This window comes from Microtus oregoni, unplaced genomic scaffold, assembly GCF_018167655.1.
Source record: "Microtus oregoni isolate MIOR12 unplaced genomic scaffold, Mior012 000024F_ref0000369, whole genome shotgun sequence".
Taxonomy (NCBI): domain Eukaryota; kingdom Metazoa; phylum Chordata; class Mammalia; order Rodentia; family Cricetidae; genus Microtus; species Microtus oregoni.
In genome coordinates, this window is record NW_024543083.1 from 23993581 (window position 1) to 24137759 (window position 144179).

Here is a 144179-nt window from a genome sequence, read left to right on the forward strand (position 1 = left end):
GAAGGGAGAGAGGAATGGGGAGAGGGGGAGGGAAATGGGAGGCAGGGAGGAGGTGGAAATCTTTTCAACAAAAAAATTTAAAAAAGAGTTAAGATGGAACTAAAACTTTAAACAAATAAAATAAATCCTTGAATTAAAAAAAAGAAGAAGTTAAAGACATAACGTATAGAGTCAGGTCTGAAGTAGTAATCTTCACTTTGGTATCAAAGCTAAGAACAGCCTGAGCTGGAGCAGGTATGGAGGCAACAAACTAGGTGAGAGGCTGGGGAATTTTCTAAAAAGAGAGAGTTAAAATGCAATGTAAAGAAAGAAGATAGGAAATGGGTCAACTTCATAGAGATGGACACTGTCAGGTGAGAGTAAAACCAGACTTCTAAAACTATTGATTGTAGAATGGGTGGATGGTGATAATTCTCTGAGACAAATGATGTGTAGGCAGAAATATGTGAACATATATTTGAAAGTTGCAGTATAACTCCCCCAAGTAGAAATTTCTTTAGTCTTCACATCAAAGACTTACACTATGTCAAACTATGAAGTTCTCATTCACAAAAATGATCCGTCTCAGACTTAAAGATCTCTGTCTGTCTGACTGTTTATCTATCATCTATCTTTGTGTGTGTGTGTGTGTGTGTGTGTGTAAGAGAGAGAACATGTGACCTCATGTTAGCTCCTATGTCTGCTAGTACATTTGTATATGTGCAGAGACCAGCAGGCAACCTCAGCTGTAGTTCCTCAGTTGCCATCCATGTTATTTTTAGAGACCAGATCTCACTGAACCTAGAGCCTATAGAGTAGACTAATGACTGTCCAGAAAGCCCCTGACATACTCCTGACCTGCCCTCCTAACACTGTGACAACAAGTATACACCAGTACACCTAGTGTTTTTTGATATAGGTTCTTGGGGATTGAATTAAAATCCTTGTCCTTACAGAAGAAGGAATTTCCTGTCTGAGTTTTACCCTAGCCTCTGATAATATTTCCCACAGATACTAACTTTTGGATTAATGTGTTCTGTAATCATATGGCTCACAGGTAAGTACTTCATGCTTTTTATTCAGAAAATCTTACCTTGATGTATACCTCTGGAATTTATTGAAAATCTGAGTGCCTGTGATTACTTAATTAAATTTTTTTCATGATGCTACTGTTTTTAAATTTCTTGTTCAAAACATTTTCCTTTGTTTCTTTTTTTCTCTTAAATTTCATTTTGGTGGGAAGGGGGTTGCAAAGGCAGAGGGTGAATACGAAAGGATGGGGAAATAAAGGGGATCAGATGCATGGTGTGAAAGACTCAAAGAATAAATTTTAAAAAAATAGTTTTTTTCATTTACTAGTTTATAACACAAAGCATTAATATCATCCCTCAACTCTTATTTTTCTTCAAAATTTTTTAAATCCTCAGATATTATGGTTCCCAAACAGACCCAGGAAACATTCTTTCAAGGATCTTGCAAAATAATCAAGATAATTTTAATCTAATAAAGTAGTTGGTGAAGTTCTAGCAATTCTCTCAAAGGGAAAATAACCAAACTTTAACAAGAAAAAAGCTACAATATCAGTGTAGCATACATACTAATGTAAAAACCTTACAGATTGTTGTATCCCTAATATTTTAAAAATATCTCCATGTTTAAAATGTAAGATCACATTAAACCAGAATGAGCCAAACGCCACTTTTCCGAGCCATCTCTAATCAGAAAGCCTAGGATTATGTCTATGTAAAGTCTCCTGGTCTCTGCTACTGTCCCTGTCTTAGTTATGGTTTTAATTGCTGTTCTGGAATTCCATGACCAAGAAGCACATTGGGGAGGATAGTGCTTATTTGTCTTATACTTCCATGAAGGAAGTCAGGAACTCAAAACAGCAGGATCCTGAAGGTAGGAGCTGATGCAGAGGCCATGGAGGGGAGCTGCTTACTGGCTTGCTTCTCCTGACTCGCTCAGCAGACTTTCTTATAGAACCCAAAACCACCATCTCAGAGATGGCACCACCCACCATAGGCTGGGTCCTCCCCCATTGATCACAAATTGAGAAAATGCCTTCCAGCTAGATCTCATAGAGGCTTTTCCTCAACTGAAGGTTCTTCCTCTCTGATGACTCTAGCTGGTGTCGTTGACACAAAATCTGCCAGCAAAATCCCTTCACAGTTTACTGGTTTGCTGTGATTTTTTCCCGCTGTTATGGTTGGCATGTGAAATGTTCCCCACTACCACATGTGTTTGAACTTGTGATGCTATTTGGGGAAGGTTGTAGAGCCTTCTGTAGAAAATATGGCTGGCGAAGTTTGCTCTGGCAGACCCTAAGTTTAATATTTCCTTCTAGTTCCACCCAAAACTCTCCACATCCTGGTTTGTGCCTACAGCCAAGTTCCCTACTCTGCTCACCTACCTGCTCCAGCAACCACCCAGCCATGATAGACTGAACCTCTGAAATTGAGCAAAACTTAGTTTGTTTCTCTAGGTATTTGGTCACAGCCATGAAAAAAAAGTATCTACCATGTTCTTTCCACCATTGTGCCCCCTTCATCTGAATGGGAGCTAGAGAAATTGTTTTTCCATCAGTACAGTGGCTACACCTGAATCTACTTTTACAGCCAGTAATTGCAGGCTCCACAGATACTGGCCCACTTCTCAGGCAGTGGCTTGGTGGGACTTTTATGTCCTGCCAGATCTGCCTCCTGCCACTGCCACCAAATGTAGTTTTTAACTAAATCTCTGTCATTCTATTTATCAATAAGATTCAGAAGTCAGAGACTGGATAAAAACCTGCTATTTCAGAGAGGTTGAGAAGCAGTTAACTGACCTTCCTTCTTCCCCAGTGTCTCAAAAAGAGAGTGTTCTTCTGCTCCACCAAACCAAAAAGACCTCCACAACTCAGACTCTCCCTACTGTTTCCTATGCATCTCTGTGTCTCTCCATCCATCTTCCAGACTCCCTCGCACTCTTTGATTACTTTATGTTAGCTGGTTGCTGGCTCTGCTGTTGTCTGTGGTTTTTGTCCTACCCAGTTTCTGCAGTTGTTAAGTCCCAAAGAAATCACACAGAGGTCTACATTAGTTATAAACTGATTGGCCTAGTAGCTCAGACTTCTTATCAACTCTTATAAGTTAGATTAGCCCATTATTCTTGTCCATGTTAGCCACATGGCTTGGTACCTTATTCGGCAAGACAGTCACATCTTGCTTCTTCTGTGGATAGGTCACGACTGTGGACTGCGTCCTCTTCCCAGAATTCTCCTGTTCTCATTATCCTGCCTATACTTCCTGCCTGGCTACCGTCCAATCAGCATTTTATTAAAAATAATACAGTGGCAATATGAAAGACCATTTCCCACAGCACTCTGCCTCAAGGTTTAATTAATGAAAACGCAACTTTGCAGTTCACAGTGTGATCGAATATCCCACAACAGGGAATCCTGTGATATCACCATACCAATTTATTTCCTTCCTTTCCTGGGTATTCTCCAATGGCTTTCTCTCCCATTTAGAAATCAAGCCAATGTCTGCAAAATGGCTTTCAAGACATCCCAAGAAAGACCCTGCTTTGGCTGATTTTATGTCAACTTGACACAGCCTAGAGTCATCTGTAAGGAGGTTAACACCAACAGAGAAAATACCTCCATAATGGACTCTAGGTAAACCCATAGAAAATTTTCTTAGTAATTTATGGGAGAGGGCCAAGCCCATTTGGGGGCTGGTTGTCCTTGGTTCTATTAAAAAAAAAAAAAAAAAGGAGGCTGAACTAGCCATGGGTGGTAAACTCTCCTCCATGGCCTCTGCAGTAATTCCTGCCTCCAGGTTCCTGCCCTGAGTTCTTCCCCTCACTGTTTTTGATGTTGAACTGTTACATGAACCTGTGAGTGCAATAAACCTATTTCCTCCCCTAGACACAGCCATATCCTAATCCTCTCTCCTTCCTCTGTCACTGCCCTCATTGGGCCACAGTGTCACTGGCTGCCATGAGTGATTCGGTCATGACTGTCGTATCTGCTGAGATGTCCTTCACCAAGGGTCTTTAGCACTGACTCATGCTATATTCTCCCTCCACCAACACTTTCTTAGCAGTACATCATCTGTTCACTCTATTTAAAATTGAAACACAACACTCTTGCCCAGAGCCTCCAAAAGCTGCTGACTACCTACTAATTATGCCCTGAAAACATAAGCTCAGTGAGGAGAGCTATGATTCTGCTCTGTTTTGGTTTTTGGTTCACATGCCTGGTACTGAATAGGCTTTCAATAAATGTTTGTTGAATGACTGTAATTGCATAGTAAGCAGATTTTTTTATAATAAAAAAGAGTTTCCTGTATTCAGTTGTATCCAGAGAGAAAAAAAATTAAAGCCAGAGGAGGAACCTCAAGATACCTAGTGGGAGCTGTTTCTCAAGATGCTCACTGAAAGCTCATTCTGGGATGCCCCACTCAGTTTCTACACAGCTACATCTCAAGGGTTGCATTTCTTCTCCAGCTCACAGGCTCATTCTCATTCTCTGAAAAATGGGTGTAATATAAATCTGACCATGTCTTCCTCCTGGAATTCCTGTGAAAGTCACAAGAGTAAGCTTCTAAGTCCTCACAAATGGTGGCTATTATTACTCCCTAATTCAGCATAGAAATCACCTTTAAGCAATAGGTAGTTACTTCTAGGAGCCACTGTAACAGAAATAGTAAATTTGTTGTACATCTGATCTTTCACATACACCCCTTAAACAGTGATCTTGCTGGTGAATCATGATTAATAGATAGCTATTACTGGAAATGCTATTTGGTCAGTCTGGAAATTCTGAGGGGTGAATGTCAAAGCAGTTACTTTTACTGTTTTCTACTTACTATTGATTAGAGCTCTTCAGCTGGGAAGAGTGTAGAATGAGATTAGGGGGGAAAAAACAGATTTCTGTTAGTCCCAGATCCACGAAGTCCCCCCTAAAAGCAACAAGGAGACGGAGTCCGATATGTAAAAGCAAAGAACCTTTATTTTATACAAGTTGGCAAACTTGGTCTCTCCATCTGTCCAACGTATTGGAATAATCGGAGAACCCCCAAGCTCAGTTAGAATTGGATTTTTATAGTAGTAAAGGTGGGGGATGAGGGATTTGTAAGGTTCGGGACCTCTGATAGGTTGACATTTGTCTAGGGGTGTCCTGGTGAGTGTGTGCTGGAAAGGATGAATCTACGGTGGTTGGAATGTTAGGGATTTCCTTTGGATGGTCTGTTCCTGGCTTCGGTAATCTCAGTTTGTGGTCCTTCCTGCAACCAGGTATTCTTTCAGGGTAAACTTACCGTGGCTGAGTCCTACACTGGCAGGTGATAATGGTTGGAAGTTAAGCACTTCCTTTGGGTGGTCTTTTTCTATTAAACTTATCATGGCTGGCTAAGTCCTACAATTTTAAAACCAGGCATGGTGGTACACACTTGTTATCCTAGTGTTGGTAAGGCTGGAACATCTAGATCTCTGGAACTTGCTGGACATCTAGCCTACCTTAATCAGCAAGTTTCAATCCAGTGAGAGACTATCTGAAGGGGGAAAAAAGATAGACACCATCTTTTTTTAAAAGTAAGGGTGGCACCTGAGGAATGACACTGAAGGTTGTCTTCTGGCCTCTACATGCATACACACATATACATGCACACCTGCGCACACAAACACACACACACTCACATACCAATAAAAGAAAGAAAAGTGGATTATACCAGACCTTGTAAGGCTTCACACATTAGAGTAAGGTGTCTGAAGTTCATTCTATGTGTCTTCAGAGTTTTTAGTTTAAAAATAAGTCCATCTATGCCCACATTCCCAAAAATATGGGTTATGGATGATTGCCTTTGTTTAGAATGTTGGTTACAAGTTGTTATGGATAATGATCAGTAGAAAAGCTAAACACGGGAGATTCGATTCAGAGTTCCTGTTTTGAAAAGGCGGGAGGGTAGAACAATGGTCTTTTGTCCTGTCATTTGTATTATTTTTAATAAAATGCAGATTGGACAGTAGCCAGGCAGGAAGTTTAGGCAGGGCAACCTGGCAGGAAATAGAAACTGCTGAACTAAGGGAAGAGCAGTCTGCAGTTGTGACCCAGCCACAGAAGAAGCAAGATGTGACTACCTCACCAAATAAGGTACCGAGCCACATGGCTAACATGGACAAGAATAATGGGCTAATATAAGTTATTAGAGTTAATAAGAAGTCTGAGTTACTAGGCCAATCAATTTAAAACTAATGTAAAAAAATAAATAAGTCCATTATGTAAGTTCTATTTTTAAAATACCACACTTTGACTGGGGTTATAGCTCAGTGATATAACAGTGGTCTAGCATGCATGAGGCTCTGGGTTCAATACATACACACACACACAGACACACACATACACACACAGAGAGAGAGAGAGAGAGGGGGGGGGGGAGATGCAGGTAATTTTAATATCACACTGAATAAAAACCTCTTATATACCAGCAGAAGGAATATGATTCAGTATATCTAAATGAAAAAGTCTTGAGGCTCCTAAAAAAAATTAAGGTAGCTACAATATGATCTGCCACTGTTCAGTATACATCCACCAAGAATGAGATCAACCTGTCAGAGCTACAATCTACATTCCTATGCTAACTGAAAAACAAATCATAATATTACAGAGATGAAAATGACTGGAGTAGCCATCAACGACATTATAGTGTGTCTCTATAAAGATGTGGAATACTATTTAGCTATTACAATGAACAGGATTGTTTACAACAACACGAATGAAAATAAAGACCAATATGTTAAGAGGAATAAACTAAATCCAGAAATACATATGTTCCATGATCTTACTCACAGGTTGAACCCTGTCACTTCAATGAAGTAGGATGGAGATTGCCACAGGCTGGGGAGAGTAGCAAGGAGGTAGAAAGGACAGATGGTTGATAAACAGGTACTATTAAGTTAGATAAAGGTAAGAAGTAACAGTACTCTGCCACAGTAATGACTATAAATGGCAGTAATGGATGCACTGAACATTTCAGAAAGACATTGAGTAAAGGGTTTGGAATATGTTCACCACAGAACAGTCAAAGATGTTTGAAGGTATAAATATGTCTAGCCTGTTTTGAGCATGGTACACACATATCAAATCTAGCATGGTGTATAATGTTTGTAATTTGATGTACCAGTTTAAGATATTAATTTAAATTTTAAAATTCATCATGGGGTCAGGGTAATGGCTCATTGTATAAAGTTCCTGATGGAAAAACATGAGGACCTGAGTTTGGATTTCCAGCACCCAAGAAAATCCAGGAATGGTGATACATGCCTGGAATACCAGTGGCGGGAAAGGAGAACAATGCGTCCTTCTAGGTTTAATGAGAAACATTTCCAAAATATAAGCTGGAAGGCATTCCAGAAAACTCCCAGAGTCAATCTCTGGCCTCCACACATATATGCACAAGCAAGCTCACTAAACACACACACACACACACACACACACACACACACACGACATAAGGGGAGGGGAATATCGCGCTAACTAGCTAGCAAATATTTGAGAAACACAGCAAAAAGAAAATGAAAGCTGAGCGGGCCTATAAACTACTGCTGTTGCCCTTCTCCCATCCCCGCTACCACTGACAACAGTGCGTCTGCCTCACTTGAACACTTGAAGGCCTGGTCTCGTGGTGCCATCTGGCGGCCATAATGAGAACTCTGCAAATAATTGTGCCCCCACTCGACCCACAATCTCAGTCCTAAACAAATGATTTCAAACCCAGTTTTTAAAACTATATTTAGTCATTTGTTTTATAAATGATAAAACAATAAGATTGTTCCTTCTTAAAATTTAAAGTCTGGAGCAGGCTGGGTGGACTAGGTTGAAATTCTTTCTCAGTGCTAATAGATTATGGGAAAATAAGCAGCAAGTCCTTTAAAACCACTTACAGACTCTTTTAGGATGTAAACGATGGGTGAACAAGATCATTTATGATGCACTTCCCTGAATAGGTTGGAAGCCATGCTTCTGTTTATTATAGTTTTAGCTCAGAATCTGGTTGCCATGTGAAATCATAACATCTGGAACAGCTGGTAAAGGCTGAAAGAATTCTGCTTTGGGGGAGACTTTTTTTTAGTAATATGAAGGAAGGGACTTTGCTTCAAAGGAACACTATTTATAACTTCAGTTGGCAATTATTGAAGCTTGCTTTGGCTACCTGTCATGAAACGCCTGTTTCAAGATTCTGGTTGAATATAATGACTACTGCAAAGCAGCTCTTTTTTATTTGAATATGTGATGCCAAGGGCACCAATCCTTCTGAAGTTTTCCAATTGCAGTACAGTAGCTAATTGCAAAGTTATAAAGGAGCTACTCTTCATCCATTGCTTCTTGTCCATCAGATCAAAAGACCTTAAAGGAAATTCTTGCTCACCCAACTTTATTCAGGAAACTTTGACACGTTAGAGAAGTGTGATAAAAATCTTATTTCACTGGGCATAACTCTCTCCCACTGTTTCTGTTAGGCAGGGCATAAGCATGGAATTTTTCTCCCCGATGTAATTAAGGTGACCCTAACTTTGGGAATACTTTTTATCCTCCCCTAGCAAGCTAAGATCTACAGATGCAAAGGTGAAATTCCTCTTTCTGGGAAAATGAATTGCAAGGTGGTTTTCAGTATTGTAGTAGGTCCTAATGAGACAGGTCCCTGCGCCTCATAAGGACCTTATCTCACTAGTTCTGCCATGTGTTGTACTAGCGTAAAGTGTCCAGTCTCATGGGCCTACTCTACATGAGGTGAGTGAGGGCTCACAACCCTCTTCTTTGTTGAGAGTTGTCTCAGAATCTTTCACCACCAGCAGCAGCAATTAGACCTAATTGACAACCTGGGTACCTGTTGAACCACAAGATCAGTGATGGAGGGAACAGGGAAAATGAATTACCCATTTGTCTCTGGAAACGAACTTATTGGTTCTGTGTAGAGCTGCTATATTCCTGCTACTTGGACTGGACAAGGGAGATAGATTAAGGTGAAATTATTCTGTGAGGCTGTCAAACATGACCACTGAGGAAGGTCAGTTAGTCACATGGGCAAAGCAGAGTGATTATGGAAGCGACAGCTACTGCAGGCCTCTCTTCTTCAACCCCTACATCAGCTCACTCCCTCCTATCTCCCTTTCCCACGTTTGGCTATCCCTTACAATATCATAAATTCAATCAAATCAAATGTCCTGTCAGCATTTTTTTCTCCTTTGTCTCAGAGTACACACTGTTTATACTCAAATGATTTGCAACCCGGTCACCCAGCAGCTACAAAGGGATGCTATTTGTCTTTGCTATCTCTGTAAAAATCCATCCTACCTACTTTACAAGAGATGAGAGAGTATCATGAAAATATGTTTTTAAAAGGCTGGTGTGAGCTATTATCTTTGCAGAATATTAATGCTGCTATGTACCTGTGTTTGTAATTCTAATATCTTTGTCGTGTCTACTTTAAGTTGATGTTGGGGGAAAAAAACTCGCAGAAATTGTCAGAGAATAGTTAATAGTACTTTTCTCTGCTACAAGTAGCCAGCAGATAACTTGGCATCACTTAAGAAACAGCAGAAAGCAAAATGCTGACATTCTGCATTCTTATAAAACTTTTCCCTTTCACTCAAGTCAGATGCCAAAACTTTTCTGGAGGCTGAGAAGCAAAGAATAAGTGATGGCTTCACAACGTCAGCCAGTGCCTTCTATGTGCCTGGGAAGGGAAGTAAACTTGAAACTAAACAAAAGCCATCTATGTTCTGGCTTACATAACTTAGAAAATATCTTTTATCTGAGGCTTTAAGCCTTCCTTTGGGAGAAGAGAAGCTAGAAATGGTTGACCTAGAAATAATTTAGCCTTGTGAGCTGACTGAGCTCAGATCTTAGCCAAAACCAAGAGAGGCCTTTTAGGACCATTTATAACTAGATCAATATGTCACCTGGTCCTGCCCTCACCTCACTCAAGTTTTTGTTGAAATGGGAATGTTTACTCAGAAAGAAAACTTCCAAAAGAAGAAATGCTGCAGTTGGCAGTCTAAGGAAGGAATCTGTTTTCTTTAATTTCCCCTTGACATCCCAGGAGAGTCCATGGCAAGTTGATGAGCTGTCATGGTGCATCTTTTGTATTCTCATTGACTAGTACAACACATAACAGTAGGAAATACTTAACTAAGGAGATAGTTGAGCCAGTTAGGGATTGCCTCACAAGCAAAAAAAACTGGAATCTCTGTTCAATAACCCTATAAAACACTGGGCATGGCCATGCTTCACTTGTAATCCCAGTGCAGGGAAGGCTAGAAAAGGTGACTCTTTGGGACTGTCCATCAAGCTAACCTAACCTAACTAGTAATGTCCAGGCCTGTAAGAGACCTTGTCTCAAAAACAAGGCTAGACTTGCACACATGAGCACACGTGGAAGGGAAAGGGCAGATGAATGAACGGTCCCTTAAAGATCAATTAAAATGCAGCTTTATAGAATTGCATATACTCCATTCAGCCAAAGGAATGAATGCTCTTCACTGAAGTCCAAAAACAAAATACCTGAGGTGAAATAGAAAATGTATACTATTAGCTGGAGAAACAACACACTTTCATTTACTCTGCTGACATTCATTGACTCTAGTTGTACCCCAGGCCCTGTCCTGGGACAAGGATAAAAGACGTTAGCTGCCGCACACCGCGCACCGTGTCTGCGTTCAGTGCGCTATTACCCAGTTACCGAGCTTCGGGCAAGGGGGCTGGAGGTTAAAATACACAGACACACACGGACATAGCGACAGCAACACGGGTCATCCTTGAATTCCCCAAGAATGCCCCCTTTATTGTGTTCAGGGGCAGATTATATAGAGATAGCCACGCCCCAGCCAAACCCACCAGAAACCACTCTCCTGCCATCAGGAACTCCTGAAGGCTTGTGCTCAGAGCAGCTGTAGGCACTTAGATGAGGGGATTACAAGAAATTCAGGATCTGGGGTCTCACTGCTCCCAACAATTAGCTGCCTCAGTAAGAACTAAGAAAAGCTGAAATGGCAGAGACCAGAGCAAATAAAAGCAGCAAGCTATGTGAAACTGCTGTTCTTGCTGTATCATAGGAGTACGGGATGTGTGGGGTTGCTGCATCTAAGTTCAGTCTTTGTAGCATGATTGGGGAAACCTAGTGGCAAGGAGAAGGGTGCCCTCGGTTCAGAGAATGTGCAGAAGATGGAAAGTGGGCTGAGTGGAGGAGCCAGGAGGATTGAGTAAGAGGGAGAAGATGAGTGGCGGTGGGTGCATAATGGAAAGGCAATGTTCAGTAGAAAAGAAAGAAGGAAGGAAAGGTAGAAGGGCAGGAAGAGAAAAGTAATGGAGGCTGAGAAAACCTGAATAAGGTGGTTATACCATGACCCCTATCCCACCTAGAACACCAGGTTAGACCCAAACCAGCACGTACCTGCCACAGAAGAGAATTAGATAGGAGGGTCACTTGGTCAGATGGGAAAAACTATTTACCCATTCTGGTGTTAAAACACACTTCTTGTTCCCTACTCCTTCCTCAGAGGCCCTTCTATAAGCTTCAAATGCATGGCTACAGAGAGATGGTTTGAAAAAATGCAAACAATGGAAAACAAAACTTTGGTTAGATAAGAGGGACAAATTCTCAGGGTTCATTGTTGGGGCTGGGGTGTGACTCAGTTGGTCCTGGGTCAACAACACCACATAAATTTAGGCATGGTGGTGCATGCATGTACTTCCAGCCCTCAGGAGGGGAAGACAGAGAATGACACATTCAGGTCGCTTGAATACACAAAAAGTTCAAGGCAAGCTAGGCTACATTAAAGTCTGTCCTCCCCCAAACAAAAAATATTATATTCAGAGGCTATAATCTATACTCTCTGATTTTGCACTTGACACTTAAGACGGCCTCAAGTTTCTCACTACAACACTGGTAGAATTCATACCTAAAGATTTGTGCAAGAGGCGCATTTTCTGTGTCAGAATATAACAAGAAATACCATAATCTAGAGGAGGCCCTGTGAGCTCAGGGAAAGTATTAGCGTACAATATTCTAATTTTGCAAAGGAGCTGCTTGTGTTCTTTGTTCATTTTCTGTATCTGTGTAAGAAAGCAAAGGCAACAATAGCATTATGGTTGAAAATGCATTTCAATAAAGCATTGCTTCATCCACTCTTAATGTTCTGATTTTAAGTGCAGTCAGTTTTATCTCACCTAAGCAGAGTAAGCTTGCAGTTCTCTTAGAAAGCTTGAGCTCAAAACCATACGCAATTGCACAGGAATCCAACTGTACAGCAGCAACAATAAAGTGAACCCCACTTTCCATGACTGTGAGGGGGCACCTGCTTCCTGCCTCAGTCTTAGTTCTGCAGCTTTCAACTTCAGTGCCTTAGGCTTCGTGATCCATATTTGTGCATTATTTATTTTGCCTTTGGCATCCAGAACCCACGGGTTTAAGCATATGGACAGACGGATGGACATAACTATGTTAGTAGTCACTTTCCTGTAACAAAATGTACCTGAAAAAATCACATTTTCCCAGGTCTACCCTTGGGCAGTTTAAACACTTAAAACCAAGTAGAGTTTTTTTTATTTGTTTTGGGTTTTTTTTTTTTTGTTGTTTTCTCTTAGTTTTAGTTTTAAAGTTTCTTGTTTCCCAATTTGCACTGAAGTTAGCAAATACTATACTATGCAAGAATTCTATTTAATCTCCAAAGTAAAAAGTAGGGTGTTTTTTTTCAAGCTTTAGCTTTGGAATATTTTTATTGATTATTATTGAGCTTTACATTTTTCTCTGCTCCTCTCCCTGCCCCTCCCCTCCCCTTCAACCCTCTTCCAAGGTCCCCATGCTCCCAATTTACTCAGGAGATCTTATCTTTTTCTACTTCCCATGTGGATTAGATCCTTGTATGTCTCACTTTGAGTCCTCATTGTTGTCTAGGTTCTCTGAGATTGTGATTTGTAGGCTGGTTTTCTTTGCTTTAGGTATAAAACCACTTATGAGTTAGTACAAATGGTAATTATCCTTCTGGGTCTGGGTTGCCTCATTCAAAATGATGTTTTCTAGCTCCATCCATTTGCATGCAAATTTCAAGATGTCATTTTTTTTCTGCTGTGTAGTACTCCATTGTGTAAATCTACCACATTTTCCTTATCCATTCTTCGGTCGAGGGGCATATAGGCTCTTTCCAGGTTCTGGCTATGACAAACAAAGCTGCTATGAACATAGTTGAGCACATGCCCTTTTAGCATGGTTGAGCCTCCTTTGGGTATATACCCAAAAGTGGTGTTGCTGGGTCTTGAGGAAGGTTGTTTCCTAATTTTCTGAGAAATCACCATACTGGCATCCAAAAGGCCTGTACCAGCTTACATTCCTACCAGCAATGCTGGAGTGTTCTATTTTCCCCGCAACCTCTCCAGCATAAGTTGTCATCAGTGTTTTTGATCTTGGCCATTCTTACAAGTGTAAGATGGAGTCTCAGAGTTGTTTTAAATTGCATTTCTCTGATGGCTAAGTATGTTGAGCATTTGCTTAAGTTTCTCTCAGCCATTTTATATTCCTCTGTTGAGAGTTCTCTGTTTAGGTCTGTACTCCATTTTTTATTGCATTATTTGTTCTTTGATGACCAATTTCTTGAGTTCTTTGTATATTTTGGAGATCAGCCCTCTGTCTGATGTGGGATTTGTGAAGCTCTTTTTCCATTTTTAGGCTGCCATTTTGTCTTATTGGCTGTGTAGGAAGTGGTCTCCTGTGTCAATTTGTTCAAGTATACTTTCCACTTTCTCTTCTATAAGGTTCAGTGCTGTTGGCTTTATATTGAGGCCTTTGATCCATTTGGGCTTGAGTTTTGTAAGAAACATAACTCTTAGCATTTGTCTATAAAGGCATCTCTCCAATATTTTTGTTACTACTTCTTCATAGGTTGCTTTCAATCTTGCTAAAAGTGAGACTCAAATGAACATAAATAGCACAAAACACAAGAAACTATTAAGTACAAGCACTAAAGGTTTGCCCATGTTATAAAATGTAGACTAAAGTGATCTGCCTTGGGAAACTTGGGAAAAGTGGAGTCTTGAAGCATCAATTACTCAGGGGTTCAGGAAGGCCTTTTGATGAGTATTCATTATAGGGAAATGGATGCACAGTTAGAGGTTGAGTTTCAGATGAAGCAAACACACTGAATAGAGGAACGAAGAGAGAGGAAACTTGGAGGTACATCCCCATCTACCTCTGTATCAAAAATTTCCCAGTTTCTAATGATTCCTGTTTGGAGCTGATGTGAAATACATGAGACCAGGTATCTCAGAGTGAACTCTGGGTCTGGCAGGATCAGCCTTGTGTGTAAAGTGAGTGCAGGTAAAATTTTGTTCCAGACACAATGAGGAAGCAGACTTAGGCTGAGGCTCAGCAAGTTGGGTTTTAACAAAATCTCCAGGTGCTTCAGGTTGAAAACCACTAGATTATATATAAATAGATAGATACCTGCTTCAGCTTGAAAATCACTAGATGATAGAGATGGATGGATAGATAGATAGATAGATGATAGATAGATAGATAGATAGATAGATAGATAATAGTAAAGTGAAGTCGGGTCTGGGGAGATGAATCCATGGGTAGAGTACTCATTGTGAAAGTATGAGTTGGAATCCCTAGTATTCACATCAAAGCTGAGCACTGCAGTGTGAGCCTATGAGTCCAGTGAGGGAGGCTATGTGCCGAAGGGAAAATACAGGAAGATCCTGAACCTTCCTATTCAGTAAGTCTAGCTCCAGGATCAGTGACAGACCCTCTTTCAAATATATAAGGTAAAAGACAATAGAAAGAATTAGCTAAAGTCAACTTCCAGCCTTCACCAATGTACACACACACACACACACACACACACACACACACAGAGAGAGAGAGAGAGAGAGAGAGAGAGAGAGAGAGAGATGCTCACATGAAGCCAAATACTTGGTTGTGTTCAATAAACTGGAAACCAGTCTTCAATTTCTCTTTTCTTGAAGCATTTATTTCATAATGTGTGTTTGGACTGAGAACAAGGGTAGAATTTAAACAATCTCTGATTAAAGATGGCACTGAATGTTTATCAAATTATATTGTTAGATATTTACTCCATACTGGGAAGCATTTGCATAAAGTCTTTCATAATTCAATTTACTTATTTAAGTAATACTTCTATTTATTTTCATTGTTTTACTTGGAAAAGTTCATTCTGCGGGCTACTAGAGCCACCTAGTGGCCACCATATGTAATTTCAACTCAGTTTATCTTTAGAGCTGTCTTGTGGGAAATGGTATCCAAAGTCTTAGTTTTCTAACAGTCAGTAGAAGCAGAAAGAAAAGAAAAAAAAAGAAGGAAGGTAGAAATGAAGAAAGGAAGGAAGGAAAGAAGAAAAGAAGGAAAAGGAAAAGTTAATCAAAACAGGAATATTATAGAGATATGCAATATTCACATCCAAGCTGAAACCTCTATTGACTTCAATCTCTTACGTTTATCAAACTCCTTATTGTAACACGATTAATAAAAACCAAGAATCAGATATTGGAATTCAGCCTGAAGACCAGAAAAGCGAATCAGCCGGCCGCTGGCTCTTACCTCGACCTCGGTCCAAAAATGTCAACCCTGTCTCTCAGTCTCATTCTGAGGATTCCTGGAGACAGGGTCACCATTTTGGACTGAGGTCAAGGTAAGAGCCAGTGACTGGCTGCTTTGCTTCTCTGGTCTTCAGGTTGAACTCCAATATCATGCTGTACCATATGGTGTTCTTGCTTGGTAGAGCGGGAGTCCATGGCCTTCAAGTTCTGCTGCTCAACTCAAAAGCTGACTGGAACTATGCACAATAAGAGTATTGTCAAAAATCTCACATTCTTCCCACCACATCTTGGAAGTGGTGACTACTCAAGGCAACCATTTCCCATCAGCACTTTCGCAAATCATCGTCTCTCCTCTCGATTCTATAGCTATTTGACCTGGCTGCTGCTCTGCACAGACATTAGTACCATTCCCTAGATCTGCCTCTTCCAGGATAGCTTCCCTGACATCATGGACGCACAGAGAACTGCTCTCTGCTGCATCAGTTAGTGGCTGTCACCTGCCAGAGAGTTGCAGGCAGCAAGACCGACGGTGATATTCACTTTCCAGAATCAAGGTGCCTGATATCAGATGGATCTCGGTCTAGCAGACACTGAGGGCCGTTTCCACATGAACCATCTCGCTGCAGTAGATTTCTGTCTCTCCTCAGGCACCTCTATGTTTGTCCTTGACTAGAGGTGGTTTCCAAGAACTGCTGTCCTTACCTCACCCCGTAGCTCTGTCCTTACTTAGTAACCAGGCCACAAGCACCATCATCACTTACTGAGCCTTGTCACTAACATATCAGGTGATGTTTTAAAGTTCAGCCCCACCTCACTGGACTTCTCTGACGAAATCCCATCTGAGGTCACTGTACACTGTATTCGTATCACTCTTCCCCAGACATCTTTCACTTTAGCTCATTCCCAGAGCGTCTTTACACAAATGGACTCTTTCATATCTTTCAATGCCTGCATTAAGATCACCATCTGTCTTAAAATTTATTATTCCAATATGTGCCCAACATTCCTTAAAAAGAGTATATTTTTTACTTAGACCCTTTGGTGGGTCTATACAACTATGTTTTATTGATTCTTTTATGAATAAGGGCTAATGACGGCTCCAGATATGTCTCAGGAGTACCTAATTTAAACCAATTTATGCTCAGAATGCAAACACAATACCCACTAAACTATCAACCCACAAACAGGAATACAATTCAAATTCTTGATTTTCTTGAGAGCTCAAAGGCAATATCCTGAAAAAACCATAGGCTCCAGGATCACAGCAGTCAAAGCAGTTTCCATCCCAACCATCACATCTATGTAACCTTGGGGACGATGCTCACACCCACAGGATCTCATTGCCTTTGCATATAAACTGGACCAATGCCCTTAGGGGTCCTGGGAAGAAGTTGTAAGATAGTATGTGGATAATCTCTGACCCAGACCCTAAAACAGTGAGTATTCCAATGATGACAGGTATTCAGCATGAGTTAGCAGAAGGGACAATTTTCTCATTCAAGCATGTCACTCTCCTCTGCTTCTACAACACAGCACAAACTGCTCCTGTGCTGGACTCTGTCCTTTTCCTTTTGCTCTGTCCTCCAGCTGCAGGTCACCTTCACTCTTCCCTGTCTGTGAATTTCATCCCATTTTGCTATCAACATGGCACTGCCTGCCTTCTTGCTTGCACTTCTTGCCCCTGCCACTGGCATCTCTGCTTCAACCCATTTGAAATAATCCAAAACTTTCTGAGAGAAACTACCCTGTCTCCTTTGTCCGCTGCTTTGTCTGCAGCTTTGGGATGGCATACTGTGAGTTTCTAACACATAATAAATGAGTGGATTAGTAGCAAATGGATGAGTGAATCAGTGAATGACAACCATGAGACAACTTTCTAAAGAATAAAAGCCAAACTCCAAAAACAGTGAGAGATAATTACATTTATTACTTGGCATTATAATCACCTTAAGTCTCCTTGAACATTTTAAGAAATGGAATGAAGCCTGTTTTCAGAAGCTCTTTGTGTTTGCTCCCTCACCCCAGAGTTGCCTGATGAAATTTTTCCTCAACTCCTCTCTCCAGTGTACAACTATAGATTCCTGTTTGACAGCCTTCTAATTCTTAAACTACTTGTTAGTCACAGAGATACTAAGAGAATCTTTGGTTGAAAAACATGTTAATAATTTGCTAATAGAAAACTGTACTTATATCCTGCACAGCAGTGAGTAGAAACATTACTCATGTCTTTCGTTTTGTTTTGTTTTGTTTTGCTTTGTTTCTTCACCCCTTTTTTGAAAATGAATTCTTTTTTACATAATATATCTGTATTACCCCTAGTTCCTCCTCATTTCTCCCCTATCCAGTTCCGCCCCATTTCTGTCTCTCATTAGAAAACAAACAGGCTTCTAAGGGATAATAATAAAATATAACATAATAATAATATAGAACAAAAACTAAACATTTGTTCATTTCCCCTCTAAGGAGCTCTGTCATATTCATTTAGGCTATTTTAAGGTCTTTTTCTTGTGCTTAAGTTATGTTACATGTTTGCTGCAGTGGGGTTGCTCAACTCTAGTGGAGACATATACCTGGATGCTATTGATTATGTTTTCATTTTTAATGAACTCTTAAAATTGTTTGACAATCAGTGCCAATTCCAAAGCTTGATTTGATCTGATAGAAAGATAATTACTTTAGAAACAAAGAAACTGAGAAAACTGTTTGGAGGCCCTGCTAGTCAGAAGTTACAGTCTAATACAGCCTAGCAACTCTCTCCAAACTCAGCAATATGGAGAATTCCCTCTCCACTGAGACTTCCTGCTCTCAGTGCCCATAGTGGAGGTCTCTATGCCCAGAGGGTGGGCTTATCTCAAAACTGTAAGCCCAGACGCTTGATTTATCTCCAGTGTGACCCTTGGCATAGTTCTCTGCTAGAGAGCTCCTCCCAATGCCCATATGGTAATTAGACACTGTGTTAGGAGATTTACAATAGGACTATGCTTCCACATATGATTACTAAGACTTGTTCTAGGAGCTTTATGATAGAAGCATGGTGTTTAATGTAAATGAGATGATTCCTCAACTACCATCCCCAATCCTATATATTCCCTATACTCCGGAATAAAGCAGAGTTGACTCACTGACGCTGTCTCCTGGTGAGCTATCTCCGTCAATCCACAAACCATCTGACCCTGCTCACTTGTTTGGTGATTGAAGACCCCTGAGGAAGAAAAACCACAATGGAAGGGGAGGGGAAACTTTGTTTAAGTTATTGACTTTGTTTTGCAATACAAACTCAGATGCTAAACCTGGGTGTGGAGCTCATTTGTAAACCACTTTCAAGATTTGAAAAGAAAATGGAAAGAACTGAGGACACACACACACACACATAAATGCCTGTGGTTTTTAAATTTCTGATGCCTGCATCCCTTGCACAGATATGTTTATCTGCTCTGATTGTGACTTTATTCCCTATGATTCCTTATAATTTTGTAGCAAGCTTTCTTGTCAGACTATCTTTGGACCACCAGTCTGCAAATAATGACATAGAGACTTATTATTAATTATGAAAGTTCAGACTTAGCTTAGGCTGGTCCCACTAGCTCTTATAACATAAACAAACCTGCTTCTATTAATCTACGCTTTATCATATGACTTTTTACCTGTTTTTCATTATGTATGTCCAACTCCCTCTGTCTCTCAATGGCATCTCTCACATGCCTGGATTCCTCCTCCTCTTCCTCTCTCACCACAGAAATACCACCTATACCTCCTGTCTAGTTTATTGGCCATTCAACTTTTTATTGCACCAATCATAGCAATATATCTTCACACAGTGTATATATATCCCACAATATAATTTAGCTAAAAACATACTTACTGGACAATGCTCATCTGTTGTTATATGAACTTTCTTAGTCTTACCAATATGCTTACTTGTCTAATTTGCTTAAAGTAGCCGGTCTTTCATTCTTTTGTACTTAGAACCCAGAGCTCCTGGTTATTTTCGAAACTAATACATGCAGGTCTCTTCTTGTACCAAAACCCCACTCTGTGGGTATATTTCACATCTAAAAAATATTTGGAAATGATCTGTTTATATGTAAATGTCATTGCTTAAAGTCATTTAGACATGGTCTCTGAAACCAGGGAATTCTCATAGAATAACATCTTCCTGTGATTTGACCCTTTAAAGGAAAAAAAATTAGAGCTTTCCACTGTTTGATTTTTCTTCCAAAATAATAAATTTATCCTATTTGCTCAAAATGTTAGGAAGTTACTTAATGCCACCCATTTGCAATCCTCAAAAAAAAAGAGAGAGAGAAAGTGTAACATGAATATTAAATAAAAACCTTTCTAATATTCTAGTAAAAAAAGGGACATTAAAAGAACATGTGTCATTAAATTCTAAGACCAGATTTTCATGTAGTATTTAAAGTTGCTGATGGGTAGTGTCTGAGAAGCCACTTTCATGATTATTTGGTGTGTAATTTTAAACTGTGAAAGAACATTACTTACAGGTTGATTTGTCATCTCTGAGGCAATAATTATTCTGAAATCCGTGCATGAAAACCTTGACAGCCATTACTCCATCCAATTGGAAATACAAAGGTACTACAAAAATTGGATCAAGGTTTTTTAAAACATTGTCTCACTTGTCCAAAAGCCAAATGCAAAGGGGAAAAACTTCACAATGTGAGTCATTTAGAAGCCAACAAATTGATTTGTACCCATTTTTAAAGGGGTAATTGTGTGATAGAAAAGGGCCTTCTCAAATTGCATGTTTTGAAACTGAATTGCTTTAAAATTAAACATAGAAAAGCATGGAGGAGCTGAAGCAAAGAAATATGAAAGTAAAATGGAAATAAAAGAACAGACAAGATGCAGAGAGTCAAGTGGAGGAGAGAAACATCATGTGTGGGGGTGGTGTTAGAATTCTCAAGTGAAAGCTATAAACAGAATAAGACAATGGATATGGAACAGTTGCGTTTGACAGGGTGAAACAGGAGAACGAAGAACTTTAAAAAACCATATGGTGGTTTTGATCCCAACAAAATCTTTGAAAGTACACTTTATCTGCTCTACTTAAAAATAACTTCACAATGATATTCAAACACTTTTTGAAGAATTTTTGTTGGGTTTTTTTTTTCTTCCACTTATTACACCAAAAACGTTGTTGCTGGCCTGTGATATTCAGACCTCTAGATTCTTCTGAGATAACTTTCAGGAATTTGCAACTCTAGAGACAGATTCCTAGAAGCCTGTGGCATTAAACTCACTTTTTTCAGAATCCACATATCTTACTACAACTGAGGAAGGAAGGACAACTCCAAAAAGAAAAATTCTGAAAATGTGTCTATGTTTGATCCCTCATGTCAATGAAGCTCTCAGAACTTGGGTGCTTTTACTTTCCTTTGCTCTGCGAGTGTACTTCACAAGCCATCTTGGAACAGATGGCTAAGTTCATGTCTCTACAGCTCACAGGAACATTTCAGAGTCATTTCCAATTTCTTGCTCATATTACACTTGCTACCTGGTAGGGTACTCTAATGCCTCTGGTTTCAGAGACAAGGAAGCTGTCCAATCTCACCTTCCTCATGTAGATTTCTGACTTGCTCTGCTTGCATGACTTTGACATCCCATTCTCAGAACACCAGGCCAAGCAGTCCTTACCTTATTCCACTGCTCTCCTTAGAATTATCTAGTGATTCTCCATTTCAGCAAAGGAAAGAGCCAGAGTTCTTTCAGGAGCCTGAAATATGAGAGACAAAGTGATGAACTGCTGTAGGCAGATACTGCTCTTTTGTTTCCAGACTGCTCAGACCCAAATAATCACACAGAAACTATATTAATTACAACACTTCTCGGTCAATATATTAGGCATATTTCTGGGTAACTCTTATGTCTTAAATTAATACATTTCTATTATTCTGTATCGCCACAAGGCTGTGGCCTACCAAGTAAAATTCCAGCATGTCCTTTTCCTTCAACAGCTACATGACATCTCCCTGACTCTGCCTTCTTAAACCTCTATCTCTGCTTGGAATTCCTGCCTTGCTCTATTCTGCCCTGTCTTCGGCCCAAGCAGCTTCTTTATTCATTAACCAATAAAAGCAACACATAAACAGAAGGACCATTTTCCCTTTTCTGTCCTAATAAAAAGGAAGGTTTTAACTTCAACAAAGTAAAATTACATATACAAAACAGTTATCAAGCAAGAATTATAGTTACAATATTTAATCCATTTACATTTGACAAATTAAGGAAAATACTCTATCATCTATCCTATCTTCCTGAGTGTAAAGTTTTATATCTAATTTATCTTTTATCATAACTAAGTTAAACTATAACTACCTATTCTTCAACTCCATCAAAGACTCCATAAGGATATAATATTACCTAAGTTAACAGGAAGTGCATTGTAAGTAACTTCCAAAACTCTAGAATTAATAAAGACATCTCACTCCAGAACATTCACCCAAAGTTCTTCTGTACCATTGGGGCATCCATCTCACAGGCCCATAGTATCTGGTAGACTTTTCCATGAAGCAGGAAATTTTAAAGACAGTTCCTCCTTTATTGGCAGTTTGTCAGTCACTTTCTTCTGTATCCTGAAGAATGTCTGACAGTGTAACGGCGTAAACGAATGCAGACAGATTGTAAAACTATATAGACAGCTTTAATGGCGAAATAGACTTACAGAACCACAGTTCCCGCGGAGACCAGGAAAAGCAGAAGAAGGGACAGCTGGGAGCACGCTTGCCAAATTTTTAGGCCAACATTAGCCCGAGGCGAACACGCCCCCAAAGTGGCGGGACTTATCCCTACATATCCCCTTTTTGTCTAAATAAGACAGAACTAAATCAAATACAACTATATACAATAACAACAAATAATCAATATAACAAACAATATTGAGAACAAAAGCTTTGCTAAACATTCTATCTCAAGGAGTCCAAATAATGTAGAGAGTAACTACAATGATAATATCTTCAACTCTGTCAAAGATCTGAGAAGGAAATAAACACTACTCAACAAACGAGATATATCCAAAATGTGCAACAATCGACAGAGACAACTGACTACCTGGGCAATCACCCAAAGTCTCGTTTGCAACGTTGAGTCAACCAATTTTGGCTAAGGCCTAACATAACTGACATACCATTATTAAAGGCAAGGAACTTTTCAAAACTATCTTACCCTGTCTTGGCAGGATATGACAGTCCTGTTTTATCCATTGATGCACGCTCTGAATCTCTGTCAGTGGTTGAGGTATGGGCATTTCTTTGCCCAAAGGCCAGTTCTGCCAAATAGAAAGGCTCCAGGTGGAGTGTCTTTGATGCTCAACATTCTCTTGGGAATAGAGCGGTGTTGCCAGGAGCAATTGTGTCTCACTATCACGAAACTCTAAGTTAGATTAAAGGCCATTTTCTACAGCTCTTTGAAGAGGTCGAAGATTATCTATCTAGAGAACCTGATTAGTCTAATTATAAATAACAAACTTAGATGACTATTTATCTATATAATTCTCAATATCTATCTAACTTAAAGACTAAGACAATAAACAACTGTGTAACAAATGAGGATAATGACCTCCAAATATAAACACTGTACAAATATACATTGCAATATGGCAAATATATATATCAATACACAAACATTATATAAGTATCTTAATCAGAGGTAGAAATGTACACTGCAATATGGTAAATATATACTATATATATATCAATACAATATATGTCAATACATAAAAATGTTTTAAACAGACATAGAAACATACATGCATACAATAGTCAATATAATTTAACATTGTATCAATATACAAGAATCGATACCAATATATTTGTCTAAAAGCAGTAACTCACAATTATAAATCTATTATCCCATCATTCCCTCTTTTTTTTTTTCAAAATGATCCCTGAGCTTATAAAATTCCTCCCCCAACCTCCCAACCCCTAAATGATGTCCCTAAACCCAGGGGTAAACTTTACTGGGAGAAGGGACGTCGTCCTCTAGAATTACTTCCAGCTGTCATGGGGGCGACGTTCTTTCTGGGGGATCCTGTGAAAGTAAAATGATGGTTAAATTTCAAGATCAATGTCTTTTAAAATTGCAAATAGTCTCTGAGTATTTTGTGGAGGTCTGGCCAGAATGTTGTACAAGATGTGCACCATTTCAGCTAACCAAGTTGGGATCGTCTTGTGTAGCTGGTATCCAAAATAGGTCTTGTAGTAGAGCTATCAGTATCATGACGTCATATCAACCAGGTAGAGTTGTTGTTGTGGGGCCCCATCTTCTTCCTAGAAACTTCAAATGTCACTTCAGGAAAAACTCATTGTTCATTGTAAAAAACTTAGACATTAATCATATAGACATATATAGACATATATATATCTATATTCAATGAAAGGCATGATAGATATATTCAATGAAAAGTATGATAGATATGAAGAAAAGCAAAGATGTTTTCTAAACTCACATTTCTTTCTGTCCCATATCATGGCTCTTGACATGAGACAGAAACTCCAGAAACTCTGGGTTTTTCTCTTAATAACAGGCTTGGAATTGGAGAGGGACTGAGCCAGAGTCCAACTTCAAAACCAGCTCTACATATTTATAAAGAAATGTTTAATAAGACATATATATACATATAAATATATATATATAAATTAATACTTACAAAATGTGTCCATCCATCAGTTATTAAATATTCAGGGTCCCTCAATTTTTTGAAGATGAGTATTTTCCTGTGGAGATAAGAAAAGAACCCTGCCTCCAACCTATCTGTATTTCTTACCATCAGTATGTTCGCCATCCTTATGAAAGAATTGTTATTTATCTTTTACAAGTGGCTTCTCTACTTCAAACCGAACCTTTATTAATTTTGATGGTATCCACAATTTTTCTTCACCTGTGGAGATAAGAGCAAAACCCCTTCCCCAATGTAGCACATCTCCTGGCTTCCATTGTGAGGTCAGCACATCCTTGAAATAAACTGGTTGATTTAGTTCAGTAGACTTTTCCATTATCCAATGTCTTTCTACAGCCGTTGTTCCCTTCTCATTAGCGTTGAGAAAATTCAAGGTTAACAAAGCATTATGTAACCTATTTCTGGGGGTGTTTTCCACCTTTTTCTGTTTGTTCAACATATCCTCTATAGTTCGATTTGATCTTTCAATGACTGCTTGACCTGTAGGATTATATGGTATACCTGTAACATGCTTGATATTGTAATAATCAAAAAACAGTTTCATTTTCTTAGAGACATAAGCAGGACCGTTATCCGTCTTTATTTGTGTAAGTATACCCATGATAGCCATGACTTTTAATAAATGAGTGATTACTGAGACAGCTTTTTCTAACTTAAAGCAGTTGCCCACTGAAAGCCTGAATAAGTGTCAATGGTGTGATGAACATATTTTAATTTGCCAAATTCTGCAAAGTGGAACACATCCATCTGCCAGATTTCATTCCTTTGGGTGCCCTTTGGATTAGCCCCTGCAGGCAGTGGCGTTTGGTTATAGAAAGAGCAAGTAGGGCATTTCTTTACAATCTCCTTGGCTTGTTGCCATGTAATTGAAAATTCTTTCTTCAAACCTTTGCTATTAACATGATGTTTTTTATGAAATTCAGAGGCTTGTAGCACACTGCCAATCAATAATTGATCAATTTCTGCATTACCTTGTGCTAGAGGACCTGGTAGACCCGTATGGGGTCGGATGTGTGTTATGTACGTAGGGCAAAGCCTGTTCCTGATCAAATCTTGAACCTGGAGAAACAATGAGGTTGGTTCTGTATCATCAGGTATAAATTCAGCAGTTTCAATATGTAAAATAACTCTTTCTGCATATTGTGAATCAGTGACTATATTAATACGTTCTTTAAAATCCCTTAGCACCATAAGAATGGCATACAATTCCGCCTTCTGGACAGAATTATACGGACTTTGTTCCACCTTACCCAAGTCTTCTGATTTGTAACCTGCCTTCCCTGATTTATTGGCATCAGTATACAATGTACGGGCTCCAGTTATTGGAGCATCACGGACAATTCAAGGAAGAATCCAAGAAGTTCTTTTTATGAAGTTAAGCCTCTTGCTTTTTGGATAGTTGTTATTAATGTCTCCCAAAATATTAGCACAAGCTCTTTGCCATGGTTCATTATCTTCCCATAATTTCTTTAGTTCATCAGCAGTGAAAGGCACTATAATTTCTGCTGGGTCTATGCCTGCTAGTTGACGAAGTCACAGCTTGCCTTTTATAATTAACTCAGAGACTTTCTCCACATAAGTTTTCAGTTTCTTACTTATTTGTGTGGTAAAAAGATCCATTCCAAAATAATATCATCTCTCTGCATTAAAATTCATGTAGGAGAAATTTTTGATGGTAGTATGACGAGAATACAATCGAGCTCTGGATTCACCCTGTCCACATGTGCCTGTTGTAATTTTTCCTCAATCATTGTCAGTTCCTTTTCTGCTTCAGCTGTTAATTCTCTGGGACGGTTTAAACCTTTATCACCATCCAAGGTTTTGTTCAAATGAATTATTAGATCAGGTGTTATTCCAATAGCTGGTCGTAGACTGGAAATGTCTCCTAACAGTCTTTGAAAGTCATTAAGAGTCCGTAGGCGATCTCTCCTAATTTGTGCTTTTTGTGTCTTAATTTTTTGCAAACCTATTCTATAACCTAAATAATTAACAGAATCTCCCTTCTGAATCTTTTCAGGAGCAATTTGCAATCCCCATTTAGGTAAAAGTATCTTTATTTCTTCAAACAGTCTGTTCAAGGTATCCATGTTTGAATTGGATAACAAAATGTCGTCCATGTAATGGTATACTATAGATTTGGGAAATTTCTTGCGCATTATTTGCAATGGTTGGTTCACAAAATATTGGCACAGGGAGGGGCTATTTAACATACCCTGGGGGAGGACGGTCCAGTGGTACCTCCTCGAAGGTTGAGAATTGTTATAAGTAGGCACTGTGAAGGCAAATTTTTCTCTATCTTCTTTTTGCAAAGGTATAGTGAAAAAACAGTCCTTTAAATCAATAACTATGAGAGGCCATCCTTTTGGTAATAAAGAGGGCAAAGGAATTCCAGATTGCAGAGGGCCCATAGGTTGAATAACCTTGTTGATGGCCGTGAGATCTGTCACCATTCTCCATTTACCTGATTTTTTCTTAACCACAAATACAGGAGAATTCCAAGGGCTGGTAGATTCTTCTATATGTCCAGCATCTAATTGTTCTTGTACCAGCTGTTCTAAAGCCTGTAACTTTTCCTCAGCTAAAGGCCATTGTTTTGTCCATATTGGTTTCTCAGTCAACCATTTTAGAGGCAAGGCTGTTGGTATCTCTGAAGGGACATCAATTGCTTGTTCTTATACAGCCCGAATGGCCGGTTTTCTCCGTTTGTAATATCTTTTAATATTATTCTCAGAAATATAGGCTCTAGAAGTAGCAGGAATGTTAATTTCGGTATTCATTGTTGTAATAGGTCACGACCCCATAAATTCATTGCGATATTGGCTACATATGGCTTTAATTTTCCTATTTGTCCCTCTGGCCCTATACATTCAACCCATCTCGTGCTCTGCCTTACTCGAGATAGGGTTCCAATTCCCAGGAGCTGAACATTTATATTCTGAAGAGGCCAATACGGATGCCAAGATTCTGGGGTAATGATACTTACATCAGCACCTGTGTCCAGCAGGCCAGTAATAAAAATGCCATTTACACACACTCTCAGTTTAGGTCTTTGATCATTTATAGAAGTTTGCCAAAACACACGTAACTTATCTTTTTGATCATTATTGCTTGTAACAGTAGGCATGGGGCTTCCTAATTGTCCTGATGAGGCACGTTCTCTGCAGAAACTGGAAATGACTGAACCATGTTTGCCATGGGGGCCTGTGAGGCCCCCCCTCTCACGTTTCCCGACTGTATCAGGTTGCCTTGTTTATCTCTTGTAGGCCTGCAATCATTGGCCCAATGTCTGCCTTTTCCACATCTTCTACATAAACCTGAAGGCTGAGTCCTCCTATTTCTGTTATTTTTGCAATGATCGGTTCCTGTCAGTGATGGTCTCTGTTTTTGGAGCCTGTCCTAGAACTAGCTCTTGTAGACCAGTCTGGCCTCGAACTCACAGAGATCTGCCTGTCTCTGCCTCCCAAGTGCTGAGATTAAAGGCTTGCGCTACCACCGCCTGGCTCGCCTCAAACTCACAGAGATCTGCCTGCCTCTGCTTCCCAAGTGCTGCGATTAAAGGCATGTGCTACCACTGCCTGGCCGGCCTCAAACTCACAGAGATCCACCTGCCTCTGCTTCCGAAGTGCTGGGATTAAAGGCGTGCGCTGCCACTGCCTGGCTGGCCTCAAACTCACAGAGATCTGCCTGCCTCTGCTTCCCAAGTGCTGGGATTAAAGGCGTGCGCTACCACTGCCTGGCCGGCCTCGAACTCACTGAGATCTGCCTGCCTTTGCCTCTTTCAGCAAATCCTACCGCGTGCGCCACCACAACTGGCCAAGTCACTTTGTATCAGACCAAATCTGCCGCTGTGGCAGCTTTTGTTGCAAAACCGCAGGTACTTGAGCTTCTGCTAATTCAGGCAGTGGGGTTCTGCTGCAAACTGAGGCAGGGCAGGCAGAATGGGCCTGTGTGGCTGAGTATGTCTCGGACTCGGCACTGGGGCCGGAGTCAGGAACTAAAAAACAGCACCCGGGGGGGTGCTGTGTTAGCTAGCGGGCTACCCGCTTGAGTCTGGGGCAAAATAGCCCACGTTGTACGCCAAAATGTAACGGCATAAATGAATGCAGACAGATTGTAAAAATATATACAGCTTTAATGGCGAAATAGACTTACAGAACCACCATTCCTGCGGAGACCAGGAAGGCAGAGACGGCTGGGAGCACACTTGCCAAATTTATAGGCCAACATTAGCCCAAGGCGAACACGCCCCCTAAGGGGCGGGATTTATCCCTACAGACCTCTGTGACTTCAAGGTGTGGTAGCACACGCCTTTAATCCCAGTGCCTAGAAGGCAGAGACAAACAGATCTCTGTGAGTTCAAGGGGTAGTAGTGTACACCTTTAATCCCGAATGCCTGGGAGGCAGAGACAGGCGGATCTCTGAGAGTTCAAAGACAGCCTGGTCTACAGAGTTACTTCAGGTCAAAGATACAGAGAACCTGTCTCAAAAAGCAAAGAGTTAAAAGTAAAAATAAACAAAATAGAGGTTAAAACAAAGCTGCACAAAGATGGAAAATACACAGAGAATATTGATACTGTATGCTATTATGCTCTCTTTAAATTATTTAAATGCTGAGGAAGGAGCAACAGATGCTAAAAGATATTTATTTATAAATGCTGCTGAACTAATCCAGCATAGATATTTTGATGCCTTGACTTTGAAATTTGGATCTAAGGACATGATGCTTTGGAAAGGAGTTTCTTATTTTGTTTTCACAGAGGATGAGACGCTGTTCATTTCTTCTATTCTGATTTGGTATGATGGGCCACGCCCTCCTGAAGGGTTGTTGTGAATATCTTCAGAAAATTGCTTCGCTCAACTGCCAACTGAGATGAAGCTAGCACACAGGTTATAACGTGAAAGACCTAATTAAAGATGCCCCCATTCAGCAGGAAGCAGTTTGGAGAGAAAAAACTGCGCCCATGTTCCCAAATATGGTTTATAAACGTTCTTTTACATTTAAAGTGGGATATGATATAGGTATGAATAATTTACATTAGTATAGATTTTGCTTTATTGATAGAGATTTAAGGTCAATTTTGTTATATGTATATGTATTTCTGATATTGATTAAGGTATTGTGATTGTGTAGTTCATTATTAAAATGTAATGTATAATTAGGAAATATAGGTTGTTGATGGATAATCATAAATAATAGTCAAGTTTGTAGTCATGTTAGTTAAGATTTTCTAGATGTGCATAGATATATCTTAGATAGTCATTCTTCATATCTTTCAAAGATTATAGAATATGGCATTTTAAATGTTTTAATACTTTAGGACTTTTCATGACAATGAGACACTCTGCTCCTGGCAGCACCAATCTACTTCAAGAGGAAGATGGGCATCGAAGAGGATCCTTATGGAGTTTGATAGCCATTTGGGCAAGAAACTGCTCTTGCCTGGACTACTGCATAAACTGGACACAGAGAACCCACAGAGAGAGGACTACTGAACTTGCCTAAGGTGAGATGATCTTTCAGGGTTCCTGATTCATGAAAGAGTCTGCGAGACATTCTGCAGGACACAACAGATTGTGACTGAACTGACTTTGAATTTTCCTGCTTTATGGAAATGTCTGCTGGATACCATGGGCCTGAAGGCTGAAGATGGATGCCCCAACGGTACAGAGGAACTTTGGGTGACTGTCCAGGCAGCGAGATGTCTCTGTCATTTCTAGAGTTTTAAAAGTTGCCTTTTTTCTTGTTTGCTTAGGTAGTATTGTATCTTTCTGGAGTCTTTGATGGAGTTAAGAATAGTTAGTTATAGTTATAGTTTTCCTTAGTTATGATAAAGATTATTGTAACTTTTACCTGATAACTGTTTCGTTATATGTAATTTTGCTATGTTAAAGTTAAAGCCTTTTTTGTTTGTTTGTTTAAACCGAAAAAAGGGAAATGATGGAGGAAGGTCATTGGTTAAATAAAAAGAAACTGCTTGGCCCTCATTGGTTAGAAGATAGGTGGGAGGAGTAAACAGAACGCTGGGAGGAAGAGGAAGTGAGCTCAGACTCGACAGCTCTCCTCTCGGGAGCAGACGCCTCAGAGAGACGCCATGCTCCTGCTCTCCCGGGCAGACGCACGCGATGAAGCAAGCCGCCAGGTTAGACATGCTGAATCTTTCCTGGTAAGACCGGTGCTCACAGATTATTAGAGATGGGTTGATCGGGATGTGAGAATTAGCCTGTAAGGGCTAAAGGGCCAAGCAGTGTTTAAATGAATACAGTTTGTGTGTTGTTATTTTGGGCATAAGCTAGCCGGGCAGGCGGCCGGGGTGCTGGGAACGCAGCCCCGCCACTCTTATTACTACAAAACAATACTATATTTTGCATCATTATAGAAGAGATAAAATTCTTTCTTATTGAGATTGTTCAAGATGCAAATGAAAAATAAAATGAATGGAAATGGTTGCACTGAAAAATTGATACTTGCATCAAAAAGGGAAAGATACTAAATAAACACAAAAAGAAGCTTGCTAATTATTATAAAAGAGGTGTCTCTGAAGTGTTATAGTAGCACCTTGGTGGGTTGGTTTAGTCAACAGAAGCATAATAAAGGACATTTGCACTCAGGAAATTATTGCAGAAGATTGACCTGAGTATGAACATTGGGATGAGACCTCCGTGTAGTACTGACTTTATATGTAAGTGAAGAAGAGCTGGTAGAGATTATTGAAGTTGGCACTAACAGGTGTAATATTAATAACTGGTTCTGGCAGCAATAGATGAAGGGCAAGTCCAGAAGCTAATTAGTAGATTTTTGGAATGATTGACACAGAAGGTGACAACTGTCTGCACAAAGCCAGCAGCCATAGCCATGAAGTCAACCGTGAAGCAAGTGCTTCTGAAGCAGCGCTGTACATCTCCTTGGAGACAGTAATTGGCACAGCATCAGCTCCAAACCTGAGTTTTGGAGATATCTGAGGCAGATACATAGTTCACTTATTCACCAATGTGTCAGTAGCAAATCAGAGTGTCAACTAACTTAACCACCAGATGGTGCTTCGGGTAGCCTCTGCCTTATGAGTCCACATCACCCTTGCAAAGGTTTAAAACAAGATCAAGTGTTGTATGCCACTTACTTAGGGCAGGTAATTGGATCAGTTTAAATGAGCTGTTAGTCTCTGAAAACAGCAATTAGATATTTCTACTTCTAAATTTGACTTCATAAGGTAAGTAACCCCAGTATTCGCATAAGCTGAAATAATACTCCTTTCTTATAATGAGCCCACACACTTTTTCCCAGCTATCATATTTTTCTTTGCAGCTTGTCTCTATTAATTAAAGGTAAATTATTTCCGTATGGTTTATACACAGTAGAAAACAAAGTTAAATAAAATCATCAAGATCACACAGTCAAAAGAATAGCAAGACATCTTCCTCTGAGTTTTCCATTTTCCCCTTTAAAGGAAACAGTTTTTATTATGCCTGTCTGCTGAAGGTTACTATTTATTTAGTCAGTGTTAAGGTAAACCTCTTATAGTGCCTACAAGGCTGTCTTCAGAGCACATAGTTCACTACTGTACATCCTGGCAACAAGTCCAAGCAGAATGGATTAGGGTCCAACAGCTGCAGCTTCTATTCCTCTGATTGTACTGCAGCAATATTGCAAAGTCCAGAAAGCAAAGGCTGACGAACAGTAGGACTGTTCCATGACTGCCTGGGAACACAGCTAGAGCTCCTAGATATACACTACTTCTGCAGTAAGAATACAGGTTACATGGAGAAAGCAAACTAAGCATTTAATTTTGATGCAAATGTTATTCCAAGACTCTATTGCTGTGATATCATATGAGATAGAGACCATGTAGCTTTTATGTTACCTACCTGGATGTAAGCACTGTTCTTATAATCCAACAACTACACCAGCATGTGTATAGCATCACTTTGTACCCAAGAATTGAATGACCATGTCTTCTTATCACTGGGGCTGAACAAGCAAAGTGGGATAAGATTTTACAAGCATCGATGCATAGTCAAATATGTATATATCTCGGACCACACATCAACTCCCCTTAACTGATAATACCAGCCTTAAAGTTTCAGGAGGAATCAAAGTCAGACAAGACTGCACAGTCATGAATGTGAGTACAACTTCTAAGAAATACTTTTACAGCATCATATACTGAGCTGAACTAGGTCACTTCATAAGCTAGACAGGCCTAGGAGTCACAAAGCACAAGTTTTCATTATTCATGTTGATAACTGCCTCTGACTTGAAGACATCTACTTATTCTATTTCTTAGCTTCCCTCGTTTATAAAACAGTAGTATAAAAAGCACATGGTATGTATGTGGTGAATAAATATTGTATGTAAAACATACTTGGAATTCCAATATCCTTAAGAATGCACACTACTATGCATAGGAAGTTAATTTTGAGCAGAGAACACACTACCTTTTTGACTGTTTGAAAAAATAATAAACAATGGTAAGCAAAAGTTATCTACCTTTCTCATGAAGTTATTTGAAAGATCATGTAATCCCAAGTACTGTATTTACAAGATACAGAAACCTAAAATCAATTATGTTAAACAACATCACAATAATCATTTATTACAACAAAGTGTGCCCAAAGTGTACCATAGAATACATCAAGACTTCGGTCTCTGGCTTACTGCTGGCTTCTGTCTCTATTAGAAAAACAAATGTTAAACACATGGGTGCACACATACATGCACACATGCACATACGTCCGCTTCATGATCTCACAGAGCAATCAGTGCAGCCAAGAATTATACAAACTGATGACTATTGATTGCTGGTGTTTGGAAATGGGTTGTTCTCTCACAGACTTGTATTTGAATACTTGAACCCCAGCCAGTAGTATTCCTTGTGGAAGCTGAGGATCTATTAAGAAGTGGGTCCCCTTTGGAGGAAGTAGGTTGCTGACAGGTAGGTCTTGAACAGTCCAGTCTGAATTTCTCTCTAGCCCAGATGTGAGAAACTCCTGCAACCATGCCTACCCTACCATGATACCTCTCAAACTCTGAATTAAAACAATCCTTTCTGGAGTTTAGAGATGGATCAGTGATTAAGAGCTCTTACCTGTTTTTGAAACGACCAGGTTTTAGTTCCCAATACTGACATGGTAGCTCATAGCCAACCGTAACTCCAGTTCCATGAGTTCTAATGCCCTCTATGGCCTCGTCAGGATCCTGTATTCACATTGTGCACCTCAACTCACAGTCAAACACACATACAAAAATTAAATAAACAAATATTTTTAAATTAAAAAGAATAGTTCCTAGTGGATAAGGGGTAGAAGGGAGGTAGGGGAGGGAATGGGAGGAGAGGGGAAACTGTGATTGGTATGTAAAATATAAGAAATTAAAATAATAATAATAATAATAGTCCCTCTTTACTTGCTTCCTTCAGACATTTTGCCAAAGCTAGAGGAAACATTAACTCTCACTCATGTCATCACCTCTTAGAATAGGAAATAAACTCTCACAGAAGTACCTTGATCAAGATTTCACAAGTGGAACTGGACTGTCAGATGACAAACCTCCAAAGCTCCTATTCAAACAACAGTAGGGCAAAGCCACAACTTCTCCAAGCTTTGTTATAATAACTTATTAAAGCAAATTAAAGAACGCTATGCTTTTTTTTCTTTTAACTCTCCTATCAAGAATTAAGATTGGTCTCTATAACTTTGAATAATGATCAGGAAATGATAGTTGTAGAGCCTAAGAGACAAACCTTCACATTTCCTGTCTCTGAAACCAGCTGCCATTGGAAGCAGCCACTGTGCCTTGAGGAGCCTGCACTCATGCAAAGGTCTAGATGGAAGGGACACAAGGCCCATCCTGCAATTATTCTGTCTCCAACTGACATTGCCTTCTGCCTTGTATGTGAGATGTTCAGCAAGTCCCTGAGACTTGAGCCATTCCAAGATAGGGAATAGACACAAAAGACTCCAAAAACTGAGCCAACTTCAGAGTCAGGAGCTGGTGGTAAAGCATGTTACAGTTTCAGAGAGCTGCAATAAGCCCCAACAGGAAACTGGTAGAAAATATGTCTATTGATGCAACAGAAATATTCTAAAAAAAAAAACAAAAATAAAAAAGCACTATAGAAACTATCCATTCTTCCTGCAACCTCAGCGGAACTCTGAAACATAGCTTGCTACAATACTGAGAGGACCAAGAGGTGAGTGAGTAGCCACATGGCAAGACATCCCACTCTCTAGGACCTCCAAAGTGGGGCAAAACCCTGGGCCACTCCCCTAACTGCCTCAGTGTATCTAGCCAGCCAACAGGAAAGGTTCCTGCTAAGAGGACCAAGAGAGAGGACTAAGGGAGGAACTCTAAAGCATAAGCTGTGACTTCACAGAATGGACCAAGAGAGCAAACCAGGAGAGAAGACCAAGAGAGCAGGCTAGGACAGACCTCAGTGGCCTCCTAAGACACAGACATTGACAGTACACAGCAGGCCAAGAACAATTCCCAAACACTCAGACAGCCACTGCAAAGACAGGACCATGACACAAGCATACTGCCTGGATCCATTGAAGGAAGAGATGGGTAGGCACCCATGCAAGAATTCATCCAACAACCTAAAAAGCAACATGTTAAGACCAGAACCCAGTGGTCACACAACAGGAAGACATGATCATCCTAACGCAGAAAAAGCAGAAGAAAACTATTTTGAACGTAACCTTAAGAAAATTATGGAGGCCTTTAAAGAGGAAATGAAAAACTTCCTTAAAGAAATGGAGGAAATGACAAAAAGTTGGAAGAAATTAACAAATCCCCCAAAGAAAGTAAAAAAAAAAAAAAAACAAGAAAAAATAATAATAAAACAGGTGAAGCAAACAGTTCAAGACTTGAAGACTGAAACAATCTCTAGTATTTTTTGTGGTCATGGGAACCAAACATAGGCCCTCATGCTTGCCTAGAAAGTATCTCATCAGTTGAATCATCTTTCCTACTCCATAGAATACTTTTTGAAGTTTAAATAAGATATTGCAGATAAAACTTGCTCACAGTATTTTGTATAGAAAATATCTGTTATTATTGTTGGTTACAGTTTAAATTATTAAACACTAATAAATTTGCATACTAAATATAACTTTTGAGACAAGATTTCACTATGTTGTCCTGACTGGCCTTTGTTAAACCACTCTGGCTTGGAACTGCCAGAGACCTGCCTCATGTCTCTGCCTCTAGAGTGCAGGTATTAAAGTCATGTGTTACCACAGCCCATCTAAATATAATTTAACATATTGCTTGAAACTTCCCAGTGTCTGGTAGTTCTTGCTGGTGACAGAACAATTTAGGCCAACATCCTAATACAGTTTCATCCTGTAGCCAGCTTCTGAGTCCTGAAGGGATTCTCCCATGGTAATAACACTAATAGCTGAAGCATGTGTATATGCTATTTTTTATTGTTTTTAAATTTTGTAATGATCCACAGAAGATAGTAATTAACAACCACACTTACCAAGTCCGTTAAAACTTTTAAGTCCTTTTTATTGAAGGCCTGATCAACTGCAGACTGAAACCTCTGAAAAGTTCCTTGGTGCCCAAGTCAGGGGTACATAGATTTTAAAGACAAAAACCCACTAAGATGCACCAAAGTTACGTAAGGGTTAGAGTAACCTTGGAACATTCATTCTTGACAGTGAATAATAGTTATTTTAGACCTAGCTTGCCAGTTATTTCGATTAATGCATCTGGACAATGGTCAAGGCCATGGAAATCTTAAGTGTATTTCCTAGGCTGACAGAGTTGAGAGCTCTCTAAGCAAACATAAAAGTAGCCAAAACAAGAGAGCTTAATCATTATCTTAATCATTTCGTTTTCATTATCCTCTTCTACTATGCTCAACATCCAAGCTCGGCTTGTTGTTTTTGTTGCTGTTGTTTGTTTGTTTTTGAGAAATCATTATTTTATCTCAACATTCAACTTCTTTTTATTTTTTGGTTTGGATAAACCAGATACCTAAGAACTTGACCCAGAACAGTCCGCCAATCCCCGAGGTGGCGCTGAAGCACTCTCAGGGGCGTTGCTGGAAGCCGAGAGGCTCCTCTGTCGAACGAACCAGCGTTGGCGATTGCGTCATCGCGTTCGGGTTCGCGGCCGCCGCCCGCGTACATTTGAAATGGCTGGAGAACTGCGGAAGAGTGGTGCGCTACTGGATCCTGAAGCCATGGTTCCCGCGAGCCCCGACTTGGCGGCCGAGGAGGATCCGGCGTCCCGGCAGGAAGGTGAGCACTTCAGCCCGCGTCGGAGGACTGCCTCCACGGCTGCGGGCGGCCGGCCGTCCGCGTGGGGAGCTGTGCCAGCCCGCGCCCACTCGCGACCTCTTGACTCAGTCCGGAGAGTAGAGGGAATTGGAATCCACAAGTGGAAAGGACACATGAAACTTTGTGCTCACTTTATTTGTTGAGCCAAGGTCTATCTTATACATTCTCCTTTTTGAAAAACAAGCTTGAACTCTGACGGAAGTATCTATCCTTAATACTGAAGACAGATGGCTCGCCTGCAGTCTGCAGAGCTGAACTGGAGTCGAGTCCAGTAATAGAAATAACCCAGTTTTTCTCACCCTTAACTTCTTTGTTCCTGACCTTGGAGATCCTATTTCCAACTTGATTTTTATTTGCCAATTTAAGTCCTTGCATATGCTAGAAAAGCACTCTACCACTGAGCTACATCCACAATTCCTGTTTTTGTTTTGTTTTGTTTGTTTGTTTGTTTTTGTTTTGTTTTGTTTCGAGGCAGGGTCTCTACGTAGCCCTGGGTGACCTACAATACAGGTCAGCCTCGAACTCAGAGTTCCACCAGCCTCTGCTTCCCAAGTACTGGGTGGGGTTAAAGGCCTACAATACTATACCTGGCCCTTTTAATTTCTTTTTTTCACCTCCCCCCTTTAATTTCTTAAAGCTTATTTATATTAACATGTTCAGTTATATGTGTACTAGAATCATTTCTGTTAAAGGGAGAAAGAGGTGTGATTTAATTCTGCTACTAACCTGCTTTATGACCAGCTAAAGTTGTTTACGTACAGTTTGCCCCCAGTAGTTCTGATGTGAAAATGCAATAATATGAAGAGTCAGCTTTAAAGCACTGTAAGGAACTAAATTTTTACGTTGTATATGGAATATAAGAAAGTTGAACCTACAAGCCAGGGGTGATGATGGGTACCTGTGATTCCACCACATTGGTGGTAGGAGCAGGAGAGACAGGAAAAGATCATCATTGAGAGATGTCTGCCAAAAGCTACTTAAAGGACAGCAAGACTAGAGTAGATCATAGTATTCTCACCATGTAATGAAGCTGTGTGAGGTGGTAAAAAACAGTCCTTCTGGTTTTAATCATTTTTTTAATTTAAATATAAAAACAAATGCCTTCAACCGGCGACTTTATTATATTTGTTGAAAATATTTGAAATGACTGCATCAAGGACCAGTACTTGGCTGTTATTTACATTTAAGCTGATCTTTTGTATCTATCACATATGAGAAAAACATAAGAAATAGTTTCTGTAACAGTTTCTTTAGTAGTTACTCAGGCACTCCTGTAGTAGCAATTGTATCAGTTCATATCACTGCTTTGCTCTTCAAGTGTGCAATTTAGATATGCGTACAGTGATATAAATGAGAACTCCTGGAAAGAAGCTATGTGTGCAAAGGCTGATTGATCTTAGTGATGTAGAGAAGTTGTGTCCCCTAATTGTAGTTTATCTTGGGCTACTTCAAATAGTCACTCCTTGCCCACCTCTATGTCAGATCTAATATCCATCATTAACAGATAAGTCAGACCTAACATCCTATGACTAGCAGGTGCAGCTTTACAGCATTTTGAATGCATTGACTAGTTTCTACCAAAGGGCTAAGAATGCTATCAGAATTTGTCATTTACACTTGAGAGTTCTATGCCTACCAATAACTTGACTCTTGTTTCCACCAAAGTATTTGAAAATGTCTTGATTTATGACTTTTTGTTGTTGTTTGTTCTGTTACTATAAAAAAAAAGCTTAACAAAACTGCTTCCACACAGAAGGTAGAATTTGGCTTAACCTAAAACTGTGTTTCTGGGTATGCTGGCTAATTTTATGTTAACTTTATTCAAGCTAGAGTTATCCGAAAGGACTGAACCTCAATTGAGAAAATGCCTCCATAAGATCCATCTGCAGGGCATTTTCTTAGTTAGTGATTGACAGGGAGAGTCAGTCATTTATGGATGGTGCCATCCCTGGGCTGGTGGTCCTGGATTTCTAAGCAGACTGAGCAAGCCATGCTGATCAAGCCAGTAAGCAGTACCCCTCCATGGTCTCTGCATCAACTCCTGCCTCCAAGTTTCTACCTTGCTTGAGGTCCTACCCTCACTGCATTTGATGATGGGTTATTATAAGGAACTATGAGTGAAATAAACTCTTTCTTCTCCAAGTTGCTTTTGGTCATGCTATTTCATGACAACAATAATAACCTTAACTAAGACAGTACTTATATTTTGCTCCAGAATAAACTCTCTTTTCCCTTCCCAAGTGGTAATTGTGTTTCTGTGTTGATAGGATGGTTTTCATTTTTTTTTCCCCCTTCGGCTGTCAGGTCACCCTAACTGTTGGATAGTGTACACAGGATTGTCATTTTCATAGGTAGGAAAATAATACTCTGTTTGATTTCTTGTCTTTCTTTTAGGAAACAGTGTTTAGCTTCTTCTATGTGAGCTTTTAAATTTGCTTTTGTAGTTGAACTCAACATGGCAGCCATAATATCTTCATTGGAATGTCTTTGAATGAAATTGACCAATAATAGAAATCTAAAGTTCTGGCTTTACTTTGAGGAGCACTAGATCATGTGTGTACATACATCATGTGCACATAAACTTTCCCAGTAATTCATGTATTCCATTTGGTTTTCATAAAATGCATATCATAAGATGTTCTTCCTATTAAGATCTGTCATGGTCTAGCAGGCCTTGATAGTCTTTGAACTTTAACTTATTCCCATGACTTTCCAAATTCCAAATAGTTAATCATACAGAATTAGTCACATTCTCTGTATTTGGGTTGATTTAGTGGTGCTGTGTTTTTATCTCGGGTGGTTTTTAAGTGTGTTTTTTGTCTTCTGACAGCACAGCACTATAAATTAGCAAGATTTTTTTAATGTAATATATGTAGTAATTCACTGTTGTTTACAGTTTCTGGAAATCAAATGTTAAAAGCTTGGCCCTGTTTCGAAAGATAAAAATGTTTCTGGACAGTTCTTCACTGCTTAAAATATGCAGATATTTTCAGTATCTGTTTCTAAAGCTCTTCTCTAACAGTTCATATGTGAAAACATCACATAACACAAAACAGTTATCTTGTTCATCAGATGGAGCTGTGGCATTGATTCTTAACAGATTACAAAAATTTGTAATGAGTAGGGTTTTCTTTTATTCAGTATAAAATATTCCTTTGGAAATCTGCAACCAACAACGTTGACTTTACAGTCTTCAGCTCAATAATCATGTGCTTTAGAAATTTATCTTGTTCAGCTATGGAATAATGTTCTTTATAGAACTTAAAAGCTGTGAATGGAGAACCATCTAAAGTGGAAAATCAGGAACAAGACATGGCTGCCTACTCTCTCTCCACATTTATTAAATATAGAGCGAGAGTGAGAGAGAGAATGAGACCAGACCTCAAAACCTGCCCCCAATGACACACCTCATCCAACAGTGCCACACCTCCTAATCCTTCCTAAATGGACCTCCGACTATGAACCAAGCATTCAGATATGAGTCTATGGGGACCTTTCTCATTATAACAATCACAGTAAGAAATGATCTTTGGGTATACTTTAATCAATAATTCTGATGGCCTCACAGACAAGGAAATGAAAAGGAGAAAACAGATGTAGGAAATAAAGGAAAGCAAGGAAAGAAAGTCTAGTAAAAGTTTCACATACCTTCACTGAGACCTCAGGAAAGCACTCTGCCAGCCTTAAGAGCTACCATTGGCATTATTTATTTAGTAATCACTTTGCTTACAAAAAAATCTTTATTACATAGAAGTAGATATGCTAGTATCCAATCATAGCTTATGAAATTCAATTACACCAGCTCATGTCTAAGGTAGTTTGCATTTTCTGCTTCTTGCCATACACAGAGTCACTGAAATTAGAAATCTATCTAGTTGTAAATCAAGTAAATCTTATGCAATCTTAAGAATCTCATTCTGTTTTTTTGAGGGGCCACTGACAGACTCATAGAAAATAGAGGTCTCAACATATCTTTTGAGAAGGAGTATAGGAATGTAGTTCCTTTTTTATTACTGTTTTTTTTTTTTTAGAAATTAATATAAGATTTTCTTGTGAATGTATGTGTGCTTGTGCGGGTTCATCTGTACCACACACATACAACAGCTTGCATAGGCCAGAAGAGGGCATTGGGTTTCCTATGAGCTGCCACATGGGTGCTGGGAATAGAACTCTGGGCCTCTGTAAGAGTACGTGTTTTTAACTGCTGAGCTTAGTGTACTGTTTTTGCAGTGGGTAACATAAGTTTGATTCCCAGCACCCACACTGAGTGACTTACAATTGCTTGTAACTCCAGGTACAGGGCGTTCTAATACCTCTGGCCTTATACATTCACCCCCACAGACAGGCTTACACACATACAAGGAAAAAAATATATCTTTGAAAATCAAAACATTACCTTTGAAAAAGAACTTGTATGGCTTCCAAAATCATCACAGATAGTCACAAAAATATCTGAAATTTTCTAACTGGTTGTTTGAAGTATAATTTACATTTCAAGATGTTTAAGCTTCAATAACTAGTGATATTACTGATCATGAAAGGTTTTGTAGAGTATTCATCCTCAAAAATCCTTATTTTTATTTTCTTTGGATTATCTAAATAGACTTGCAATTAGGAACACTATCTAATAACTAAATAGTTGAGTTTGTTTGTTATGTTGTTTTAGGTTTACTCCAGGATGCAGATCCATGCAGTGATCAGAGCTGTCATGTTAAGCCAGGTGCTGCTGTAAAAACTCTGATGCCAGAAGGAAAAATTATTTTTCCACAGATTATCCCAACAAATGAACTTTTGTTTTATGAGAGATTCAGAGCCTATCAAGATTACATTTTAGGTGAGTATTTGTCTTTATATAGCTTTATTTTATAAGTAGATTGTCCTCAGATTGTCAGTTGTTCTGAGAAAATGGATTCAAGTCAATTTATTTACTTCTCGTTCTTCTAATTCTGAATTTGTAGCTGACTGTAAGGCGTCTGAGGTAAAGGAATTCACAGTGAACTTCTTGGAAAAGGTCCTTGAACCATCTGGATGGTGGGCCGTCTGGCACACTAATGTGTTTGAGGTGCTTGTTGAGGTAAGGTGAATTCTCTTATGAAGACATTTTGCTACGCTTTCCTCTGTGTTTTCTGCTTTTGTTCTCCAGGTCCTGAGTTGAATTAATCTGTTTGTTTTTAATCTTCTTTGGAATCATTGATCATTTTAAGGTTATATGTGATAGTTTTCATAATAATGGCATCCTCATACATGTGTGGCTTACTTTGTTCTCATCTGTTGTCCTCCCCACCCACCCCTTCCACATGGTTCCCTCCTTCCCCCTTCGTTCCAGCTTCTCCTTTCTTATCACATGTATTCCTTTAACCTCTTTGTTTTATACCATTCAGATCTTTTCATGATCTCTTTCCTTACTCATATATTTTTAAATTCATTCATTGTGTGGTGCATCTGGAAGTTGGAGCATAGCTTGTGAAAATCACTTCTCTCCTTACACCTTGTAGATTCAGGGCATCAAAATCAGGTAGTCAGGCTTGGCAGCAAGCACCTTTATCTGCTGAGCCTTGCCAATCTCTCTAGATTCTTGACCACAGTTGTATAAAATATATACTTATACCAGTGAACTTTTGACATCTTCATCTGACATTTTAAATATTTCAGTGTCTGAACTTAGCAGTTGAAAAGTTGTGTTATTGGAAGTATCTTGTTACTCTTTTCCAATTATTTGTGCATTTTGTGATGAACTTTCACATCTGTTGGTTTAGTAAGTATCTTTATTTTATTTGGAGATATTACATGGACAGCTTCCTCTTGAAGTTTTAGTTTCCAATGCCACTCAGTCAGGAGAACACAATTATGATGTCTCAACACTGAACTGTAGAAGATATAGAAATACATTTAAAATTGATTAAAGCCCACTAATACATCACTGCTGACCATAAGGAGAAACTGGGAAAACTTATGTAGAATGTGCTTTGAAGTTAAAAATTATTTAGGATAAATGTGTATATAGTAAGTTAATGAGGTAAAAGAAAGAGACTGGGAAAAGGAAAAAATAGAAAAGAAGCATGGTTAAGTAAATGAAAAGAAGAAGGGAGGTGAAAAGTGTTAAGAGAGGAGAAGAAAGAGCAAGAAATTAGAAAACATGAAAACGAGGAAAAAAGAAGGTTTGTTTGTTTTTACTTCCAGGGATAAGAATGTTCAAAATTATCTAAATACATGAAGAGGAATAAAAATTAAAATTTATTTTTAAAGCAAAACCAGTAAATACTACTAAAACTGTATTGCCAAAGAAAAGGGAGGGAAGGGGGTATAAGACCCCAAAAAGAGGGAAATAGATTACCCTTTAATGAAAAAGGTTCACAAACACCTGAATGTCCGAAGGGGAGTAATAAAACCATTTTTAAAAATATAGTGAAATAAAAATACAGCTGATACTATACTAAAGACAAAAGGCTGAGGCACAGTAAAATATAAGGGATAAATAATAATAGTAAAACTGGAAACTAATATGCACAGGGTGGGAGAGGTAGAAAGTCACTGGTCTTGTGTACTTTTATCTCCTGTGGCTTATGCTGGTGTTGGGCCTGTATTTGACAGGGTTCTGATGTTCACCACAGCGGTTTTTAATTTAGAAGTTTGCCTTTTGTCACCAGTGGGCTGTGCAGATTCTGTCAGCCTCCTGGTGTTTCCCAGTTTATACCCATGAGGTGGATACTTGGTAGTTATCTCTCCAATGCATTAGGAGTGTAAGAAACAGCTGCTGCACTGAACTGTTGAATAGGTTCAGCCTGTCTGTACATTAAAAGTTTTAAATATTAATCACAGCCAGGCCGCAGTGGTACACACTTTAATCCCTCGGGAGGCAAAGGTAGGTGGATCTCTGAGATCAACACCAGCCTGGTCTATAGAGAGAATTCCAGGACAGCCAGGCAGTTGCACAGAGAAACCCTGTCTTAAAAACCATAGATAGATAGATTAGATAGATAGATAGATAGATAGATAGATAGATAGATAGATAGATGATAGGTAGATGATAGATAGATAGATAGATAGATAGATAGATAGATAGATAGATACAGATACTGTGAATCACACTGGTGAAGGGATGGAGCTGTAGTTTATAGCAGCGAATGACAGATGTGTGATTCTGGAGGTTGATTGCCCTGTTGAATTCAGACTTAGGGTAGTGAGTTATTCTCAGTTGATAACTTCTACTTTTGACAGCTGAGACTAGGGCTACTTTTCTCTGCACTTTACTCCAGCATTTTTCTACTTTTCAGCATCTGACCCATCTCTCTGCAGCTAGCACCCAGAATTGTCTACCATCTGGGCTTGTGGCATATGTTAAATTCAAGCTTCCATTATTGTTCTTCATACTGAGGTCCCTGATTTTTAGCTCAGTTTCAGATAAGTAACATGGTGCCTGGCCTCTGGTCTCCAAGTCATACAGAGTAATAGAGTAGAATTCCAGAGGAATCACTGCTTCACCAAAACTCACAGCTGGCTTTAAGGCTTGTGAAAACTGTTGGCTTGTTCTGAGGTAGAATTCTTCATTCTCTTCTACTGGTACCCACCTTACTTACCTTTTGGAGGAGGAGGCTTCTGTTTCCCCTCCAGCTTGCTAAAGAACTCGATTCACCTTTTTCTCAGTACTTTTCTGCTTTCCTATCACTGCTGTTTTAGTCTATAGTGCTGTTCGTCTTTCTCTTTGAGATATTCTGTTTTTTAACATTCTGAGACTTTTTTTCACTGTGTCTCAGAGAAGCAGTTTCTTTTCTGCCATCTTACCCAGAAATCTTCTTGTTTATTTTTCACCTTGATTTTAGGCTGAGGCTAAGAACCAGTTCTGTTTTCTTTATTCTTAAAAGGCATTTTAGCCCATTTCATACAATAAAAAGTAGATGAAGCCTGGCGGTGGTGGTGCGCGTCTTTAATCCCAGCACTCAGGAGGCAGAAGCAAGCGGATCTCTGTGAGTTCAAGACCAGCCTGGTCTACAAGAGTTAGTTCCAAGACAGGCTCCAAAGCTACAGAGAAAAACTTGTCTCAAAAAACAAAAAAACTAGGTTATAAAGAGTATTTTATACGTGTGTTTCAATTTTGATTTCTGGGTATTAAAATGAATAACATTACTTTGAATTTCAGGTTACAAATGTGGACTTTTCAGCTTTGAAGGCAGTAGTGAGACTCGCAGAGCCATGCGTCTATGAATCCAAATTGAGCACTTTTACCTTGGCGAATGTGAAGGAGCTTCTGGACCTGAAGGAGTTTCAGCTGCCTCTGCAGGAGTTGTGGGTGGTGTCTGATGACTCACGTGAATGTCACCAGATGGCACTTGCGATTGAGCATGTCAGGTAGAAAGGAATGTTGAAGTGACCCTGTGGTCAGAACTATAACTTAAGTGAAATAATTCTGGCCCTTTTCTGTCATAATACTTAAACCTGAGTCCTTATGACTCCTAGGAAATGTTTTCACCCCTGAGCCACACATCCACGCCCTGGGAAAGTCTTTTAAAAATTAAACAGAAATTTTAATATACCTTATCACTTCTAACTCATTGAAAAGTTGAAAAATGTGCATGGAATTCTTGGTTATCATTCAGATTCTTCAAGTGTTGACAAAATATAAAGGATTCTTAATTTTATGAATTTAGAAACTCCCTTCTGTAGGGAATATTTCTCTGTCCTGCCAGCCAGCTCCTAAATACACAATTAATTATGAAAGCTCAGCTAATAGCTCGAGCTTGTTTGTAACCTGCTCTTATAACTTAAATACTCATTCCTATTCAGTTATGTGCTACCACATGGCTCATGGCTTGTTACTTTACACCCCACGTGTCCTGCTTTTTCTGAGTCTGGCTGGCGTCCCCCCCCCCTTTTTTTTTATTTCCAGTCTTCTCTCTGCCCCGAAAATCCTGTGTAGCTGTTGGCCCTTTAACTTTTCAGTAAACCAATCACAGTAACATATTTTTGCACAGTGTAAAGGAATATTCCACAACTGGCTTTTAAGTCATGAATGCTAAGGCTTGTGGTTGGTAAATTTTGAATGTAATAGGACAGAAAAAAAAATGAAAGGTGAGAAAATAGGTATGGTATATTTTGGTATGGTAGTAAGTCTTAGTTGTCTAAACAAATTATCTTTGACAAATAAAATTCCAAAGAAATATACATTTGAAAAGATATTAAGAATGATAAAATTAGCTAGGAACTGGAAGATTAGGTAATGTGATATCAGTCATATTGTTTTGTGTTTCATAGTTTAAAAAGGTACTTTGTACTTTTGATTCCTTTAGTGGTTTAAACTGATTTTACTGAGTCCTCCCTAACACCCAGACTTACTATGCTGAGATTGACCTTATCAAACAAAGCAAGACCCCCAAAAAGTGATTAGCACCTAGACTTTTATATACATGACTGGAAATGACAGTGAGTACTAAAAGAATTACTGTGTTGAGATGACTGTCCATGGTTGTTTCTTAGAGAAAGACCTATGAACTTGAATCTGAAACGTTAGCTAGGGAAGCAGGACAGGTACAGGATGTCAGTGAGATTAAGATGTTCAGAACACAGTGCTAGGAGAAACCAGAGTGGATATTTTTGTAGATCAGAAGGTACAAGTTTGTCAGTCAGTTATTTCTATAAGAGACCAGTGGGAGAACACTGAAAAGTATTCATTGTTTCTGTAAAACAAAAGCAGGGAGATGGAATAGGGAGGTCAGTTAAGAAGCATGGTCAGGAGAAGCAAACATATGTGCTTGCACTAGAGCGGGGCATTCATAGGACAGGACAGAAACTGAGAAAGAGCATCTAGGACTTGAGCATCTAAGGAGGCTGATGTGTGAGTCCTGTGTGAGGCCTATTCTAGTTTTCTGCTTTGAAAGAGTAAACACTAGAAGAGATGCACAGTGACTGATGCATATGTATCTAGTACTGTGTTAGTATGGGTAATATTTGAGCTAGATAAAAAATTTAAATATATTTACCAAGTAGAGAAAGTAGGAGGCATTTGACCAACATATTACAAGGGAATATGAAAGAATATGTGAAATTGGGAGTTTGCATGTAAGGGATTTAAAGCTTACATGCTTTAAAAGCAGAAGTGCTTTAAAGATACATGCTCAAAATGAACTAATAGTATGTCTGAGATTTAGAAATCCAGTGTGAACATGATTTAGGAGAGAAGATGGATAAGTAAGTGACTTGGGTAGAAGCGGGGGGGATTACCTGAATTGATCATTTTTGAACTTGCTGTTCATATTGTCTGTGTTTTCTTTTATCATATATGTTTGAAATTTTTCTATAATATGTTAACACATCTGGGGAGTTTTAAAGAAAATATAGATCTTTCTTTCCCTTCTGAGATTCTGATTTATTGATTTAGATTAAGTTTTTGTTGTTTTGTTTTTGAGATAGACTCACTATGTAAACCTTGCTAACTTGGAACTTAGTATGTAGACCAGGTTGGCCTCAAATTCACAGAGATCTACTTGCTTCTGCCTCCCAAGTACTAGGACTAAAGACATACACCACCACCCAACTAGGAAATATAAGTCTTGAAAGTATACCGGGGACTCTAATGTGTAGTCGTGGTTGGGATTTAATGCTTTATTTTATATCTCTATATCATCACATTCACTGCTTTAATAAAAGCAATAGATCTTACCAGTAAGTACTAGATTTATATCTGTTGTTATATCTTATCCCTTGTCTCTGAAAGAAGGAAATATTACATTGATGTACCCACGGGACATTACTCATTTAGAGGCCAAATCAGCATTTCACCTGAAATACATTTAAAACAACTTTTATTTAAACCCCAATTTCTTTCTTTACTACCTAAACAAATGACACTGCCATCTATCAAGTTACTGATGGTCAGCAGATAGTTGTGTTGCAATGTAATGTTGACACACACCTATACTATCAGCACTCATGAGACGGGGGATTAAGGGTTCAAAGCCAGCTTGGACTATAGTACACAATTGTGTCTCAAAAAGCTAAACAGACAAAACCTAGCCCCACTTTAAAAAAAAAAAAAACAGACACAGAAACAAATCACCCTAACAGCAATATTACAATATTGTAGAGAAACTTATTTGAGGGTCTTTATTTTATGTGACTCATGAATGTCAACTGTAGCAAATATCCAAAATTGACATATCTTAGAAAATAATGTTTACTTGATTTGTTGGCAGGTAGGATTGCTTTGATTTCCTGTTTATCTCTCACCTTTTCATGATTCCAGCTGTTAAGACATAAAAATCTTTAAGACATATAAAACTAAGATTTTATACCTTTTGGTTAAGACACAGTACCCCAACAAAAGCAACTTAGTTGGAAAAGGGTTTCTTTTAGCTTGCTGTTCATAGGCATAGCCCATCATAGTAAGGAAGGTAGCAGCAGTATGATGCCATCCCCAAACCTTGTATAGGCATGATGGAAGCAGAGAAATAACTGAAAGTATAGCCATGCTAAAACCTTAAAGCCTTGTGCCCCATCTTTCTTTCAACAAGACTCGATCTAAACATGTCCAAACCTTCCCAAACATTGCCACCTGCTAAGAACCAAGTGTTAACCCACTTGAGCCTATGGGAGACATCTCATATTCAAACCACAGCACCTCCCTTTTGAACCAGCAGTTGAATTTGATTAATATTAAGCTTCTTTTCAGGTTTTTCTACAAAAACATTTGGAGGAGTTGGGATGAAGAAGAGGAGGATGAGTATGATTATTTTGTCAGATGTGTTGAACCTCGATTGAGATTGTAAGTATTTATTACTGATGTGATAGACACATACACACACACACACAGGAGCTTCTGTTGCACCAATAATGTAATCATGCCAAGTTATTAAAAAAGCATTGTGGGAAAACAGACACCTGCATTGTGTGTGTATACATGTACACTTTTTTGTTTGTTTTGGTTTCGGGGTTTTGGTTTTTCGAGACAGGGTTTCTCCGTATGTAGCTTTGGAGCCTGTCCTGGAGCTAGCTCTTGTAGACCAGGCTGGCCCCGAACTCACAGAGATCTGCCTGCCTCTGCCTCCTGAGTGCTGGGATTAAGGGCGTGTACACTTGTAGTTTGACTTTTTTTGATTTTGTTTGTTCGTTCGTTTTGAGATAGATATGACCCAATTTGGCTTTGAACTTGTGCTTGTCCTACCTCAGTCCCACTAGTATTGTGATAATAGCCTATGCCACCATGCCTGGCTGTTTTTGAACTAAATTTAACTTAAAAATAGAGTTTTAAGAATTCCATATTAAAAGCTTGTAAATCTGAATTGTTGGGATGTAGGCTGCTCCAAGACTTCCTCAGAGGCCGCAATGAAAAGAAAAAGGGAACAGGGAACTCTAGTTCTGTGTCCTTACCTAGGGGTAAACTTGGCAAGATTCCAATATAGGACTGATGCCAGGGCCTTGAAGGAGTTACGATTTTGGCTCCTGGAAACCTGGCTTTCCCCTCTGAAGGGCTTTGGTTATCGGTATCTGTAAAGGTTGTAGAGGAAGTCTCTGTTTTCTTTGTCAACATTATCTAATTTAGTTCTCTGCTGTCCTTGGCCATTTGGCCCCTTGCAAACAGTGTATAAGATGCTCTACTTTTTAATAAACTTTTTTGAAATAAGTTATCAGCTTATGAAAGACCTCCTGGTTCCAACAATCTGTCTCCTGTATTTCTCATTTCTCCCCCTGCATCTCGACACCTAGCCGTTTGGGACCCTTAATACTGTGTATTCAGTTCACTGAATAAGATTGAACTGAGCTAGAATTATGAATCCTAGATATTGTTAAGAGACTGAATATTTTCTAAGTTTGTTCTGGTTGTTCTTAAGCAGCAATGGTTAATTTTAATAGATGAGAAATTAGTTATAGATAAATATCATATGTATCTGGCATATTTGATCTTTACCTGAAGAAAAAAAATGTTCTGATTTGACACTCTTGCATGTACTAACAATGATTATTTATTATGGTATTGAGAACCCAAGAGTTAATTTGTTGTTGTTGTTATGGAGGAGAAACTATGACACTTGATGGAGAAAATGGTATGATAGAAATGTTGGCAGTGCATGGGAAAAGTTTCCTGTGCTTATAGAAGAGCTGTCCAATAGGCAACATTTAAAAGTAATCAAACCATATTGTTTTGATTTTATATTATGTGTGTTTTGCCTTTCTAATTCAAAATATGCTATGCAAAAACATAGGGAGCTGATATACAACTGTTGGTGTATTATTTCCAGACTTCAAAGTATCCATATAATAAGAAATGTGCTAATTAACATGGTTGCAGAAATGCTAAGAGACTTTCTTTAAAACTTGAACTTGGTTTTCACAGTTCGATCTGACACATCAATCAGTGATGGTCCCTGGTTTGTTGTTTGGAAAGTGGATTTGCAGATTATCTTTAGATATAGGTTAACTAAAGAGGAAGAATAAAAAAGTAAGAAGTGACCTAAGAATGGTGACTTGCAGACAAAGAGAGTGCTAAAAATAATGGTAAATAAGCTGAGTTTTGGAGGAGTAAATCAAATCCTAATGATAGGAAAATGTATTAGAAAAGGGAATGGATTTCAATTTGCTTTTAATCTTTCAGGTATTATGATATACTTGAAGATCGAGTTCCTTCAGGACTGATTGTTGACTACCATAATCTGTTGTCTCAATGTGAAGAGAGTTATAGGAAATTTTTAAATCTGAGAAGCAGTTTGTCAAATTGCAGTTCTGATTCTGAGCAAGAAAATATCTCCATGGTGGAAGGGTTAAATTTGTATTCAGAGATTGAACAGTTGAAACAGAAGCTAAAACTCATTGAGAATCCTTTGTTGAGGTATGTGTCTTATTGTTTTTAATTATTTAGCATATCATCTTACTAGCTATCTGAGTGAGAACTGATGGCTCTTGTTTTTTTGTTTTGTTTTTGTTTGTTTGTTTTTTAAGATATGTTTTTGGTTATCAGAAGAATTCTAATATCCAAGCCAAGGGTGCTCGTCAAGACGGCCAGAAGGTCACCCATGTGGTTTCCTCCACCATGAAGACAGGTCTGCTGCGGTCTCTATTCAGGGACAGGTTTTGTGAGGAGTCTTGCAGAGAAGAAACAGAAATTCAGGTAAAAAAAAAAAAAAAAAAAATGATTGCTCTAAGTAACTGCTTTTGATTAATTCCAAGTGTTCATCAATTCTACAAAGTGTTTTCACGAAGTTTCTGGAGTTGGTTTTCTGTGAGATCCAAATAGTAAAGCACTGTTCTTTTTCAGTGATGGCAATGCAGAGGTGCACACTGAGCTAAATGCACTATTGAAAAGATAAATAAAAACAAAGTTCGGATTCATTTGAAAATGAGACATGAAGGTGCTTGAAGTAACCCAAGTGATTTTGGGAAATGTATATTTATAATGTGTTGTTTTCTAGTTTCATAGTGATCTTTTATCTGCTATAAATGCCTGCCACGAGGGTGACACCGTCATTATTTGTCCCGGTCATTATGTGGTTCATGGCGCTTGCTCCATAGCTGACTCCATTGAGTTGGAAGGTGAGTATGGAAGATCATAACCAAACTTTCACTCATAGTAAGTAACTGTAAATTGGTGATCTTGATTAAATCCATAATTCAACCCATCTGATTTCAAGTGAGGTGCTTTGACACATTAAGGATATTTAAATCATGTAAGAAATTAACCCAATGTTTAAACAGTTTCAATCATGGGTGTTCATAAAGTCTAGGTTCCAGAAGATTGATAGTTTATAGAATGGAAATATATTTCTAGAACAAAAGAGTGTGTGTGTATGTGTGTAAACTTATTAAATATCTTACAAAGTAGTGGGTTTCCTTATGACGTTCATACATGTTTGGTTTTCACTTACTCTTGCCACAATCTCTGCCTGTCACTATCTCCTGCTTCCCTGTTCGTGTTTTAACCCTTGGATCCCTAGTACTCCCCTTCTACTTTAATATCACATGTGTTCTGTTACTTCTCACACCCATCCTTTTGTGACATATACATACATCCCTTCCATCTAAATACAAATATAGAAAAATTAAAAGCTAAGATACACATATAAGAGAGAAAATGAGGTGTTTGTCTTTCTGGAGTCTGGATTATCTCACTTAATATTTTCTGCTTCCATTTACCTGTGAACTTTATAATTTCATGTCTTTTTATATATGTGCCACAGTATGTGTATTGTATATATGTATCACAATTTCATTATCCATTATCAGTAGATAGATATCTAGTCTATTTTTTTCCATTATAAATGGAACAGCAATAAATATGGATGAACAAGTATCTCTAGAAGGTTTGAAAAGTTCTTTAAGTGTATGTCTGGGGGTGGATATAGCAGGATCATATGTTAGGTGTTTTTAGCATCTTGAGAAACTCTCATACTGATTTCCATAGTGCATATTACATTCCCACTAATAGTGAATAAGAATTTCTCTTTCCACATCTTCACCCGCATTTGTTGTCATTCGTTTTCTTAATAATGGTCTTTCTAACTATGGTGAGATAAAATCTCAGGGTTGTTTTTAATTTACATTTCCCTAATGGCTAAGAATATTAAATACTTTTAAAGATATTTACTGGACATTTGAAACTCTTCTTTGAACATTCTCTTTTTAGTTTCATGGTCTGCTTTTTCATTGAGTTGCTTGTTTTGTTTTAGTATTTTGAGTGTATGTATATATATGTGTATATATATAAAATATCTTTTGAGTAGATATATATTATCTTTTTAATGTATAGCTGAAAAATATTTTCTCCCATTTTGAAGGGTACATTTTCCTTTAATTAACGGGACCCTTTGCTGTATGGAAGCTTTTTAATTTCATGAGGGCAAAGTTATTGTTTGTTAATCTTATTTCCTTGAATACATGGAATCCTTACCTATGCATAGTTCTTGGAGTTTCCCGTATTTATTCCTCTAACACTTTCAGAGTCTTAGGTGTTATGTTTAGACCTTTAATCCATTTATAATTTTTTTTCTGTCCAGGGTGAGCAATAAACATCTACTTCCATTCCTCTATATGTGTGTACTTTTTCCAGGCACACTTGTTAAAGAAACTGTTTTTTTTACAATGAATAGTTTGGGCACCTTTGCCAAAAATCAAGTGACCGTTGCTCCATGAGTTTGTATCTGGATCTTACTCACCAGTACCATGTTGTTTTCTGTAAATGGTGATTTAAAAAAAAAAAAAAAAAACTCATTAGTCCCTTGGCTTTACTAGGACTCTTTTAAAACATACACACACAAACACACACACACACACACACACACACACACACACATATTACTTATTTATTTTCCTTGTTTGACAGATTCATATATATATGTTCTGATATGACTTTATTCATCCTCTCTTGCCTCTTATCATCTCTTCTTTTCCATCTGAGCTATTTCTGCTTCCTACGTAGTACCCTAATGGCTACAACATTACAGAAAATGATAAGCCCTTCCTCTTCAGCAATCATTGCCAGTCATTAGCTCCTCAGGAAGGAATGAAGTTTCGTCTATCCAATATAGAAACCTGAACAGTTCAGACCAGTTGTGTCCTGTGCTGTGGTGAAGTTGCTACTCCAGGGAGATGATGAACTGAGAGATTTGGCGATCTGGGGAACCACAACATGAAGGCAGTGACTTATGATGATGTGCATATCAACTTCACTGAGGAAGAGTGGAATTTGCTGGATCCTTCCCAGAAGAATCTCTACAAAGATGTGATGCTGGAGACCTACAAGAACCTCACTACTATAGGATACATTTGGGAAGAACATAATAGTAAAGAACATTGTCAACATTCTAGAAGACATGAAATGATTGAAAGAAATAATTCTGGAAAGAAACTTTCAGTGACTCCTCAATGTGTTAAAGCCTTGGCATATGACAGTCAGCTTCAGAGGAATAAAAGAACACATGATATTGAGAATCCCTAAAAAAAAAAAAAAAAAAAAAAAACTGAACAGTTCAGTCTTGTATAAATATACAAAAATGCTGTTTGTTCATGGTTACAGTGGCCATGCCTTATGTGAATGGCAGCAGTTCATGATACTCTTTCCAATCTTCTGATTCTTAAATTATTTAGTGCCCTGTTCCCTAATCCTTGGATGACAGTTGTTGCAGCAGAGGTTGATATAAATGTCACTTAGCTGTCGTGTATTCTTAACAGTGTGACCAGATATGTGTCTTCCTCTTTGCAAAGGATAACATCACATTTAGAAAGCAGTTTGACAGCATGTTCATATATGGAGACAGGGGTAGCATGCTCTTCCTTTGGGCCCATGAGCTTCTCAGCCATAGGAATTTGGCTAGGTTTATAGAACCAGCTATGTAATCTATCAGGAGAAGCAAACCCTGCATCCATTCACAAAGCAGTTAGCTATTGCCAAGATAGTCATTCTGCCATTGTATTAGTGAGCATATTCTGTCTGGCCAGTGTGTGTTATTGCATGCATATTCTACAAATGGGGGAGACTGTTGATAAGATTTTCCCCTTAACAGTCTGGATAGCGCCCCCTGATACTGTGAACCCTAGCCACCTCTGCACAGTCCATATCATTTTCTGTGTCCTTTAACAAAAGGGTGTTACACTCAAGTTCTGGTGAGTGACTATGAGGAGTGACAATGGGACTTCTGAGACATTTCTGGTCAACAGGTCATAGGGCAGTTCACCACTTCTGGTACTAGGCTCTTGTTTAAAAGCTTATAACTTCTGTGAGCATTATACATACACGAGGGTACTTCCCTTTCAAACTTGCTTTTAATTTAAATTCTTTTTCAAACTTGCTTTTAATTTAAATTCTTTAAAGTATTTTTTTTTACTTTATAAAGTACTATTTCTATATAGCTTTTATTACTTCCTTAGTTTTGTTTCCATTTTTCCTGTCTTCCCAGTATCCCCATATCCCTACCCGAACCTACCCCCCACTTTCATGTCACTGCTTTTAGTACCTCCTCCCTTGGTGCTTCCTCTGTCCATGGCATCTTGCTAGTGTCTATAGGGAGTTTTACTTTTTAAAAATAAAATCTAGGGGCTGGAGAGATGGCTCAGAGGTTAAGAGCATTGCCTGCTCTTCCAAAGGTCCTGAGTTCAATTCCCAGCAACCACATGGTGGCTCACAACCATCTGTATGAGGTCTGGTGCCCTCTTCTGGCCTGCAGTCATACACACAGACAGAATATTGTATACATAATAAATAAATAAATATTTTTAAAAAATCTAAATTTAGAAACTATATACAAGAAAGAAAATAAGAGTTTCCATTTCTGGGCCTAGGTTACTCAGTGTAATACTTTCCAGTTCCACTCATTTTCCTGCAAATTTCATATTGTTTTTGGCCATATGGAATTCCATTATGCATATGTACTTTATTTTCATTGTCCATTTGGCTGTTAGACATTTAGATCATCTTAATTTTTTTGTATGTAGACAGTTCTCTTAACTTTTCTTAAGTGTTTTACTCTCTTCCTTAGGATATGGTCTACCAGATGACATTGTCATAGAAAAGAGGGGCAAAGGAGATACTTTCGTGGATTGCATGGGTATGAATGTTAAAATTTCAAGCATAAAATTTATTCAGCATGATTCTGTAGAAGGAATCTTAAGTAAGTATCTGGATATTTGGTGTATTATTTGTTTTGAGCTTTGAGAGAAAAGTTTTCATGGAAGATAAAATTTAATACCACTTACATATTGGCTGGTTAATACTTCATGTTCATAGTCATGATGATTTAGGGATCCTCATAGTGAGAAATAACTCAGTTTATTCTTGAAAACTTATTTATTTCTTTTCTATTAGTGTTTTGTTGTGGTGATTTGGTTTGGTTTTTGAGACAGGCTATCACTCTGAACCTAGCCATCATGGCAAATGGCAATCCTGCCTCAGCCTCCTGAACCCTGAGTTTATAAACATGCCTTACTACATCTAATACTAGGATAACAGTGTTAAAGTGATAGAACCCTTTACATGTTTCGTAGTAGTAGATAATTAGATTTTTAGATTCTATCCTTATAGGATCAGATTAGTTTCCCTGGAGTATGTTCTTATAAGAATGAACATGCTACCTCTGTACTCTTTGTTGCTGGTACATGTGCCCCTTCTACATGCAGTTCCTTTTCTTTTGTGCCTCTCTACGTTGTAACATATCTGGGGAGCTCTTATCAGATACCATTGTGTTCTGAGTTTACAGATACTAGACGTGTGTGAGGAATTTTGTTATAGACACACCAAAAAGACCAAGACATTGCTCTAGTATTTGTTTTATGGGGTATGCATTCACCTGTTTTCACGGTCCTTTTCTTTTTCGAAGGTACCCAACAAAGCTGTTCATTAATATATATGTATTAGTAATAATAAAAGAATATTATATACATTTTTATAATGAATATGCGCTTTTGCATTTCTTAGATCAAGTTGTTCGTGTGTGTGTGTGTGTGTGTGTGTGAGAGAGAGAGAGAGAGAGAGAGAGAGAGAGAGAGAGAGAGAGGGAGAATGTGGGTACCTACCATTCTGTGACTGGGGCAGGGCAGTCAGAAACCAACCTTATGTGTCAGTCATTTTAGACGGAGGCTGCTCATTCGTTTTCCAGCCAGCCAGACACATAACCACACATAAACTGTATGAATTAAAACACTGCTTGGCCCATTAGCTTGTGCATATTTCTAGCTAGTTCTTATATCTTAAATTAACCCATTTCTATTTTTTATTTTACCACAAGGCTCATTATTTACCTGGATGTCTGTCTCCTTTGACAGCTACATGGCTTCTCACTAACTTCGCCTTCTTTTCCCCTCTCTCTGCTTGGAATTTTCATCCTTCTCTATTTTAATAATCCACTGGCCGAGACAGCTTTGTTCATTAACCAGTAAGAGCGACACATGCAGGACTTCCCACACCAAGTCATCATCTTCCACCTTATCAGAGGCAGGATCTCTTTATTGTTAACTGATGTTTATACCAGGGTAGCTGGCCTGGGATCTTTTGGGGATTCTCTTGTGTCTACTTCTCATCTTACTATAGGATCGCTGAGATTACCTGTGTGCATTACTGTGCCTGGCTTTACCTGGTTCTGGGCATATAAACTTAGGTCCTCATACTTAGCAAGTTCTTTAACCACTGAGCCAGTCATTTATTATTAAAAATATTGCCTTTAGTTTTTAGAAAATAACTCAAAACAGGTACTGCTCCATATTTTATGAGTTTGTAACATGTGTAACAAAATTTAAATGTTACTTTGAAAAATATCTTATTGTATGATTATGGTCTAAACCCTCACAGATTGTACAATCTTCCTGCTTTTGCATTCCATTTTGGAAACATCAGCCATCTTAACCTTCATCATAACCCTGATAAACTTTCTGGTTTTCCCTTCTGGGAGCATCCAGTTGTTTATCTTTTAAATAGAATCCTTATTGAATAAAAATTATTCCATCTTTATAGCTGTTTACCTCTTTTACTTACTGTTTTTTTTCTTAATATCATGGCACATGTGCTTGATTATTGAGAGTAGGCACTGAAAAGCAAAACTAAAAAAAAGAAAAAGTAATCTAAATCAGTAGCAGTAACATGGTGATTTTGAGTTTATTCTCAGCAGGAAGCCTGTCAGCTTCAGGAAAGGGTGTGGACTAATTGTTTACATTTAGAACTCCTAAGAGACCATAATGCTCTTAGAATTTAAACTTTATTTTTTATAACTGCCTATAGTTTAAACCTGTTTTTATCCACATCTTGCTTGAAAAATTATGGTGGATTTTGCTTTAAGGTTGATGTCAACCTGTTGGCTGCTTTCAGCCAGTATTGCCATGACATATACATAAACACATACATTATACGATCAGAGACCTGAAATAATACGTAACTTAAAGCTATGCATTAATGCAGTAGCTTAAATTGTAAAAGCTGATTGCTTGGGAAGTTCAGGGCAAGTAAAGTTGGTTACACTGTTCTCTTAAAGGTCAGTATGATAGTTTGAATGAGAATGGCCCCCATTGGCTATTTGAACCATGCTTCCCAGTTGGTGGTCTGTTGGGAAGGGCTAGAAGGTATGGTCTTGAAGGTATGTTATTGGTAGTGGGCCCTAAAGTTTCAAAAGCCCACGTCAGGCCTGCTTTCTGCCTGATCAGGATGTAAAAATCACATCTACTTCTCTAGCACCGTGCCTCCCTCTCTGCCACCATGCTTCTCATTGTAATAATATACTAACCCTCCAAAACTGCTAAGCAAACCCCTGATTAAATGCTTTCTCTTATTTCTCTTAAAAGAGTTACCTTGCTCATGATAGAGCACTGGAACAGTGACCAAGACAGCAGATTAATTGTAAATAGGCTGACTACACAACAGGATAGGTTAAGTACATAGACTTAAATGATATTAGCACATATTATTAACTTGACTGCAAAGTGCATCAAAAGTGTTTGGGAAGTCAAGAGATATCTTTATAAATCACAACATCTAATGTTAACTGTAAACTGTTTGTGATATTGGTATATCACTTAAAGTAGTTGAATTTATATTTTTGTTACAGTCATTCATCATGGCAAGACCACACTGGAAAACTGCGTACTGCAATGTGAAACTACAGGAGTCACAGTACGCACATCAGCAGAACTTTTCATGAAGAACTCAGATGTATATGGTGCCAAGGTATTGCTTTGTCTTTAGGAAGAAGTAGTTATGGTGTTTAAGTTCAAAATAAATCAAACAAATAAGATACTAAGTTGTAAATCTATTTCTTCAAGGAAATTCAGACATTAATAATCTAGTCATCTAAAATTTGGGTGGTTATTAAACATAAGGCCTCTATAGCATTTTATAAACAAGGCACTGGGAGGGAAAATGATTATCTACCTGTCCCTATGATAACCTTAAGAAGGATAGACCCTTAAGATTATATCCTCGTGGGACTAGAGAGGTGGCTTGGTGACTAAGAGGTCCCAGGTTCAGTTTCCAACACCCATGTCAGCAGACTAACTCCCATTTGTAACTACTACTCCAGAGGATCTGACACCCTTTTTGTGGACTCTGGGCATCTGTACTCACATGTGCATAGGCCTTCATATATATGACAAGTTCATATTGCTAGTCTTCCTCTATCACTTTAATTTTTGAGGTAGAGTCTCTCACTGAATCTGGAGCTCAGTCTGAATGACAGTGAAATCCAGTGATTCTCCTGTCTGTCCTCCTAGCACTGGAATTGCAGGTTCACACTGTTGTGCCTGGTTTTTTATGTGTCTGTTTGGGATCCAAACATTTCATGCTTGTGTTTCAGGCACTTTAGTAAACAAACCATTTTTTTCAGTTCCATAAATGTAACTTTTGAAAGTGATTAGTTATCAATAATTGCTTATCGTTGGAGTATTGCTTGGTGCCCCAATATTGCTTGATAGCGATATGGAATAGAACTGCCTAATAAAGACCAGCAAAAAACTTGAAAAACTGAATTTGGTCCCTAAGAACCAAAATGGAAGAAGGGAGAACCAACTCCTATAAATTATCTTCTGATTTCCACAGGTACACCATAGCATGTGTACACACACGTGTGTGTAAACTTATATACATCCACAAAATAAATAAATGTAAAAGACCTAATAAAAGTTATCTTTAAAGCTTTTTTATTTTGCATTTATGACATTTGAAAGGCTAAGAGAAGTGATAGTAATAAACCTTTATGGTTGTGTCTTTTTAAATATTTATTTGTATGTATGTGACTGTTCTTAAATATGGTTGTGAGCCACCATATGGGTGCTAGGAATTAAACTCTGGGTCCTTTGGATGAGCAGAAGTGCTCCTAACTGTTGAGCCATCTCTCCAGCCCCTACTCTTGACTTTTTAAAGTGGGTGCCTCATATTTTATAGGGTGCTGCTATAGAAATATATCCTGGGAGTAAGTGTACCCTGACTGACAATGGAATCCATCATTGCAAGGAAGGGATCCTCATTAAGGTGGGTATTGACTGAAGCATTTTTTCTAAGTGAGAATGATTTTACCTAAAATGTTATGTGTATTTACTTCTCATGTTGTGTTATGTTATTTTGTCTTGTAAAGTATAAACAGTACATAAATTTTAAGAAAACTAATAGTAATTAAAAGTCTTCTGATACCTGGGGTGGTGGTGGTGCATACCTTAATCCTAGCACCCGGGAGGCAGAGGCAGACAAATCTCTTAAGTTTGCGGCCAGCCAGTTCTACAGAGTGAGTTCCAATATAGCCAAGACTACATAGAGAAACTCTATTTTGAAAAACTGGGAAAAAAGAAAAGGGTTTTCCAATAATCTTATGTTATCTTTAGATCTGCAGAAATGACAGCAGCAATTACTTTGAACTAACTGCTACAACTTACTAATAAGCATAGCTTTTGTACTTTCATTTTTAGAAATAGTGTGGGGGAAAGGTAGAGAATTTATGAAACGTGTTTAATATGCCAGTTCCTTAACCTATTTGTTTTCAATGTCACAGGACTTCCTTGATGAGCATTATGATATTCCCAAAATTTCAATGATAAATAACATTATACACAACAATGAAGGCTATGGTGTTGTTTTGGTGAAGCCTACGATTTTCTGTGATCTACAGGAAAATGCCCACGATGAAACTGATGGTATGCTATGTTTAGTAATTTGATTAAAATATGTAAATGTACTTATTGTAGGTTCGGTCCCAACACTTGGGAGAGAAGATCGAAGCCCAAAGTCATACTTAGCTATGGAGAGTCAAAGATCACTTTTGAAAACAAGCAAACAAAAAAACCATTGACTATGCTTGTTCATAGAGATGTAAGAGCTTGGTGAAGCCATTATAGAAACTAAGCATGAAAGAAACTTTCAAATTTGACTTGTTGATCTGTTTATTCAGAACTTTGGTGTGGTTCAGTGGATGTCCCTTATCTTTGTCTTCTTGTAAGCGTGTAAAACAAGGTGGCTTCTGTAGGTATTTGTGAAGGATAAAAGCTGGAAGAGAATTTTCCAGGTTGAAGGTTGCTTTTGCCTGGAGTGTATTGGAGTTTATATTTACTTTTCATGGATAAAAGTAACTCCCGGTCACCATTGTTCCTGGCAGTAATGGTGAATGCAGTGGAAATCTGTGAATTTCAAGCCATTGATATAAATCACTTTTTTTTTTTTTGTTTTGTTTTTTGTTTTTTTTTTTGTTTTTCGAGACAGGGTTTCTCTGTAGTTTTGGAGCCTGTTCTGGAACTCCCTTTGTAGACCAGGCTGGTCTCGAACTCACAGAGATCCGCCTGTCTTCTGCCTCCCGAGTGCTGGGATTAAAGGCGTGCGCCACCACAGCCCGGCTGATATAAATCACTTTTAAATATCAGCCATAAAGAAATATAAAGTATTGGTGTGGCAATGGAATTTTTTTTTTTTTTTTGATTTTTCGAGACAGGGTTTCTCCATAGCTTTTTGGTTCCTGTCCTGGAACTAGCTCTGTAGACCAGGCTGGCCTCGAACTCACAGAGATCCACATGCCTCTGCCTCCCGAGTGCTGGGATTAAAGGTGTGCACCACCACCGCCCGGCTGGCAATAGAAATTTTGAGACAGTTTAAAGAATAGGCCTTGTCAATGTTCAGGATCCTTCCCACTCAGGGTAAAATTGAGATGTATGTTGAATAGCACGTTGAAAGCTCTGGTGGAAAAATCCTATTTCTGAGTTTCTCTTCAGCAACTAGCAAGGGGGAAAACACACACACAAGCAAATAAGAAAAAGCAAAAACAAAAAAAACTTTAAAAGCCTTAATTGTATTGCTTGGTGATAATACAAAATCTTTTTCTCATTTAATAATCATAAGAGTACCCTCTTGAGGATGGGAATCATGAAGTCAGTTAATTAGATGGTGGATTGAGAGTTCATTTAAGAAAAGCAGCACTATTATAGTATTCTTTGCATCATAGCTCCCAGTGCAGAGCTTAGCTGATAATAAATGTCCAGGAAAATGTCTGTCCAGTGACTAAAATTCTAGGATGAAGAAGATAAATGAAGTTTAAAATTGGTGACCCTATTAGTGTCATGAACCTTTGCAAGAAAATTCATTGAGATTCTTATAGTAAAGAATTAGTAAAATCCTGTTATAAACTCTTGGCAGAAAATACTTGAGTCTAACAGCTTGTGTTAGAAATATCCCCTTGTTGCTTTAGACTATATATTTAACAACTTTATAATTTGTTTCCTCAGACAATACAACAGAGAGAAATAGAGAGGTGGGTGCCACTGAAGGATTAGATCTGGAAGAAATGCTTCAGTGTGTGACTAGCAAAATGGAGCTTTCTGCCACAGCTAACTTTTCTGAACAAGCTAAGGGAAACTGTGAAATTATAAATGAACTACTTGCTACTTCCATGCAAAAAGGCCGGATGAAGAAACGATTGAGCGAACTTGGAATTGTACAAGCTGATGACAACATAATGTCCCAGGAGATGTTTATTGAAATTATGGGAAACCAGTTTAAGTGGAATGGCAAAGGGAGTTTTGGCACATTTCTTTACTAATATCAATAGCTAACAAATAGTGTATCTTGAACATATCTTGAGAATCATGTTGCTTATGCACTTTACTTCATTTGCTTCATGGCTGTATATTATATAATATGTACTTGTTTGAGCTTGTGTAAAATGTGTATTTACTTCTATCTACGTGTTTTCTTCATGGCTGTATATTGTGTAATGTACACTTGTTTGAGCTTGTGTAAAATATGTATTCTATCTGCATGTTTTCTTCATGGCTGTACATTATATTGCTTCATTGGGCTTGTGTAAAATATGTATCTCTATCTACATGTATTAGATACAAAGCATTTCTTTTTAAGAAAGCCAAAAAAAAAAAAACATAAAATATGGCTGTAGGTGTAGCTCAGTAGTAGAACATGTGTCTAACATGCCCAATGCCCATGCCTATGTTCAATACCCAGCATTTCTCTTCACCTCCCTCACAAAAGGAAACTGTAGATTTCTTATCTAGAAAAGTGTGCTTTCTTAAATACACAGTTCTCTTATATTAAGCCTAGTGGTACTTTTTTTTCTTGTAAAGTCACTTCAGCATTGAAAGTGGAGAAGAAAGAGATGCAAGATATAAGAACAAGCATGCAGTAGATGTCATGTTTGCAGTGTTCTTTTGTTTGAGATAGGGCCCCTACATAGATAGCCATTGCAATCCAGAAACTTAGTGTATAGACCATACTAGCCTCGAACTTATTGACCTGCCTGCTTGTGCTTCCTGAGTGCTGGGATTAAAAACACATGCCATCATACCTAGCTTGGATGGAATACATTTTTATATTGAAGTGTATTGTCATCAAAACAAGTAAATAACAGGTTATGGATATGAAACAAATGTCTTCAGAATCAATATTGAATATAAATGATTAATAAGAAAGCATATTTTTACTACAGTATATTAATCTATTACCCCTCTTGATGCTTTCTGCCCCCTCCCCTTTTCTATTTAAGTCAGTATCTTTTATACCTCTGCTGGTTTAAAACTGTGGTCATTAATGTCCATGAGCCTCTGATCTCCCACCTCTACCTCCCAATGCTCTTAATATCACTGACCTGAAGCCGGGCGGTGGTGGCACACACCTTTAATCCCAGCACTCGGGAGGCAAAGGCAGGCGAATCTCTGAGTTCGAGGCCAGCCTGGTCTGGTCTACAGAGCTAGTTCCAGGACAGGCTCCAAAGCCACAGAGAAACTCTGTCTCGAAAAACCAAAAAAAAAAAAAAAAAAAAAAAAAAAAAAAAGATCACTGACCTGGAGCACGATTTCCCATGAAACATCTGAGGGTCACTTTGCCCCTTCCCCAGGGACTGAGTCAAAACATCAAGTAGTATGTGCATGTGTAGTTGTTAACTGAGTCAACACCTAAGGGTTATCTTGCCCCTATTCAATAACTGAGCTCTATTTGGAGAACATTCACAAGTACTCAGGGAGCTGATGGAAAGTTCCCCACATTTCAGTACGTGCATGGGCAATTGTTAGGTCCTTGGTTCCCAGGGGAGGGGGAAGTGTTACTGCTGAGACAGGGTTGTCAGAAATGGCTTCAGAGTTCCATAGGGATACTGCATAGAAATCTATGGAAGCGTCAGAGTGGGTGACATTAGGGACGTGTTCTCCTTTTTCTCCACTGTGTAATTCCCTGCTGTGCCAGCATGCCTTGCAATGGGTTGGGCAGTGACACTCACTTCCCTTCTGTTTGAATTTTTGTTATAAATGTGAACCATTTCTTTCTAAATGACAGGAGGGAGGTATACGTTGAGATTGCCCTCCAGAGCACTGTGGGAGACTGTGGGACAGCAGGGCATCATTGGAGCACAGGATGGAGAAGAGCAACATGGGAAGATGGAGAGGAGCAGGGTTTCATGGGAGCAGGGGGTGGATGGAGTGGGGCATTATGGGAGCACATGCTGACACCCAGCTGCTGACATCACAGTGCACAGGAAGTAAAGAGACCACTTCCTGTGTCCCTTTGAAGGAAATGCACATAATTACTGGAAGCTATCATGGCTATGGCTGGACATGACGTTAGTCTGCAGTGCCTGGGGGTCAGGTGGGGTCGCCCCCGACCCATGCTCCTGCTGTTGTGGGTTTTGCCAAATAGGACGGAGCTACAGCTACTGGCAGGCAAAGCCAAATGCTTTTCTTCAACAGGGCAAACAAAACGCTGCATATCGTGGAGCTATCCCTACTGGTGCATGGACACGGGTGCCCCACACAAGGATGGGCTCACTGTGTTGAGTGTGGAACAGGAACCACCCATTCCTGAGGAAGATGCTGGGACCCCAAGTGTGATCCCTTACCCTCCACACATCACCAGTCATCTAAACTCAGCCCAGGAGTAGCAAGTTTTATGTACAGTCCGTGGGGACCCCAATAGACCACCAGTGAGACCGACTCACCAAAATGCAAAAGCAAGGTTAATTGTGTGCACAATACAAGCCTTCAAGGACCTCGTCAAAGCAGCTGGTGCAGCAGAGGCAAGAGGAGGAACTCTGCCCTTCTAGAGGGCATTATTTAAAGGCAAAACCCGAAAAGTTACATTAGCAGGGTGTGGGGCGACCGGCTCAATCCTGATTGGCTTATATGTAGGGACTTTTCAGAAATTTTGCTTTTGAATCTCACCTGTTGCTTGTCAAGTTTTCTTATTGGCTGACCTTCGGGTGGAGACATTCTGTGGTTATCTGTACTTTCCAGATGGCTACCCTGTTACTTTTGCCCCTAGCCATTTCTGAGGACCGGATTTTTTTTTTCTTTCAGAAAATAGCTTACACAATACACAAGATGAAGGCAGAGGACAAAATGGGGGAACTTTGGTTCTTCACTGAGCACATCCCCTGCAGTGCCGTGGGAATCCCCAGAGCAGATATCATGTGGGAACTGCCAGATCAGACTGGATGATGACCATGGGGACACACCCATCATGACCAGGATGTCATATGTGGACCTGCATGGGTTGCCTACCCTCCCGTGTGGCACACCCCCCAACTCCAGGTTCTACCCCTACATGGCAAGCAACATGCTGGTCTTCACACGCTAGATGTCCCCACGCACATAAGCATGCACACTCTGCTCAGAGCTTTCTGACGGGGAGGACAGTAAGCGTGACAATGGCTCCCTACATGGGGTTTTCACTGCATGGGGATGGTTTAAGCATTTGGACCATCCATGCTCCTTCCCACCCTAAAAAGAAATCCTAAATCATTGGGAAATTTCCTCAGGCTGCTCCCAAAATCCCTAGGGCCACAGTGGGGCTTGGGAAGTTGGATGTGATGTCATCTATGACGAAACCGATCTCTAGAGTCCAGTAGGATCTGACAGCAAACTGGTCTAGAGTCTCCTTGGAGGGCACTCAGGCACCTCCCATCATGATTTGCTGCAGGACCCTGGGTCACTCTTTTCACTTCCAGGTTGCTTTTTTAGGGTCACTTGACTGTTTGTTTGTAGCATTTCAGATATGATAACATCATGATGCTGCTTGGTTATTATCTACCATTTGATGTCATGACATTTTTGTTGCCTTCCTGACAGAGACATGATGACATCACAACAGTATTTGGTTAGTCTCTGAGGGCAGATGACTTTATAACGCCGTTCTTTGGCTTAGTATTAGAGACTTGATGGTATCACAATGTGTTTGTGGGAGTGTCCACCATCATCATCTGCATCTCTACCCATAAGTCCCCCTGCATGGGTCAGAAAAAAAGCACAGGTGGCATTTATAACATATGACCATTTATTCTAATTATGACAATTGTATGTTAATTTACTATGTGATACTTTATGCTAATTTATTACAATGACACACAGATCTCTCAATCTGTAGAATCTTCTCTGTTTTCAGGAAAACAGGGAAGACCTGCTGAGGAAACTGAAGCATGGACCTCCTGTGTCATCATGCACAGGGTGGTACCTCAAATATTTTGAGGGATAAATGATGGACAAGAAGTACCATGTGAGCACCCACTATCAGAGAGCATTGCATGAAGATCACTCTGCTTTCAGGGAATACCAAGTGAGAAACACCTTGCTCAGGGAGTACCAACTGAGGAGCACCCTGCTCTCATGGTGCATCAGGTAAGGAGCTCCCCAGCAGTCAAGAAGTACTATGTGAAGAGCATCCCACTTTCAGGAAGGATTGTGTGAAGAACAACCTGCTGTCATTGAGCACAATGGGAGAAGCACCCATGTGGTAAGCGCCAAGAGTCAGTGATCACTCTGTAAGGAGCACGACCGCTATCAGGGAGAACTGTGTAAGGAACACCCCTGCATCAGTGAGCACCGCGTGGGGAGCATGGTGTTCTCCATGAGCACGGTGTGAGGACAATCCCTCTTGGCAAGCGCTGTGGGGAGCATCCAGTTGTCAGTGAACATTGTTGGGGAGCACAGATTCTCAGGGAGCACCATGTGGTGAGCAGGCCGCCATCATAAGCACACGTAAGGGGTACCTCAAGGTCAGTGAGCAGTGTGAGAAGCATCAGTAATGGTAGAGCACCATGCTGGGAGCACCCTGCCATCAGTGAGTACCTCATGGGGATCATCCTGCCATCATGGAGCACTGCATGGGGAAGCACTCCTCCATCAGGGAGCACCACGTGGGACGTACACCACCCTCAGTGAGCTCTGTGTGGCAAGCACATTGCCATCACGAAGCACTTCATGGGAAGCACCTGGCCCTTGGTGAGAATCGTGCTCATGCATCCTCCCCCGTGCAGCCGCAGAGGGGGAAAGCGGCACCGCAGCAAGGCTGCAGCCAGGGCTTCCAGAGGGCGTTGAAGACAGAGAGCTGGCGGGGCGCGGGAGTAATGGTGGCTCGATGCTTCCTCATAGCCACTGACATCTTGCCGAGCACTGTCTCGAACAGCGCTTCGTTGTCGGGGTTCAGCGGCCGTGACTCTGCAGGGTCTCGAGAGATGTCAAAGAGCAGGGGTGGGTCGTGGTGGGTGACATCACCAGAGCATGTGCACACACTACCGCCGTGGCAGCTGTCCGAGCCCTCCGGGGAGACATTGGGAGTGACATAATGGGCCTTCCACACAGTGTTGCCTGCACAGGGGAAGAACCACATGACAAAGCAACTCCGTGGATTTCCTTTCATGTGACTCTGTGACTGTCATGGAGGAGGACCCCAGGGAACATGCTCCACAGTGGGGAAAGGCAAGACTAGGTAACATCATTGTGAGGAGACCTTTGACCAGAACAGATTGTGCTAAGGTCATGGGACAGTCATCTGAAGATACTTTCAGAGGCTTCTTCCTGATCCACTTACTCTCTCTCACTTCCTCATCCTCTGCATTTCCCCTCCCTTCTCCACAACTGAACTTCCTTACCCCTTCCTCTTCCATTTACCCTTCACTTCCTCCCAACTTCCTTTTCCCCTTCTCATCACTTCTGGTATCCCCCTCTTCCTCTTCCACACCTGCTTCCTCTTCTAGTTCCACTTTCTACTCCTCTTCCCATTTCCCTCCTACTTTTTCCTCTTCCTGTCCCTTTTCCATTTCTCTTCCTCTTCCTACTTCCTCTTGTTTCCTCCTCATCACCTTTGCCCCCCACTTCCTCTTCTAACTTTTCTGTCTCCACTTACAGTCCCTCTGGTGCCACCGTACGCTGTGCAGGAAAATGCCACAATAGTGGAACAGGAACTCATGGTCCGAGTGCTGCACATGGCCCTCCAGCAATGGCATCAGGTTCTGGCCATCAATCACTCTTTGTGCAGGAAAAAGAGGAAGTCAGTGGGAGGGAAAGGGGCGGAATTTCAGTGCAAATTCTCCCCTGCCAATCATCCCTCAGGCCCTGCCCACACACAGCCCAGTCCCTCATCACCTGTCCTGAGGGAGGATCCCGCCACCCACGTGACTTAGTGTGGGGAGCAGGTCCATGAGGCTCGTGGGCTCCTCGATGACTCGTCCTGCCTCCAGCACTGTAGGCCACCTGAAGATGCCAGGCACACGCACTCCGCCCTCCCAGCCACCCATGCCACTGCCTCCTGTCATATGACCAGCGTGAAAATGGGTAGGTGAGAGGGCTGAGTGAGAGCGAGGTTACTACTGCCCATTCCTGGGTCCCGGGTTCAAATCCTGCATCCTACCCCACCTTGGGGAGGTACGGAGGAGGGGAGCACAGTAGCACAGGTGGCCTTTGACCTCCACACAGAGCCTGGTGGGACAGTAGTGCATTTTGGGAGCTCTCACTCACCCCTGTAGACCCCATTCCAGCCACCAGCTCGGACCCCGCCCTCCTCGGCCTCCAGGCGGCCACCATTGTCTGATGTGAAGTAAACCAGGGTCTGATTGGTCAGGCGCTCGCGGTCCAGGGCAGCAAGGACTTTCCCTGGGGGGAGGAGATGGGGGACAGGGGTATGTGGACAGTGTGTGAGCCTAATGTGAGTGCATGGGGTAGAGCCAAGGGTGGGGGCAGGACCAAGGGAGAGCATGAGGGCACGGGCAGGGCTTCAGGTGAGCACATGTGGTGGAGTGGGGCATCGGTGGTCATATGAGGTGGGGGCGTGGCCTAGCTTGTGCATGTAGGTAAGGGGCCTCCCTACAATGAGGTAGGCAGCAGTGGGGCCCTACAATGAGCACATGGGGCAGGAGTGGGGCCTGCAGTGAGCACCCTCAGTGTCAGCCAGGATGTGGGCACTGCGGGTCCTTGGATCACATGGGATAATATCATATCTGATTATTGAACAAGTTACTTCCAATGATGTCAAATGACAATATGGTGCTATCACTCAGATAACAGGATGCTTCATCATTAAATCATGTCATGACATCACCAGCTGACGTTGCAGACATCTGGGCAATCATATTTACTTCACGAACTCTTTACATATGCGATTTCTGCACTCAGTCATGTGACACTCACCCACCATCCAGTCTAGCTCCTCCACATTGTCCCCGTATGCCCCAAACTTGCTGCGACCCACGAAATTTCCACGTGTAGGCAGCGGCGTGTGCACATGTAGGAAGGACAGGAACAGCAGGAATGGGCTGCGCTTGTGCCTGTGACAGGAATTCAGGGGGGTCACATGTCCACTCCAGACACCCCACAGCCCTTCTGCCAGTCATTTCCGAGGATAAGCCCTCAACTAGCCCACGTCAATCATCCCTCAGAATACTTCCACAGAGTTCCCATGTCAATCACCCCTCAAGACCTGCCCCCAGCCCTTCTGTCAGACATAAAGTCACCTGTCGATGAAGGCAAGCGCCTCGCTCAGCATCAACCCTGCCGCCCGTGCCTCATCAGCTGGCTGCTGGATGACATCATGGTCACGCATGATTATGCAGTTCCACCTGCGCACGAAGCCATAGCTGCTAAACCAGGACAGGAAGAAGAGTGCAGCCAGGAATCCAGAAGTGGCCATGAGCATCCAAGGGACAGGAAACCAGCCTGCCAGGCGGGGCACCAACAGCAGGAAGGGGAGGGTGGCCAGCACTGCTGATGTCACCCACAACTGGATACGCAGCCTGCGATGCACTTCCGGCCAGGCACCAGCACTGCAGTCTCCCAGCAGTCCCAGTGGCATCCCGTAGAAGAAGTCAAAGCCGTGGTTGAGCGGGTGTGCACAGTGGTCGCCACGAGATGCACAGCTCATACCCAGGTGCCACTTACCTGCGTGGGCGGGACGGGTGGCAGGGTGACGACATTGGCATGTCATTATGTTGACATCACACCCTTGTGTCTGTCCGCTTTTCACATATTCTAGGCCTGAACCATTTTCAGTGGAAAATACAGCCTGAGGAACACTGGAAGCCCCCTCTACTCTGGGCGGCACCTCCCTCCATGCCAGGACTCCAGCATGAATCCATCACTCTGCAGTAGACTGCACATATCAGGTGACCAGCTGACTTCCCCTTGGTGCAGGGCTGTCAGGAGGTGTGGGTGTTGATGACTGACAGGTGTCAATTATCGGGCACCCTGGTGTCATTTTTGTCAGGAAGTCCCACTCCCTAAGTTCCACCTGGCCACACAAACTACGACACCCCTGATCCCCCTTCACCTATGACCCCTCACCCCTTCTCACTATGACCTCTCCTCACCTCTGATCTCTTCCCCTTCTTCCTCACTCCTTCCTTCTCTGACCTGTGACCCTTTGCCCCTCAATTATGAACCACTCACCTCCTTCACCTCTCTCTGTTCTGACCTATGACTCCTTCCCCAGGACGTGTGACCCCTCACCTATGACCCTCCCTTTCCTCACCCTCCTCTCTGACCTGTGACCTATGACCCCCCTCCCCACCTCATCTCTTCCATCTGTGACATGTGACTCTTGACTCCTCCTTTCCTCCTCTGACCAGTGACCCCTTCCCCTCCCACCACTGACCCCTTACCTCTCACCCATGACCCCTTCCCTTTAGAACCCTCCCCTCTCCTCTCTGAGCCCTGACCTATGAGTCCTGTGCGGTATCCCCTGTGTTGCAGCATCTTGGCGAAAGTCGTTTCATTGCTTGGGAGTCCGCCCGACCCGCCCAGCCACATGACATCACGGTACACGTTGTTGGGTGACGCCATGCCTGGGGGAGCAGAGGTCAGGGGGTCACGGCACTGCCATCTGAAACTGTACCCTCAGGACACTATCATGACATCAGCACCACAGGACAATGATATCAGCACTCTCAGGAGGATATCATGACATCAGCACACCCACATCCCATCATGACTGTAAGTCCCGGTCTCTGGCCTCCATCCCTGTGCCCGCCAAACCTTGACCCCTCCCCCAGTCTATTTAAACTGCTCCCTGGAAAGTCCCGTTGTGCTGTCGTGCCCCATCACCCCCACCCCGAATCTCATTAAAACCTGGATATCCTTTACTTCAGCTTGTTGTGATTTGGCTTAATTGGGATTTTTGCTTCGGCAGAAAGTTCAGTATCTTGATGTCAGTACTCTTATGCTGTCATGATGTCAGCACCCCAAAGACAATGAGCAACATCATGACGTCGGCACCCCTTTGATTTCCCACTACAGGAAACAGAGGGGTCACCATGATGATATGGAAGTATATTTACTCATATGTAAATTTATTTAAGTGCCAATTAGCATATATTATTGAGAAATCAGCCAAGGAACACTGTCTTTGTAGACGCAGTGCATGTTGGGTAAGGAGCCAGTAATAACATCTGAGCACTCAGGGTGGTGCATGCTGGGTAGCTGGCAGCCGTGATGACGTCAGGCATACGTGGCATCCACCTGAGCCCATGGGGTGGTACATGATGGGTAGCAGGCTGACTGCCGGGATGTCATGCACACCGAACAGTATGCACGAGGTGATGCGTGTTGGGTATGGGGCTGCCTGCAATGACTTCAGGCACATGTGGCAGTGCATACTGGGTAGTGTCCTGTCCACCTGAGTGCACATAGCAGTGCATGCTGGTTAGGGGATTGTCCTTGGTGACGTCGGGTCACGTGACACTCACCTGAGCGCACAGGGTATCGCCCTGTGAGGAAAGCTGCACGGCTTGGTGAACAAACAGATGCAGCTGCCAGGTGCTGTGTGAGCATCACGCCCTCGCTCGCCAGACGGTCAATGTTTGGAGTACTGAGGGGGGTTCAGAGGGAGGTCATACGCTGGGGGTGGGGTTAGGAGAGGTCATGGTATCAACGTGTTACTCCCCAAGCTATGAATCAAGACTGACAGCTAGGGAGAGTGGTGGTGTTCCTGTATCACTGCCCACATCAGAGTCACATGGGCTGCACGTGACTTCTGTGACCATACTCTTCTGTGGGCAAACTTGGGCTTCTGCAAGATGGCTGCCGCCACTGTGGGGGAGATATCACTGGAAAAAGGTGGGGGCTGAGATGTGACTCAGTTTACCTGATAGAGGTGTTCCCGTAGCAGCCTAGGTCCCCCACGCCAAGGTCATCGGCCATGAGCAGCACAATGTTGGGGCGGGAGTTCCGAGTCACAAACTCACCACGTGTGTCTGCAAAAGCAAAGCAGAGGAACAGCCACAGGCAGAGGGTCCTGGAGAAAGGTGGGAGCAGCTTCAGTGTCAATCACTCCATGGAACATTCTTATTATTCCATATCCTCCAAGTTTCAGTGACGCCCAAGCTCACCCATTCAATCATCCCTCATACATGCCCACACACAGGAAATTGTGTGTCCTCTCACCGTGTGCTTTGCGGTTGCATCTTCTTCTGTACTAGAAAGAAAAGCACAAAAATAAATTTAAAAATATAAGTGCGATCACTTGTCACCTGCATGTGACCTGGCTGTGTCATCATGCTGACAACATTCTGATAGACTTTAAGGTCAACAGGACCGCCAGGGTGGGGCTTATTTCATGCCAAGTGGGAGATATTTCTCAGGTTTACAGGAAAAGACATGACTTTTAATTGCAGCTCATTATGTGACCTGTTTCCCAGCAAGTGGCAGTAGTTGGAGACAGGGCCACTTAGAAAAGGTAGAGCCTAGATGGTAATTGTAAGCCCCAGTCTCTGGCCTCCATCTTTGGAGGCCCTGTCGCTGTGCCCACCCAGAGGATGGTCAAGACGCAAAAATCTTGACCACGCCCTCAGTCTATTTAAACTGCTTCCCTGGAAAGTTTCCTGGTGGTCTCTTTCCTCATGTCCCCCCTGCGGGGGTCGCATTTGCGGCTTCCCAGTTCCCCCTTGGGTCCACCTGAGAGAGCAGGAATCCCATTAAACCTGGATATTTCTAATTTGGCTTATTGTGATTTAACTTGATTGGGATTTCTGCATTAGCAGAGAGCTCACATTAGGAAAAATTCCTAACAGTAATTATGTGCATTTCCTTCAAAGGGACACGGGAAGTGGTCTCTTTACTTCCTGTGCACTGTGATGTCAGCAGCTGGGTGTCAGCATGTGCTCCCATAATGCCCCACTCCATCCACCCCCTGCTCCCATGAAACCCTGCTCCTCTCCATCTTCCCATGTTGCTCGTCTCCATCCTGTGCTCCAATGATGCCCTGCTGTCCCACAGTCTCCCACAGTGCTCTGGAGGGCAATCTCAACATATACCTCCCTCCTGTCATTTAGAAAGAAATGGTTCACATTTATAACAAAAATTCAAACAGAAGGGAAGTGAGTGTCACTGCCCAACCCATTGCAAGGCATGCTGGCATAGCAGGGAATTACACAGTGGAGAAAAAGGAGAACACGTCCCTAATGTCACCCACTCTGACGCTTCCACAGACTCCTATGCAGTATCCCTATGGAACTCTGAAGCCATTTCTGACAACCCTGTCTCAGCAGTAATGCTCCCCCCTCCCCTGGGAACCAAGGACCTAACAATTGCCCACGCACGTACTGAAATGTGGGGAACTTTCCATCAGCTCCCTGAGTACTTGTGAATGTTCTCCAAATAGAGCTCAGTTATTGAATAGGGGCAAGATAACCCTTAGGTGTTGACTCAGTTAACAACTACACATGCACATACTACTTGATGTTTTGACTCAGTCCCTGGGAAAGGGGCAAAGTGACCCTCAGATGTTTCCCCTTACTTCATGTGATCTGACAATCACTCTCCAGTCAATTATTGGTAATAACCCTTTTAAATAAGCCAATCATAATAGTTAAAGAACAACCTCTAGACACCTCTTGCTTCTGTGGTTTTTCCCTTTAAAAATAGCCTGTACCAGCCATGTTGGGTCTTTCTAGCCTCCCGAATGCTGAAAGACCCTGTCATGACAGAATTAATAAAATGCTCATGCTATTATGTCAGCTGTGGTGTGAGAGATAGTCTCTGGGGGATGACTCTTCCTCGGTGATTGGACTCTAGGGTCCAATATCCCTTACCCCACCCCAGGTCACAGACCCTCACTTAAGCATGAGCCCATAGAGACAAAGGAAGAAGACCCTGTGCACACACAGCAAAGGATGTGGGATATCTTGGGCTAAAACCATTATAACTGCTGATTCTTTATTATTTTCCAGAATACCAGGGGCCCAGAGGCCCAGGTGAATGCATAGACTCTCTTATCAGTTCCTGAAATTTGATAAATAGGCCCATGGCTTCATTAAAAACAATTCCAGGGTTGGTAGGGGCAGAATTGTGAGCAGTATTTATACTTCCAGGGTCTTTGATATCACAGTGTTACCTCAGTCACCCCAATTACTTAGACATGGCTGTTTTATAGTAATTGTGTGATGTGTCGGGAGTCTGAGTTGCTAGTGATCAAGGATGAAGTTCAAAGGGAACTTGGGCAGTTGTTAAATTTTTCATCACTCCCTGTGGCCTCAATTACATAGCCAACCAGGCAGGGTTGGGCAGGGTCAATAAGAAAACATGGGGTTTGTTGGGCCTGCCTGATGTCACATGAAAACTACTTGACTTTCTGTGATTCCCTCACATTATCGTAGGAGAATGTTCAGACAGAGAAACAGAAATTTACATACTCCTGTCAATAAAATATATGACATTTTCATCATAACCTGGACACCAGTCACTCCTGTCAATCAAACTCCCATCATGACCCAGACCCCAGTCATCCCTGTCAATCAACACAGGTGATTTCCCAACATGACCCAGACCACATTCACCCCTTTAAATCAAACACTCACTTCCATCATGACCCAGACTCAAGTCACTCCTGTCAATCGAACAACATTTCCAATCATGACCTGAACCCAGCCACAGCTGTGAAACAAACACACATCGTTTTCCACCATGACCTGGACTCCAGTTACAGCTGTTAATCAAATGTACCTCATTTGCTATCATGACTGAACCCAGTCACACTTGTCAATCAAACACACCATTTCTTATCATGACAGACAGATGGGGGGGACAGATAGCTCCTGCTCCTGAGCAGACAACACTCCTGAAACACCCTCAACAGCTATCACATTCTCCCCCCAATCCTGGGGTCCCCCCTGCTCAAGAGCCACAGAGAACCATTGACCCTCTTCCCCCACCCCAGCAGTGTGATAATAAACTGAATAACCAACAGACAGCACTCACCCTGAGCTCCTGCTGCGGCTCCTATGTGGGGACACAGTCCTTTCCCATCAGACAGGGACACTGGCTGAGCCTCATTAGCATATCTGGTTATGTCTGCCCTCATTAGCATAATTAAATATCCTACTGTCACATTAGCATAATTAAGTATCTCTGATCTCATTACCATAATTACATACTAATTAGGGTGTCTGGCCTCAGCAACCTCCCCTTCCAGATTCTTTAAAAGAGAGTTTTAATGATAACTTGGGAAGAATGAAGCTGGGGATACACAGAGGTCAAACCACTGGCCTCACAGGAACTCAGCTACCCACATGTCAGTCAGCATCATGGAGGACTTTCAGCCAGAATTAATGAAGAATAAATGGCGAGGGGCCTGATGCATGCTAGAAGGGGCCTGGAACATGATGAGATGGACCTGAGTATGATAGGAGGTGCCTGATGCATGCTGGGAGTGCTTTGTGTATTATAGGAGGGGCCTGGTACAGGTTGCGAGGGGCCTGATGCATGATGGGAGTAATTTGTGTCTTATAGGAGGGGCCTGGTACAGGTTGGGAGGAGCCTGATGCATGATGGAAGGGACTTAGGTATTATGGGATGTGCCTGTGTATTATGAGAGGGGCCTTGCTTTACAGGAGGGGCCTGGTGCATGCTAGGAGGGGCCTGGTGCAAGATGGGATGGGCCTGGGTATTATGGGTGAGGCCTGTACATTATGGGAAGGTCTATGTTTTTTGGGCAGGGCCTGGTGCATTACTGGAAGGGCCCTGTGTATTATGGAAGAGGCCTGGTGCATGCTAGTAGTTTATGCATGATGGAATGGGCCTGCGTATGATTTTTCTTGAGATCAAGAGAGTGTGATGGATTAAAATGTCATATTTACAATTCCTAAAAGACTTTCCTTTTCTCACATAATCAACTTGTAAGAGGTGGGGCACACTTGTAGGAAATGGTGGGTGTGCACAAGGCTAACCTACTGGCTGTCGCCGACTGAAACATGAGAAACCACTGCTACTTTCAGGGTTATTTTTATGCTTCAGTGTCTAATACACATTAAGTCTGTGTATTATAGTTATCTTTTTGGTACTTTCTAACTTGAACATGAAGAGATTTATTAGAACTGACACAAATACAAAAAGCAGTAGGAAATAAGGAATAGAGTAACAATGTCTGGGAGACTTGAAAGACAACAAGGAAAGAAGACGTGGGGGGGGGGGGGGGAGTAGAGAGAGTCCTAGGTCCAGGAGAACTTTCTGTAAAGAACATTAAGGTGCCAGTTAGAGTCTGACCTGTCCCTTTACACATTTTATTGAAAGTTTATGTAAAAGGAATTCACCTTTAAGTAGGTTTTGCTGAGAAAGTCAGCCTGGTGACATTTTTCCAAGCTTACAAGTTTTAACATTGAATTTTTCAATGTAAAAGCATAGGCGAATTTACATCTTTGGCAGTGAACAGAACATCTTCCTCCCACAATTAGTTCCCATTTCAGCATCACCAGCATCTGTGCATCACTATTATTTCAAAATATAGATGCCTTTACTGTTCAAATGCAGTTGTAAATCACACCCAAACTGCTGATTTCATGTTTCTTTCATATTTAGTTGCATTTGTAAACATCTATCAACCAAAAAGTCTGATATTCCTAAATACCCTATTGCCTTCTTCTCTCGGGGCAAATCTGAGTTTGAAGAGCACCTGGCAAAATGGCTAAGCGCCTGTGTATTATGGGAGGGACCTGGGGCATGCTGGGCTATTCCCGCAGTTGCTGTGCACAGTTGGGTTCCTACATGTTCAGCTACTGTCCCAGTATCACTGTTATGCCTGTGTCATGGCACCCCCAAACAGACCACCACAGAGTCGGTATCCGATGCAAACACACTGGGGTTTACTGATTACAAGTTAGCTAAAGCCGACACTCCCCAGAGGCTTCAGGGTAACGGGATTTTAAAGGGAAAAGCCACAAGGCAGGGGGACACAAGTCTTAGCGTTTGGGGATTGGGTAAAAGTATACAACTTTTGAATTAGTTGTTTCGGGTATAGGGGAATGCTCTTTGGACTGGAGAGGGAGGGGGAGAGGAGTGGGGGGAGGGGGAGAAGGGTGGGAGGAGGGCGAGGGAAATGGGAGGCTGAGGGGAGGCGGAAACTTTTTTTCTTTTTTTTTTCCTTTTCTCAATAAAAAAAAAATTAAAAAAAAAAACAGACAAAATAGCAATTAATAGAGTACCGACAAGGACGTTTGAAGCAAGCAGACATAAACCAATGTTGTTTGTACACCCTGGTGAGGTCACTTTGACCAGGGCTGGCAGTTTCTTGGGAATGTTTATGACTTTGCTGGGCTGCATTCACCCTCCCCAGCCGCCTAGTTAGTTCTGGTCTAAAATAGAGTTCTTTGTCAAAAGCAGTTTGTTCTGCTCCTTCACCACCAAGCTAACTTGTACAGATCACCTTAAGGAACTCAGGTGGCCCTGCAGCTCCTGCTGGTCTAACCTCCTCCCAGGTAGCAATTTCTACAGAAACTTGTAGCATCCAAGGTTGGAGCGGCTGAGAGGGGCGGGAATTTCCCAAAATAAAGTTAAATTACGCAAGAATCTCTACTGCTCAGGCCTGTCTGGGAGGAAGACCGGTTCCAGCCGGATTCGTTCGACCCTGCCCAACCAGACAGACGGGTTCCTCCCGGGTGGGTGGGTGTTGGGTGGGGGGGGGGGGTGGGAAACGGACGGACACCGAGGAGAGGTTAGAACCGGCTGAAACCGGCTGGCTCCTGATGCTCCGCACTTACGGTGAGTCTGGGTGGGAGGCGGAGGGGCAGGAGGAGGGGACTTTACCCGCGCGGACAGACGGCCTCGTCGTGGGGTGGGGAGGGATATCCACGGCCGTCGGCGCAAAAAGCAGAGTGGGGAGAGGGAGGACAGAGGAGAAAGTTCGTCCCTCCCCCACCCTCTGGAGAAAAAACAAAAAAAATCAAAGGGTCCTTTTTGGTCATATGGGAGGGCCAGCACAGCCAGTTCCGCAGGTCTGTGTGGAAACCTTCGGGTGAAAATGTTGGTTGACAAAACAAAACAAAACAAAAAAAAGAGTTAGTTTTGCAGAAAAAGTTTGGAGGGAGACCGGAGAGATGACGAGTTGGGAAAATAAGCTGAATTAAGACGGATGAGAATAAAAAACTGAATTAGGAAATGAAGCTCATTAAGAATGAAAAATGGAAATTTTTTAAATTAAGAATTAAGTTAAAGAAGAAATACAGACAGAAGTAAAATTTGAAAGCACACTGAAGCGAAATTAAATTAGAAACAAAATTAAATGCAAAGTTAAAAAAAAAAAAACAGAACACTGCTTGTTGGGCCGGTGTGTGGCACCCATCCCAGCATGGCATGTATGGAAAAAATAGGTAAATAAACAGAAGAGGAGGGAACATGCGTCAGAACATGATTTCTATGAATTTTTGACAGAGCAAGATGTGAGGTGATGCTTTCAACCAAACACAAGATACTCAACACTTTTAGAATGTTAAATATTTAAAAAATGGTTTTTAAAAGTGAATATTTTTCATGACTCCATCAAACTATCGTCCAAACCTGCGGGCCCTGGCACAATCCCAACCTTGCAGCAGGACAGGAAAATCCTCAGGAATCGAAATATTTGCACACGGCGGTTTAGAGGGCACTGATGATGATTCAACTGAGTGATGAAATTTATCTTTAAATTCAGTTTCAACCGAAGCTAAAAATGGATGAATGGTGGGTCTCTCTCATAATACACAGGCTCCTCCCACAACAAACAGGTCCCTCCCCTAACACACAGGCCATTCCCATAATACACAGGTCATTTCTATAATGTGCAGGTCCCTCCCATAATGCACAGGTCCCTCCCATAACACACAGGCCATTCCCATAATGCACAGGCCTCTCCCACAATGCATAGCCCATTTTCATAATGCACAGGCTTCTCCTAGAATGCACCAGGCCCTTTCCCAGCATATATCATGCCCCTCCAATAATATACAGACCCCTTCCTGCATTCACCAGACCTCTCCAATAAGAAAGTCTCCTCCCAGCATGCACCAGGCCCCTGCCAGAATTCACCAGGCCCCTGGGACCACACACTACACCCAGCTTGCAACAGTCCTATTCCATAATAACAGGCCCCTCCCAGCATGTGCCATGCCCCTCCTATAATACACAGGCCCCTCCCAGCATGCATCAGGTCCCTTGTAAAATACACGGGCCCTTCCCAGCATGAAGCAGGTCTCACCCATAATACACAGGTCTCCCCCAGCAGGAACCAGGGCCCTTCCCAGCATGCTCCAGGCCCTTCCCCTATTTCCAGTTTCCTGCTATCAGGTCTCCAACAGTGTACTCTCCCCCAACAGTTTCCTGACCAGCATGGCTGAAATACCTACTCTAGAAAGGGTCACAGTAATGATGTCACAGGTGCTTCCTTAGGGGCATGGGCAAGTGAGCAGCACATGGGGTGATTGACAGTTCTGTCACTTTTCACTACCCATTATTCCCTGGAAAGTGTCTCAGTGAGGGACTTGCCACCTCACAGGGGCCTGTGGGCCTGTCCTGAAGTATGATTGGCACAGGACGACTGTGGGCATGTCCTGAGGGATGATTGACAGGAACGCTGTGGCCCTGTCCTGAAGGATGAGTGACTTGGTAGGTCTATGGGCATGTCCTGAGGGATGATTGACAGGAAGGCTGTGGGCAGTACCATTACTCAGGCAGGTAGAGGGGCAGGGACTGTGCAGGTGTCCTTCCTGTCACATGCTCACTTGTCATGTGTTTACTTCTCACAGGAACCCTTAGGCTGAAAGTGTCATGCCACATTACCTGTGTACCTGGTAAGAGAATCTCCCAGCAGTCCTTGTTGTGAAAACGTAATTGATTGACAACTTATAATTATTTGTAAATTAATCCTGTATACATCCATCGTGGCCATGTAGCTCCTCAGTATGTGATGGCGTCAGTGCTCCCTGCCTCGGTGATGTGACACTTGTGTTTCAGGAATTACCTTGCCACTCTACTGGGTGTATTCTTGGGCCTGAAGCTGGTCAGAGGCCTGGACGTGTCACAGTCTCGACCCAACTTCCTCCTGCTCCTGGCAGACGACCTGGGCATCGGGGACCTCGGCTGCTATGGCAACAGCACCATCAGGTAAGGAGAGGGAAGGGCTGTGCTACCTCCACACCAGGATACCCATAATACTCCTTACCATGGTATCCATAATATTCCTCACCAGGATACTTATAATGCTCTTTATTTTGGTACCCATAATACTTCTCACAGCATGGTACCTATAATACTCACAGCATGTTACCCATAATAATCCTAACCTTTATAATACATCAGGATATATGCCCTTCCCATGATACCTAGCTCTAGGCACTGATTCACTTTGGCGGGGAGGGGGGGGGGGTCAGCTCTGAATTTCCTATGATGCCTAGCACCAGGTAGTGACAGCAACAGCAGGCTGACTATGCCCAGCAAGACTGACATCAGGATCACATGGGTGTGTGTGGCCCACCCTCATGCCATGACACACACCCCTCCCCCACAGGACCCCGAACATTGACCGACTTGCAGAAGGTGGCGTGAGGCTCACACAGCACCTGGCAGCCGAGGCCGTATGCACGCCAAGCAGGGCCGCCTTCCTCACTGGAAGATACCCCATCCGCACAGGTGGGCAAGCCTGAATGCCTGACCCCTGAAGTCACTGTCCCCTAGGGATTCACTGGTGATGTCACTTCCTCCACTAGTCCACATCCCTAAGTACCCTCAATAGTCCATTGAGCAATGATTCCATGCACCTTCCCACTGATATCACGTCCTCATACCAGACCTCACTGATGATGTAACTTCCTCCAACTAGGCACATGGGATGATACCACTTCCTTCCACTAGACCCCACTGCTGACATCACTTCCCCCACCTGGTCCCGCTGTTCCCATTAGGCTATTGATGTCACTTCCCTTGTTCTGCCCCCACTGGTGACTCCCCTAGGCCTGAATCCTAAATCCTCCTATTGACCTCTGACTTCTTCCATGGATGATCCCATTGTTGACATCACTTCCTCTGTCATGCCCCACTGATGATGTCTTTGTCCAATGTCCAATGATATCACTTCTCATTAGGCCCCATTCCTGAGTTCCTCCCACTGACCTCTGTGTCCGTCTATGTATGAACCCACTGCTGATTTCACTTTCTCTCACTATGCCCCACTGATGACATCGCTTCCTCCTAGATAGGACTCTTAAGTTTCTCTATGAGAAGCATAGCCAGGGGCATCCTGGGAGCTATAGCAGGCAGGGCCAGGGGCTTGCTGGGAGCTGTGGGAGCAGGGCCAAATCCTACTGTGTGCCCAAGTCCTACTGTGTGCACGTCCTTTTAACTCATCTTCCTTCTGGTGCAGGCATGACTTCTGGTAATGGCCACCGTGTCCTCCAGTGGGCAGCGGGTGCTGGCGGCCTTCCTGCTGAGGAGATCACATTCGCGAAAATCCTGAAGGAGCAAGGCTATGTCACAGGCCTCATTGGTGTGTTCTCCTACATTATAGGATAGTGATGTAATTTGATGTGGCCTGGATTGGGGTGTAGGTGTTGGTGACATCTGTCCTGGGCAGGTGGTGATGTCATCATACCTGGAGCTGATGATGGTGACATCATCTGACATGAGTGAGTGATGATGCTACCTGACTCTGAGTGGGGGTGAGGTCATCTGGCGTAGACTGAGTGGCAACGTCATGTGATGTGAAGTGAGTGGTGATGGCACTGGACCAACAGCACCTGTCCCATTTATCATGCTTTGTGGTTTCCTCTCCTCCACCCCACCACCAGGGAAATGGCACCTGGGTCTGAACTGTCACTCTTCCTCTGACCACTGCCACCACCCTCTGAGTCATGGATTTCAGTACTTCCTGGGGATGCCACTGGGCATGATGGGGGACTGCTCCGGGACAGAGCCTTCAGAAAAGCGTGTGACGCTACAACGCCGCCTGTACCTGTGCAGCCAGGCATCTGCATTAGCAGCACTCACCCTGGTTTCAGGGAGGCTCACGGGGCTCCTCCGTGCACCACGGTGGCTGCTAGTCCTCATCCTGGCTGCTGCAGCCACCATGTTTGCTGCTTCACGTCATGTTGGTGACCTCATCATATATGCTGATTGTTTCCTCATGAGGAACCACACTGTGACCCAGCAGCCCCTGCACCTGGAGCGGGTCACTGGCCTCATGCTCCGGGAGGCAGAGACCTTCCTGCAGAGGTGAGTGGCCCAGGGTATGGTGCTCCTACCCCTGCCCTCCCATGAGAGCCATCAAAAGGTATCTATCAAAAGGCAGTGCATGGTGGGAAATCCCTGACCCCTCCCTCCACCTTTTCCCCCAACCCCTTCCTTCCTCCCTCCTCCCTCTCTCTCCTGTGGTGCTCTGTGAGCTGTTGACGTCATGTGGCAGGAGAGTGGGTGCCCAAAGGTGACATTATTCACATGGAATTGGCTAGCTGTACACTCAAGTTTGAAGTAGACTTACAGGAACTGGGTGAGGAAAAAAATTGATAACCTGCTTGGTGGGGTGTCTCCAACCATTGGCTGCTGAAACATAAGCAGAGGTAGGGGATGGTGGGTGTGACAACAGCTTTGATGTAGAGCTGGGGACACGTGATTTGTAGATAAAGAAGTGGGTGATTGGTATTGGTTTCTTGGTTTATTGATTGGTGGAGACTAGAGAAAGCAGAGATAAGCAAGTGGGTGACTGATGGGAGAGTCATGGATGGGTAACCAATGACGAATATTGAGGGACTAGCTGACAGCTAATACAGAAATGCAGTTACTAATAGATAGATGATAGATCAATACACACACAAGACAGATATGTGATTGACAGGTCTGTAAAGGATGATTGATAGATGATAGATACAGATTGACTGACAGATACAGGATTGATTTATAGGTATATGATTGACAAATGGATATAAATATAGATTGATTGAGAGATATATGATTGACAGACAATAGATACAGACTGACAGACACATGATTGAGTGACACATGATAGGTAAAGATTGATTGACAGGTAAATGATTGATTGATAGATAATGGGTAAAGATTGAAAGAAACGTGATTGACAGATGACTAGTAGATGACAGATGGTTGATGGGCAGACAGAAAGATGGGACAGAAAAACCACTGCTGATGTCAGCAGGCAACAGGCGGAAATGACTGAGACCTAGAGGTAGGACTTCAGGAAATCGGCAGGGAAGTTGGTCAGAGGCAGTGATGTGTGATGTCATTGAAAAGAGGAGGGACTGTCATAGTTATCATTTTCCCATGGGCGGTGACATCAGCACCTCACTCCCCCCATGATGTCACCGCCCCCCCCTCCCAGGAACAAGCACCACCCCTTCTTGCTGTTTGTATCCTTCCTGCATGTGCACGTCCCCCTTGTGACCACTGCAGGCTTCCGGGGGCGGAGTAAGCATGGGCTGTATGGGGACAATGTGGAGGAGATGGACTGGATGGTAGGTGAGTATCGGGCATAGCATGGTTGCTGGGTCTGATGGGAATGTCCTGTTTTACATATTTCCCTGATTCCTCCTGCCCCCACCCCATGTGTGGATCCCAGGGCCTGATAGGAATGCTGTGCATCACCATTTTCCCTGGGTCGACATGCCCCCTCTCCCATGGTCCCACATGTCCCCAGTCACACATGTTCATCGTCGCAGGACGGATCCTGGACGCCTTGGACCGGGAAAGGCTGACAGACAATACGCTCGTATACTTTGCATCTGACCACGGTGGCTCCCTGGAGTCTCGTGTGGGTCACATGCAGCTTGGTGGCTGGAACGGGGTATACAGAGGTGAGCTCGGTACTCTCCCCAGCCTTGAGCTGTGTTCCCATACATCCCTTGGTTGGTGGTCCTGTCTCTCTCTCCCATGATCCTTCACCCCCCCCCCCACCGCAAGCTTCTGGTTACTCAGGTGAAATATATCCTTGTATGGTATCCCCTCCTTTCCTCACTACCTCCTTCACTCTTCTCCCCACTTCTGGTTCCCTGGGGTGACAGGTGTCCTTTGCTGCTGGCCTGGTCCCTCCCTCCCAGGGGCCTTCACTCTCTTCCTCCACTTCCTGTTCCTGGGTGTCCTGGAGTTGTGTACTTGTCTCAACCACCCTCATTCTCTCCCCTTCCATTTTTTGCCACTTCCTATTCCCACCAACTTCAGTCTCTAACCTGACTTCTGGTTCCTAGCCTTACTCCAGTCCTTCCCTCACAGGTGGCAAAGGCATGGGCGGCTGGGAGGGTGGCATCCGCGTTCCTGGTATCTTCCGCTGGCCTGGGGTGCTGCCCGCAGGGCGGGTTGTGGATGAGCCCACGAGCATGATGGATGTGTTCCCCACCGTGGTCCTCCTGGGGGGCGGGACTGAGCCAAGGGACAGGTGAGCAATGACATCACACCAGAAATGAGCCTGAGTGACAGCTGCTGTCACAAGTGTGTGGGGCAGGGGCTGGGCTGAGCAGGGTTAGCATTAACATCATATCGGAAGTGAGCTTGGGTGACAGGTGGCTGAGTGACAGCTGCTGTCACATGAATTCAGGGTTTGGGAGGTGTTTAGCAGGCCAAGCACAAGGACTGGTGAGCAATGATTTCACACCAGAAGTGGGCCTGGGTAACAGCTGCTGTTATATATGAGCAGATAGGGTAGAGAGGAGGAGGATTGAGAGACAGATTAGCACAGACATCACACAGGAAGTGATTCTGAGTGACAGTGGCTATTACATGGGCAGTGGGAGAAGGAAGCCATGAAACCAGTGAGCAATGATATCACAACGGAAGTCAGTAACAGCTGTTGTGATGGTGCAGGGCGGGTGTGGGGCAGAAGGGTGCATGAGCAATGATGTCACTCCAGAAATATACTGGAGTTTCAGGTGGGGCTGTTACATGGTATGGTGGGGGGCAAGGCTGCAGAGGACTTGAGTGACAGGTGCAGTGTCATGTGATACAATACAGGGGTGGGATAGCAGAGAGCTTAAGGTACAATACATGGGTGGAATAGCAGAGAGGCCGTAGGGCCACCATATTGGCATTGTGGAACACCTGTTTGATTGACAGCCAATGTGTCACCGACCCCCCAGGGTGATTGATGGGCGGAACCTGCTGCCCCTTCTGCGTGGGGAGACCCCACACTCTGACCATGAGTTCCTGCTGCACTACTGTGAAGTGTTCCTGCATGCTGCGCGCTGGGTGCAGCGCGACCGTAAGTTCACAAATAACCCCTCCCTCTGGGGAGTACTTTCAGATCAGAGTGACCATGGGTTAGGCTTTCCTTTTGGCATCCGTGGGTCAATAAAATCTCTCTTAGAGATGTATACTATTCCCCTCCCCCAAGTAGACTTGTGTCTCTTCATCACTGGTATTGGCAGCTGTCAATCATCCATTTGACTGGCAGGAGGAAGAGTCTGGAAGGTTCACTTCATGACCCCGAACTTCCACCCAGAAGGGGCCGGCGCCTGCTATGGCAGCGCAGTGTGCCCATGCATCGGGGATGTGACAGAGCATGACCCGCCTCTGCTCTTTGACCTCTCCACGGACCCGGGTGAGACCCGCCCACTGAAGCCTGACTCAGAACCCGAGTTCCACACTGTCGTGGGGAAACTGAAGCAGGAGGCAGCTCAGCAGTGGCATTCACTAAGCCAGATCCACCAGCAGCTGGGCTCCATCTACAACATCTGGCGTCCATGGCTGCAGCCATTCTGCGGGGAGTTCCCAAACTATGGGTGTGACCTCGAGGAGTGACACCCACATTACCCTGGCATGGGACTGAGAGGCAGGGCCCCACATGTCTATCATCTCCAGAACCAGAAGTTATGTTTATCCTAATGCATTATAGGTGTGGGTGCAAGGAGTTCTTTGGGTGAGGTGCAATGTGGGTGCTAGTATAGGGTGTTCCACTAGTGTGGATATGACCTCGAGGATTGACACTCCATACAAGACATCCTTGTGAGTCTGGGGTAGGGCTCACATGTCCATCACCTTTAGGATTGGATATTAAGGCCATCACATGCTTTGTGGGTACTGGTGTAGGGTTATCCACTTGTGTAGGTGTGACCATGAAGAATGACACCCATGTGACACCCACTGGAGACATAGGGGCGAGGTTGAGGTTATGACTGCTAGGAGTGGTGTTCACATGATGCCATGAGGGGCTGAGGGATGATGGGACTTCACCTGTCCATCAGTGTCAGAACTGAACATTATGTCCATAGTAATGCATTGTTGTTGGGTGTTTCTGCAGATTTATGTAGGTGGTTTGACTCAGGAGTGTTAACAGCTAGTTTTGATCTGCCTTGTCTCTAGTACCTTCTGAAGTCTTATCTGAAAGTTTCCTAGGGGTGCAAAATCTATGCAAAATTTGGATTGGGAAAAAATCTAGCAAACCATGACATTCCTTGATGGAACATTTGCATTTGTCATTGTCCCTTTGAGAAGCTTAGATAAGATGTTTTGGGATATGGAAATCAACTTTTTAAAGGTGTAAATTGGATAACAATAAAAATGCCCTTGTCTATGGGAAAGGTCTCAGTCTGTGCCTGATTCCCCTTACAGTTGAAAAGGTTAAAATCATTCTTAAGGTGCCTCTGCTTCTTCTTTCCATGAACCCATACCCAATCTTCAATATTTGACATCCAACACAGAGCTTGAAGAAAAACAGAAGATTCCTTGCAGTGAGGAGGCCACTAGTTAGTTCCCAGCCACTTAGCCCCAAAATAATCACATAGAAACTGTATTATTTAGATCACTGCATGGCCTCTTAGCTCTAGCTTTTAATTGGCTAACTCTTACATATAAATTTAACCCATTTCTATTAATATGTGTATCACCACATGTCTGAGGCTACCAGTAGCAAATACTCAACTTCCAAAAGTTTATTTTGTATGATTAGATAATGAATATGATAGTTGAAACAGAAATCAGAATATTCTGACCTGAATAACCATGTGGGTCACCTTTATTTCTAAGCTGAGACAGAGTAATAAATTAGTGCTGAATAGGTATTAGAGATAAAAAAAATAAGAGCTATAACAGTAGTACAATCCTAACCTAGATTGTGTTAGGTTTCTCCATTCTATGGTTCTTATTTCTACTTCCTTCAAGGCCACCTCATAAATGACAGCTGTTTTATTCTTCATGGTATAAATGTTCTAAATGAAGTCATCTAAAATGTACATTTAATTCTTTTCAGATTTAAAAAGAAATATATTTGTCTTCTGAATGAATTTTTCTATTTAACAATTCCCTAATATCATCTTTCATTTGAGCATTTCTCAAGGTATAGATTAAAGGGTTTAACATGGGAGTTATCTTTCTGTAGAACACAGCAACTGACTTATCAATAGGTAAAGTAGTTGCAGGTCTCATGTATACAAATATGGAGGGCAAGAAGAATAATACAACCACTATGATGTGGGAAATACAAGTGGAGAAGACTTTGAGTCTCCCATCTGCACTGTGGTTTCTTAATGAGTACAGGATAACTGTGTAGGAGCCCAGAAGAAGTAGAAATGTTAATAGACAGATAAACCCACTGTTGGCAGCAACAAAGAGCCCCAGAATATGGGTATCAGTGCAGACCAGTTCAAGCAGAGGGTTAAGATCACACATAAAGTGTTCTATGACATTAGGGCCACAGAAAGGTAAATCAATAATGAAGAGGATTTGTATGATTCCATGAAGAAACCCTCCCATCCATGAAAACCCCACTAGCAGGTTACAAACTACTCTGTTCATGATGGTTGTATAGTGCAGGGGCTTGCAGATGGCCACATAGCGATCATAAGCTATTGCAGTAAGCAGGATGACTTCAGCAGCTGCAAAGAAATGCTCTCCAAAGACTTGGGTCATTCATCCATTGAATTGAATAATCTTTTTTTCATGAGGCGAATCAAAAATCAGTTTAGGGTTATTGACAGAAGAATAGCAGGCATCAATAAAGGAGAGATAGGCAAGGAATAAGTACATAGGGGACCTTACCAATTGACTGTGTGTAATGGTGACAAGAATTAGCAAATTTCCAATCACAGAGACAATGTAGATGACCAAAAACACAGCAAATACAATTTTCTGCATGTTTTGGTTCTGTGAGAGCCCCAGAAGAACAAACTCAGTTACATTCCTCTTTTCCATTGACTTCTTTGGATAGTTAATCATATTTCCAGAAAAAAATAATGTATCCTCAACTTCATTTAATTTTGGCATTTTCATAATTAACATTTAAATGCTGCTCAATTGTAAAATTTTTTGAATATTGTTCATGTTGTTTTTCACATACAAAAAATATTTTTTTATGCTTTGTCTTATTCAAACTGACTCCTGGATGACTAGATGAAGATGACTGCACAGAGTATAAACATAAAGAACTTCTGTAAATGAAGCTGGAGGTGAAGAGATTCAAGTAGTTGGAGGATCAAATAATGGCCACCGATGTGAAGCTAAATATTTCTGTTCTTACTTATGAAATAAGAAACCATAAAAGGTAATTGAAAATATAACTTGCAAACTAACAAGTCATTAGTCTAAGAGGAAACTCGGGATACCAATATAGTAAACTGACTGTCGGTGCCTTGAAAGAAACAGAATTGAGTTCACTTCTCCATCAAATCCAGGTAAAGAAGCTTAGGTATTAGACTATTTGTCAAGTTTTCTTTACATTGCTTGATAAAGATATTTTACTTTGCAAAAAAAAACAAATACAAATAAGTTATGATTCAATATTTTTCATACAAATTACCAGGATCTAAAAAAATTGCTTTATTTACTTTTCTAAAATAACTACAAATAAACAATTAAAGTGACTCATTGATGAATATAAAGAAGGTCAGGGTAATAGTCAAAGCTATTTGATAAAGAAATAAATGATTGCTATAAAATAATGCATAGTAAGTCACAGTATATATGAAAGAATTGTAATAGCTATAATAAAGTATTTCTTCTATGTATTGTACATTGTTCCTCATTTTTAAATACACATTCTATGTAGCTGCTGCTATTTATCTATTTTAGAAGTAAAGGAATGATGGATAAAACCATGTATAAGTTCAATGTCAATATCAAATAAATTCACAAAGTCTACTGTCTCCTAGTAGTAGTTTCTTATAGGTATTTGTTTATTTAATCCCATTTAAATAAATTTTCTGGTAAATCACAATATTTTCTACAATTTTTATAGTTATTTTTACAATTTTATATATTTAGATGTAATTATATATTGTATGATTCTAATTATATAACAATTTAATAATTATATAATATAACACTAGAGAAGTTAATGTTTCTATGCTAGAAATCAGGAAAAAGATGACCTTGACTATTATTCTTACTTAATTTCATCTCTCAATTTTTTAACAAATATTGTTACTAAAATTGTTATCACCAAGCTCACTAATTGTCATTTTATACAAATATTAGTCTATAATTTGTTCTGAATATGCTTATAACACTTCATTGCATTTCACATGATTTTGGTGACAACTTTATATAACCAATTTTGTCATTGAACATGTAGATAATACATGACATACTTACATTCCAAGTACAAAGAAATGCATGCTACTGGACTCTTGAAATTGTTCCTTTATCTTGGTCTAATTTAAGCTCACTTTTACCTAACATCATTATAAAATGGGATCCCAGAATTATTTGGTATTATTAAGAACTATTGCAGCAGGGGGTAAAATATCCATTCAAGAATTGAAAGGAACAAGTAAGAAGCCAGCTCTCTCTCCTGTCTCTCCTCTCATTTTATATTCATTTCCTCGTACCTCATGAAGCTGCTTCATCATCTGTATATAAAGTGAAACCTGCCTTATAATTTCCTGTGAGAATTGGTTAAAATAGAGAAACCACCATTGTCGCATAATGGTGACAAGCATAAGGCTTCAAGTTATTTTTTAAAGTTGTGTATACATAACAGATAAGCTTAAGTGGTGGGCAAAAACATGAAGAAACATTTGACCCTGTCATGAACTGAAGAAGAGTCATCCCTAACCGTAATTTCTAAGAAGTCACAGAGCTGGATCTCACAGTGAGTTGTCTGTGTTTGTATTAAAATCAAGAACTTAATAATAATGCAATTAATACTAATCTTTTGAACTAATGAGTGAGAGGCTCAACTAATCATTTTTATCATCATGATTTATTTTGATTATAATAGAAATTTCAAAAGGCAAAATATTTCATAAAATAGATAGGTTTGTCTTATTATTGCAAGTTTCAACAGTGGCTTCAAGTCACAGAAATAGTGATCAATCTCATTGGGACCACAGAAGGGTAAACTCAATGCCTGAAATATCTGAGCTAAAGAATGCACACATGATACCACACAGACTATGGACACCAGCGTCCCACAGACCTGGCGGCTCATGATGGTCGCGTAGTGAAGAGGCTTACAGAGGGCGACATAGTGGTCAACAGCCATGAGGATGAGAATGAAGACCTCTAGGGAGCCAAATAAATGGAAAGTAAACACTTGTATTAAGCACTCACTAAAAGAGATAGTGGCCTCCTTCGTAAGTGAATCCACAATGGTTCTAGGTGCAACAGTTGTAGAGAAGCAGGTGTCAGACAAGGATAAGTAGAACGGGAAGTAGTACGTGGGACTCCCAAGTGCCTGACTTGTCTTGATGGTAGCAATGATCAGCAAGTTACCCACTAATGTCCCCATATAAAAGAACAGGAAAATGGCAAGCACTATGTTCTTCCATCTGGGGTCCTGTGTTAAGCCAAGGAAAAGAAAATTGGTCACATTGATACTCAGCTGTATGGCTCATGAATGAGAACGAAAGTGTTTAAAATGTGTCATCTGCAAAAGATAAACTAATTTTAACAAGTAGTATGACATAGTTAAAATAAACTTATTTCTGACAGGAGAGATGGCTCAGCGGTTAAGATCACTGCCTGTTCTTCTAAAGGTCCTGAGTTCAATTCCCAGCACCCACATGGTGGCTCACAACCATCTGTAATGAGGTCTGGTCAGCAGGCATACAAACAGACAAAATACTGTATACATAATAAATAAATATTTAAAAAAATAAACTTATTTCTTTCCTATAATTATATATTCTACTTCTTGATTATTAAATTGCTATTCCCAATCTCTGTCTTCAGTTTCAAGATCTTTATTAGTGTCACAGAAGCTCATGAAATAAACACTTTTTCTACAGTACTATCTATATATAAACTCACTGACTTTAGCATGGTTCTGATTAAATTTGCACTTCAATTAATATAAAATGAAGTAATATATACTTTCCTTTTTTATTTAATTAATTGTTCATGGGCAAAACTTTTGATGGGGTATGATTTTTATAATCTATTTTTCTTATTTTGAATAGAGTTCTAGTCCAATATTTTTTAAAAAATATATAAATGTCTAATCAAGCTACTCACTATTGGGTATTAATGATAAAAGCATAACAAAATTTATGGTTGATCTCCAGCAAGAATTCAAACCACAGGGAAGCAAATGTTGATATCTGAATTTCAAAATTGTGACTAAAGTCTTCCTGCTTAAAATTTTTATATAAAATGAAAAATGAACATGAAGACATGAGGTGGTCTTTCAAGACCAAATTATGAAGAAAAACTCACTCCAATAAATACTAATGATTTACAGTTTCATTGACTATATAGCTTTTGGTTTGTTTATCACCAATCTATATATTGTCAGTTTCTACAATGAAGTTATTTTCTTTATGCATTCAGGCAAATATTTAAAAAATAAACTAAAATTATAGATTCATATTTAAATAACATAAATATAATTGTGAGTCTTCATCAAGCATTTAATGACTAATTTACACAATGTTCAATCTTGCTTAATCATTTTTCCATCTGTGATAGATTTAAAGCTTCAAACAAGAAACATGTATAAAGACAAGTATGATTACATTTGATGGATAAAAATTGTTTTGCATCTCTCTAAACAGAAGAACTCCAAGATTTTTTGAATAAGAAAGTAAATGTAATATGATTCATTTCTAGTCAATAAAGAAATTAATTTTCTATGTGGTATGAGGAAGTATTTTAAGAAAAAATATATTTCTCATATCCACATTCTACTGGTAGTTTGTTTTTAAAGTTACTTCTTTAGAATTTATTTTTTACTTTTTTATAAAATTATGCATTATTGGAAAAATATAATTATGCATACCTTTCACATAGCTTCTTTTGTTGAAATCTACACATCTTCAGCAATACTCTCAGAGATAAATTCAGTGTCTTTTGCAATGTAGAAGGTTCTTGGTGTTTCAAGTGAAATAGTCTCTATTAAAATTTGAATGCAGTGATAATTATCTAATATTGTTAATGTCATTCACATTATGAAGACATTCACATTGCTAATGTATTGATGATTTTATCAATCATGTACAGAAGATAACAAATTCATTCAAAATTTATGAAGCCAAGACAAAAGCCCAAACAGAACCAACAAAACTGAGATTTATAAAAATATCTCAATGAGTTTTCTAAATGACTTGGAATGCAAGGGCCCATGTGCTGTACATCTTAGCATAGTATGAGATGCTATCTTCCAGAAGAATGACTGTTTTAACATAACAAACTGAGACATCAGTACTTGACCTTTGAAGCATGCAAGGATAATGTTAAAAACAATATTCTCCTTTGACTGCACTATGAGTTTATTGTTTGTATACTTATTTATTTGTTTAATCTTTGGGTTTGTGGGTATTTTGTTTTAGTTTGGAGTTTTATTTATTATTATTATTTTTATTTATATTTTGGGTTTTATGCCTATAAATAATATCTGTCTCCATTTCTCCCCAAAAGTAACAAAAAATTCAATTTTTCAGGTTATTAGTCATTAAAATGTACCTCAATGTCCTCAAGACAAACAGCAGGAGAATACAGCATAATTTTTATAAACAACTGTACTTAAGCTAAACTTTTCAAATAAGATCAAATAACTTTAAACTGGCTACCCTGGTTAAAATATAGTAAACCCAGAGTATGTAGGTATTAGATGTGATGGATAAGATCTGAAATAACAGCAAACCAGAAAAGGCAGCAAATACAGAAGGGTGGAAATTAGTGTCTGTTGGCTCCTTCCATGGATCTACACTGCTTTGAAGAGACTGTACTGGGAAGAATCTGCTTTTCCAGGATGCTGTCTTATCACCTGTCCTGAATTCAGTGGCACTGTCTTTCTGTCTTTCAGAGACTCTCACTCCTAAATATACTTCTATGCATCAGTTAGCACAGTCTGAGAATATTAACTAGCTGCCATAATTTCTTTAGCATTTTAGAGCTTAAATTAAAGAGTTACATAATAAACCCTTCTCAAACCTCTCAAGCTATGTTACTTAATCCCATGATTCATGCTGTATCATCAAAAATGAGCACTGGGAAATACCTGGGTAGAGATACATAAACACACAAATTCAATACATTTAAAGTAGACTTTCTGCATCTAGTTCCCTCAATTGTCAGTATTTACTATGCAGTTATTTTTTTTTTTTTGAGTTTTAATAGACAGATAACAGGGAAGCTCCTTAATCAGGTAGATAAACAACTCAAAATAGCTTCAGGAAGTCCATGAAACCACCCAGATTCTCTGAGTCCCTCCATGCCAGAGAAAGCAATAAAATGTGGTAGTTTTTCTCAAACTGAACAGATCTGAGCTGTAAGGAAGACTCTCGAACCAAATAAGCTGTCAAGAAGAAGCAGAATAATATCATCAGAACAGCCCGGAAAAGATTTAGACAAACTGAGGCACCTGGAAAGGGTGCTTTGCAACCTGTTGAGCTGCCTGCAGGCTATGCAGTGTGCTCCAGGTCCCCAGCTTCACGAGCTGTCACCCACACTTGTGTGGGTAACCCCTCACCCATACTCCTGTAAGTAACCCCAGTAAAATTAATGGGTTCACCAAGTTGGTTTTTGATGTTATCTGTACTTTGGTCTGTTGTGGGTTCTGATGTGGGGTGAGTAGACATGCATGTTGTATCTCCCTAGGAAAGGTTTTATTTCACACACTTACAAAAGGATGGGAATTTCTTAGAAACATAATTTTTTTTAATTTTTTTTTATTGAGAAAAGGAGAAAAAAAACATAAACAAAAAACAAGTTTCCACCTCCTCCCAGCCTCCCATTTCCCTCCCCCTACTCTCATCCTTCTCCCCCTCCTCCCACCCTTCTCCCCCTCCCCCCACTCGTCTCCCCCTCCCTCTCCAATCCACAGAGCAGTCCGGGTTCCCTGCCCTGTGGTAAGTCCTAGGTCCTCCCCCTCCGTCCATATCTAGGAAGGTGAACATCCAAACTGGCTAGGCTCCCACAAAGCCAACACATTAAGTAGGATCAAAACCCCGTGCCATTGTCCTTGGCATCTCATCAGCCCTCATTGTTCGCCATGTTCAGAGAGTTCGGTTTTATCCCATGCTTTTTCGGTCACAGTCCTGCTGGCCTTGGTGAGCTCCCAGTAGATCAGCTCCACTGTCTCAGTGGGTGGGTGCACCCCTCATGGTCCCGACTTCTTTGCTCATGTTCTCCCTCCTTCTGCTCCTCATTGGGACCTTGGGAGCTCAGTTCAGTGCTCCAGTGTGGGTCTCTGTCTCTATCTCCATCCATCACCAGATGAAGGTTCTATGATGATATGCAAGATATTCGTCATTATTGCTCTAGGATAGGGTCATTTCAGGTTCCCTATCCTCAGCTGCCCAAGGAACTAACTGGGAACCTCATCTTGGGCACCTGGGAGCCCCTCTAGGGTCAAGTCTCTTGCCCACCCTAAAGTGGCTCCCTTAACTAAGAATTGTGGTTCCGTGCTCCCCTATCCACCCTTCCTTTATCCCAATCCTCCTGTTTCCCCAAGTCCCCCCCCTCCTTCCCTTCTACCTTTTCTCTCCCCATCTCCCCTTACCCCCATCCCACCCCACCCCCAAGATCCCAATTTTCTCCCCGGCAATTTTGTCTACTTCCCTTAGCCAAGAGGATAACAATATGTTTTTCCTTGGGTTCACCTTCTTACTTAGCTTCTTTAGGTTCACCTATTGTAGACTCCGTGACCCTTATTTATGGCTAGAAACCAATTATGAGCAAGTACATCCCATGTTCATCTTTTTGGGTCTGGGACACCTCACTCAGGATAGTGTTTTCTATTTCCATCCATTTGCATGCAAAATTCGAGAAGTCATTGTTTTTTACTGCAGCGTAGTACTCTAGTGTGTATATATTCCATACTTTCTTCATCCATTCTTCCATTGAAGGGCATCTAGGTTGTTTCCAGGTTCTGGCTATTATAAATAATACTGCTATGAACATAGTTGAACAAATGCTTTTGTCATATGATAAAGCATCTCTTGGGTATATTCCCAGGAGTGGTATTGCTGGGTCCAGGGGTAGGTTGATCCCGAATTTCCTGAGAAACCGAAACACTGACTTCCACAGTGGTTGCACAAGATTGCATTCCCACCAGCAATGGATGAGGGTACCCGTTCCTCCATAGCCTCTCCAGCAAAGGCTATCCTTGGTGTTTTTGACTTTAGCCATTCTGACAGGTGTAAAATGATATCTCAAAGTTGTTTTGATTTGCATTTCCCTGATTGCTAAGGAATTTGAGCACGACCTTAAGTGTCTTTTGGCCATTTGAACTTCTTCTGTTGAGAATTCTCTGTTCAGTTCAGTGCCCCATTTTTTAATTGGGTTAATTAGCATTTTAAAGTCAAGTTAGAAACATAATATTTAGGGGCCTCATGAGATAATTCGGTGGGAAAGGTTACTTACTGCCTGTCCAGTTTGATGGGTGCTCCAGCAAGGGAGTGAACATACATAAATAAATGTAAAACAAATAGAAAGAAAGAGAAAGGCTGAAATGCTTTTCTTTAGGATGCTGCAGTATTCTCTCCATTTTATTTTATGCTTTCGAGTTCCACCAATATAAAATCATGGCTTGATTTTTTTAAACAGATGTTGTTGGTTTGATTCCTAGAAGTTTATATAATTCTACTTGGAGTTTATACTTTCTCTAGGCCTTGTGTACAAGTGTGTATGTATGTGTGTGTGTGTCTTTTCTAGTTACTGGAGGTTTTATTGAGTTCTTAAGCACCTTAGAACAAAAAATTAGGCCATTCAGATTCAACCCAACTGAAATTTCTGAATATGGTTTCAGTTTTTTGTTCAACTGAAGCATGATAAATACTCTGATTATAAGGAAACTTTTATAGTTTGAGAATCATGTTTCTTTTTTATCTCTCCTGCTACTTCTACTTAAGTGTTTACTGTTCATAATTGGAACTTTGAAAATCTTACTTTTATACATTTATCCCCTTTATTTCTAATTTTTTTACTTTTAAGTTATTCTTGTAAAATTTTATGAAATTCTATTCACAGCACTTAATTTTGGATCAAGAAGAGTCTGTGGGAAGCAAGTTTCCTTATCATCACAGAGTGTTCCCTTGTTTGCTCATTGTGGGTACCCTTCACATACTATAATGGGAATGAAATAGATTTTACTACTTCATACTCAGAAAAAAAATGATGAAATTCACAAATGTCCATTATCAATTCCTTGTCCGATTTGAGATATGTAGATTTTATAACATTTAATGGTACCTGAAGATAATCTTCTCATTCAGGTTAGATTGTACTAACTGACACTAATAACTCTCAGAGAAAGATCTTAACTACAGTTTGAATTACTAAAGAGAGCCAGTATTGGTCAGGAAAGCCATTCTCCAGGAATTATTCTGAACATGTCAAACTGTATTTAATTGGACTGTTATAATCACTCTGAAGAGAAGCCCATTTACAGATAATAAGAAGTGTTGTCCTGTCTGGCAGGGACCTATGAGTAGTATATTTTCAGTCTCAAAGTTTTTTTTTTTAAGTGTGTACCAAGTAAAAATGTTAGAACAAACAGCTAATAGCAGAAAGAGAGCAGAAAATCACCAAATGAGTCACATCCAACATCTATCAGATAAGATGTAGTAAGCTGACTGAGAGAGCAAACAGTAGTGATGCCATCGAGATAGACATTTGCCACATCCAACAGAAACCAGTGAGGTAATTCCACCTATACAATCAGGCTGGGGTTCCGGACTGAGGGATGGGCAGAGCACATTGGTCCCTTCATGGACGGGCTTCTTGTTCCCACAGCAGACCCTTTGATACTGTGAGGATGAATAACAGTGCCCTGTTTCATTAACAGTTTACAGTCTAAGGGAGGACATTTGAAATGAACATGCAGGAAGAGGGGGAAAGGAATCTTTCCTTACTCCCAAAGTCTGCGTTTAACAACAAAAACAGAGCCGGGCAGTGGTGGCACACGCCTTTAATCCCAGCACTCCCGAGGCAGAGGCAGGCAGATCTCTGTGAGTTCAAGGCCAGCCTGGTCTACAGGAGCTAGTTCCAGGACAGGAACAACGTTACAGAGAAACCCTGCCTCAAAAAACTAAAAAAACAAACAAACAAAAAACCAGCACACGACAACACTGTTGTAATTTATCTAGGGAATACCCAAGTATCGGGCAGCAGGTGAATAGTTGGCTAAACTAGGATCTGACTTAAGAAAAGAAGCCGGAATTCCTGGATTCTTCAGTTGAACCCATAGGAAACATAGACAATTTTAAGTACCCTTCTCAAATTTGACTAAAATACAAAGGAAATGAAAGGTTTTCATACCTAAGTCACTTGCTGCAGTCACATCTGGTGTCTGTTTCATGTTTTAGTGTATGAAATTTGGGGCTCTAATTGCCACTTGGAATCATTCTATATGCCAGATCCTTAGCTTGCTAAAAGAAATAATATTCAGATGTGTCCAACCTTTTGAAATTGCACAGTGCTATCTATCCTCTACAGATTAATGTTCAAGAAGCACACAATTGACTCTCACACCCCTCTCCCAATTACTTAAACAATCATGAACTTTTTTGTAGGTTAGCAGTTTCATGACAGACTACGTTCACGTTGTTTTGAGCCTTTATGGATGCTACAACCTGCAGGTTTAGAAGTTCTAAAGAAGAATTAAAATGTATGCTCCAAGTTTTTAGACAGTATCTACTAGAGAGTAAGCCATGCATTAGTGGACAAATCTCATAAGATCATTTGCAGCCACCCTTGCTTGCAAAGGCAAGGCACTGCTAGTCAGCGAGCCCTTCAGATATGTACATTTCCTGCATTTGAGTTTGAGTTTGGCCCATTTGATGCTGTCTTGAGCAAGTTGTTTAATTGCTAATGGTCTCAGCATCGTCATTTGTAAAATGAAAATAACATTTGCCCCAGTAGGTTATACTAACAAACAGCACTATTGTGGCTGACCGTTAATTCATTACTTGCTGATACCTTTTTAAATCAGATCCCGTGCATTTGCTATGAGTTGTATGCACATTTACAGAGTGACTTTACTTCAAAATGGTAACAACTTCCTGGCAGTGGTAAAATCATATGCTTAAGGAGTCTTTCTTCTCAGCTTGAAGGAAAAGGAGTTTTCTAGGGTTTGAGTGTTCCATGCATTCCTGTGTTGGAAACTTCATCCCCAGCACAGCTGTGCTGAGACCTGGACAGAGGCAGAGAAGGCTGATTTGATCAAGAGAGCTCTCCAGAACTGGAGATCCCGGACTCATTTGTTTAAAAGAACTTCAACATAAAATACTTAAAATTCAAATTTATATCTAATCAAGATGCCTTCTGTAAACTTGCTGGCCATAGACTCTGTTATACAGTTCAATATCATTGTAGAGAATGAATTGCATTTTCTCTTTGACCCAGAACTCATCTGTTCTATGTGGTAAATAAAATGGTATTTTTAGAGTGTTAAAAAAAATAAAAAAGAGAGAGCTCTGCCCTCAAGAATACTCTTACAGGGGGTGGATTTACAAAAAAACAAAGGAGCGCCCTCACTGTCTGCCTCATCTTTGACCTCTCCTGACCTTTTGCCCTGGAGGGAGGTGATACAATATGAAGACTCTCCTGAGATGCCAGCACCATGCTTTTGACATAGTGTGCAAAAGTATGAACTGAATGGATATCCGCTCTTGATAACTTACCCAATCTGTAGTTTCCTGGTACAGCTGCGGAGAACACTCTAAGAGGACTGGCAATGGTGTAACTAAGGTTTGCCTCTGGTAGAGTTTACTGTCGCATATGTAAATGATCCTCAGGTTTGCTTTGTTTTTATGGATTTATGAAAAGTGACCTTATTGTGAACTTAGATTGTTCTATATTTAGTTGCATCCTAAGAATGTGTCATCAGAAATTGATGTATTAGATCTATAAGAAAATACTCACTCTGTGGTATAACTCAGAAGACTGATATGAACAACTATTAAGTAAAGAATATTTTAACATTTTTTCACACGGTCCTTTCCTCTATTTACATGATATGAAATATTTCCATAAAAAATTTCACAACCATCCTTTTATTATATTTTCAATGACTATACCCCCTGCTTCCTATCCCTCTTCCTTAAAGGTAAATTGAAAAAAGAAGTCTCACTATTGTGAAAGACCCTCGGAGAGGACCTTTTTTCGGGAGGAGACCTCCCCAACGCCAAGGAACAGGCCAAGACCGCACGGATGCAAATCGCAAGAGGTTTATTGAGTAGACACAGGTACCTGTGGGCAGTAAGATCTCTCGGAAGATTTGTGCACCTGCCAACTGGAGGGCGGGCTTTTTATAGGGAAGAGCAAAAAGCAAGTTTACAGAAGCAAAAGCGTGGTTATCGGTTGACCGGAATGAGGCGGGGACATGAATGGTTTCCTCTCTCAGCATGGGTGTCAACAAGAAGCAAGTTTACAGAAGCAAAAGCGTGGTTATCGGAATGCGGCGGGGGCATGAATGGTTTCCTCTCTCAGCATGGATGCCTGGCAAAAATCATCCTGTTCCTATCTTATAGCTAACCTGCTTTGTTGGCATCCTATCTTATTGACATCTTGCCTTGCAGTCTTCCTATCTCTATCTCCTGCTCTCTCAGGCACATGGGATGTTCTTACGGGAGCAGGCTGGCTGCTGATCCGGAGAATTTCTTAAAGCAAACAGGACGTTCCCCCAGGAGCATGCTAGCTGCGGGTTTTGAGGAGGGGGTCTGTAGAGTCTTTCAATTGAAATGGCATGCAATTAACTTTTCAAAGGAATGGTTTCCATCTGTCTCTAGGTGTGTGAACTGCGTGGATTCGGTGAGTGTGAGGCTGACAGGGGTGAGGAGTCACTCTAGTTCTCCCAGTTCTCCACAGTCACCTGCTGGAATCTCAATTCTGGGGCAATGAGGGTGACAGTTGGAGCCTTTGGAGAAGAGTTTAGGTCCTGGGGTGGAGACCTTGTAAATGCTGTTAGGGGCCTCATAAAATAATCACATGAGAGGACCATTTATGAACCAGTACTGAGGTCCTCAGGACACAGCAAATATGCAGGTATTTACATTTGAATGACCCAGCCTTCAGAGCTTTGAGAAATGCATGTAGGCACACACACACACACACACACACACACACACACACACACACCACCCAGTTATGATATTTTATTAAAGCATTCCTAATGGTCTGAGAGAAAGAGAAACCTGCACCATGGAGTGAGAATGTTGCTTTAGCCAGAACCCCAAAGCCTAAGAGCAGTTTTGAGACTGGGTTAATATGTAGACGTAGGACAAGGTTTTATGCTATTGTGAACAGCATACCTCTCCATGTATAGACCAATGAGGGAAGCTCTAACATAGGCCCAGACTCACATAGGACAGAGAAAGGTGCAAAGAATCAATCATATTAGAGACTGTCCAAATGCTGATGATAAGACTGGGCAGAAACATGCACGGTAGAAGCTGTGCAGGAGAGGAGCACATTATTGGGAACTGGAAAGGATCTGTCACACAGAGTCAATGACCTTGACTGCATTGTTCCTGTGTTCCAATGTTTTCTGAGTATTAGCCTTCAGAGTTATAAAGGGTTGGATATTTGCATGAAGATGTTTTTAAAACGGTTCAGGTTTATCCTGAACATCTATAGTAAAATGCAGAAGGATACAGAAACACTCAAAGACAAAGTTCTTATTTAGAATATGACATGGGTTCTTAGCTTAATAGTACAAAAAATGAGAAAAGTGTTGTCAGTCAGCTGTTCAATGCTGAGATTATTAGTAAGTGTGGGCTAGTGGCTTTTCAGAAATGACCTTACACACTTCTCAGGGATGCTCACCATTGCCACACACATCATACCTCAAGCAGCCAGGGCATGACAATTGTTTCAAAGGAAGGGGCCTGAACCTTTCTGCCCAGCCCTGCTCAATCTCATCTTTGCTCAGCTCACTGTACTGTTATAGAGTTTCTGCATTGCTTCAGGCATAGCTCCGAAGAGGTATAGGGGGGTGGAAGCTTTTTCTAGCTCCTGGGGGTCAATGCAGATGCCTCCTGCTAGAAGCTTTCAGCAGATCCCCTGGTGAGCCACAGAACCCACCCAGGAGGCCACCTTGGGATTTACTTAGCTTTCAGATTAATAGATGAACAAACAAAAATGAACTTCTACTTCAAGATGTACATGACCAAGGAATAAAGTTTCTTCTGAGGTGGGACTAAGACCTGAAACCACCTTGGGAGACAGGGCTGCCCAGTGACACCAAGGCAGCATTCCACCTAGCTTCAAAGGCAAGGCCTCTGCTCTATTGAATTCACATGGCAGAGAATTGAGTCAATAAAGGTGAGTCTATACTTGGACTTGCTCAGAGTCCATTACTGCTTCATTCATTTGTACTGCTCCTGTGCTGGGATGTCGGGTTGTGTCCATCTTGGTTTGATTACACCAGTTCCCAGTTGGTGTAATCCCAATTTATCCAAGAACAGATGGGGGCTCATTTAGATGGTTTTCAGATTGAACTTTAACTTTTAAGTTAGGTTGATGTTGAAACATATAAAGATTTGGGGACTGTTTTTTATTGGAATGAATCTATTTTACAAAATGAGAGTGACATAAATTTGAGACACTTGGGCCAAAAGTATTATGGTCTGAATACTTGTTGTCTACTTGAAAATGTGTGTGATTGTGTATATTTTATTATTTATTCACATATAATTCATACCCCAATTGCCTCAAACATGAGTAATCCAACAAAGAAAACCTCACAGTAGTATAGACCTGATTGTCGTTGATGGCATAGTAATAAAGTATGCTAATGAATGACCCATGGCATTTCCTTCCTTGTCAGGGTGACTGAGACCTCAAGCACTATTGAAGGTTATCCCAACCTGGATGACCTAAGGGAGGTAGGGTCTTTTGTGGGTGACCAGGTTTTTGGGGAAAAGTCTAAATAAATATTATTTGTACATTTAGAAAAGAGGCCTTTAACTACTTAAGTTACCCAAGAACATGGCAAAAAGCTGGCTGTGTGCAACCTAGAAATAGGGAACCCTCACCAGAGACAGATGATATCGCTAATTGATTAAGGGCTTCTCCACCTCCATAACTGATCGGTGAATTTCAGTTCTTTCCAACCAAAAAAACTGATAGCATAATTTTTTAAAAAATTTTTATTTATTATGTATACAGGGTTCTTCCTGCATGTATCCTACAGTACAGAAGAGGACACCAGATTTTATTACAATTGGTTGTGAGCCACAATGTGGTTGCTGGGAATTGAACTCAGGACCTCTGGAAGAGCAGCCAGTGCTCTTTACCTCTGAGCCATCTCTGCATCCCCCCTGATGGTATATTTTTGCAGAAATTCAAATATAGTGAGATGCCATGTGGTACTTAGAGGATATGCACAATACCATAATGTTTTAATAGTTGTCTATTTTAATGTATAATATATATATGCATATATATATATATGCAAGAGTGTATGTTTTTGTGTGTAGGTACAGGTTTGCTATGGTTTGCATATGACCACACCAAGTTAATAGGTTTTCTCTACCCAATAATAGATTTCTTTGCCAAAGCATTAAGACAGATCAAGCCAAATTAAAAAGTAAAATACCAGATTTTTGCTGAGCAAAGCAACTCCCTGGTGATTTCTTCAGCCCCCAAAGGTTGTGTCCAATTGTGGTACTCGTTACTCAGGGTCTTGGTATGTTGGCAACTTCAAACTTCAGGGGAGGACCAAAAACATCAAGAATGTGGAACTGAGCTTTTGACATCTTCCTTTGAAGAAGGTCTCTTTCTCTGAGATAGTGGGGTTTGGGCAGAGAGAGCAGGATGAAAGAGAAAGAGAGAGAGAGAGAGAGAGACATAGAGAGAGAAAGAGAGAGAGGGAGAGAGAGACTTCTCAGGAGTCTGTTCTTTCCTTCCACCTTGTTCGGAGGCAGGGTGTCTCTTGTGCTTTCTGGCTGATGCTCTGTATACACCAGGTTAACACATTTTGGAGCTTCTGGGTCTTTCTGTCTCTACCTGCTTTCCCTCACTAGGGGCACTGGGATTGCATCGCTCCATATGTGTCTTTCTATGTGTGTTCTGAGGAACAACCTCTCTGACCTATCTTCCCAGCCCATGTCTAACATGTTTAAACCACGATTTCCTGGATATTAAGCTTTCATATACATTTTTCTCAAGGAACATAACTAAAAGAGACAGTCAACAACACTGGACAAATACTACCAATAGCATGAAAATTTGCATAATGGTTCAGTGATGGACTAGATTTTGAGACTGTACCCTCTACATTGGGATGAATGCCTGTCACAGTACAATACAGACCAAAAAGCACGTTGGCAGGTGTGAGTCACATCTAGATTCTTGTTCTTTACACCTTGGTAATTCAAAGAAATGCCTGCATCTAAGATCCTCATTCAGCTGTTCTGCCGGAACTGGAGATGATGAGAGGCACGGCGATGGGAGTAGATACCTTCTGTGTTTTCAGAGTCTGTCAGCTTCTATCCTTCCAGAGGGTGAGCTGGAGCACATTCAATAGCCCCTCCAGCATAAGCACCCTCTTCAATAACGTGATCATAGCAAAATATGCAAGATCATTTGGTGTCAGTATTGTCAGTGTGTGAGCAGGGATTGTGACCATCATTCATACTAAAGACAACTAAAGGCATTGTGTTCTTATAATTTTGACTATAGAACATGATCTATAAATTGTCTGAATTATGATCACCATAAGATGGGGTGGGAGAAACTCCCGAGCAGCTAATTTTTTTATGGGAACTGAATAATTGAAACCTCTCTCTAGGACTATTCCCTTGGGTAGTGACTGTGTTTATGACTGTGGGCTCATCAGACCTGGAGTAAAACATTTAGAAGTTCCAATTCTTCAGAGACAAACATTTTGTTTACTTTTTATGTATAATTCATATCCCACCTGGCTCAAAACATGTGTTACAACAAAGAAAAAGTTACAATAATCTATACTTGATTGGTACTGAGGGCACAGGAATACACTATGTTAACATGCACGGTAATACGCTATGTTAATGACTGGTGTATAGTATTTCCTTTCCCTTCAAGTTGACTGATGACTCAAAGACCATTCCAGGTTCTTCCTTCTGAGGCTCCTCCAGGCACAGCAAAGGTAGAACAAAAACACTTAGAGATAAAAAACACCAACAAAGCCTTTCAGGATCTGATGAATCCAGTTCGATTTCTGTATAGATACACGTAATGATTCCAAGTATTCAGTGCCTTCCTATTTCAAACCTTTTATAGATAAGCACATTAGCAATACAAAGGGTTAAGGGAAGATGTTTCTTTTCTTTTTCTGGACGAGGTAGGTATGTGTAAGAATGGTACGAGTATTTCTGCAAGATATCAGAAGTAGCTGCTATTAGAGCTGTTGTCTGATTTCTCACTGTAGAATAACTTACTTAGGTAAATAAAATGAAACACAGCTGCTCCCATTTTAAAAGACATGAGCTTAGGTTCTTAATTCTTATCACCCTGTATAGAAATCCATTTCTCTCTTTGCTATCCTTTTCAAAAATCTTTGTCTAATAATGCTCAGTAAATTAGGCTTCCATAGGCTTGGCTCTACCCCATCTACCCAGTTTCCTTCCTTTGTTGTTGTTGTTGTTTTACTGGGTTTGTGTGTGTTGAGTGTGTGTGTGTGTGTGTGTGTGTGTGTGTGTGTTTTACCCCCCAAGTCCTTAAAATAGCTGCTCAGAGTCCTTGATTTGAAATGTTAATTAAGATGGGCCTTGCCTCCCATTACAGTTTGTATCTCTTTACATGCAAAAGGATATGCTAAGTAGGCTACTTTTCATCCAGGGTCCAAGAGAAAGGCTGTCAGTCTCAGAAGTCCTGGCAGATCCCAGGTCTACTGTCCTGCTCCCAAGGTAAGACAGATGTTGAAATGAGTTCTCCACATAGGAGCACGTGGGGTTAATGTCTAGCCACCCTTTCCTTTCCTAATCTCATGGTGTTATGTTTGTATACAACCACCATAGATAGGAATTGATTTAATTACTGTTCATAAAGTCCATATATTCAAACAATCCCTTTTTACTGATTCAAGCAGTCAGACCACATTGAGTATTTTGGTCTCAAGGTAATTTTTCAGTGGAGTGTTTACTTTTATTCTTTTGGTAACTTTGAAACATAGACATGTTATTAGTCACACTGAAGCACAGTTGCCGATGTTCTGTGCACTTTGTGTAGTGTGGGTACAAATGGGAGGTGGCTGGAAATAGTGTGTATGAGGTTGTAAATGCGCTCACTACACAGCCCTACTGGCAAGCAAGATTTAGAAAGGCAAAAATCTACATTTGAAAGCAAGGGCATCCTAGATGTTAGCTTTAAATCACGTAAGAAGGGGCACAAAGAAATTTATATTGTTGTGGAGAAGTATTCTAAATTAGCCACCAGAGACAGAAATTGCAAAATAAATGCAAAAGTTATACCTTTAATTACTGCCATGGAAACGTTGAGATTTTGAAACATGATTTTGTAGAAATAACACTGGAAAGTATTCGCAGACTCTTTTGATTATAATGTTGGAGATGAGGACTGTTAGATTTCATTATTCCCATACTTGAGATGTTTAAAGTTTTCCCTTTTATTAACATGAACATATTGCATCTGGAGTTGATAATCATTCATGCATACACAACGGTATTAGTAAGGAACGTCTTTTCCCGGGAGTTTCAGCTCTCTGATTATTTTCCTCACAGTGAGGTGGTCTTCCTTTCAAGCCGGAGTTTGTTGTTTTGCACTTGAGTCTGCCACATGACCACAACACCTTAGTACCATTCAGTCTTTCAATATGTTTTTAAGGATACACACTTCAGTCTCTCCCAGCTTCGGAACTGACTAGTTAGGCTGTTCATGCAAAGTCAGGAAGGAGAAAACCTTTGAGTGGGTAGAATTATATGGGCCAAAGGTATGAATAAAGTAAATGGCGTAAAAAAACAGCAATGGGAAACTTGTACATTATAAAGGGCTACTCCTAAGAATTATCTGGAAATAAATGAATAAATGGATGAGAGGTGTGGATAGGTGTCCCCAAAGAGGGATGGGGGGATCAGGCTGCTCATAATATTGGCAGTATGAACATGTCATAGCGGTCTCTGTTGGAGGGTTCAGAAACGTATTCTTCACACCAAATCCCCTTACAGAGCTGCCAAAGCCTCTGGGGCCTCCCCTGCCCAGTTCTGGTCGTCCTGAATTCTGATCGGTTCCCTGTGATTGGGACCCGTATTAATGGCTGTGACAGTGACTTTTCTCTTTGGGAATTTGGCCTTTTTTCATTTGGTTAAAGTCTTAGACTGAGCTTTGTCACAGAGAATTATGCTGTGGCAGGGTTGGGGAGATAAGTCTTTGTTGCGATATAAAACACATACAGACCAAAGTGTGAAGAACTGAAATGACAAGGTGCCACGGTGTTGCTTCTTACTTTGGGTCAAATGTTCATACATAGGAAGGAAGGTATGCCCTGGCTCCTTTGCACGCTGGAGCGAACCTGCTTCTAGTGTCCGCAGAGTGAAGGGATACATGGTAAAACCAGGTGTCGGCGACAAACAATACTAGAGTGCACTGGTCTTTAAGGTGGATGGGATCCGTTTACCTGTTTCAATTTGTTGTGATAGGAAAGAGAGATGCTGGTGTATAGGAAACAGGGCTAAGAGCTCAAGGGAACATTTTTAAAGCTGTTGCTTCTATGATTTGTGCGCCTGTTCCATAAGCTGGAAACAGTTCAGCGTCTTCGGGTCCTCCGCAAACAAGGCAGGTGGCTAATATCTGATACTCTGATAAGATGTTTTGTTTTTCTGTGACACAGATAATATTCTGATTTCATTCAAATCAGACTTTGCTGTGTTCAGTCTTTGGGTTTAATAATTTTGAGATTTACATGAAATGAAGTCTGTTAAACATGAACAACCATACCTCCCCGTCCCCGGAAACCCACCAATTGTTGAAAGTAGTCAGAATTGAGAGAGAATCCCTTTGTGCTAGTGTCAGCTTGGCATAGAGGGTTTTAGAAAGAGGAACTCGTTAGTAATGTACTCTGCCTTTCAGATACATTGGAGAGATGTGTGGTTGAATGATTTTTCCTTTCTTCTTTAATATAATTTGAATGCTATTTATTGTGGTTCCAGAATTTTAACAATTAAGTGTATCAATGTTTTTAAGTACTGTGGATGGCATGCTTTCTTTGTTTTAGTATGTGACAGGAAAGAGAGATCCTCTGTGAACAAAGCGGGTGGCTTTTATGTGTTAAATAGGCTAATTTGTACAAACTAATTCTCCTGTAAAATCTGGAACTTTTTAAAATAGAAATGTAAATGAAAACAGAGTATAGCTATGTTTAAGTAAACCTCGAAATTGAAAGGCATGAGTTTACGTACATTCAAACTGTCTCTTTTCTAATAATAGTACAAATAGCCAGCCTGCCTGTGACACCAAAAATAAGCAAAATACATATGTATTCTTACTCCAGTGATTCTCAGCAACAGAGTCTCACAGTTAAAGTCATTCTTTTCCTTTTGGGAAACTGATTATGTGAGCCTGGGAAGGTGAATTACATTAGGGAGGACACAAGATTTAAGGAACTGGAGGAAATCACTTCTAAGTGTTCCCCTCTTCTGCACTGAAAGATCAACCTGCAGCTTCTAGATGCTTTTCTAGTTCTCATGTTCTTTCCCACATTCTTTCACTTCATTTTTTTTTTTAATTTTCTTTCACAGCCTCGAGCAGGATTTTGGAATCTTGTCAATTTTATTCCTAGCCTGAGGATTCCCCCATATTTTAAAAACATAGGTAGCTTCTTACTTACACAAGCAATAATAAAAAAAAATCCCACTTATTTTGTTACCAGATAATTTCAGATTGGTCCAAATTCAAAAGCTTCCTACTGATTAAATTCCATGTCAGGAACAAAGAAATCTGTTTGTGGCTTTAGTAAATCCCATTAATTTGGTTTTATGATATGGTATCTGTTTCACAAAATGCTAAACCATTAACAAAGTTACTTTTCTGGCGTTAAAGTTGTGTATTTTAACTACAACTGAAAATAAATCCCATCAGATGCCCTTACATTCTGCAAATACGGCCTTTTGTTTTCTGTTTTAAAATATACTAATTACTTAGCTATGTACTTAGCATTTTAGTTTTTATTTATCCATAGTTCCTCTAACATCAAAAAATGAATAGAAACAAATCAGAGAATAAAACGCTCTTGTTCTCGATAAAACAATCCTTTAAAACTGGAAGATTCATTGCAGAGTGTTCGAAAGGAACACGTGTTTTGTATTACCCACAATCCCAGACTCTATCTTCCCTGTTTTACTTCATTTATGAAACAAATACTTTATTATAATCAGATGAGTTAAGCCAAATGTGAAGGTCCTCACCTTGCAAAGTTATATAAACAGCAAGCTCTGCTCTTTCCCCAGTTTATTTGTGTTCACGTATGTGGGAAAACATGTTTATAACTATCCAGAATAGATCAGAGACCGTCTTCAACAGAGGCCTCTGTGAGCTTAGGCAATCAGAGGATGCAGATCCTGTGTTTGCATTTTAACAGTGAGAGTGGGAGACATATTTTTTATGATTTATTACTCAAATACATTCTTTCCAGAGAAAATCCAGCCCACTGTTAGCTGGAAGTCATTCTCACAATGCAGCTTACTTAATTTCTGACTCTATGTATAGTATTAAAGAATGTGTAACTCAGACTCTGGTGGATGCCCCTGGTGCACCTCGTTCCTGAGTCTACAAGCTTGACTTGGCTGCTGCTTCCAATGTGGCAGTGTGTCCCAGCTCCGCATTTACCAGCCCCTGAAGAGGTTAGACTTTCATAGCCCTGAGGTTATGTCAAAAAAATATTCTGAAGAAGTCCACCCCGACGGAAACTGAGAAGATTAATGCCCTTCTCTTTCTTACTTCTTTTTGCTGCTAAGTTTCTGTGGATCTGTTAGGGAAATCACAATGATGCCTGGTTTAGAACAGTAAATGTCATTAACTTCTACCATGGGCATTTAAGCAAGGTGAGTGGTTGGGAGGAGAATAAGGAATCAGAATAGTTTGTCTTCTATTCCCAGTCTCATTACTGACTTGCTAGGGAAGGATGAATACATCACACATAAATAAATAAGCAAAACACTTAACATTTCTTCAGTTCAGTTTCAGCACAATGAGAGCCAAAGCCTTTGCTTTTGAAGGGCTTTGAAATCATTGACTCAGAGTGGCAAAGCTCATTAAGTTCCCAGTGTCTCAGCCTTTCTTATTGTGCTCTGAGTGTTTGCTTTTCATTTGGGAAATGAAATATTTCCTTAACACTGATATGTGGTAATTGTAGAAATTAGCAAAACTTGCCAGTTTCTCAGATAAAATCAGAGAACAAATGAGTCAGGCAGTTAATTATGTGAAAGATAGATTAGGAGAAAGGACAGCCTCAGGAGTCTCCAGGTTGTTGTCCCAAGTCCATGGTGACAACTTTGGAAGGTAAAAGAGAGGGTGCAGATTATAGAGATAAAAGGATCACATTCCTGCTTTCTAACCCAGCTCTTCCAGCCCTCTGCCAGGATTTCTTAAAAATTTGCATCTTTTTTACTCTCAAGACCTACAAGCTCTTCCTGCAGGGTCAGACTTCTCTGCTTTGTAATCTTTAGGCCATTGCCATTCCTTGATATGCCTTTAATTATGAAATAAAACCTACTTTACTTAAAAAGTCATCTTGATAATTTTCTTCTATATCATGTGCAAACGTATCCTTGAAAGTACAGGCATACATGCCTTCGCGTATGTACAGAGATATTATAAATATATGCGTAATTTTGTTGCTTGCATGAGTGACAAGGAGTAAGACAAATCACACTGTTAGTCAATTGCTATTCTTATTCTCTTAATAATTTTTAAAAAGTAAGTATAGCGAGTCACTAAAACACTAAAATGCTGCAGCATTACCATTGTTTTGCTTCTGTGCATAAGGCAGACAAAGAAGAGTTGTGGTTTGTTGGTCAATTGAGATCTGTTACACTTCTTATCAATCTTTTATTCAGTGTGTTTTGTCAAAAGTCACTATTGTGTTGGTGCAAAGCATAAGGTGCAGCAAGCAATGAGTTCTTATAAACTTGCGTCATGTGACGAGCTTTCTGTTATGTTTTAGATCACACTTTTATTTGAATTTGGGGTTGCATTTTAGTGTGCAAGTGAATAGGCCCTTTCCTTAAGATTTTGTGGACTCCACGCTTATTTTTTATATATGGATGGACAGAGCAGATATGGATAACAATGTGTGTGTGTGTGTCTTTGGCTTTTGCTATAGCAGGGTTTGTCATAGAACAATTCTCCAAGCAACTACTGTAAACACTCCAACAAGACACAGACCTTGTCACACATCCAGGTATTGTTCTTGTGTTGATATTCTTTGAAGGAAATCTTAGAGTGCTCGCAAATTTAAATACTTTCATATAAGCCATGTGAATATATTGATTAACAATCTGCTATAGTCACAATTCAGGACATGAGATTTAGTATTTTCCTAATTACATAGACTTGTGTGGGAGGCTGTGACTGCTAAAGAAGATTAAGCCATTTGTATTTGTTCGTTGCTGCCTTACAGCATTAATGCAGAAACTCAGTCCCGCTGCATTGAAGGCTGAGGAATTTGGTTAGCAGAGCTGTGGAGCTGGCTAATCTTAGCTTGAGACGGCAGACTCCATTAATTGTCTACCAGCAGTGTATTAGCTGTATCATCTTCCCACAGCCTCGCTATTGATAGGGACATTTGAAATCTGGTGAAAATTACTGTTTAATAATAAAGAGTTGGAAAAAGCCCACCTGGCAGATGCATTTCTCACCCCCCTTCACTTATGAACAAGACAGAGAGAAGAAAAAAAAAACCTCGCTAAACTTACAATGTTGATTTTTTTTCCTTTGAAAAATAAAAATACAGGCCGGGCGGTGGTGGCGCACGCCTGTAATCCCAGCACTCGGGAGGCAGAGGCAGGCGGATCTCTGTGAGTTCGAGACCAGCCTGGTCTACAGAGCTAGTTCCAGGACAGGCTCCAAAACCACAGAGAAACCTGTCTCGAAAAAACCAAAAAAAAAAAAAAAAAAAAAAAAAGTAAAAATACTTTGAAAACGGGTTTGACAAATACGTGAGCCAGGAGGTGGTGGCGCACGCCTTTAATCTCAGCACTAGCAAGGCCGAGGCAGGCGGATCTCTGGGAGTTCGAGGCCAGCCTCGTTTACAGAGCAGAACATAGAACAGCTAGGGCTACACAGAGATATCCTGTCTTGGAGCAATAAAAACAAATACAGAAATAAACAAAAAAAAACTAAATATGCCCACAAAGGTGGGAATTAAATTTCATTTCTTGTTATTCATTTGCTTTGTTTTGCTTCACAGTTCTCATGAGCACTGTTAGCCTTATATTTCTTTTCTTTCTTTCTTTTTTTTTTTTTTTTGTGGTTTTTCGAGACAGGGTTTCTCTGTGGTTTTGGAGCCTGCCCTGGAACTAGCTCTTGTAGACCAGGCTGGTCTCGAACTCACAGAGATTTGCCTGCCTCTGCCTCCCAAGTGCTGGGATTAAAGGTGTGAGCCACCACCGCCCAGCTTAGCCTTATATTTCTTATGCCAGTTCATGGTTGGATATGGGGGCTGCTCACAGTGGTGGGAGTTTTCACTTAGCTGTGGCTCTGCAGTTCACCATTCTGTACAATTACCACAGGGGGCATAGCCATCCCACATTACACAATCAGGAATCTGGCAAGTATTTAGCTACATGTAGTAGCTTTTATTTATCATGTGTGATGTGTTTGTTTGCCAAGGCTCATAATCCTTGTGGGTCAGAGTTAAACTTGAAGTCTGTTTTCTCCTTAGAAGTCTCAGGGAAAGAATTTAGGTCATCAGGCTTAATAGCAAATATATTTTTCTGATGAGTCTCTGACCCCTATAAATGTAAGCATGCCAATTTCAGTATGGTTTTCTTTGTGTGTGTGTGTGTGTGTGTGTGTGTGCGTGTGTGTGTGTGTGTATGCACATGCACACATATGTACTTGTAGAACACAGGTCTCATTTGAAATTGTCTTATATTCTTCCACCTTATTTCCTTGAGACAGAGTCTTCCAAACAAACCCAGAGTTAATTGATGCAGTTTGTCCCCATAAGCAGCTTGCTTCTGGTCCCTCCCTTGGCCTCCTCCGTCTGAATCAGGAATTATAGGAAGGCTGGCACTTGTAATTGGGCATTGGCATTGGCATTGACGCTGCTGCTGTTGACACAAACTTCGGCCTCTTGCTTTCCTACAACACTTCAACCATGGAACCCCTCAGAGATAGAGTCAAAGATTTATTTATTTTTATTCTGTGTGTCTGAATATTATGCTTGGATGAATGTATGAGCAGCGCATGAACGCTGGGTGCACATGGTACTCAGGTGAAGTCAGATCCTTTGGATCTGTAGATGGTTCTGCGACATCATGCGAGTGCCAGGAACCGAACCCAGATCCCATATAAGAACAGCCCTCAGATTCATGTATGATGACTTTAGTATATCCCCCCAAAGGAAACCTTTTGTTTATTAAGAAAAAAATTATTTTACATACATAGCACTCTAAAATAACATATTGGGTGGGGTTACTTTGGCAAGCTGGGTACCAAATCAACCAGGCCTTATTTGCCAGGTATGAAGAAACAGATATTTATTGATGTTAGACGTTCATATCCTCCCACTCAAGTGAGCTTCCCAGAGAGTTTTATTTTAAGAAATTTTCAGTGTTCCATTCTGAGTGCTGACCGTACTGTGCACAGAAAGAGTCCCTTTTATGGTCCTCCACTTTTCCCTGAGGCAAAGTCTGCAGTGAGCTTGTGAGCATCCCAAGTGCTGTCAATAGGCTCTGGGAGCCTCAAGCTGTATTTGCCAGGCCTGAATTTCAGGTGGAGCAGTGTAGTAATAAGGGGCAGCAGGGCTGCGTTCCCAGCACCCCAGCCACCTGCTCAGCTAGCTTATGCCCGAAATAACAACACACAGACTGTATTCATTTAATCACTGCTTGGCCCTTTAGCTCTAGCCCTTACTGGCTAATTCTGATATCCCAATCAACCCATCTCTAATAATCTGTGAGCACCGGTCTTACCGGGAAGATTCTAGCCCACGTCCATCCTGGGTTGGAGCTTCATTGCGTGCGTCTGCTCGGGAGAGCGGAGCATGGCATCTTTCTCTCTGAGGCGTCTGCTCCAGAGAGGAGAGCTGTGGAGTCTGAGCTCACTTCCCCTTCCTCCCAGCGTTCTGTTCTGTTTACTCCTCCCACCTATCTTCTAACCAATGAGGGCCAAGCAGTTTCTTTTTATTTAACCAATGACCTTCCTCCATCAGAGCAGGTTTGCAATTACTTGAGTTAGGTCTTTACTGTGAGCTTCTGAGTCTGTTTGTGTTGGGGAGAGACTCTTTTCTGGGGGCATGCCTAATACATGCTTAGAGAACCCTGCTAAACGTTTGGTATGCTCTCTCCTCGGCACTGGAACTCTTGAGAAGCCCTTGTAGAAACACATAAATGAAGGGTTGGAGAAACAGAAAGCAGGCTGTTGAAGGGAGAACAAACAGAATAAGTGCTGCCTCGGTAATAAGAATCCAGGGAGTTTCTCCCAGTAGCTGAGAACTGAGAGTTGGTTTCTAGCTCCAAACCTCCTGCAGCGAACTGTCTACACCTTGAGAAAAGCAGCATGATAACCTAGGTTTAGAGTCACATTTTGAATATCAGTCTTGAGTTTTGTAGGCAGGAATGCTTACACAGATCATTTCTTTTTTTTTTTCTTTTCTTTCTTTTGGATTTTTGAGGCAGGATTTCTCTGTGTAACAGCTCTAGCTGTCTTTGAACTAGCTCTTGTAGACTAGGCTGGCCTTGAACTCACAGAGATCTGCCTTCCTAGCCTCCTGAGTGCTGGGATTAAAAGGTTGCATTACCACCGCCCTGCTGCAGATGGTTTCTATTAAGTCTCATTTTCCTTATTTCTGATTATGCTTGCAGGCAAAGTGGTGTATACATAGAAATGAACAGAATTAATTAGCAAATAACCCCATATTCCTTGAGAAGCCTCATCAGAGGCTCTCCTTCCAACCTAGTCATTGCTTTAATACATGTATATTGATATGCCTGCTTATCCCATGCAGAGCCTAGTTATTCCCAAAAGTTGATATTAAGACAGTAGGGAAAAATGATGCAGATACTTTTTATTATTATTATTTTTTTATTAAAAATTTCTGCCTCCTCCTCGCTTCTCTATTCCCTCCCCCTCCCCCACCCCCACCCTCAAATCCCCTCCCCCCCTCACCAGTCCAAAGAGCAATCAGGGTTCCCTGCCCTGTGGGCAGTCCAAGATCCTCCCCCCTCCATCCTGGTCTAGGAAGGTGAGCATCCAAACAGGCTAGGCTCCCACAAAGCCAGTACATGCAGTAGGATCAAAACCCAGTGCCATTGTCCTTGGCTTCTCAGCAGCCCTCATTGTCCACAATATTCAGAGAGTCCGGTTTTATCCCATGCTTTTTCAGTCCCAGTCCAGCTGGCCTTGGTGAGCTCCCAATAGATACTTTTTAAAAATTTGGAATAGAAATCATTTTTTTTCATCCTTAATCTATGAATGATGCCAGTTGTCTAGGTTTATATTTTGCCACTAATCATTAAAGGGTCCATGGTTTATTAGGTGTATATTTTGCTACTAATCATTAAAGGGTCCATTTATTATATAAGTAAATATATCTATATCTATATCTATATCTTTATATCTATCTATCTATCTATCTATATAGGCAAATATTTTTTTGTGAAACAGTCTCACTGGGTGTCCGAGATTAGCATCCAACTATAAATCTTTCTGCTTCATCTTCCTATGTAGCTACAAATCGGGTACTCTGCTACCTAATTTTGTATGTCATTGTATGTCCTTTTGACAGTGAGTACTGACTGTTCAAGTGTAGGATAACCTTTGACTCAGCTACACTTTGGAATGTTTATTACATTTGTTATCTAGGGACTGCATATTAAACTAAGTCAGGAAAGAGAAGGGATCATCCTTAGTATTTCCCAGATAACAGTCATTTTAAAAGAAAGATCTAGGACCCAAATAAACATTAAACAAAAATAAAGCTAGGGCCCAGAGGTTGTTCATTCTTCAACTGACAACTGTGCTTTTAAAAAAAGTAAAATTGTATTTTTAGGTTATCATTTGAACAAGTAAAGTTATCATCTGTAATATAAAACTCTTTCATGTTGTCAGTTTATAGGTTATTTTCAAATTGACTGTCAGTTACGCATCCAGCTCAGAGGAGCAGGGAGCTTATCCTTTTCAATATCTTTCTTAAGACTTTATTATGTTATTGTTCATTGATGAAATAGGTGAATGGTGTGAGGGAGATTAGTCTCAACATGTGCACATGTGTGTCAGGTTCCAAACTGCTCTGAATTTGTAACCAAACATTTCTTCCAAATTTTGAGAATGTTAAATAATTGTATGTTTGCTTTGTTAAGGGTTGCACATTTACCCAATGTATATGCATGGGATTCTTCAAAATCAAAAGTGATAAGAGATTATAGTATGAGACTTACAATTTTCCACTAAACAGATGACATAGTAGTTGAATTGAAAGTATATTGAAATTTTTAAATTTAAGGAATGTAGTTCCTATTATTACTTGATTCATCAAAAACAGTAAATAATATGTACAAAATTGAAATCTGTAGGTAGTTAAATTTTCCATAGTAATTAATTCTTATACAAGATTATAGAGTATAAAGTGAAAGGATTTTTTGATCGGTCGTAAGATTTTTATAGTAAACATATGCATGTAAAATATTTGACAAATAAAATGTTAATTATAAAACTTGGTTGTAATAGCTGCAAGTTAATTATTGTGACATGAAATGGATATCAGCAGGAGAAGGGAAATTGATGTCAGGTGAACGTGGAATCTCCCTGGTATGTGCTTGATCCCAAATGAAGTGCCTGGAAAAGCAAAAAGCTATTGTGATGTGGGCACACATCCCCTGACGAAGCCCAATTAATTCTAAAAGTTGATATTAAGTCAGTGGAGGGAAAAGTCCACACCGATCCTTTTACAAGAGTTTGATTAAATTAGCCTGTTTCCCATCCTTAATGCGGTTTGTCACATCTCTTGATTTCTCTTTCTTCTTTCAGCATTATATGTAGAGGGGCTGAGAATCTCCGCTGATGGAAGCTGAAGATGTTTAGCTGTTTATTAAGCCTGTGCTATCTATAAAATCTGTATTGGTTTACTGTCAGCTTTTGTTCCTAAACTTAGAATTTTAGGAGACAAATGGGAAAAGCATACACCTCTATATTTCACACAATTTCCAACAGTTGCCTTAGTATTTAGAATTAAGGATCTAGAAATTGAAGAGAAGGCTCAGGGGTTGAGAGCTCTACTGCTCTTGCAAGGCTGAAGTTCTATTCCTAGCACCTGGGATGGGCAACTTACAACTTTAGCTCCAGAGACTTGGTGCCTCTGGCCTCCAGGGACACCTCCACTCACAGTAAAGTCTCTGCTCTCCATATGCATATTTAAAAATAAATAAGCAAGGAAATCTTTAAGAGAAAGAATTGAGGATTCCAAATGGACACCAGGAGGATGTTCTACCTCCCTCCTGGTTTGACTTGGCAGATCCAGTATACACACTGTCCAGGTACGCACATTAGCCTCCTTAGTCTTTGACAGTGCTGTATGAAGTGTGTTAAATGCAGCCCTAGTAGTAATCAGAATTAAAGAAAACATGTGTCTAACATACCACCTTTGCCATAAAAAGAGAAACAGTCAAAGGCATGTTTATCATGATTCCGATTCCTTAAAGCTATCTCCTGGGATACCATTAATGCATTTACCACTCTCAGATCTTAGCCCTCAATGAACTAAACTTGCTTTTCATTTTCACACCCATCCTCTTTATAGATGGTGATGTAGATGGAGTACTATGTAATAGTACTAGGGTAGTATTTCACATATGTTAGTGTATGAGGCTGCTATTACCTAGAAAATGAGTTGACTAAATATTAATTTTATGTGTATGCATGTGTATCTGAGTGTGTATTTGTGTACCATGCCCACAGAGACCAGAAAAGGCATTGGGTCTCCTGGAACTGGAGTTACAGCAGATTTTAATGCACACATGTGTACTGGGGACTGAATGTGTGTCCCCTGCAAGAGCAGCAAGTGCTCTTCTGGCTTGAGCATGCTCTCAAGCCTTAGCTGACTGAATCTTACAGGATGTTTCCTCTTTCACAGTTGTCCTTGCTGACATCTCAGCTCCAATTTAGACACCCAGCAATTGTACCCCACAATATTTTATACTGTTTTGTTTTGAATGCCGTTAGATTTTCATAGATGTCATGACAGGTATTTCAATGTGGGTGCTTAGCAAATTATTGCTATTCCTAGATGTTACAGTAGATAGTGTTTTCTCATAAATGAAGTTGGTTTTGAGAGTCTGAAATTATTTCACAAGGGCCCAAGTCTCTTCTAAGGAATAGAGTCAAACGTACAGCTATATGTAGCTGAGTCATCTCTGGTTTTCACTCATGTCCTTGTACTTACTACCTAAAAGATTCCATGACAATCTGTCATCCTTTTCCTCACAAGCTCCTGTCCGTGATTTGGTAAGTTAGCACCCTCTTCCTCCATTATGAAGCCCTACAATGTCCACAGCTTGTCAGTTTTCTACATAGCTGTGTCTGCTTTGGAAAAGAAACATTTTTGGGGTTGGGGTGTTATCTAGTGTATTAACATGTATGTTCATGTTACAGGGAGTTCGTGCTTACATTTCAAAATTTAACTGTGGGAAAAGAAATACATCGTAATATGAAATAAATCTACCAAAATGGCTATGGTTTATTCCAAGAGCTTCACTTGCCCTATTTTGTGTGATTAAGTGCATTCCATATGGAATATTTCCAGATTATAAAGGCATATTTATGGTCTCATTTTTGATAGCTACATTTTCATTAAAAATGGCTCTTAAATGTATGGAACGTTTTCATACCATAGCAAAATATGGCCAACAGGAGTTAACATTTTCTTAATGACTTTAGGGTCTTTATCATAAAAATCAGTTGTTCTGTTCTCTGTTACCCTTAGGACTTCTGACCTCTGTGCTCTTTTAGAAAATACCACAGAGAGGTGACGTTGCACTATGATTTTCATATTAGTATTGTTGTTTTTCTTTGTCAGCATACATTTCTCACTTGGCTAATGTCACAGTTTTAAGAAGACTAGAGACGTTGTGAATGAGTTAAAGTCAGATCACCCTGGGAGTCCCATTCCCAGACATCTTTGAGTTACTGCTTCATCATCAGCTTTTGAATCATTTTCGTCAGAGTTCTCTGCTTTTGTACTATTCAAGGGCATAGCGTGGGGACGGGGAGCAGTGTTTGTGTACTGTCCTCAAGAATGGGCTAAAAAAGGCTTTCAGGGATGGGACAAAAGTGGCCTCTGTGGCATGGATCTGCAAGCTTGTTTGGCAGTCGTGGAAAAGGGATCAATGCCTTGGAAGCTCTGGGGGATGCCTCCCATTACCGAGGTCAGCCCTGATGGAATGTAGTCCCAGGGGCCAAAGCTCTGTAACTTTTCCTGGTACTGGGTATTTGGGTCTGACTGGGCAGCAGTTAGAAGGTAAAGGGCAGGAAAAAAATAAGAGAAGGTGGTAAAGGGCAGACTGATAACGTTTCCTCAGGTGAGAGGGAGCCTGTGCTGTCACTGCCTATACAAGCCACCAAGTGTCCTGGAAACAGTTACAACAGACGTACTTCCTGCATTTCAGTTAACGGGGAGGAACATCAAGGTCATTTTCTGCATTTGAACAGATGAAAAAAAATAAGTACCTCTATAAAATATGGATAAAGCGTCAATCAAAGCTGCTTTTTTTTTCCCCTGTGTGCTATGGTAATACCAGCTATATGGCTCAGTTGCCTTTTATCTTTAAACACAACTAGAACTAGTACATTGGCAGCTCTTCTCCCCTTCTTCTTTTTTTTTTTTTTTTTTTTTTTTTTTTTGGTTTTTCGAGGCAGGGTTTCTCTGTGGCTTTGGAGCTTGTCCTGGAACTAGCTCTGTAGACCAGGCTGGTCTCGAACTCACAGAGATCCACCTGCCTCTGCCTCCCGAGTGCTGAGATTAAAGACATGAGCCACCATTGCCGGGCTTCCCCTTCTTTTTCTTCTCCTTCAACCCCCAACTTTAACAAAGACAGAGCCTTCAAACTCTTCATTGCCAGGCTTGGAAATCCTGCTAGTTTTTAAAAACTGTTATTGAAAACCTTTCTCCCCTTATAGGCTCATTTTGACAGGAAATCTTTGAGAGGCAGCAGCAGTGAGGTGCCCAAAGATTTCGTCTCTCTTCTTTTGCTTTAGGAGATGCTAAGCACAAGGCTTTTTATTAGGCAAATAGAAAGAGCAGCAAATTCACCCCCTCACCCCAACAATCATCTTCCCCTGCCGCCTGGGCTGACAGCCTTCTGTGCCCTGGACCTCCAGACAGAGCTGGTCACACCCACTCCCTCCCCCATGCGCTGAGGCAGGCTGATCTTCAGCTTCCTGCCTGACTTCGCGCTCTTTTCCAAGTTCCTGCCCTTTTTCCAGTTCCCGGTCTTTTCTGTTGCCTCCTGAAGAGGCAGCTTCACTCTGCCTCTCTCCTCATTTCTCCGCTTCCTTTTTCTCTTCTTCTTCTTCTTCTTCTTCTTCTTCTTCTTCTTCTTCTTCTTCTTCTTCTTCTTCTCTCTCTCTCTCTCTCTCTCTCTCTCTCTCTCTCTCTCCTCTAAGTTGACATCCAATTCTGACAGTGTGACATCCACCTCATACCACCATCTAGCTGGGACCAGCATGCCCGTGACTTGTCTCCTTGCCTGGAACCAGCCACCCCTCAGGGGACCAGCAGCGCCTCTGGCTGGGACTGGCTGCCTCATGACCTGCTACCACCATTGGTAAGTACAAAATAAATATTTTATATATCATTATGAAATTTTAGAACACTACAAATGTGGAAACCTCAACAATTTCAGAAAGAAAGACGCACTGGGGGCTGGGTAGCATAGATTGACTCTTGACCCCATAGCCTCGCTCCAGAGATAAGGTTCCTATGTCCCATTCCAGGCTGGTATTGGGTAGGGCCTTGGACTCAGATTTTGGGTGACCTAGTCTCCTCCAGAGACAAGGTTTTAGTTCTCTACTCTCGAAGATGAAGCTTTGCTCTCGGGATGGCAAAGCGTTCTGAAAGGCAGAGTATCTTGTCTGTTCTTGGGAGACAGACCTTCAATGTCCACTCCCAAGGAATGAGGATTTGCATTCGGGATGCAAGACGTTAAATGTCTGTTTTCCGGAGATGAAGCTCTGTACTCGGGAAACAGAGCATTAAATGTTTGGGCAAGGCGTTTAATATGACTGCTTTTCAGGAGGGAGGCTAGGAGGATCTCTCTTTTCACGGAGGCCTGGTGCCAGAGTCATTGTGAGAAGTGAGAAAACTGTCCTGCTTCAGCCACCTCTTTTAAGTCAGTTCGAAACTGCCCCTCGTTTGATCCTTCTAATAACCGGGTGTCCTAGGTTATCAGTATTAACTGGCCACAGAAGGGTGGGGGTCCCTCTTATGTGGCAAGATTATTTCATTACCATGGTTGCTGGGTGCAGCCCCCACATCTGGCAGGACCAGATCGGTGTGGCAGCCTTAAAGCAGGCAAACGTTCTCTTAATATTTGACCTTAGTAATTTTCCACACCACACACAAGAAGAAATGCTTTTACATTACACCAAGTTGCATTCATTCTTATTCTATAAATTTCCTGCTGTATCTACACTACAGATTCCCCTTTTTTATTCATTCAGAGGAATCTGCTTCCATGCTCATTACATTCCATCCCCTGACACCTGACATGTTGTCAACATTAAAGGAATCACTATGAGGCTCACAGGCCTGAGGATTTACATAGGCTATCAGTCGTCTTCTATATGCTATGTAGGCCATGTGGTCATTTACTGATCTTAAATTCCAATCTCCAGGTGTGCATGCTGGTATACTCTGTAGGGTGCATCCTTTATGGCAGTCTTGTGTGCATTTTATGGGCATGAAGGTAATAACCCTGCAATTCCTACTCTTCCATGTTTTATATCTATCATACCAGTACAAATAAGCACAATATTCAAAAAGCATATCTTCTAAAAATATTTTTGATATTGCACTGATGCAATAACTTTCTAAGCACTTGGGTGTATGAATTCTATCCAATTTACTCATTTGGCTATACCAGTCTCCTTCTAGTAATGTAAATGTTCCCCATCTATCATGTCTTATCAGACTTCTGATTAATTCATAATGTGTATAACTTCCTTTACTAAGAAAGCAACTGACTAAACTAGCTAAGATATGAAGCATATGATCAAATGGGTGTTTATGCCCTCTTTCTTTTACTCCATGTTTCATGTGCCAAACTATATGATTAAGTAAGCATGCCATCAAATCTTGTTTATTACTCATAGTTCCCAAAAGCATCATATTATATTTATTCTTACAAAAATGACATCTATCTCTATCTGTCCCTCTATCTATTCCCATGCTATCAAACAAGTCCACAAGTGCACTCCAGTGTTTATTATAATAATGCCAAATTACCCTTCTAATACCTCCTTTAGCTAGTAGGTCCAAATTCCTTTTAGAGAGTCCGTTTCTTCCCATTGTGGCACCTTAAAAAGAGTAATGCTATCCTTCTTACTTTTTGTAATCTTGTTAATCAATACATGTTTCCTTTGCAGAGGTTTTTAAACAAATGAATTCAAAATTATTACTGTATCTAAACACAATTCAGACTATTTTAACCATTAAATATACATCAAAATTTCATGTATTTCTAAATATCAAACAGCAAATATTTAGCTATTTTAATCAACTTTTTCAAAATATGTTAATATGCAATATATGTTGAAGGGAGGGGGCTGCTTGTTCTTCCTGGCTGCCCAGCTAGCTTACACCTGAAATAAACACACATAACCTGTATTAATGCTTGGTCCATTAGCTCTAACTTCTCATTGGCTAACTCCTACATCATAATTGAACCCATTTCTAATAATCTGTTTATCACCATGAGGTCGTGGCCTACCAGCAAAGTGTCAGCAAATCTATCTCTGCCTGAGTGGGTCCATGATGTCCCTCTGACTCTACCCTTCTTTCTCCCAGCATTCAGTTCTGTCTTCCCTACCTACCTAAGTTCTGCCCTATCAACAGGCCAAGGCATTTTCTTTATTCATTAATGGTAATCACAGCACACAGAGGGGACTCCCACATCAAATATATGTATTTAAAAGATAGGTAGCCAGAATAGAGGTTTCTGTAAGAACAGAGAGGTGTCTATGCTGAGAACATGTTTATTATCTACACACAAAAGCCAAATTTTCCTTGCTTAGGACACAAGCCACAAAGTTTGTGGGAAAGTCCTTTTCACAATTGCACTTATGTGACTTCTGTTCACTGTGTGACAAAGGACAGGAGAAAACTGTAACTTGAGAAAGAAAACAAAAACTGTTGCTTTAAATATTTTTGCTAAGTACAGTGTTCATCCAAAATGTTTATTCCCAAGGAGCAAGCCACTTGCCCCTGTAGTGCCAATGGATTTCTTTGAGGTTATAAAACCTGTAGCACTTTAAAACTGTTAAACTGAAAGAAAATCTATGCACCAAGTTGACCGAGTCATCTGACTCCCCAAGCCCTCATTCTTTACAAAGTAAACTATAAAAATAAAGAGTCATGAAAATCAGTTCCCAATCATAGTATGTGCACAGACCAAGTCGACAATATTAAAACACCTGCTTTATGCCTGCTACTTGTTTGTATACTTGGAACTCATTGTTGGTTTTCCTGCTGATGAATCCCATGAGGACACAAAGCAAAATAGAAAGAGAAAATCAAGGTCAAATTTAAAATTTCAACTGCTGTAATTCTGGAAGATTGCTTCAGGGCGAAAGCAGGGCTAAGGTAACTTCAGTGCTTTAATTTGGCACATTAAGCCTTCCTTGATTGGTTCCTCTATTCTACGTGTTAAGGCAGTTATAAAATGAACTGTAAGGTAGCATGTTTTGGAGTCAGAAAATGTTTTCAGCAATTGTTGGAGAAGTAGGATCCATGAATTCACACAAATCAGCATAACCAAGCCAAGTGTGCTTTCTCTCAGTGGCCAGCAAGGTTGGTTTCCTTGCTGGAGCCCCTTCTTGAAATATGGACTGCCAACAATGTACAGAGCATGAATGTCACTGTGTGTCACTATTTTGGTGTTAATAGTGAGCCTTGAAATATTTTTGACTTAGTGATAATCACCATGGTCTAAGTGGTCTCCAAATTTACTAGGTTGGAACTGAACTGTGCTATATCTGAGTTGAGGCAAAGCTCTGCCCAAGTTAGTAAACCAATGAATCAATGGCCTCAGTGAATGCCTTGCTGGCTTTTAGCTTCCTTTGACACTCAAGACAACAAATATTACTGGGATACTCTGGAGGATGCATTAATAAGATGCCATCCCCTAAGTCAGGGACTGGCCTTCACCAGGCACCAGCTGTTTCGTATATTGGTAAGAGAGTGCCCAGCTCCAGACCATTTTATTAATTTGTCATGTAGTCAGCAGTCTTTGCTCTACTTGCCCAGATGGAGAAAACAAAAGTACCATGACAAGGGATACCATTCTCCAAAAACATGGCCCAATGGGGCTTATAGGTGAATTCATGTGTCACAAAAAAGAAAAACAAGTATTCCACGGTTTCGACCAGATGCAAATTTTATTAAAGTTGAACCAGCTTCTTGCCTGTACAACTTCTATGCAAAATGGTTTCAAGAAGGGATGATAAAATGCTAGGCTCCAATTTACAAAATGTCTGTGTTATAGAAAAATGCCCAAAGAGCATAACCAACAACCTGAGGTCAAACTGCATTTAACCGTCTTGCTTTCCTGTACTCTTTCTAAGCAGCTAGTTCAAATGTTGCTGTGGCTTAGCCAGTAGCTATCCTGTTTTCTGTTGCCACATTTAAACACTGGAAGCAAACACATCAAAATGCTGGTATCTTTTTATCCCTTACAGATATCCTTGTTTTCTGATAAAGAAACCATTGGATTGTTGCCATTTTAATTAGGCTTAGCTACAAAAAAGTCTTAATCTGCAATTGAGATATATATTTGCCTGTTTTATTAAAGCTTAGTGGATGGGGAAAGGTAACTTTCCATTGCAGAAATTACATAATAGTACCGATAAACCTTGTTCAAGAGAGTTTTACAATTTAGAGCAAATTTGAAACATAATTGATGAGTTTGAAACTCTTGCCAAAATAAAGAACAATTTTATGGTATTTTCAATAATCATATTTTTCTGTCATTATTGAAGTGATCATTTTTTGGAACAGTTTTAGTTGGTATAGTGTTTTATGACAGAAGAACCTCCTGGTCATATATACCAAGTACTTTTGTCAGGATAAATACCACTAAGTGTTAAAGGGGCTTCAAAATGCGATGCTAGTAGCCTGCTATCATAAAGTACTTCTGACTTTTATTCTGAGTAGATGATTGTGCAAACTTTGAAAATTATAGACTGCTTTTCTTGGAATTTTTTAACACTTAATTTTGTATATCTTTGGTCCAAATGATTCTGAGTTTATAGAACTACTTTGGTATTAATATTTGTCTTAACATAATACATTTCTAAAGATAAAAGATGATTAAAGTGGAGGAGTATCATAAGCAGGACTCCAAAGCTGGGCTTGGTTCCACACACCTTTAATGCCAGCACTTGGTAGGCAGAGGCAGGTGGATCTCAAGTCTGAGACTAGCCTGATCACATAGCTGGTTCCAAGTCAGCTAAAACTCCGTAATGACACCCTATTTCAAACCAAGCAAACAAGGATGCATTAGGTAGAAGCCCACTGCTTAGTTTGAAGGTCTGATAAATGTGTATATTTAGTGTATGTTTAGAATGATGTGCCCAGAGATTAGTCCAACCCCTGATATCTCAGAAACGGCATACAGGGGCTGGAGAAATGGCTCAGTGGCTAAAAGTGCTGATTTTCCTTGCTGAAGATTCACACTGCGTTCCCAGTACCCATGTTGGGCAACTTTAGGCTTTGAACTCTAGTCCAGAGAAGCTGATGCCCTCTTCTGGCCTCCTTTGGCCTTTGTTCATGCATTTGCATGAATGTTTGCATGCATGCAATTTTAAAAAATGGAGTGCAGGAGTAGAAAGAGACAAAGACAATGCTAGATAAGCCCAGTCTACCCGTTATGGCTTGTGTGACCTTGGAAAAGCCTCAAACCGCAGTGCCACAATCTCCTCACAAACATAAAGTTAGACTATCACTAACTACTTGAAAACTTTAGAGACTAAACAATCTGAAATTCAGGAAGTGCCTCAAATAATGCCCCACATGTAGTTCCCATTAAACAGACTGGCTTTGTTGCCACAGATGTAAAATTCATTTCAGATTGTCTCATTTCACTCTAGACATTGTGGTTCCATATCTGTCTTTTACCTGCTGTGGTTGCCTTAGTCTGTGGTCACCAAATACTTCCAGGTGAACAAGTAAGAGTGGGTCAGTGTGCTGGAGACAGTCGGTTGTGGAAGGCTTTAAACTGGGAGTCAGGGGATGCGGGATGCTTGATTCCAAAGTCCCCACATCTCCAGCAACGTTGACACAAGAGGACCGCATTTAACTTTCCAACCAATTTACAAGTCCATGGCTAACCTTTTTTTCTAAAATATTATTGAATAAAACCATCAAGGGGCCAGTGATGGCTCTCACAAACATAATTTTTCCTACTAATGCATTTGTGACAAATACCTGAACTGGGGAAAAAATGCTATTCACATAGTGCCCTTTGAACCCTACTCATATTTAGGCAAATATGCTTCAGGACACAGTGTCTTTTTCTTATTATTTGCACACTATATGTTTGAACAATATTTTTATTCTAAAAATTGTAAAATGATTCATTTACTTGAGACTTCAGTTTGTCATTAAAAGGAAACATGGTAGGGGCTGCTAAAAATGCCACAGCAATGGGGCCCTTGAAGTATTCAGTGCAAGATTCCTGGGTGCAGAGCCGGGTTCTCTTTGTTTTTGTCTTTACCCATACTTTCCGGTGCCTTCATGCCCAAGTATCATGCGGTGTACTCCATCAACCTACCAAAGCCTGATGATGAGGCAGGGCCGAAAGGCACAAGAAAACTAAAGGGACATGAGTGGGGAGAGGACCGCTAACTCCAGAGTCTGGTTAAAATCTCTTACCAGGTCAGAGAAGAGAATGCTAGCAAAATCCACAAAATTTTCTGGGAACATTACCTCCCTGGAGACAATATTCCTTTTACATAGATATCTCAAATGAGAATGGTAAAGCAGTATTGAGCCTTGCTTAGGGCTCTATCATCTATGATCTTTGAGTTAACACTCCTTCCCCCTTCCCAGCCAACCATCTGCATGTTTTAAAGAATCTTTCAGTTTAGATGCTACACCTTTTCTCTAGTCCATATACGTAGTGAGTACTATTGGGAATATGTGGTGTTTGGCTTTATCAGTCTACATTCCCGTTCTGGAAACCTGAGAAATCATCCCATGATATTCTAGACTCTGGAGATCACCTCTCATCATCTCTTGTTACAGAGTTCTCTTCAGGCTTCCACTGAGCAGATTCTTCCCAACCCAGACGGGGGCGCCCTTCTCCCTCTTCACCCAAGGCTCCAGAGGAATCCGGAGGAAAACTGTGGCTCTGGCTGAACTACAGTCAGAACTTCCAGGCTGACACTAGTCCCTCTCTGCAGAGAGAAGTAAGTCAAAGCCAGAACTGTGAAAAAGCAGATAGAGTATTCGGGATATGGATCAAGTGGGTAAACTCTTGGTTATAGTGGTTCTGCGGTTGAGTGTAAGAACATTATTTTAAAAGTGGACTTTTTGTTTCCATCCATTTGTATGCAAAATTCAAGAAGTCCTTGTTTTTTACTGCTGAGTGGTACTCTAATATGTATATATTCCATACTTTCTTCATCCATTCTTCCATTGAAGGGCATCTAGGTTGTTTCCAGGTTCTGGCTATCACAAACAATGCTGCTATGAACATCGTAGAGCATATACTTTTGTTGTATGATAAGACCTCTCTTGGGTATATTCCCAAGAGTGGTATTGCTGGGTCCAGGGGTAAGTTGATCCCGAATTTCCTGAGAAACCGCCATACTGCTTTCCAAAGTGGTTGCACAAGTTTGCATTCCCACCAGCAATGGATGAGTGTACCCTTTTCTCCACAACCTCTCCAACAAAGGTTATCATTGGTGTTTTTTATTTTAGCCATTCTGACAGGTGTAAGATGGTATCTTAAAGTTGTCTTGATTTGCATTTCCCTGATCGCTAAGGAAGTTGAGCATGACCTTAAGTGTCTTTTGGCCATTTGAACTTCTTCTGTTGAGAATTCTCTGTTCAGCTCAATGCCCCATTTTATAATTGGGTTGATTAGATTTTTACTGTCTAGTTTCTTGAGTTCTTTATATATTTTGGAGATCAGGCATTTGTCAGTTGCGGGGTTGGTGAAGATCTTCTCCCAGTAAGTGGGTTGCCTTTGTGTCTTAGTGACAGTGTCCTTTGCTTTAGAGAAGCTTCTCAGTCTCAGGAGGTCCCATTTATTCAATGAGGTCCTTAATGTCTGTGCTGCTGGGGTTGTACGTAAGAAGTGGTCTCCTGTGCCCATGTGTTGTAGAGTACTTCCCACTTTCTCTTCTATCAGGTTCAGTGTGTTCGGACTGATATTGAGGTCTTTAATCCATTTGGACTTGAGTTTTGTGCATGGTGATAGATATGGATCTATTTTCATTCTTCTACAGGTTGACATCCAGTTTTGCCAACACAATTTGTTGAAGATGCTCTCTTTTCTCCATTGTATACTTTTAGCTCCTTTATCGAAAATCAGGTGTTCATATGTTTGTGGGTTAAAGTCAGGGTCGTCTATTCGATTCCATTGGTCGACTTCTCTGTTTTTACGCCAATACCAAGCTGTTTTCAATACTGTAGCTCTGTAATAGAGTTTGAAGCCAGGTATGGTAATGCCTCCAGACAATCCTTTATTTTATAAGATTGTTTTGGCTATCCTGGGTTTTTTGTTTTTCCATATAAAGTTGATTATTGTCTTCTCCAGATCTGTGAAGAATTTTGATGGGATTTTGATAGCGATTGCATTGAATCTATACATTGCTTTTGGTAGAATTGCCATTTTTACTATGTTGATGCTCCCAATGCAAGAGCAAGGGAGGTCCTTCCATTTTCTGGTGTCCTCTTCAATTTCTTTCTTCAAAGACTTAAAGTTCTTGTCAAATAGATCTTTCACTTCCTTGGTCAGAGTTACCCCAAGATATTTTATGCTATTTGTGGCTATCGTGAAAGGTGATGCTTCTCTGATTTCCCTCTCTGCTTCCTTATCCTTAGTGTATAGGAAGGCCACTGATTTTTTGGAGTTGATCTTGTATCCTGCCACATTACTAAAGGTGTTTATCAGCTGTACGAGTTCTTTGGTAGAGTTTTTGGGATCGCTTATGTATACTATCATATCATCTGCAAATAACGAAAGCTTAACTTCTTCCTTTCCAATACGAATCCCCTGATCCCCTTATGTTGTCTTACTGCTATTGCTAGAACTTCAAGCACTAAACTGAAGAGGTATGGAGAGAGTGGACATCCTTGTCGTGTTCCTGATTTTAGTGGGATGGCTTTGAGTTTTTCTCCGTTTAATTTAATGTTAGCTCTCGGCTTGCTGTAAATAGCTTTTATTATATTTAGGTATGACCCTTGTATCCCTAATCTCTCCAAGACCTTTATCATAAAGGGGTGTTGAATTTTGTCGAATGTTTTTTCAGCATCTAATAAAATGATTATATGGATTTTTTCTTTCAGTTTATTTATATGGCGGATTACATTGTTAGATTTTCGTATGTTGAACCAGCCCTGCATCTCTGGGATGAAGCCTATTTGATCATAATGGATAATTTTTCTTTTTTTTTGTCTTTTAACAAATGTTTTATTGATGTGATGATTGACAAAATATTAGCATCTTCATTTCTGGACTTTGTGGCCACCTATAGACTGCATCTTTGGAATGGGAAGAAAACAAAGATTCTGCGTTCCCACAGCAGTAAAGCTGTCTTACTCAGTGCAGGTGCAATGTACAGCTAGTGCAAGACGCACCAAGCCCACAGGCTTGCTCCCTTTACTGACTTCTTGCCATCTGCTTGGATCACTCGCAAAAAAACATTGTCAGCATTAATATTTAGCAGCATGTTCAATATTCACCTTGCCTCAAATAAAGAAGCCAAAACCATCTCATTAGTCCAGTGATTTCCACACGATCACTACACTTCTATGCAGAAGAGACGATCATCCCACAATTCCTTAAGTGAACATTTCCCTTGTTTTTTTTTTTCCTTGAGAATTCCCAAAAACTTTAGGGAATCGTTTTTAAACAACAGAAGGTACAGAGTGAGTTCAAGACAGTCAGAGCAGCTGTTTCACAAGGTGAGCACTCTGCCTGGCTCAGTTCCCCTGGTTCTCAGTCTGTAGAGAGAGGAGGTTAGAGAGATAAAGGCAGAGACCATCATGTTACTGAACAGCTTATGAGGAGAGCGAGCAGATGAGATAGGACAAGGTCAGCAGAAACTAGGATGTCTGAGAACAGAAGGTGGAACAGTCGCCATGGAGAAGCAGTGGCTGAGCACAATTAGCATCATTTCAATTATCAAGGGTATGGCAGAGGACAAGCCAGGACCACAGCTCTCCAAGTTCTCAGGCTGACAGTGCTGTGGTTCAACAGCCTGTGGAAGGAGGCACAGACCAGAGATTCCACCACCATCATTTGCAAAAAGATTCCGATAGCAGGGCATGGCTGCAATCCATCTAGAGTATGGGCTCAACACTGGTGGAAATTCAGTCTGGGCTTTCGCCCCTGTAGCGGCGTAAACGAATGCAGACAGATTGTAAATATATATATATATATAGTTTTAATGTAGAAATAGACTTACAAAACCACCGTTCCAGCGGAGACCAGGAAAGCAGAAGCAGAGGGAGCTCGGAGCATGCTCGCCAAATTTATAGGCAGACATTAGCCCAAGGCGAACACACCACCTAAGGGGCGGGACTTATCCCTACATCTCCCCTTTTTGTCTAAATAAGAGAGAACTAAACCGAATACAACTACATACAATAACAACAAATAATAAGGGGCTGGAGAGATGGCTCAGTGGTTAAGAGCATCGCCTGCTCTTCCAAAGGTCCTGAGTTCAATTCCCAGCAACCACATGGTGGCTCACAACCATCTGTAATGAGGTCTGGTGCCCTCTTCTGGCCTGGACACATACACGCAAACAGAATATTGTATACATAATAAATAAATAAATATAAAAAAAAAAAACAACAAATAATAAATATAACAAACAATATTGAGAACAAAAGCTTTGCTAAACATTCTATCTCAAGAGGTCCAAATAATGCAAAGAGTAACTACAATTATATAATCTTCAACTCAGTCAAAGATCTGAGAAGGGAATAAACACTACTCAACAAACGAGATATATCCAAAATGTGCAACAATTGACAGAGACAACTGACTACCTGGGCAATCACCCAAAGTCTCGTTTGCAATATTGAGTCAACCAATTTTGGCTAAGGCCTAACATAACTGACATACCATTATAAAAGGCAAGGAACTTTTCAAAACTATCTTACCCTGTCTTGGCAGGATATGACAGTCCTGTTTTATCCATTGATGCATGCTATGTATCTGTGTCAGTGGTTGCGGTATGGGCATTTCTTTGCCCAAAGGCCAGTTCTGCCAAATAGAAAGGCTCCAGGTGGAGTGTCTTTAGTGCTCAACATTCTCTCGGGAATAGAGCGGTGTTGCCAGGAGCAATTGTGTCTCACTATCACAAAACTCTGAGTTAGATTAAAGGCCATTTTCTACAGCTCTTTGAAGAGGTCGAAGATTATCTATCTAGAGAACCTGATTAGTCTAATTATAAATAACAAACTTAGATGACTATTTATCTATATAATTCTCAATATCTATCTAACTTAAAGACTAAGACAATAAACAACTGTGTAACAAATGAGGATAATGACCTCCAAATATAAACACTGTACAAATATACATTGCAATATGGCAAATATATATCAATACACAAACATTATATAAGTATCTTAATCAGAGGTAGAAATGTACACTGCAATATGGTAAATATATACAATATATATATCAATATAATATATGTCAATACATTAAAAAATGTTTTAAACAGACATAGAAACATGCATGCATACAATAGTCAATATAATTTAACTTTGTTTCAATATACAAGAATTGATACCAATATATTTGTCTAAAAGCAGTAACTCACAATTATAAATCTATTATCCCATAATTTCCTCTTTTTTTTTTCAAAATGATCCCTGAGCTTATAAAATTCCTCCCCCAACCTCCCAACCCCTAAATGATGTCCCTAAACCCAGGGGTAAACTTTACTGGGAGAGGGGACGTCGTCCTCTAGAATTACTTCCAGCTGTCATGGGGGCGACGTTCTTTCTGGGGGATCCTGTGAAAGTAAAATGATGGTTAAATTTCAAGATCAATGTCTTTTAAAATTGCAAATAGTCTCTGAGTATTTTGTGGAGGTCTGTCCAGAATGTTGTACAAGATGTGCACCATTTCAGCTAACCAAGTTGGGATCATCTTGTGCAGCTGGTATCCAAAACAGGTCTTGTGGTAGCGCTATCAGTATCATGACGTCATATCAACCAAGTAGAGTTGTTGTTGTGGGGCCCCATCTTCTTCCTGGAAACTTCAAATGTCACTTCAGGAAAAACTCATTGTTCATTGTGAAAAACTTAAACATTAATCATATAGACATATATAGACATACATATATATTCAATGAAAGGCATGATAGATATATTCAATGAAAAGTATGATAGATATGAAGAAAAGCAAAGATGTTTTCTAAACTCATATTTCTTTCTGTCCCATATCATGGCTCTTGACATGAGACAGAAACTGCAGAAACTCTGGGTTTTTCTCTTACCAACAGGCTTGGAATTGGAGAGGGACTGAGCCAGAGTCCAACTTCAAAACCAGCTCTACATATTTATAAAGAAATGTTTAATAAGACAGATAAATAAAAATTAATACTTACAAAATGTGTCCATCCATCAGTAATTAAATATTCTGGGTCCCTCAATTTCTTTGAAGATGAGTATTTTCCTGTGGAGATAAGAAAAGAACCCTGCCTCCAACCTATCTGTATTTCTTACCATCAGTATGTTCGCTATCCTTATGAAAGAATTGTTATTTATCTTTTCCAAGTGGCTTCTCTTCTTCAAACCGAACCTTTATTAATTTTGATGGTATCCCCATTTTTTTTTCACCTGTGGAGATAAGAGCAAAACCCCTTCCCCAACATAGCACATCTCCTGGCTTCCATTGTGAGGTCAGTACATCCTTGAAATAAACTGGTTGATTTAGTTCAGTAGACTTTTCCATTATCCAATGTCTTTCTGCAGCCGTTGTTCCCTTCTCATTAGCGTTGAGAAAATTCAAGGTTAACAAAGCATTATGTAACCTATTTCTGGGGGTGTTTTCCACCCCTTTCTGTTTGTTCAACATATCCTTTATAGTTCGATTTGATCTTTCTATGACTGCTTGACCTGTAGGGTTTTATGGTATACCTGTAACATGCTTGATATTGTAATAATCAAAGAACCATTTCATTTTCCTAGAGACATAAGCAGGACCATTATCCGTCTTTATTTGTGTAGGTATACCCATGATAGCCATGACTTCTAATAAATGAGTGATTACTGAATCAGCTTTTTCTGAACTTAAAGCAGTTGCCCACTGAAAGCCTGAATAAGTGTCAATGGTGTGATGAACATATTTTAATTTGCCAAATTCTGCAAAGTGGAATACATCCATCTGCCAGATTTCATTCCTTTGGGTGCCCTTTGGATTAGCCCCTGCAGGCAGTGGCATTTGGTTATAGAAAGAGCAAGTAGGGCATTTCTTTACAATCTCCTTAGCTTGTTGCCATGTAATTGAAAACTCTTTCTTCAAACCTTTGGTATTAACATGATGTTTTTTATGAAATTCAGAGGCTTGTAACACACTACCAATCAATAATTGATCAATTTCTGCATTACCTTGTGCTAGAGGACCTGGCAGACCCGTATGGGATCGGATGTGTGTTATGTACATAGGGCAAAGCCTGTTTCTGATCAAATCTTGAACCTGGAGGAACAATGAGGTTAGTTCAGTATCATCAGGTATAAATTCACCAGTTTCAATATGTAAAATAACTCTTTCTGCGTATTGTGAATCTGTAAGTATATTAATAGGTTCTTTAAAATCCCTTAGCACCATAAGAATGGCATATAATTCCGCCTTCTGGACAGAATTATACGGACTTTGTTCCACCTTATCCAAGTCTTCTGATTTGTAACCTGCCTTCCCTGATTTATTGGCATCAGTATAGAATGTACGGGCTCCAGTTATTGGAGCATCACGGATGATTCAAGGAAGAATCCAAGAAGTTCTCTTTATGAAGTTAAGCCTCTTGCTTTTTGGATAGTTGTTATTAATGTCTCCCAAAAAATTAGCACAAGCTCTTTGCCATGGTTCATTATCTTCCCATAATTTCTTTAGTTCATCAGCAGTGAAAGGCACTATAATTTCTGCTGGGTCTATGCCTGCTAGTTGACGAAGTCTCAGCTTGCCTTTTATAATTAACTCAGAGACTTTTTCCACATAAGTTTTCAGTTTCTTACTTGGTTTATATGGTAAAAAGATCCATTCCTAAATAATATCATCTCTCTGCATTAAAATTCCTGTAGGAGAAATTTTTGATGGTAGTATGATGAGAATACAATCGAGCTCTGAATTCACCCTGTCCACATGTGCCTGTTGTAATTTTTCCTCAATCATTGTCAGTTCCTTTTCTGCTTAAGCTGTTAATTCTCTGGGACTGTTTAAATCTTTATCACCACCCAAGGTTTTGTTCAAATGAATTATTAGATCAGGTGTTATTCCAATAGCTGGTCGTAGACTGGGAATGTCTCCTAACAGTCTTTGAAAGTCATTAAGAGTCCGTAGGCGATCTCTCCTGATTTGTGCTTTTTGTGTCTTAATTTTTTGCAAACCTATTTTATAACCTAAATAATTAACAGAATCTCCCTTCTGAATCTTTTCAGGAGCTATTTGCAATCCCCATTTAGGTAAAAGTATCTTTATTTCTTCAAACAGTCTGTTCAAGGTATCCATGTTTGAATCGGATAACAAGATGTCGTCCATGTAATGGTATACTATAGATTTGGGAAATTTCTTGTGTATTATTTGCAATGGTTGGTTCACAAAATATTGGCATAGGGAGGGGCTATTTAACATACCCTGGGGGAGGACGGTCCAGTGGTACCTCCTCGAAGGTTGAGAATTGTTATAAGTAGGCACTGTGAAGGCAAATTTTTCTCTATCTTCTTTTTGCAAAGGTATAGTGAAAAAACAATCCTTTAAATCAATAACTATGAGAGGCCATCCTTTTGGTAATAAAGAGGGCAAAGGAATTCCAGATTGCAGAGGGCCCATAGGTTGAATAACCTTGTTGATGGCCCTGAGATCTGTCACCATTCTCCATTTACCTGATTTTTTCTTAACCACAAATACAGGAGAATTCCAAGGGTTGGTAGATTCTTCTATATGTCCAGCATCTAATTGTTCTTGTACCAGCTGTTCTAAAGCCTTTAACCTTTCCTCAACTAAAGGCCATTGCTTTGTCCATATTGGTTTCTCAGTCAACCATTTTAGAGGCAAGGCTGTTGGTATCTCTGAAGGGACATCAATTGCTTGTTCTTGTACAGCCCGAATGGCCGGTTTTCTCCGTTTGTAATATCTTTTAATATTATTCTCAGAAATATAGGCTCTAGATTTAGCAGGAAAATTAATTTCGGTATTCCATTGTTGTAATAGGTCACGACCCCATAAATTCATTGCAATATTGGCTACATATGGCTTTAATTTTCCTATTTGTCCCTCTGGCCCTATACATTCAACCCATCTCGTGCTCTGCCTTACTCGAGATAGGGTTCCAATTCCCAGGAGCTGAACATTTACATTCTGAAGAGGCCAATACGGATGCCAAGATTCTGGGGTAATGATACTTACATCAGCACCTGTGTCCAGCAGGCCAGTAATAAAAATGCCATTTACACACACTCTCAGTTTAGGTCTTTGATCATTTATAGAAGTTTGCCAAAACACACGTAACTTATCTTTCTGATCATTATTGCTTGTAACAGTAGGCATGGGGCTTCCTAATTGTCCTGATGAGGCACGTTCTCTGCAGAAACTGGATATGACTGAACCATGTTTGCCATGGGGGCCTGTGAGGCCCTTCCTCTCACGTTTCCCGGCTGTATCAGGTTGCCTTGTCTATCTCTTGTAGACCTGCATTCATTCATCCAATGTCTGCCCTTTCCACATCTTCTACATAAACCTGAAGGCTGAGTCCTCCTATTTCTGTTATTTCTAGAAGATGCATTATTATTATTATTTCTGAAAGATGCATTATTATTATTATTATTTCTGAAAATCCGTTGTCTACAATTCCTTTTCATATGACCCATTTTGCCACAATTAAAACATTTGGTATTCTGGTGTCTCCTTTTACCATTGGAAATTGCTTCTTCTACCCATGATTCAGTGCCATAATCAAATGTATCAACATTGTATGCAAGACCCATTCTTCCAAAGGCGCTGATCTGAGCTTTAAAGGCCCCAAAATCCTTTTGCATTCCACATTTGCATTTTCGTAAGCCAAAGACTCAATCATTATACATCTTGCTTCTGGGTCAGATATCCCTATTTGTACAGCCTTAGTTAATCTTTGTAAAAAGTCACTAAAGGGTTCTCTCTGACCCTGTTTAACTGTGACAAATGATTCCATTCTCTGTCCTGGGTCTTGTACCCTGTCCCAAGCCCTTAAGGCTGCTGTAGTACACATGGAGAGTGTGTTTTCATCCAAATTAGCTTGTTCCTGAGGATCAGAAAAGGGCCCTTCACCTAGAATTTGATCTAGGGAAATGTCAATTCCCTTTGCTTTTTCGTGCTGTTCTAAGAGTCTAGCCTCTTGCCTGAATAAGCATTTCCATTTTAATTGCGGTCCACTCTCGAGTACCGCAGAGCTCAGCTGGAGCCAGTCCGAGGGGGTTGCTCTGCTTGTCGTGGCCCAAGATCTTAGCATCTCTTTAACAAAAGAGGCTTGCATCCCAAAAGTCATGACAGCCTGTTTAATTTCCTTGAGGTCATTCATACGGACAGGCTCCCATGTATCCTCCTTGATGACCCTAGGGTTTTTGGATCCAATCACCTTCTCTGTTGTTATTACTGGAAAGGCAGGTAGAGCTGTAGGTAGAGCTTTGTGGAAATTGTCCCGGAGAGACTTACCCACAGATGTAGTTAAAATTTGCCTTTCTACCCTTTGCTCTTCTTCATCAGAATTTAGAAATTCCTCAATCTTTTCAATTCTATTCACCATTGCCTTCTGCAATGTCTGAATCTCCTGTCCAGAATTATGTTCCAAAGCCTTCATTGAGGATTCTAAAGTATGAAGTTTGTCTGTTAGAGATAACATCTCATCTTTGGACATAATTTTTATGGCATAAACCGTGCCTTCTTGTATTGACAATCTTTCCGTCAATCTGTCATAAGCTTTAGACAAAATCCGATTGTCACATTCAGCAGTTTTGATTCTCTCAGTTAATGTTTCATTTCCTACAGAAAGGGACTGAATCTTATTGTCCAAATCAGCTGTTCCCTCTTCCATAGTAATGAATTTCTCCTTAACATCAGCCTGGAGAACTTCAAACTGATTCTTGAGAAGATTGTTATCAGCCTGGAGAACTTCAAACTGATTTTTGAGAAGATTGTTATCAGCCTGGAGAACTTCAACCTGATTCTTGAGAAGATTGTTGTCATTCTCAATTGTTTTTAAGCATTCAATCTCTACCTTAAGAATCCTGGATTCGTCTCGTAAAGACTTTATCATATTTCTATTATCAAACCATTTGGTGCCAATGAAAACTACGAATCTCAGAAGGATCCATAGATGTGGGGTGATAGACACCTCTTGTAAAATCTCCCACATGGTACAATTAAAAAAATTGTTAAATTCTTGAACAGTAATGTGTTCAGACATTTTATTTATAAAAGAAATTTTTTTTTACCTGCAATGATCGGTTCCTGCCAGTGGTGGTCTCTGTGTTTTTGGAGCCTGTCCTAGAACTAGCTCTTGTAGACCAGGCTGGCCTCGAACTCACAGAGATCCGCCTGTCTCTGCCTCCCAAGTGCTGGGATTAAAGGCGTGCACTACCACGGCCTGGCAGGCCTCAAACTCACAGAGATCCACCTGCCTCTGCTTCCCAAGTGCTGGGATTAGAGGCGTGCTCTACCACTGCCTGGCCGGCCTCAAACTTGTGATCCTCCTGCCTCTGCTTCCTTCAGCAAATCCTACCGGCGTGGGCCACCACAACCGGCCAAGTCACTTTGTAACAGACCAAATCTGATGCTGTGGCAGCTTTTGTTGCAAAACCGCAAGTACTTGAGCTTCTGCTAATTCAGGCAGTGGGGTTCCGCTGCAAAACTTAGCCAAGGCAGGCAGAATGGGCCTGTGTCGCCGAGTGTGTCTCGGACTCGGCACTGGGGCCAGAGTCAGGAACTGAAAAACAGCACCCGGGAGGGTGCTGTGTTAGCTAGCGGGCACCTGCTTGAGTCGGGGGCAAAATAGCCCGACGTTGGACGCCAAAATGTAGCGGCGTAAACGAATGCAGACAGACTGTAAAAATATATATATAGTTTTAATGTAGAAATAGACTTACAGAACCACCGTTCCCAAGGAGACCAGGAAAGCAGAAGCAGAGGGAGCTCGGAGCATGCTCGCCAAATTTATAGGCAGACATTAGCCCGAGGCGAACACACCCCCTAAGGGGCGGGACTTATCCCTACAAGCCCCTGCAGAGCTCTGTGTTCTTTTCAAAGGCAGGAGGGGGGTTTCTTCATGGATGCTTTCTACCCACTAGTTTTCCTCATTACTTCATTCACTTAAACTAGAGAAGATGCCGCAAGCTATCTCAGCTAGCTCCTAATTTGGCCAGGGCACCAGGACTACACGCGTGATTGAGTGAACGACCAAGTCTTCTTGGCTCTTCCAAGGGCAAGCTCAGTTTGCTTCTTTGGACTGAATAGGTGCGATCTTGTTTGAGAAAAGTGTGTAAACGTAGGGCCATATTTTGTTCGCCTCCGTCCCGGAGAACTGGTGGAGCACTCCGCGGCTCTTGTACAGTTCGATGACGGGTTTGCCGCATCTTTGTACCGTCGTAGTTTGGCAGCAACTGCTTCGGGTTTATCATCTTCTTGTTGGACAAGTGGCTCACCAGTGATGTCAGCAACCCCCAGCACTTGAGGAGGGTTGAAGTCCAAGTTATAGACTCTCCCGCTAGAAGGGTGAATCCATCTTCGGCTCAGACGATCTTTAAGTGTCTCAAAAGGGATATTCAGACTAATCACTAGGTCCGCATCACAGATTCTGTCCAAGGCTTCTGCCTGTACTAACGTCCTCGGGAACCCATTTAAGAGCCAGTGTTCGGTGCTCCGGGTCTCCAGTTCTGACACCATGAGGCGTGTGATCACATGATCTGGAACCAAAAGACCTTTTTCTAGGTACTGCTTTGCCGTGTCGCCAACTTCCATGCTGGCCTTGAGGTTCTCCCGCAAGAAGTGGCCGCTGGAGAGATGCTGGAGGCCAAAGTTCTGGGCGATCCTCTGGCACACGGTGCCCTTACCCGAGCCTGGCGGCCCGAGGATAACCGCGAGCAGGAGTTTGGAAGCCATGGCTTTGGAGGGGAGGGGATGGCGTGGACGACAGCCCACGCACTTGGCCCGACAGCCCCTGCCTCGGTACCCTCCGCACGCGGAGATTTGCCTGCCCAATGGATAATTTTTCTAATGTGTTCTTGGATTTGGTTCGCCAGTATTTTATTGAGAATTTTTGCGTCGATATTCATGAGTGAGATAGGCCTTTAATTCTCTTTCTTGGTTGGGTCTTTGTGTGGTTTTGGTATCAGAGTAACTGTAGCTTCATAAAAGGAATTTGGCAATGACTCTTCTGTTTCTATATTGTGAAATACATTAAGGAGTACAGGTATTAGCTCTTCTTGGAAGTTCTGGTAGAATTCTGCATTGAAACCATCTGGCCCTGGGCTTTTTTTGGAAGGGAGATTTTTGATAACAGTTTCTAGTTCTTCGCGACTAACAGGTCTATTTAGATCGTTCACCTGGTCTTGGTTTAGCTTTGGTCTATGGTACTTATCTTAAAAAATGTCCATTTCTTTTGCATTTTCTAGTTTTGTGGCATACAGGCTTTTGTAGTAAGATCTAATGATTCTCTGAATTTCCTCTGTGTCTGTGGTTATGTCCCCCTTTTCATTTCTGATCTTATTTATTTGCCTGTTCTCTCTCTGTCATTTAATTAGTTTGGATAGGGGTTTGTCGATCTTGTTGATTTTCTCCAAGAACCAACTTTTTGTTTCATTGATTCTTTAGACTGTTTTCTGTGTTTCTATTTTGTTGATTTCTGCCCTCAGTTTGATTATTTCCAGTCTTCTACTTCTCCTGGGCGCATCTGCTTCTTTTTTTTCTAGCGCTTTCAGGTGTGTTGTTAAGTCCCCAATGTATGCTTTCTCTGTTTTCTGTAAGTGGGCACTTAGTGCTATGAACTTTCCTCTTAGCACTGCTTTCATAGTGTCCCATAGGTTTGAGTATGTTGTCTCTTTATTTCCATTAAATTCAAGGAAGACTGTAATTTCTTTCTTAATTTCTTCCTTGACCCAGGTGTGGTTCAGTATTTGACTGTTCAGTTTCCATGAGTTTGTTGGCCTGGGTCTGAAAAAGCATGGGATAAAACCGGACTTGCTGAACATAGCGGACAATGAGGACTGCTGAGAACTCAAGAACAATGGCAATGGGTTTTTGATCCTACTGCACGTACTGGCTTTGGGGGAGCCTAGGCAGTTTTGATGCTCGCCTTACTAGACCTGGATAGAGGTGGGTGATCCTTAGACTTCCCACATGTCAGGGAACCCTGATTCCTCTTCGAGCTGATGAGGGAGGGAGACTTGATGGGGGAGGGGGAGGGAAATGGGAGGAGGTGGCGGGGAGGAGGCAGAAATCTTTAATAAATAAATAAATTAAAAAAAATAATAATGAGAAAGAAGTGGACTTTTTGAAAATACAGTCTGATGCTAATGACAGATTAAGAAGGGAGAAAAATAAAAAGCAAGTGAATTTTGAGGAAAATATGTTTTTAAAATTGTATGCTTACTTTGACTATTTTTTAAAATCCAAATTGTACTAATTCTAAAACAAATAGAACCATTTGGTCAGAAATTGGTAATAGAAGTTAGAAGTGTATATATATTAATCACATAAAAATGATGCAACTTCTTATGAAAAATTAATTATATTGAGATTTTTTTTCTTACAGATCAAAACAACAATTCACACCAGATTCTCTCAATTACATATTCAACTTGCCTATCTTTCCCTTTTTGTTTCTTTCCTCAAAAACAAGTAATATAAAGCCTAGAGAGTAAGGATGTGGTCTAAATAAGGCTTCCTGTAGAAAGAGCAACCAGCAAGAGCAGTCAGTCTTTTCCAATGGCTGGAACTAGGTCTCTTGGTGGGGCAGATAGCACATAGAGAAGGTGGGGATGTCATTTGTGAAAGTCTACTTCACAGGAGCAACATGCTCTATGTAGCAAATCTCTAGTAGGATACACCGTTTCTGGAGATATAAAGCATCCACCTACATCCTTGCCTCTATGGACTTAGATTCTGGGGAGTATTAACGAAATCAAAACAGAGATCACCATACTGAACTCAGTCCTGTATGTGACAGTATCACACTAATTTAATTACAACACAGTGTATACTTTAAATATTTACTTCCCTAATGTGATATCTTCTTAGCAAAGAAAGGAAGTTAGCAAATAATGCCAAGGTGCACAGGATAAAATTCCAGCCGTGTGACATCCTTTTACTCCATGCCTATGAGAGTCCTTGTGATACCTCTTGGAAAGACCATCTTTTTATGATTAGAGCATAGGGTGCAGTGTCTTGCTGACTAAATTGCCTTCTCTGATGTCTGATGTACCCACCCACCCAGCCACCCACCATGTCAGACTCTCTAGTGCTAATATGTAGGTTCCTTTCAACCAGGAGGTTACACATCAAGCTTCGGGTTTGAAGCTCTGGAAGATTCTCAAGGATGACAGGTTAAAATCTCACCAGGTCCAACACAAGCTTTCATTCTTCCAGAAGGGATAAATCAGCTGGCATGTACTTCACTGTATTGGGGTGTTTCAGATGGGAACTTATAAACTTAGACGCCTTTACTTTGTAATGACATTAAAGGTCTCATGGAGTATTTGATCTAAGGGCTGGAGACCGTTCTTAAACCTTGAGCCATTTTTGCTTATCTTGAAGTCTGCATGGTGGGATGTTTGGACACTAATAGGATAGTAAGGTTTGATCACCCACATTGAGTTATGAAAAATAAATTATTTTGAAGCACTTCCAGGATTAACATTGTCTACAGCTATAGATTACACTCTATGCTTGTCCCAATTTCTTCTCTTGTAGTAGAAAAGAACTTTCTGTGCTTGTCAGTTTCATAACATGGCACCTATCAATTCCTATGAACTTCTATATATGCAGTGAACTGCATGAAAATTTTACATATCACAAACTAAATGTTAGCAATTGATAAGAGGCATTACAACAAGGCAGGCAAAGGATCCTAATAAATGCTCCCCTAAAGTGACTAACTTATGTGTCCTGTGGGTCCACTCACTTTCTAAATTCACCGTGTAAAGATGGTACCTTACATACATTCTCTTCACACTTACAGGTTGAGTCTCGCCATATAAAATTTTACAGTGCACTAAGAATTCATGCATTTGTGTTTCTAAAACTCATTATATAGCATGACTATATTCATATTTTCAAGGGAGAAATCCTAGGTTAAGAAAACATTAAGTCGGCCGCGGCGGTGGTGGCGCACGCCTTTAATACCAGCACTTGGGAGGCAGAGGCAGGTGGATCTCTGTGAGTTCGAGACCAGCCTGGTATACAAGAGCTAGTTCCAGGATAGGCTCCAAAACCACAGAGAAACCCTGTCTCGAAAAACCAAAAAAAAAAAAAAAAAAAGAAAGAAAAGAAAAAGAAAAAAGAAAAGAAAACATTAAGTCATTAAACTAAAATGGAATAATTAGTAGGAAATAATGATTATAAGTGAATAGTCAAGTTCTAATCCCTCCCCCAGTATAAATCATTGCTTGTAGGAAGAACTATGGGGATCACCAAATATGACCTATTCCTACATTTATTTTCAGTAAGACAGTGTTTCCTACCTCGTGGGAATGGAGAAACAAGCATACATTAACATCATAAATTTTAAATATAGTGAAAACATTTTACTTCCAATAATCATAACAATAGTATATCAATATACATATTCAACTCATCCAAATCATTATTAGGCATTTCTAAAATATTGATGTGGGTAAGTCCTAATCTAATGAAAAATTTATTTACATATTACACAGGCAAGATTCCATTTTACAAGCTTCAAGGTCCTGTAAAACCTAGTTCCCCCCAACCCATCTATCCAAAATTTCTGTCATTCTAAAATCTAGGAATATAGAAACAAACTGTGTTTAGCCTTATCTAGAAGACTGTTAACTTAGTATCATTTATCTCACTAAAGTATTTCCCCACTTTTTCTACCTTAAACTACTATCATTAAGATTCATCACAAATGTGACTCCTTTAACTGTTTTCCCCCCAGAATACCCCGCTCTTTTGCACATGGCAAGACATTGGTCACACCAGAGGTTGCCTACCGCTGCCTGAACTGAACCCTAAACTTAGAGAAGGAAGCTTTAGGGATATGGTGTGCAGCTGACTAATAGAGAGCACTTAGCTATGTGCCAAGAAGAGGCAGTGAATTTTGACTATAGACATAGGAGCCAAGAAGGTAAATGACAAGCAATAGAAGGACACCTGATTAGAAGCAGGACCAAGGGCAGAATGCTTGATGAGCAACTAAAGACAGTGGTGGTGGCAGATTTGGATGAAGTCTTGAGATGTTATACTAAAAAGATACCACAGGCAGAGAATCTTAGTTTCCTACCATATGGTCCTTGAAATTATGCTTCTGTTGATCGGGTGCCACTTGCAGTTGTGGAAAACTCACACTCTTTGCTTTAGGGCTTTCCTAGACCATATTTCCTTCTTTGTGTCTGTGCATATAAAGAGTAATGCAGCCATGAGACAGAGGTGCTGGAGAACTCGTGCACCACTCCAGGACTGCCATTCAAGACCCTTGCCTGGGGGGTACTGAGGACATGACTGAAATTCCCTGCTTGCTCAAGCTTGAAGTGAGAAAATTCAGTTCCACATACCACAGAGTCTCAGTGTTGCTCAGTGAGAGGGAGCTTGGAACCCTTAATATTCCATTTTTAACTGAGCCCTCTGCCTTCTCCACCTATCTTCTCCACCTATCCACCACTGTGCTTTCTGACTTCACTATGCCAAATAAGCTACTTGCATTTGTACCTGCTTTCAAAGGACACAAAGAAAACTAGAAATGCTGACAGTCATTCAGGAAAGAAGATTCTTAAAATGTGATTCAAATATTGGATTGTTTTTCTTGCCATATGGAAAAAAGTCTGATTGC

At 40.7% G+C, this 144179-nt stretch overlaps 4 protein-coding genes and 2 pseudogenes across 5 annotated transcripts; 3 read left to right on the forward strand and 3 right to left on the reverse strand.

Moving 5' to 3' along the window:
* Positions 1-36397: 36397 nt before the first annotated feature.
* Positions 36398-62532, forward strand: Shcbp1 (SHC binding and spindle associated 1). 2 transcript variants are annotated; one of them, XM_041673848.1, is made up of 13 exons: positions 36398-36515; positions 41221-41388; positions 41513-41628; positions 44692-44900; positions 48217-48309; positions 50137-50370; positions 50481-50649; positions 50951-51071; positions 55010-55141; positions 58061-58179; positions 59392-59478; positions 59993-60134; positions 61710-62532. In XM_041673848.1, the coding sequence occupies exons 1-13, from the start codon at positions 36410-36412 to the stop codon at positions 62021-62023; spliced, it is 2010 nt and encodes a 669-aa protein (XP_041529782.1). In that variant the 5' UTR covers positions 36398-36409; the 3' UTR covers positions 62024-62532. The 2 variants fall into 2 exon arrangements, with proteins under 2 accessions (XP_041529782.1, XP_041529783.1); XM_041673849.1 differs by having other exon boundaries at positions 55010-55078.
* On the forward strand, positions 52964-53472 carry LOC121462136 (zinc finger protein 120-like). The gene has a single exon (XM_041673552.1). It carries the CDS (start codon positions 53164-53166, stop codon positions 53470-53472), a length of 309 nt encoding a protein of 102 aa, XP_041529486.1. The 5' UTR covers positions 52964-53163.
* A 4182-nt stretch (positions 62533-66714) lies between the features above and the next one.
* Positions 66715-75045, reverse strand: Arsh (arylsulfatase family member H). Its single transcript, XM_041673570.1, has 11 exons — positions 74943-75045; positions 72132-72162; positions 71833-71982; positions 71435-71556; positions 70409-70534; positions 69209-69632; positions 68886-69022; positions 68217-68351; positions 67845-68007; positions 67606-67727; positions 66715-67067 (listed from the first exon to the last, which is right to left on the reverse strand). Exons 1-11 carry the CDS (start codon positions 75043-75045, stop codon positions 66715-66717), a joined length of 1866 nt encoding a protein of 621 aa, XP_041529504.1.
* A 4707-nt stretch (positions 75046-79752) lies between these two features.
* Positions 79753-86492, forward strand: LOC121462269 (arylsulfatase L-like). The gene is made up of 10 exons (XM_041673764.1): positions 79753-79780; positions 79944-80093; positions 80497-80618; positions 81349-81471; positions 81773-82196; positions 83317-83453; positions 83654-83788; positions 84204-84366; positions 85064-85185; positions 85378-86492. Exons 1-10 carry the CDS (start codon positions 79758-79760, stop codon positions 85722-85724), a joined length of 1746 nt encoding a protein of 581 aa, XP_041529698.1. The 5' UTR covers positions 79753-79757; the 3' UTR covers positions 85725-86492.
* A 681-nt stretch (positions 86493-87173) lies between these two features.
* On the reverse strand, positions 87174-88112 carry LOC121462160 (annotated as a pseudogene).
* Positions 88113-138602: 50490 nt separating this feature from the next.
* Positions 138603-139273, reverse strand: LOC121462426 (annotated as a pseudogene).
* Between the last annotated feature and the right edge of the window lie 4906 nt (positions 139274-144179).

Bases quoted from the DNA above. Each gene is read 5' to 3' on its own strand.
- LOC121462269 (XM_041673764.1), top strand. From the start codon at position 79,758: ATGCCACATTACCTGTGTACCTG. The intron at 81,472-81,772 runs GTGTGTTCTCCT...CCCCACCACCAG, and splicing joins CTATGTCACAGGCCTCATTG to GGAAATGGCACCTGGGTCTG. The intron at 83,789-84,203 runs GTGAGCTCGGTA...CTTCCCTCACAG, and splicing joins CTGGAACGGGGTATACAGAG to GTGGCAAAGGCATGGGCGGC.
- Shcbp1 (XM_041673848.1), top strand. From the start codon at position 36,410: ATGGCTGGAGAACTGCGGAAGAGTGGTGCGCTACTGGATCCTGAAGCC. The intron at 48,310-50,136 runs GTAAGTATTTAT...TTAATCTTTCAG, and splicing joins GTTGAACCTCGATTGAGATT to GTATTATGATATACTTGAAG. The intron at 58,180-59,391 runs GTATTGCTTTGT...CATATTTTATAG, and splicing joins CAGATGTATATGGTGCCAAG to GGTGCTGCTATAGAAATATA.
- LOC121462136 (XM_041673552.1), top strand. From the start codon at position 53,164: ATGAAGGCAGTGACTTATGATGATGTGCATATCAACTTCACTGAGGAA.
- Arsh (XM_041673570.1), bottom strand. From the start codon at position 75,045: ATGAGGGCAGACATAACCAGATATGCTAATGAGGCTCAGCCAGTGTCC. The intron at 69,023-69,208 runs GTGACTTTATGT...TTCCTGTCACAG, and splicing joins GCGCTTGCCTTCATCGACAG to GCACAAGCGCAGCCCATTCC. The intron at 68,352-68,885 runs GTGAGTGTCACA...TCCTCCCCCCAG, and splicing joins GGAGCTAGACTGGATGGTGG to GGAAAGTCCTTGCTGCCCTG.